The sequence below is a fragment of the Rosa chinensis genome, chromosome 7 (genome assembly GCF_002994745.2).
Source record: "Rosa chinensis cultivar Old Blush chromosome 7, RchiOBHm-V2, whole genome shotgun sequence".
In the NCBI taxonomy this organism is placed as follows: Eukaryota; Viridiplantae; Streptophyta; class Magnoliopsida; order Rosales; family Rosaceae; genus Rosa; species Rosa chinensis.
Window position 1 is genome coordinate 33,961,212 of NC_037094.1, and position 143,659 is coordinate 34,104,870.

General features: G+C 39.4%; 10 protein-coding genes, 2 long non-coding RNA genes, 1 other non-coding gene and 1 pseudogene across 25 annotated transcripts; 4 read left to right on the forward strand and 10 right to left on the reverse strand.

Annotated features, from left to right (window-relative positions):
* Positions 1-4,550: 4,550 nt before the first annotated feature.
* Positions 4,551-9,679, reverse strand: LOC112175899 (annotated as a pseudogene).
* On the reverse strand, positions 9,675-12,161 carry LOC112177811 (pentatricopeptide repeat-containing protein At3g54980, mitochondrial). The gene has a single exon (XM_024316064.1). It carries the CDS (start codon positions 12,159-12,161, stop codon positions 9,675-9,677), a length of 2,487 nt encoding a protein of 828 aa, XP_024171832.1.
* A 2,126-nt stretch (positions 12,162-14,287) lies between these two features.
* Positions 14,288-19,736, reverse strand: LOC112175901. 4 transcript variants are annotated; one of them, XR_002926699.2, is made up of 8 exons: positions 18,569-19,736; positions 18,033-18,183; positions 17,869-17,944; positions 17,398-17,466; positions 15,585-15,632; positions 15,313-15,396; positions 14,586-15,207; positions 14,288-14,506 (listed from the first exon to the last, which is right to left on the reverse strand). It is a non-coding gene; the product is annotated as an uncharacterized LOC112175901 (long non-coding RNA). The 4 variants fall into 4 exon arrangements; XR_002926703.2 differs by lacking the exon at positions 14,288-14,506 and having other exon boundaries at positions 14,940-15,207; positions 19,273-19,736; XR_005803670.1 differs by lacking the exon at positions 14,288-14,506 and having other exon boundaries at positions 14,940-15,207; positions 18,104-18,183.
* Positions 19,737-20,030: 294 nt separating this feature from the next.
* LOC112175900 (probable cysteine protease RDL3) lies at positions 20,031-20,922 on the forward strand. The gene is made up of 2 exons (XM_024313638.2): positions 20,031-20,508; positions 20,732-20,922. The coding sequence occupies exons 1-2, from the start codon at positions 20,085-20,087 to the stop codon at positions 20,896-20,898; spliced, it is 591 nt and encodes a 196-aa protein (XP_024169406.1). The 5' UTR covers positions 20,031-20,084; the 3' UTR covers positions 20,899-20,922.
* A 1,436-nt stretch (positions 20,923-22,358) lies between these two features.
* LOC112178857 (dolichyl-diphosphooligosaccharide--protein glycosyltransferase subunit 1A) lies at positions 22,359-27,808 on the reverse strand. The gene is made up of 10 exons (XM_024317107.2): positions 27,559-27,808; positions 27,312-27,356; positions 26,419-27,062; positions 26,184-26,331; positions 25,920-26,096; positions 25,613-25,681; positions 25,370-25,459; positions 23,347-23,505; positions 23,049-23,273; positions 22,359-22,769 (listed from the first exon to the last, which is right to left on the reverse strand). The coding sequence occupies exons 1-10, from the start codon at positions 27,658-27,660 to the stop codon at positions 22,578-22,580; spliced, it is 1,851 nt and encodes a 616-aa protein (XP_024172875.1). The 5' UTR covers positions 27,661-27,808; the 3' UTR covers positions 22,359-22,577.
* A 5,607-nt stretch (positions 27,809-33,415) lies between these two features.
* LOC112179409 (outer envelope pore protein 21B, chloroplastic) lies at positions 33,416-35,059 on the forward strand. The gene is made up of 5 exons (XM_024317810.2): positions 33,416-33,602; positions 33,706-33,780; positions 33,916-34,068; positions 34,187-34,285; positions 34,818-35,059. Exons 1-5 carry the CDS (start codon positions 33,510-33,512, stop codon positions 34,899-34,901), a joined length of 504 nt encoding a protein of 167 aa, XP_024173578.1. The 5' UTR covers positions 33,416-33,509; the 3' UTR covers positions 34,902-35,059.
* Positions 35,060-41,449: 6,390 nt separating this feature from the next.
* Positions 41,450-42,176, reverse strand: LOC112177812. The gene is made up of 2 exons (XM_024316065.1): positions 41,645-42,176; positions 41,450-41,553 (listed from the first exon to the last, which is right to left on the reverse strand). Exons 1-2 carry the CDS (start codon positions 42,174-42,176, stop codon positions 41,450-41,452), a joined length of 636 nt encoding a protein of 211 aa, XP_024171833.1.
* Positions 42,177-44,447: 2,271 nt separating this feature from the next.
* LOC112177813 (acyltransferase Pun1) lies at positions 44,448-48,174 on the reverse strand. Its single transcript, XM_024316066.1, has 3 exons — positions 46,753-48,174; positions 45,009-45,116; positions 44,448-44,582 (listed from the first exon to the last, which is right to left on the reverse strand). The coding sequence occupies exons 1-3, from the start codon at positions 48,172-48,174 to the stop codon at positions 44,448-44,450; spliced, it is 1,665 nt and encodes a 554-aa protein (XP_024171834.1).
* Positions 48,175-50,308: 2,134 nt separating this feature from the next.
* Positions 50,309-50,380, reverse strand: TRNAW-CCA. The gene has a single exon. It is a non-coding gene; the product is annotated as a tRNA-Trp (tRNA).
* Positions 50,381-51,085: 705 nt separating this feature from the next.
* Positions 51,086-54,450, reverse strand: LOC112179128 (GDP-mannose transporter GONST3). 2 transcript variants are annotated; one of them, XM_024317459.2, is made up of 6 exons: positions 54,204-54,450; positions 53,974-54,087; positions 53,755-53,794; positions 53,120-53,195; positions 52,837-53,037; positions 51,086-52,645 (listed from the first exon to the last, which is right to left on the reverse strand). In XM_024317459.2, exons 1-6 carry the CDS (start codon positions 54,211-54,213, stop codon positions 51,521-51,523), a joined length of 1,566 nt encoding a protein of 521 aa, XP_024173227.1. In that variant the 5' UTR covers positions 54,214-54,450; the 3' UTR covers positions 51,086-51,520. The 2 variants fall into 2 exon arrangements, with proteins under 2 accessions (XP_024173227.1, XP_040367696.1); XM_040511762.1 differs by lacking the exons at positions 53,120-53,195; positions 54,204-54,450 and having other exon boundaries at positions 53,974-54,069.
* A 957-nt stretch (positions 54,451-55,407) lies between these two features.
* LOC112178996 (protein MULTIPLE CHLOROPLAST DIVISION SITE 1) lies at positions 55,408-57,308 on the forward strand. The gene is made up of 5 exons (XM_024317283.2): positions 55,408-55,548; positions 55,682-55,951; positions 56,069-56,235; positions 56,378-56,744; positions 56,852-57,308. The coding sequence occupies exons 1-5, from the start codon at positions 55,504-55,506 to the stop codon at positions 57,053-57,055; spliced, it is 1,053 nt and encodes a 350-aa protein (XP_024173051.1). The 5' UTR covers positions 55,408-55,503; the 3' UTR covers positions 57,056-57,308.
* Positions 57,309-65,535: 8,227 nt separating this feature from the next.
* Positions 65,536-68,707, forward strand: LOC112177083 (L-type lectin-domain containing receptor kinase IV.1). Its single transcript, XM_024315279.2, has 2 exons — positions 65,536-66,809; positions 67,828-68,707. Exons 1-2 carry the CDS (start codon positions 65,578-65,580, stop codon positions 68,615-68,617), a joined length of 2,022 nt encoding a protein of 673 aa, XP_024171047.1. The 5' UTR covers positions 65,536-65,577; the 3' UTR covers positions 68,618-68,707.
* A 31-nt stretch (positions 68,708-68,738) lies between these two features.
* LOC112177084 lies at positions 68,739-76,147 on the reverse strand. 9 transcript variants are annotated; one of them, XR_002927274.2, is made up of 14 exons: positions 75,877-76,141; positions 75,681-75,780; positions 75,477-75,558; positions 75,245-75,356; positions 75,055-75,147; positions 74,021-74,071; positions 73,737-73,818; positions 72,387-72,817; positions 71,018-71,120; positions 70,866-70,916; positions 70,536-70,655; positions 69,557-69,798; positions 69,187-69,381; positions 68,739-68,979 (listed from the first exon to the last, which is right to left on the reverse strand). It is a non-coding gene; the product is annotated as an uncharacterized LOC112177084 (long non-coding RNA). The 9 variants fall into 9 exon arrangements; XR_002927288.2 differs by having other exon boundaries at positions 70,536-71,120; positions 72,387-72,575; positions 72,674-72,817; XR_002927290.2 differs by having other exon boundaries at positions 70,536-71,120; positions 72,387-72,472; positions 72,643-72,817.
* Positions 76,148-96,301: 20,154 nt separating this feature from the next.
* On the reverse strand, positions 96,302-101,139 carry LOC112176469 (monosaccharide-sensing protein 2). Its single transcript, XM_024314403.2, has 6 exons — positions 100,515-101,139; positions 100,248-100,369; positions 99,508-100,068; positions 97,736-98,679; positions 97,231-97,418; positions 96,302-96,923 (listed from the first exon to the last, which is right to left on the reverse strand). Exons 2-6 carry the CDS (start codon positions 100,324-100,326, stop codon positions 96,479-96,481), a joined length of 2,217 nt encoding a protein of 738 aa, XP_024170171.1. The 5' UTR covers positions 100,327-100,369; positions 100,515-101,139; the 3' UTR covers positions 96,302-96,478.
* Between the last annotated feature and the right edge of the window lie 42,520 nt (positions 101,140-143,659).

Genomic DNA, 143,659 nt, shown 5'->3' on the forward strand with positions numbered 1-143,659 from the left:
TTTAAATTTCTTTGGAGTGTGTTTGGATGAAGGAAAAACTGATGGAATTTAATTGAAAGTAAGGATTTCATAATTCTTAAAAGCCAATTCCCTCGTTTGGCATTATCAGATTGGATATTTTAAATTTCTCTGGAAAAAAACGAAGGAATTCGTTATTTAAATTCCTTACTTCAATTTCCACCAAAATAGGTGTCATTTACGAATTCTTTTGCAGTATTCAATTTTTATTTCCAAAACAAGACTTTTTTCTAATTTATCTTTTTATTTGTTTTAAACTTTCTTAATTTATTACACATTTCAAATCATAAATAGATGCAACCAAACAATAGAAATTGCAATTATGGAATTTTAGATTGATGGAATTAAAGATTCCATCATTTATAAATTCCTACGGATTTTATAATTTTCTCATCCAAACACACCGTTGTGGAAAAAAACGAAGGAATTCGTTATTTAAATTCCTCACTTCAATTTCCACCAAAATAGGTGTTATTTTCGAATTTCTTTGCAGTATTCAATTTTTATTTCCAAAACAAGACTTTTTTCTATTTTATCTTTTTATTTGTTTTAAACTTTCTTAATTTATTACACATTTCAAATCCTAAATAGATGCAACCAAACAATAGAAATTGCAATTAGTGGAATTTTAGATTGATGGAGTTAAAGATTCCATCATTTATAAATTCCTATGGATTTTATAATTTTCTCATCCAAACGCACCGACAGTCCCAAAGGCCAAAACCTCGCAACCAAGCAAATGCCAAAACATTCCTACATTCTCTCTCTCTCTCTCTCTCTCTCTCTCTCTCTCTCTCTCTCTCTCTCTCTCTCTCTCTCTCTCTCTCTCTCTCTCTCTCTCTCTCTCTCTCACACACAAAAGAACCCTGATCCCAGAAACCATGTATTCTCTCAGCTGCTCTCTTTTCCTTGACATTCTGTTTGAATCTGGACGTGACGAGGGGAACGTCACCAAGATTCGTACCTGGCCATTCTGTTTGAATCTGGACGTGACGAGGTGAACGTCAGTCACATCGGGGTTCGTTTTGAGTCTGCACCTGACGAGAACGTCATTCACATCGGGGTGTTCAAACACCATATCGATATCAAGAATGGGCCAGAACCACTTTATGTTGTTCTTGATCTTGATCTGACCAGAGAGGTGACGGCGTGGATAGAATACAGAAGTGAGGAGAAAGCATTTCGGGCTTGGGTTGGGTACTCCACTCAGATTCAGCCTCTGATTTCGGCAATCGAGCTCCGGGTCGACCTTTCCAAGGCCTCTGAGGACTTGGCCCATGTTGGGTTCATTGCTGAGCGGCGGGTTCTTCCACTTATCTGTTGAAGAATTGGAGATTCCAGGCTTTTTTCGACCGCCTCCCTTCCACAATCTCGGAGAGCTCTCGGGAGCATGTCGGGTCATAGCCAAAAACGCACAACAAGCATCCTGATTACTCTCGTTTCTGTACTACTAGTGCTTCTTGTGACTCTACTTTGCCTGCTCCTTTCAAAGAAGAGAAATGCAAGTCCCAGAAGAAAGGGGACCATGTCCCAGGTCCAGATGACATAGGCAACTTGAGAATGATTCTTCAGCATTTGTAATAATTTCGGTTTTGAACCATACATTCAGTACCTCAATTCTTTATTTCTGGATCTAAATGTTGAAAGCAGAGGGATTCTTGAATGGAATTTTCAATTTTGTGTATGTTAAGCCAGTTATGGTTAGATTTTTGATATGGTACTGAGATATAAGGAGTGGTGTGTGTTTGTTTTGTAATTGCAAATTTTAAATTACATAGTTGACCTCAATTTATTTTTCTTTTCACATTTGACTTCCATTATTCAAAATTCAAACCATCACACAACATGAAGAAAAAAAAAACTATTAGAAAATGCGGCCTAGAGAACAATATTACCAATCATTACATGCTAAGCGGAGTAATTGATTCCAATAACTTGATTCATTGTTCACTTAACCAAACCAAGAAAGCAACTTCTTTTATGGCTGCCCTTGTTTTTTTTTTTGAAGGAAGGATGACAAGCTATATTAAATAAAATTAAAGAGTACATGGAGCGATGCAAAAGCATCAAAAGAAAAATAATAAAGCATAGCAAGATGCCCAAACGCATCTATAATATAGAAAAAACAATAAAAGATGACAAGATGCACAGACGCATCTAGAATGAAAGGTAACCATGATGTGACTTGATGACGAACGCCATCGCTACACTGCATATGTCACGAGAGCAGTGAAAATATAGTAGTAACTGTAACCGTAACTATAACCAGTGAAAATATAGTAGTAACTGGAATGAAAATATAGACGCATCTAGAATGAAAGGTAACCAGGATGTGACTTGATGACGAACGCCATCGCTACACTGCATATGTCACGAGAGCAGTGAAAATATAGTAGTAACTGTAACCGTAACTGTAACCAGTGATATGATCACCTAGGAGAGGTAATTCACTCACTGAGAGTTAGAAAGTAACCGAGTGTGTCAAAAACTCAAAAATTAGCAAACGAACTCCCAAGAACCAGAACCAATACCAGATCAATATGAGCAGCTGTCACGGATTCAAGATTTGGATTTGAAAGTTACCCCGGGTCCCAAATATGGATCCAAATCTGGCCCGCAGCCAAAATCAAGTCTACCAAGGCAAACTTGACCAAGACCCAAGCCCAACTTATCCTGATCTAGGCACCTAAAACCTTGGGAACGCTAGCTTCAACCCTTCTCTGGACATCCAAGCGTCTGAGCACCCATCCATCTCTGCGTCGCCACCCCAGCGAGCCACCCCACCGCCGTAACTCTGAAGAAGCCAAGCCGACACCAGAACGATATTCCGGGAACAACCTGAAGGCCCAAACGCCAATCCTCCAGTCTGTATGCCCCAAAGAACTCGACCGCAGTTGTAACCAAGGCCACCGCCGGAAAGGATCTGAACTCAGGATCTCCTTCCACCGCCGCAACGACCCATCAGCACCCATATATCGAAACGCCACCATCATAGAGGATCTGAAATCAGTGCCTCTACCCATGACAGAACCGGGATCCCATATCTGGTTTGGATCCACCAGACCAAGGTGCTGCTTACCAAATAAGGAGCAACAGCGGTACGACCCAATCCCGGAGGGAATGAATCCCATCTCCAAAACGATGAGATTAGGATGCAGCAACCCCAAGGTTGAAAATAGGAGATTCTCAAATCCAAAGGACTCGGCAGCCAAGGACCTTGAGCCCCATCATCGCAGGCCAAGGAAATCAGACGACAAAACTCTAGGGTTAGCCGCCGCAAAGGGGAGAGAGTGAGACATGGTTAGAGAAAGTTTTAAGTTTAAAAAACTTGTTAGTGTTCAGCTGTTTCTGGCTGCCTATTGTTGGTAAACAGATATATACAAATATATACAGTGGCGTATCTAGAAATCCTATCAAGGAGGGTCAAGAATATGATCAAAATAGCTTACCATCTTCATGTACAAAAGAACTGACTTTTCGTAGTAAACAATAAATGATAATTTTGCGACTTTTTCTTATGTTCGTGGCTTAAATCGATTGAAACTTAGATGTTTTACTAAAAAGTAAACAAAAAAAAAATCGAAAGTCATAGAATTTAGAAACAGGTAGAGGGGTCAACAAAGGCTTTACAAGCTATGTGAAACGAGAAACACAAAATTGAAATTTAAAAGCTAAATTCAGACAGTCAAAGGGTCAATTGACCCTCCTCGATCACCACCCCTAGATACGCCCTTCGATATAAAGTCTGTTTATAATCAAAAACACCTCGACATTTAAACTGTAAGTATATATCACATTTTAGGTACAACTCAACAAATCTCAATTGCAAAATACAAGCATTATGGGTGTTAAATAACTGAACTTAACCTGTGCAACAGGACAACCGTAACATGATGAACTACAATAAAAAGACAGAAGGGATAAAATCCAAGCTATTTGTACCTTTGAGCTGCATCTCCATCCAATTTCCAGCAGCAGTCCATTAGATGAAGAGGATGATAGCAGGTTCAGATTTCAGAATCTATTTGAGATTCCTATTAATGAAGATATATGACTGATTCCACTTGTAATGTTACAACCATAAGAGTCAAGCCATAGTAATTTCTATGAACATTCCAGGCCATAGTAATTTCTCACCCGATGAGCAAACAAAAGTTGGAAGCATGATCAAACAATAACCGACCGATACCTAGACTCATGAAGTCCTCGGAAGAGCAGTTATGCCTTTGAACTTTCCATTTATAAGAATATCACAATTAATGTCATCAGGTACGAGGCCTTTGTCTAGCATTTCATCGTGCAACCTAAACGATTCTTGCAAATTCCCCTCCTCGGTAGTGATTTGCATACTCAATTGGTTAACCCTAGCTATCTACTACTTTGCTAAACCCTGGTGATAATTTCATATCATAAGGGGATTGAAGAGGTAAATATATGTTGGGCGTGGGATGAGCCTCCCAGCTTCGTTTGGTTCCAGACCCCTTTAAAAATAATAATAATAAATAAAAATAAATAAATAAAAGAGGCAGGTGTGTATTTATTTTCCAAACAGTGTGATTGAACCAGCAAACATGCCTACAAAATCCAGCATATTTGACTGTAGAATGCCTTATTTAAATAAGGGCAGTGTCGTATGTGTTCCCACAGTTATAAATCAATCATCTCTTCTAAGCTTTAAGTATAATCTCCAAAATAATCTAGTTTATCATACACAATCAAAAATGGAAGAATCACCCATTATGAATATTCAAATGCGTGGAACAAAATCTCCTTACAGAAGACGGAGAACCGCCAAACTGGTGAAGTCACTAACTGTTCTCGATTACTCATTTTTGGCAGCAGCAATTTGTCTTGCACCAACAGAAAAGAATTCAGTAATGACTTCAAGGGGCATGCCTTTGGTTTCTGGAACTTTCAAGTAGATAAACACCAAAGAGATGACACAAACAACGGCATAAATCCCAAAGATACGAGCTAGGCCTATTGAATCAAGCAGAACTGGCAGCCTGTAGGTGACAATAATGTCTGAAATCCAGTACGCCAGGGCACAGATGGCAATGCAGACGCCACGCACCCTTGTCAGAAAGATCTCGGAGTAGAGGATATTTGGGATTGGCCCATAGGCCGACAAATACGCAGAAATAGATTATCACACAAGTGGTTGATATTGCGGCTTCAACGACTGAACCTAGGGTCACTAAGTTGGCAATGACTGGAAGAATGAGTGACACAATCAACACAGGAAGTGTAGTCAGTAGCAGGATCCTGCAATAAGAAGTGCATTAGCTAAGATTTAAACTTAAACTTTTCCTCTAAAGCACAAAATAAGCTAGGGTTCTGGATTTTTAGTAGATTGTCAAGAATCCTATCAACAGCACAGTTCACGCACACACACACATTACTTTTATATTTTTATAAAATAGAATGTTAAGTCAAGAAATAGACGACCAGTATTTGGTGTGATGGCAAGGCAAATTCTTCCTTGTTGAGTTGAAAATCTACGACAGTTCAGCTCAAAAAGAAAAAACCATGTTAAGCGTAAATCACCTTCTACCAGTGATATCCATGAGCTTCATGGCTAGACCTATACAAGGAAGCATCAACAAAGTTGTGAATGCACTGATGAGGAAAGATGTAGATGTTGTACTGAGACCAAAGCTTTCAAGAAGAACTGAGACTCCAGCCTCTTCAAGAATTTGAGGAGTGTAATAGAGAACTCCATTTATCCCAGAAAACTGCTAAATTATATTAACATTTAGCCGTTAGCTTTACCCCAAAGAGCATTGCAAGACAAACGTCCCTACTTACAGAAAGAAGATGAACCATGACCAAAAGGAAAGGTATGCAAAATATGACTAATAATAGTGAGAGAGAGAAAATTTGATGTGCCATTTTTTTAGCATCCTTTGGACTGGCCAAGCAAATATCATGACTAACATAGCATAACATCAGAGAAACTTGACTACTAATAATATTTCTCCATAAAGTTGAACTAGGTAATTAGCACATTTTCGCTATCCTTAAGGACAAAATTTAGATCAGATAAAAAGAAAATTTGGTATAACAAACCTGCTGAAGAATCTGGATTCCAATTCCAACAAACAATGCGTGCTTAACCCCTGGTTCAAGCAGAGCAGCCCATATTGGTCCTTTCGAAGCTGTTTCTGATGGATGAACCATTGCAGGTCCAACAGGATGCTGATCGATAAGTGACTTCGAATACAGAGCAGGCTGACTGACCAGAGCGGCTGCCTGGATGAACTCGCCTTCTGCAGGAACATCACCACCAGGAAGTGACACAAGGGACCCACGATGTGAGCCAGGGACTCCTTCCTGGTGCAAATATACCCTCTGGAATCCTCCTTCCTTCTTTCCATCCTCGCCTTGTCTCTCAGACCACTTCCATGCCAACTGCCACCCACCACCAATGCCTGTGCTACCAACTGTCTCCCCAGTTCCTTGCATGAGACTGCTGTTGTGCCTCATGCCCAGAATACTACCATGGGAAGGAGGTGCTGGCACCATATCCTTTTCCATACTTGTCGTCTGGCGTGAAATCAAAGGACTATGCAGATTGTCATCTGAGTCTCCTCCAGTTGCACAGTCCTCACCTTCCCTATGCAAGCTCTCTTCATCCCATTGTTCAGTTTTACCGCGTGGATGATCTGCTGTGCTGAACATGCTGCCAAAGTTAGAAAAGAGCATGCTTCCCCGGATACTCCCTGCCTCTGGGAAGTTTTCATGGACACTACCAAAGAGAGTGACAAGAGGACCCATTAGACGCACATTCTGGGTTGCCAAGCTTCCTTGGCGAGAGACAAGACTGACAAATGAACCCTGCCCAGTTGCAGGTCCGGCAACCCAGGAAAGGCCCTCTTCGGGTCCATATAACCTGATTTTGTCTTTGTCAGCTGTTTCCTGACCATCAAGATCATCAGCTGGGCCTCTTCTAAAGATGTTTCATCTCCAAGACCTTCGACAAGCAAAGCCATCTCACCTATAAACACAGTGCATTAGCGAGATCCACATGATAAAGTTTGTGCCCTTGAAGATGCACTACTCAGCCGTCGCACATATTCTCAGCCCTTAGATGCCTAGAAAAGCCTATTGCTAATTGGCTTTAAGCACTTGGGCAAATGCTAGTATGGATCTGATATCAGTGTACTTCTCATTAGTTGAGAATATGAACCCCCATTTTGCACGTTGGATTCATGTTCTCAACATCATTTATGTCACATCATATATGACGTTTAGTATGACAAGTCAGTGCGTGAGTCCATGCTAAATTATGGCGCTATGCATTATAAAACATAGATCACTATACATATACAAAATATGAGCAAACCAGAGAATAAGCAACAAACCAGAAACATCTTCAGTGCCACGCAAGCTCTGGAGAACCTTCTTTGCCTCGAGCATCCTGCCCTTACTCACAAGCCATCGAGGAGATTCAGGCAAGTAAAACACGGTTAATACAAAATATATAAGAGAGAGAATGGAAAGAATCCCAAGCATCAGTCTCCAGCTTGGCGAGGCCAACAGCGACATCCCGAAAACCATACAATATGACAAAAACATGCCTCCTGAACCAAGGAACTGTGGAAGAGTATTCAACAATCCCCTTATATCTGATGGGGCGGTCTCGGATATGTGGACTGGGACAAGAGTAACCGCTAAACCAATTCCAAATCCATCTAATAGCCTTGCAAGACATAGTACATACACATTGGGTGACCACAACATCACCAAGCCACTCACAAAATAAAGAACTGATGATGCTATTAGCATTGGCCTCCGACCAAGCCAATCTGATATGCCTCCTGAGCATGTTGTAATAACTGTTGCCCCGATGACTGACATGGCCACAACAAGACCTTCTACTGAGCTACTTAAATCAAAATCGTCCGTGATGTAAACAATAGCCCCTGAAATATGAGCACTAAATGAGAACAAGCAAAAACATGAACTGAACACAACAAAATGGACAAACTCTGATTGAAATGCGTAAACCAGATAGAATTACTGGAAAGATTCAATGAAGCACAACGCACAGAGCCTACGAAAAACAAGAATTGAAGAAAGCTAAAAAAATTTCAAATAAGTACCAGCAATTGCAGCATTGTCCCATCCTTGCAGAAAGTTACCAATTGTAGCAGCAAAAGCCACAAGAGCAGCTCCAATGAATGTAATCCCCAATCTCAATCAAACCTGAAGGAAGCATCAATACTCAAATCAGAAAACTAAAAATAAAAACATTCCCACTATAGACCCAGATCAGAAACCTTTTCCTAACCCAAAATTCAAACCCACATGACTAAGACAACTCGAACACAAAGAGTTCAGATTGCTTACCTCTTCCAGGTGAGGCTAGGCACAGTTCAGAGCTTCCTAAATGTGAGTGAGCATTACACCCACAACTTAAATGAAATTAAAAGCAGAGGCCTTTTGAAGACAATACAGCTAACAGCAACAGGTCAGGTAAAATATCTTAAAACAGCAAGTGTTGTGAGGACTAGCTTAGGCCGAATCTTGGTAATACAGACAAATTACAGCCTCAAGTTATAGAAATTTAGTAATATCATCTAGCAGATTAAGATCCAGAGCAACTCACAAACTCGATCAAGATCAAGAAACATGGAGAAAGAGTGAGTTGGGTATAAACAGCTTCTGCTAACAACCCTTCAATCACCGTCAACACTCTCATGTCTGACCCACTTCACTTACTCAACTCAGTTAAACTCGGAATTCTCAGACAGCAAACACTTAAACAATGAAATTATAACTAGGAGAAGTGTGTGTATTTGTGTGTGTGTGTGTGTGTGTGTGTGTGTGTGTGTGTTTGTTTAGTGATTAAATAAGAAAAAAACCAGAAAACCAAGAGGAGAATCCAAGAGGGTGGAGGACAGTGGAACCTACTAATCTTCGGAGAGCAAGTTCCAAACGGTCTAAACCAACCCAACCCAACCCAACACAACTCACCATTTGCCTTTTCCATGCCAATAAATTGGTTCTCTTTTTTTGTGTTTTGTCATGCAATGATTGAGTGAAGCTGCCAAGTTTCTTGACTTGTCTGGTTGCGTGATTATTTAAAAGAGAAACACAAAATTGATATTTAAAAGCTAAATTCAGACTGTCAAAGGGTCAATTGACCCTCCTCGATCACCACCCCTAGATACGCCCTTGGATGTAAGGTCAGTTCATAATAAAAAACACCTCAACATTTAAACTGTAAGTATCACATATTAGGTACAATTCAACAAATCTCAATTGCAAAATACAAAGCATTATGGGTGTTAAATAACCTAACTTAATATGTGCAACAGGACAACCATAACATGATGAACTACAATAAAAAGACAGAAGGGATAAAATCCAAGCTATTTGTACCTTTGAGCTGCATCTCCATCCAATTTCCAGCAGCAGTCCGATAGATGAAGAGGATAGTAGCAGGTTCAGATTTCAGAATCTATTTGAGATTCCTATTAATGAAGATGACTGATTCCACTTGTAATGTTACAACCATAAAAGTCAAGCCTGGAATAATATTTCCCAAAGAGATGTGAAAGAGAATCTATGAACATTCCAGGTCATAGTAATTTCTCACCCGATGAGCAAACAAAAGTTGGAAGCATGATCAAACAATAACCGACCAGTACCTAGACTCTTGAAGTCCTCGGAAGAGCACTTATGCCTTTGAACTTTCCATTTATAAGAATATCACAAGTAATGTCATCAGGTATGAGGCCTTTGTCTAGCATTTCATCGTGCAACCTAAACGATTCTTGCAAATTCCCCTCCTTGAAGTGCCCAACAATCAAAGCAGTATAAATATGAACCCTAGCAGTCATTCTCCTTCTATTCATGTATTCCAAGGTTTTGCGTGCCTTCTCCAATTGTCGTTTGCAACAAAGGCCATTTATTAGAACTGTATATGTGTTGATATCAGGTGTAATTCCCTTCGAAAGCATCTTTGAGTAAAGATCTGATGCAGATTGTAAATCACCCTTTCTTAGCAGTCCATTGATTAATGCAGTGTACGTTTTCACATCACATGGAATGCCTTCAGTTATCATTTTCTTATGTAACTCAATAGCTGCTTCCATGTCATTTACATTCCGGAAGCCACAAATCATGCTAGTATAAACACCTGTATTTGGAGATAAACCAACTTCCAGAAGTTCTGAGAAAAGTTCGCGGGCACTTTTCATGTCTCGCCTTTTGCAAAACCCATCAATGATAGCAGAGTATGCTGTAACATCCATTTTGATGCCCTTAGTTTTCATTTCATGCCACATTTCTAAAGCAAGATCTATCTTATTGCTTTTGCATAACCCATTAATAAGGCTGGTGTAGGTGATAACAGTTGGAGTGACTCCACCTTCACACATTTCTCTATAAACATTCAGTGCAGAATTCATGGCACCCTCCCTGGAAAACCCATGTATAATACTATTATAAGTCATACATCCAGGAATAAAACCCTTCTCAAGAAATTTCTTCAAAAGATCACTTGCCACAGTTGTCTGGCCAACTTTGCATAGGCCATCAATGACAATGTTAATTGTGTAGCCTGTGGGGATTTTCTTTGCATCCACCATATCATCAAAGACATTAAAAGCACGTTCGGCATTACCGTTCCTGAAATACCCATTCATCAAAATAGAGTAAGTAAAAACAGTAGGTTCCAAACCCCTTTGTGTCATCTCCAAAAATTCATTATTTGCACAATCCATATCCCCTATTCTGCAATAGCCATGTATCATGTTGTTGTAGGAAACCGCATTAGGTATCACACCATTACGCATCATCTTATCCCATAAACTACGGGCTTCACTTACTTTACCCTCCCTACAAAGCCATGCTAAGAAATTATTGTACAAGAAGACATTTGCAATACCGTAGTCAACTGCCTCGTCAAACAACTTAGACGCGTCTTCAAGTAACCGACATTTCAAAAATCCACGCACCAAATGATTCACAATGAACTCATCAGGCAAAATACCCATCTGTTTCATTTTGGTGTAAAGCTCATATGCCCTTTCCATGTTCCCATTCTTACAGCAACATCCTATCACAGTTGCATAAGTGATTCTGTTAGGAATAAGTCCATCCTGCATAATCATGTTGAACAAATCCAAAGCGGCATCCAACTTCCCTTGCGCACAATAACCCTTCATCAAGCTTGTAGCAACAACCAAATCAATCGATTCCCCACAACTCACCATTTCATCCTTGAGCCTTAGCGCCTCCACCATATTCCCCTGCTTCACACACGCCCCAATCACACTAGTATACGTACGCCCGGAAGGAACCCACCCCATTTCTCTCATTTCACCCAACAACACCAAAGCCAAACGCGATTCGGGAGTCTTACAAACAGCCCCAATCGCCACATCATACAATGCGGCATCAGCTGCTATCCCTCTCCCCCTTGCCTTCCGAAAGTACTCCTCAGCCTCCTCCGGCTTCCCCTCCTTCAAACAAGCACGCATCATGACATGTAGAGTGGCGCAATCACCGCCAACTCCTCTCTCAACCATTTTACCATACAACTCTCGTGCTTCCTCAAACATATTCCTCCTAACCAATGCCGTCAACACAATGTTCATATATTCAACACCAGCATATAACTCAAGCTCCACCATTCTATTAAAGCAATCAACAGCATCCCCTATTCGATTGGCTCTAACATAGCTATTCAACAAGTAACTGAAAACCAGAGAATCTGAATCTAAATCAAAACCGAACCTCTTTGCGCAGTCCAGCAAACGATCGAGAAAGACTGCCGGAGGAGGGCCGGAGTCGCCGGAAACGTAGCGGTTAAGCAATGTCTTGGCGCGCCCGCGAGTCTCTGGAAAGCCCAGTAAGATGTGAAGCAAGACGGCGACGGTGTCGGCGCCGTGGACAACGCCTGGGTGAGCTTCAGCGCGTTTGAGGAGGTCGAGAGCGGAACTGGGATCGGTCTTGTGGGAAAGAAGAGTGTTGAGGAGGTGGGTTTGGGTTGAATCGGAGGATTGTGGAATTGGGTTCGCCGGAGAATGGATTTGCGGCGGCGGTGGTGGTTGTGAGGAGAGGGGCTTGGGGTTTAAGAGGTAGAAGCGACGGAGTGAAGGGAGGAGTGAGGAATGGAAGTGAGATTTCATTGTAGAAGGAGAAGAAAAGATGAAGTGAAGTGAAGTGAACAACAGACTGAAATCTCGAACCTCTATTCTCAAAACCAACCATCAATGGCTTCTTTCAGCTTTTTTATTTATTTTTTTTTTTTTGGTTGGAAAATTAGGATGGCCGGATGGGGTTTGGGGTTTGGGATCTCTCATAATTTAATAATAAGAATAAAATAAGGTTGGTCCCTTCAAAAATAAAAAAATGTTGGTTCTTCACTCCGACATTTTTAAATTTGTCATTTCCACCTCTGCATCTGTTGTGCGTCTTGATCTTTGATTCAATCGTCTATGCACCTATGTTTTGGTTGTCTTTTAATTTTTAAAAGCAACTTAGCTTCATGTCATCCTTAGCTGCTTTCTCTTTTATTTTATAAATTTCTATGATTGCCAACAAAAAAATATTAAAAATATTTAACCCTGATTCTACCTTGTATGAATATGCAAAAATGAAATAGTAAACATATATAAATAGGGCCAATTGCATATAAGAATATTTTTTAATATTTATTTAGCCATAAAGCCACCAATTATTTTTTTCTCTCATGAGACCTCTTTTGTGGAACACATGTACAAAGTTAATTTGGATTTGACTTTTTAACCAACTTGGATTGGGAAACCATAATGCACAAGGAGAGTTCAAGAATGTTCAAGAAGACCCTAGAAACATGCTCAAGAATGTCTCAGACTTATTCAAAGCCAATATGAACTAGGTTTTTTTTCACCAAAATGGCTTGGAGGCTCAAGCTGGTGGCGAGGAGGATTCATGTGACAAGACTATTCTTCACCAAAATGGATTGGAGACTCAAGTTGGTAGAGAGGAGGACTTGTGTGACAAGCCTATTCTTCACTGAAATGGATTGGAGACTCAAAGTTGGTGGAGAGGAGGACTTGTGTGACAAGACTATACAAATACAAGAAAATCACATTGTAAAACACACCCTTCACCTTATCTTCTCTCTTGTGCCACCTTCTTCTTCTTCTTCTTCTTCTTCTTCCTCCTCCTCCTCCTCCTCGTCCTCCTCCTTTTCAATCTCTTTGAAAGCTAAGAAATGTGGCAATCCTCCTCCTTTTCAATCTCTTTGAAAGCTAAGAAATGTGGCAATCCCGAGTACTACCATCGTCTGAAAAATATAAGAAATCCACAATCAATATTACGCAAATGGCCAAGTATAACCGCGTCTACTCCAATAATTCAGAAAAGGAGAGGCGTTACAAAATTTTCAAGAAAAACTTTGAGCAATGGCGAGCCAAGTATAACACTGAACCTGCGCTGAACATATTTGGTGATCAAACCATGATGAACTCCCCAAAGGTTGCGTGAGAGTACCCTTAGAAGCACCGGAGATTTCTTACAGTACTTCTGCTGTGTTTGACAATTTCCAGCCTACAAAAATTGGGTCTATGGAGGAGCTGTCACTGAAGTTAGAATGCAACAGGAGGGTAAGAATAATAATTATGTCGCAGCTACAATACTTCAAAAATAAATGATCAGATAGACAAATAGTTCTCAACTACAAAGATTTATTTTTGTTTTTTTTTTTCCTCTAATAAATTTATTTTCCAAAAAAAAAATATATATATCGAATAGACAAATTGTTTCGAATTTACTCCTAACAGCTACTGACATATATTTCTTTTGATTTTTTTTTTCACACATCCATGCACATGCAGATACTTACTGTTGGGCTTTGGTAGCAGCAGCAGCAATCGAAGGAATAGTAAAAATTGAAAAAGGCGAATTAGTTGCATTGTCTTCTCAACAAATTGTAGACTGTACTAGATCTCGATGGAAGTATAGAGTTTACTAGAATAGGTGCCCGCGCATTGCTGCGGGTGCTCAAACAAAATCTGCAAGTTTAGACGGCTAAAGACTTATGTTTGCAACTAACACTACCATTAATATAAATGTTTTGATAATGTTCAAATATACAATACAAATGCTGTTGACACAGCTTGTCAAAAATATATTGTTCTACTCATAGGCTAACCTAGCTACATTTGATCGGTCTAGTGAGAAGAGGTGTTGATGTTCGTCATCACATATCAGTGGAGGTTCTTCAAAATGGTGCTATTCTAGTAAACTCTATACTTCCATCGAGATCTAGTACCAAAATGGTCCAGTTACATTTATACCAAAAGTGACAGCAGTTGTTGAAGAGTTGTTAGCCTAGCCAAAAAGGTGCTACGTAGTTGTGGAGGTTGTTCAAAAAGGTGTTTCCTCCATTTGTATTTACATGAAAAGCGACATGACACTTCAATCTATTTTTTCTTTGTTCAGAGTGTCTGGTGATGAGGCCGCTGATTCAATGTTTGTCTTTGTATCACTGTGAAAGTAAGAAGTTATAAAAGGTGTGAAAGAATTTATGAGTGGAAAAATGGAGTTGAAATGTATGTAGTTGTTACCAGCTGGGTTTTTTCTCTGGATTGGTAGCAAACAATTGTTTCTTGCTTCTATCAACCAATCTTTTTTTTTTTTCATACAGTGGATGAGCTGGTGTGCTAGTACCTGGTTGATGATCTTAGAGATTAGATACCCCTTTTGAATTCTCCAGCTACTGGATTAAAGCATGTTAGCCAAAATCTTTCCCCGCAACTAAGACAAATACAAAACAATGAGCCTGAAATTCAATTGGTCATAACAAAGATTGAAGTTATGTCCTAATTGAATCTCAGACTCATTCTAGTGTAGCTGTCCTTACAGTAATCTTGGAGATTACATACCCCTTTTGATTTCTTCAGCCACAGGATCAAAGCATGTTACCCAAAATTTTGACCACAACAAATAAGTTCAAATCATACTCGCTGTACAGATTTTAACAAACACAACTGATGTTCATTATTTTGGCTACAAATGCATATTCAAATCTAAAATTCTAAATACTATAAACAACAATGAAAAATTAAAAAAGACAAAAACAAAATAATGAGCAGACCATATCAGTGGCAGACCACTTCATCTTTTTGCTTCTCTCACAAATCATTTCATCTTTTTGGTTGTCATTCATCTGCTGCTCCAAACAGTTGCCTACATATCCGGAAGAAGAATTAATCAGCACAGATTATAAAAAGGCAAACAGACAAAAAAGAACAGATGGAACATTACTTTTATTATTTATGTCCTATTCATTACCTATTGCATCTCTTTTCCCAATTTCCTGATTACTGTAAAATAATAGTAATTCCAGATCTTCCTTCTTGCTGTACCCAAATTTTCCTGCAAAACAGTAAAAGGATTAGACATCTCAGATGAACCAATCTTCCAACAATCAAATCATATTGATTATCTTATCAAACTTTCTTCACATGTCTTTAAAATTGATTCGCAGATTGTGAACAAACTCATTCAATAATAATTAGCATCAGTCTTTAAATTTTATTAGCAACATCATTTAACATTCATACCTGAATTCAAAATACTTGCAAATTTTGATAGCTCGCTGTTCCTGATATCTGCAAAACAAAAGAAGACCACTCATTACAACTACTAATACTTTCTTTGTATGAGAGTTCTAATTATGTGTGAAATCTGGCCAACTATGGTTGAAGTCTCTTTAAAATGAAGGTTATTTTCTAAACAGAAAAAACAGGTTGAAAAAGTGAGAGTTTCTACTCTCACATTATCCACTTGTATTTTATACAGCTTCACCTGCTTTTGGTATTCTAGTTTTCAGTTGGAAGAAATGCGTCCATATTGCACCAAAGAGGCTCTAGTTAGAAATGCTATATGCTATTCTCTGTAAATAGTTCATTGCAGTACTAACTTTACTATTTGTTTATCAACATAAACAAAGAATACAACACAAATTACACTGCGAAGCCTTGCAATCTTCCTCTCATTCTTTGCATTATAGATTTTTGTTTTCACTGAAGTTGCACGTTTTTAAGAAGCCTGAAAACATTTACACTTGACTACTTAAATACCATTATTCTCTTCATTGTCTTTGATTTCATTTTCATTATTAACTTCTCTATCCCTGTGCCTAATCACCTGCCTCAAAGTATTATGAGCCAATATGACCTTGATTCAAACAACATAGCTCATGGAATGATAGCCTATCTACATTAATTAGCAAGGAATGACAAACTCTAGAATTCATTTAAACTGAAAATACAGAATCAAATCAGCACAGAAAGTTAACATGTTGGCAGAAAGTTAAATGGATTTCCATGATAATTAAGCAAAGCTGTATAATACATGCTGCCCCAAAGATTTAGATATGAATTAACAGTGATTCTTTTGAGCTTATCTTTATTAGGCTAAAAAGAAAAAACGGAATTTGGATGGGTAATAGCATCTAATATGTTGATGCAAATATAGATAATTTTCAAAGATCGAGGCTTTGGTATCTCTGTTAGGATAAAGGAGCCATCTTTAATATCCCCTAAACAGATTTACTGAATGAAATTCACATGCTTTGGCTTTTGAACAGTCCAGTATTCCAGCTTTGTGGCAGGCAGCTGCATAATTATATGTTCAATCAAAAGGATTTATCTGAATGCCAAATATGCCCCACCCAATTCTAGCTGATTTCCCCATAATTCTACTTAAATATGTAGAGCTAATTACTGTTCTAAAAAGGTTGCTATTGCATTCACACCCCAATTAAGTTTTGAGTAATTACTGGTCCTTTTTCAGCTCACCTGATATAAACCCAAAAAAAGAAAGAGTAAAAATATGCATCTTAACTCTCAAGGCATACATAAATACACACACACACACACCTAGCTAACTTATCTCTAAATTATAACCTTTAATTTCCAGCAGAATTTGCAGGCATACATACTGCAACATATTAACTTTCTGTTAGGTTGAAGGAGCCATCTTTAGTATTCTCATCAACTCAAAGCACTCTCTGATACTATAATACACATACAAAGTCCAAATCCCAGTGAAGAAACATATAAGAATTCATATACAAAAGTGCAGCTCACAGACACACACACATATCACTATATGTATATATGTATATATGAGTATAAGTATGTGTGTGTATATATATATATAAGTGTGTGTGTGTGTGTGTGTGTATATGTATATATATGTGTATATATATATGTATATATATGTGTGTATATATATATATATATCACTATATGTAATGCATCTATATGTATATATGTGTATGGTCCCGGTGAAATTATAGTATATATGAGTATGCAATCATATACAAAAAGTACAGTACACACAAAGGGATGGGAATTATAGGCAACCAACCTAAGAAAGATGATTGGAATGTCAGCAGCAGCAACTTCACAATTGACAACACCTCAAATGCGACCTAATCTACATTCAAAAAATCCAATTGATAAATGAAAACAGAAAACTAAATGACTATATATTATTAGTAAAGTTTGTCTAATCCTATGTATTACAAAGCCTGCAAGTAAAGTTTGTCTAATTCTATTAGATTACAATGAAACAACTATTTTCTTTTGACCTCATTAGATAATAGTAATTAGAGCCAAACCTCCTCTCGCCTATCAGTTCTAGTTAAATTCAAAGGGTTAAGCAAATTGCACTCCAATGAAATAGAAGAACACCATAAACTAACCACTCCCAGATACAAACAAAAACCTAATACAGTTTACCACCAATCACTTGCCTCAATCTCAGAAAAAAAACCTTATCAAAAAATTTCTAAAAATTTAAAGTTGAGCATGATTTCAAAAATTCCCTTTCATTTACCTTGATTTACAGATTCAACCTTCTCCTTCTCCCCAGACCTTGCAGACCAATTTCTTACAACAGTAGCATGTGAAACCTGCATACAAAACCAATCACAGTTTAACATTAAATAGGAACAATTTACAATTACAATAAACAAAATTGACACAGGAGAATTAAGAAACCTTGAATGTAGAAGCAATCTATGTCTGCAAGCATGAACAATAACTGTGGAATTGGATGTTTGAAGCCACACCTCAAACACCAGAAACAGCAGCTCTCCTGCCTTTCTGAACACACCTCCACCTCAAAATTAAGCCAACAACCCAAAAAACCCTGCATCACCAAAACCATCTTCTCGTCATAAACTCGACCCACTCAAAATGCAAAGCACTGGATACAAAACAAAAAGAAACAACACCGATTATAATAGCTAGAAAACTGGAAGAAGAAAAAAAACCGATTCAAGAAAATCAGTTTAGAGTGTGTTTGTACCAAACCAAAATCCTACCAACCTTTCACGATCATTGACACACAGAAACTGTTCACAATTCACTAAACGATAAAAAAGATGAAAAAGATTAACAACAAAACTTGTTCTATTTCTTTTCAACCCAATCCTTTTCCCTCAGAATCTTAAAAAAAAAAATTGGATCTTGGGACCGCCAAACCGCATACACTAATCTACATGCTAAGCCACAAATCATGTAAGTATAAACACCTGTATTTGGAAATAGACCAACTCCCAGAAGTTCCGAGAAAAGTTTGCGGGCACTATTGATGTCTCTCCTTTTGCAAAACCCATCAGTGATAGCAGATTATGCAGTAACATCCATTTTGATTCCCTTACTTTTCATCTCATGCCACATTTCTAAAGCAAGATCTATTTTATTGCTTTTGCACAACCCATTAATAAGGCTGGTGAAAGTGATAACAGTTGGAGTGACTCCAACTTCACACTAGTATACGTACGCCTGGAAGGAACCCACCCCATTTCTCTCATTTCACCCAACAACACCAAAGCCAAACGCGAATCAGGACTCTTACAAACAGCCCCAATTGCCACATCATCCAATGCCGCATCAGCTGCTATCCCTCTCCCCCTTGCCTTCCCCTTCTGAAAGTACTCCTCGGCCACCTCCGGCTTCCCCTCCTTCAAACAAACAAGCACGCAACATGACATGTAGAGTGGCACAATCACCAACTCCTCTCCCAAGCATTGTACCATACAACTCTCGTGCTTCCTCAAACATATTCCTCCTAACCAATGCCGCGTCAACACAATGTTCATATATTCAACACCAGCATATATCTCAAGCTCCACCATTCTGTTAAAAGCAATCAACAGCATCCCCTATTCGATTCGCTCTAACATAGCTATTCAACAAGTAACTGAAAACCATGGAATCCAGATCAAAACCAAACCTCTTTGCGCAGTCCAGCAAACGATCGAGAAAGACGGCCGGAAACGTAGCGGTTAAGCAATGTCTTGGCACGCCCACGAGTCTCTGGAAAGCCCCTTAAGATGTGAAGCAAGGCAGCAGCGGTGTCGACGCCGTTGACAAAACCTGGGTTCGTTTCAGCGAGTTTGAAGAGGTCTAAAGCGGAACTGGGATCGGTCTTGTGGGCCCAGAAGAGTGTTTAGGAGTTAGGTTTGGGTTGAATCGGAGGCTTGTGGAATTGGGTTGGCCGGAGAATGGATTTTCGACGGCGGTGGTAGTGGTTGTGAGGAGAGGCCTCTCGTTTAAGAGGTAGAAGCGACGGAGTGAAGGGAGGGGTGAGGAATGGAAGTGAGATTTCATTCTTGTTTTGAGTTTGTTGAAGGAGAACAGTGAAGTGAAGTGAAGCTGTGAAGTGAAGTGAAATTAGAATGGCCGTGTGGGTTTAGAGTTTAGGGTTTTGCGCATGAGGCCACAAACTATTTACCTCATAAGGCCTCTTTTTTTCCTTTTTTTTTTTTTTTTTTTTAGAGAATTTTGTGGAGCACATGTACGAAGGTAATTTGGATCGGACTTCTTAATCAACTTGGATTGGGAAGCCATAATGGACAAGAAGAGCTCGAGAATTCAAAGTCAATATGGATTGTGTTTTCTCCATCAAATTGGTTGAGAGGAGGATTTGTAAGACAAGACTATATAAAGACAAGAAAGTCACATTGTAAAACACACACCCTTCACCTTCTCTTCTCTCTTATTCTTCTATTTCTTCTCCCTTTTCGATCTCTTTGAAATCCAAGAATGGCTATTGTTCAAAATAAAATAGTAATGTTGGTCATCACCATCATGCTCGGGACTTTCATGCTCGGGACTTTGGCAATTACATCAGACCAAGTACTACCATCTGAAAAATACAAGAAATCCACGATCAATATTACGCAAAAGTTTGAAGAGTGGATGGTCGAGCATAATCGTTTCTACTCCAATAATTCAGAAAAGGAGAAGCGTTACGAAATATTCAAGAAAAACTACGAGCGAATGCGAGCCAAGTATAATAATACTGAACCTGAGCTGAACATATTTGGTGATAAAACCGAGGATGAACTCCCCAAAGGTGGCATGAAAATACCGAAGATTCCTTACTGTTCTTTGTTTCATTATTTTGTTCCTGAATACAAAATTTCGGTATATGAAGGAGCTGTAAGAATTAGACGGCAACATGGCGGTAAGAATTATAATTACGTCGCAACTACAGTGCTAAAGAATAAATTATCAGATAGACAAATAGTTCCCATCTACAAAAATTTGTTCCGTTTCTTTTGTTCTTCCAATAAATTTATTTTCTGAAAAACAAAAATGATCAAATAGACAAATAGCTGTGAATTTACTCCAAGCAGCTACTGACGTGTATTTCTTTTGATTTTTTTTATCACATATATGCACGACAGGGCAGATGCTTTATGTGGATAAGCCATATGAAGATGACACAGACGGGACTGAGGAAGATGACATAGACTTCTGGTTAGTGAAGAATTCTTGGGGCACGACCTGCGGTAGAAAAGGTGGATACTTCCGAATTAAAAGAAATGTGGATAAGCCAGGTGGTTTTATGTAACATTGGCCTTCCTTCCCGTTCATCTCTCGCGATCACATCCTCCGAGGGTCTAGAGTCCTTGGTACTTGAAGCGAGTCCACCAAGCTGCAACACATATTTATCAAAGTTCTTTTTCTTTTTTTCCTTTTTTTTTAGTTTTATATTTGCTATATTGGAACGGTCCAAATAGTTGCAGCAAACCTGAAAATAATTCAATCATACTAAATATATATAGCTTTTCAATTTATCAAACTTTTTTGTTTATTTATTTATTTATATTTGCTATATTGGAATAGTCCAAATAGTTGCAGCAAACCTTAAAATGATCCAATCATACTATTCTCAATGGCCTTGTCCTAATAACCAATTGCTAAATTGCTACATTTGCACTTACTTACAAGACCACAAGTTCAGTTTCTAAGGAAGATGAAAACATCAATCACATCACGCATATAATCAAAATTTGCGCAATTAAACCTTGATCACATATCCTAATTCATACTTAACATTTTTTTTTTTGGATAGAAATTCATATTTGCAGTTGCAATTGTATATCTAAATAATCAAATCAAGCAATTTGAGTGGATATAAGAAAAGGTTCAGATTGACAAGAATGGATGATTCTTCTTCAATTGAACAAATCATTGTTTGCACAATTCAGCTCCCTAAATCGATTCCCAATGCCCTGTTGTTCCAAATAGATCAAATTCATGCGATTATGTCATTTTCGTCTTGTTGCGGTATACCTCCTCCCGCCATCAATACCAGCCCTTGTGTTTCATTCTCATCCCACAAAAATCCAAACCCTTTCTCCAGCAAATCAGATTGAGATTTCTGCAAATCATCTCGATCGTCGAGACGATTAGAATCCTAAGCTTCACGGGCCTTTTTCGCTTTAATTATATTACCGACGATGACGATACATGAACATAGCATGATACTGCATTCAGACTTCTGAATTCGATGCCGGAACAACGACGACATTAATGGCAGATACAAATTTTGTTTTGCTTTAGTTGCTGAGAATATATGTGTAGTTGCTCCATTAGCCTGCGGATTGTTAATAGCTCAATTCAAATCCGTATCCGCCGGATTAACAAATCATGGTTTAGTTGTCAAAACTCAAAAGTGTGCCGGAGCTTTGCTTTAGACATGGTGAATTTAAATACAAAAATGATCAAATCACGGGGTGAAGTCTGGATATGGAGAAACCAAATGTGGTGATACGTGGGTCTCTCCCAATCTCACCTGCAAGCATATGAAAGATAAAACGTTTCTTCGCTCCTTGTGGCGGTGGTGCCGCACACATTGATTAGACATGCATAAGCCAAATTGAGAATGGCTTGTCAAAAGGTTATGCCGCAAGCAATTAAGAAAAATATAAAGCTGGTTTATAAACAAGTTCAATATATCAGGAAAGGAAGAAGCAAAAGTCAATCCGACAAAGATCTGTCAAACTTTAACAAGAAAAATTGCCGCAGAGATTGTCCTTAACCTTTCATTGGTAGCTAGAAATATCTAATGTATCTGTTTAATTTGACGCCTGAGTTTGATTTAAGTTCTTCAAAATTAACTGAATCCTCAACTTTTTAGTACAATGTACTTAAACATAAAACTAGAATTACCTAGTCTTCTATTGAAATCATTAACTAGTTCCAGAAGAAAATTTATAACAAGCGCAAAAAAAATGCACGCATTTCTTATATCTCATCAATAAACTCAAGAAGATCGTCAACCTCCTTCCTCAAGGCAGTGATTTTCTGCAGCTGTGAAGCAACCCGATTTTCAATTTCCTTTCCTCCATACTTCTTCTCGTAGCAATCCACTATAGTAGAGTGCTTCGCCATTAACCTTTCTTCCAAATCTCTCTCCTTGGTCACCAGCTCCTCCACCTATATAAACAAGCAATATTAAATACAATAATTAAAAGATGTGCAGCGTGATAAAATGTCTACAACTCTGCATGACATGAAATACCAAGCACAGAAATAATTTCCAATCAAATTGAATGTTCGATAGTACATAGACAAAAAATACATTTCCAACGTCAAATGTCAATAATGCTAGACCAACAGTTGAGATTCACTCCAAACATCATGTTCAGTGAGATTTTATTTATTTACCCAAATCTCTACAAATATATAACTGCAACAATCGAAAAGCAAACCAACCTTGGGAAGTATGTGAGCAGCCTGCTGAGATGATTGCAAGAATGCCAACAAGGGCTTAATCTCTTTGGAAAGCTCTTTCAACGAACCATCAGCTGCTTTCCGTGCTGCTTTACAGGCTTGGATGTCCCCTGTCCGAGAAAGATCACGTAATGATGCTTCCAGCTTATCATGTATCACAAGGCCTCGGTTGATGATATGTTGAATCTGCTGAATTGTTGCTTGCACCTAGAACAACGCAGCAGTAAATAAATAAATGTTTTCTAAATTATAAACAGAAACTGATTAAGAAATTACTTACTTCATCCCACTGTAGTTTTGCCAGATAAGAAGCAGAAGATTTGGAGATGGACAAGTCTACATGCATGCATACAATGCCGGCAACAAATAGGAAGAAAAATCCAGAAATCAACATCAAAGGCTCCATAAGCATCGCAAGGCTGTTGAACTTGTAATAGACCTGCAAATTAAGCATAAAAAAAGCAGCAACATAAAATGGAGTTATAAGGGAATACCAAAACAGGTCCACAGGTCAACATAAGCAATTAATTAAGTGAGAAGCTCACTTCAGTAAATGTTTTGGAAACTCCTAGAATGTTGTTTGTTTATCAAAATGATCAGAAGGAGATGATTCATTGTTTCTCAAAAAGAAACCAGACTCATTGCTTACAATAAAGAAGTATACGGCATGGACAAGAAAGACGCACAAGAACCCTTGGGGAAGCCAAAACTTCACCCAACAAAGCTAATAAAACAAGCAAACCGCCTAGACCACTAAAATTTTAAAAGTAAATTAATTAATTAGAATATATTTTACAAAAAAACTAGTGACCCAAAGGGAAGGTCAAAACTTAACCGGTCCCTTTTCAATACTCCTGGTCATCCCCAACCCTGTCCTCAAATTTGATTTATTTCCAGCCAAATGACCCAAACAACACCAAGCACCAAGCACCCCTATAGAATCTAGGCCTTCTTCACCACCCCTGGAATTTTATACGAGAGAAAAACAATGCCTATGACTAAAATAACTATCACTAATTGCACAAACATACACTAAAAGAACCCATATCCATAAAAATGAAATTCTAAAGTCTATGAACTGGGATGTCTACAGTCCATGATATTGAAATAACAATGTGTTGGAAGAAGAACCAAAAAAGAAAAGAACAGAGAAAACGAACAAGGGGACAAAAGGGCAACAACAATATGACAGAGTCGTCGGGTAAGAGTGAGATAACTGCAATATGTGGCAGGAAACAGAGCAGCTCTTCTCCAATATACCTTCCACTAACGTCTTTCTCTTGGCAAACATATACATAAATAAACATGCTACTACAAATTAGAAAGCCGTAATCGGCACTCCACAAAAGTGTCTTTGGTCGTCCTTGAGTCAAACCCAGGATCTCCCACTTACAAATGAGAGATTTATGCCACTAAAAGACGAGGGCTTCTCTCTCATACCTTGGTAATAAACACAAAGAAGATCTTATAGTTCATGTTTGATGGGTGGTTTTCCTCTCCAGAAACTTTCCAAGTTTTTTATGAGAGGTTCAACCAGGCCGGTTCTTCAAGGTCAATTCAATCTCTACTTGAGCTGATTCTCAATCTCACCCAGAAATAGTATTGGGTTATGGATCTTAAGTTTTGGGTTGGGAAACAGAAGAAGAACCAGTTGTGAATTCATCAAAAAAAAAAAAAACAGAGGAGACCCATGTCCCTTTTCGCATTGCAACTTCAACCTCATCTAGCACTTGTGGTTGTGGCAGAGTCATGAAGCAAGAAGAGGAAAGTACTGAGGTACTGAGAGTAGTGAGGAAGAAGAGGTTGTAGCAAATTGCCCTAATTCTATTGGCCCAATGTGATGTGATTCCAAACCCTATAGCAATTGAAGCTTAATCTGGTATCAATTCAATTTCTTCTAGTGTTCTCAGGAACAGTTAGTTGGGGGAAGAGAGATGCAGTTGAAACACGGGTAAAGAAGAATGGATGAGTATGTTTTAAAATGAAAAGACAGTTTTAGCCCCTCATGTGATAAGCATGTGAGTGCATACTAATGGAATTGGACGAATGTTTGATATTTGGACAAAAGATGGATAAATTTATTAAACTACATGACCAAAATTAAACATTTTGAAACCACATAGGCAAGATCACGCATCACCCTAAACCACAGTGACCATTTATAACGTTTACCTAAAAAAGTTAAAAAAGAAAGGAAAAAAAAAAAATATATATATATATATATATATAATTTCTCTATTTTGTAACCACCCATTTTTTCATACAATGTTATTTAGAAATAGGCAATACTGCAATAGTAATACCTGGAATTTCTGATTATGCTCTGGCACAGCATTAGTCTTTTCCAGTACAACCACTGGCCTACCAGCAATATCCAAGTGGGAAAATTTTGTCTGCAAGAGTCGTAATAGTATTGAATTAGAAAAAGAATAGCCCATATTCCACTAAGAAAAAAAAAGAAGACCATTTTGATATAGGTGGGATAAAACTTTTCAAAAACATGTACAAGAGTGAATAGGATGACATCAGAACTTAGTCCACAATACCTCTTTTGATTCTTTCAGCGGAAATGGAGCAGATACAGATATATCTCCAGAACCCTCAGGCAGAACAACCTGTAGTTTGCAATCCCAAAATCAAGCATAAAAAAAATGTCTTTTTTTACATAATCTTACTACAATTCTTCTTTTAATGCTTCTCTAATACAAATAGATACACCCTACACACTGAAAAGTAGTTTATACGAAAGCAATTGAGTATAGCCATCCAAGTTCTAACACATAAAGTAGCCAGCACAAGTTGAAGAATAAAGGATTAGAAAAACTAGTTTAAATAAATCATCACATTACCAACCTTCACAATGAGAGTGTTGATGACCACCTCATTCATAGGGCAACCAAAAGTTATGTCAATGAGGCGTTTTCCATCAGACTGAAATAAAAAGTCATGAAGCGGCAAACCATATCCAATGGTAAATGCAGTTTTCCAACCACCAATCACAGGATAACGAGGCTCAATTTCTAGTTCTGTCTGCAATCACATAGAAGAGTTAAGCAAAATCAGGAATAAAGAAATAAAAAAACTATAAACATAGGTCAGTTAACTTAAATTTATTACCTTCTTAGAATCACTCCATAAGTTAGATGTTGAAATATTACCAATTTCATCTCTATAATAGACAGAATGAGCTCTTGGTGGCAACTTTGCAACAAGACGCCTAATGGCATACTGACCTCTCACGTGAGGTCTGGCTTGATAATCAAGCCTGCAGAAAAAATGGCCAATAATAAAAATCAAACTCCAAAGTCCCGGCTAGCATAGTATTGACAAGAAAATGCAAATAAACAAGGACCTCGAAAATTCTCCTTTGCTTTGGGCACCTCCATGGACAAATTTGTAATGCTCTGTCACTTGAACATTACCCCAATGGGAAATCTCTATCTCCCGCACCAACTCTTCAGCAACAGCAAAGGGTTGATTGCTCTCAAAATGAACAACAATAGGTGAGTATGAAAAGGGAGGGAGATTCTCATAAGGACCATATTTGATCTCTGAACCAACATTCTTTGTATTGTCTACTCTCGTATAAGATTCAATCCTTGCATCAGGCAATTTAACACTGAGTGTTTGTGCCTTGACTGGATAAGGAGAGAGGTAGTGTGCAGTATCCTGAAACACTAGGAGCTGAATGTCAGCCTGCGTAATTTTCTCCGGAAATGGCTTCAACGTATGGGTGAGAACAGCCAACACATCAAAGGTTACACTCTCGCCCTTGCCCAATCCCTTTGGTAAAGTTACCGAGTAAAAAGTCAAGGAAGCAGGCATGCCTTTAGGGTCAACAGGTTGAACAGCGTAGCTAGTACTAGAACCTTTCGCTTTTCCTTTCCCTCCTTTCCCTACACTGGAGGTTGCCGCCACATGTGCCAAATGCTCTGCCTGAACATCAGGAAACGCCAACAAAACCTCGGTAACCAAGTCGCTTCCCTCATTCTCCACCTGCACAGCATTCATGGTAATGCTATGAGTAGAGTTCAATACAATTTTTCAATTTCCAACTGGGTCTAGATACACAAACATCCTCTGCATTCTTAGGAAGACTCTTTTACTAAATCAATTTCCAAAACACAAATAAGAATTCAAAATAAGCTAAAGACATTCCGAATCGACGACTCATTGATCTCCAACATGTTCAACCATAAACATCCACTATTAATAAGAAATCAATGAAGGACGAGAAACAGGTACCTTGAGTGTGGAAGTGATGCGCGCAATTTGTGATGTCAAATCAATCTGCACGTTGAATCAGCTATCACTACTCCCATTACACACACGAAACTTCAAAATATAACCAATAACAACACTTTGTGACATAATAAGGAATGAGAAGCATGAACAAAACAGATGCACAAGAAGGAAGGGAGAGAGATCTCAATGATTGAAAATTTGAAGAAACACAATCGGGCAATTAGAGAATGAGGAGTGAGAGAGTTACGCGTCGGTCAACTTTGGAGATGACTAGATCGGAGAGCACAGGTGCCCATAGAATGGAAACTGCCAAGAGGAACAGACCAAACCTCGAACCCATGTCTCGCATCTCTCTCTGTCTCTGTGTTTCTCAGATTTTCACTCACATCAAACTCAACTGCAATTCGCAAAGGTTTTGGGTTTTCTTCTCCCTCTTCAAAGCGACGTCGTCAGCATTTGGGTCCTTTTGTAATCAAGCGGCCTCAGTGACGGACTACTGGGCAGTATTCACGCTTTTTTTTTTCTTTTTTCTTGTTTTTTTGCGAGTCGATAGTAAAGTATATCTATACTATTATTAAGAAAAAATGTGTTGTCAGTCAAAATTGATTATTTTTACTTTTGTAACCCTCAAATATTAAAATATCATAAATTACATTTTAACATCAGAGGCAAAAATATAAAAAGTAAAATAAAATAATAAAAACATAAAATATTAAAATTATGCTTTAAATATTATTCATTAATAACTAATAACAATTTAGATGAGTCATGAAAAATAAATAATTATCTGTTATTTAATGGGGAAATGATCATTTACCTAATTTTGGGGTTAATTAACCTCATTTACCCAAACACTCTAAGTGATTACCCACTTACACAACAATTTTTATTTTTAAACCCCACTTACCCAAAACTCTAAAAGTTTGACCTATTTTCTTCATATTTTTGGACTATTTTACCCTGATCAATCTCTCTCCCCCTCTCCGATTTCTCTCTCCTCCCCCCCAACCGATTTCTCTATCTCTCTCTCTCTCTCTCTCTCTCTCTCTCTCTCTCCAAATGACGTCAGATCTCTCTCTCCCTCCCTCCATCCCTCCAGTAGACCGCCCACGACGCCGGCTCTCGCCATCGCCGCACTGAAACTCGTCGTCGTGCTCTCCGGGGCCAGGCTCGAGGCCAAGCCGACTGTCCTCGTCGCTGACAAGCTCAGCGAGGTCGGGTTGGACCTTCTGAAGGAATCGACGACCGCCAGTAGAATCGGGTACGTCTTCGATTTGTTTCTGTCTATCTCGCCGGTGACTGATCATCACGGAAATCGCAACTTGATTGTATCTCCTGTCCCGGACTGCAACAGGAGTTGTTGCAATCAGTGTCAAATAAGTGTGAAGGCAAATGGTCAATCAGAATTGTTGCAAAATAACTGGAATTGTGGGCAAAATTGTCAACCGGAGTCGAGATTATTGGGGGGCAATAATCTTCCTATTGGGTGACAATAATGTGTCTTAATTGTTATAAAGTCTCTATAATTGTATTCAGTGATATTTTCCTTTGTGTTTAAAGACTGCTTGTAATGTGTTTTGGTATTTCTGATATATTATTTGGGAGGGGGGGCAATAATCTGTTTACTGCGGGGCAACAATATATTTGTTTTGTTATTTTTTGTAGGAATATGGGTGATCCTTTTGTTGTTAGGTGCATTTATTCTTGTTAAGAGGCCACCCGGGAGGCCTAGGGTGAAGCGATTCAAGTCAAGTGGAGAGTGTGAAAAAAAAGCCAATTCGTTGTGGCAAAATGGGCGCTCATAACCTGATTGTGTGGGGACTTAAATTCACCAAGTATTGAATTTGAATACCTGTACTTTTGTAAACTAATTTAAAACCAAACTGAGTTACTTCTGACCATCTATAAAAAAAATTATTGGGGGGCAATAAACTTTTTATGACCCCCCCCCCCCCCCCCGAAATCGCAACTTGATTGTATCTCCTGTCCCGGACTGCAACCGGAGTTGTTGCAATCAGAGTCAAATCAGTGTGAAGGCAAATGGTCAACCGGAATTGTGGGCAAAATCGTCAACCGGAGTCGAGATTATTGGGGGGCAATAATCTTCCTATTGGGTGGCAATAATGTGTCTTAATTGTTATAAAGTCTCTATAATTGTATTCAGTGATATTTTCCTTTGTGTTTAAAGACTGCTTGTAATGTGTTTTGGTATTTCTAATATATTATTTGGGGGGGCAATAATCTGTTTACTGCGGGGCAACAATATATTTGTTTTGTTATTTTTTGCAGGAATATGGGTGATCCTTTTGTTGTTAGGTGCATTTATTCTTGTTAAGAGGCCACCCGGGAGGCCTAGGGTGAAGCGGTTCAAGTCAAGTGGAGAGTGTGAAAAAAAAGCCAATTCGTTGTGACAAAATGGGCGCTCATAACCTGATTGTTTGGGGACTTAAATTCACCAAGTATTGAATTTGAATACATGTACTTTTGTAAACTAATTTAAAACCAAACTGAGTTACTTCTGACCATCTATAAAAAAAATTATTGGGGGGCAATAAACTTTTTATGACACCCCCCCCCCCCCCCCCCCCACACACACACACACACAATAAACCTAATTATTTTGGTTAATGAATCTAGAAGCATTTTGTTGAAATGATCTGTAATAAATGAACCACAGTTAAGACATTATTGCGGGGCAATAATCTGTCTATTGCCTCCCAATAGACCACCCCAAAAATCACCAGTTTCTATCATTGACAGATTATTGTACTTTAATAAACTCAAAACAACTAAAACTTATCAAAACTCTAATTTCAGTGATTAATTAACCACAGTTAATAAATTATTGGGGGGCAATAATTTGTCTATTGCCCCCAATATACCACAGTTTTGACGTCGTCCAAGACCTGTAAGTGAAGCCCAGACCCGATTCAGGCGTGAAGCTTCGGAGCTTCCCGGACATCTGACGAACAAAACTGACGAAGCCCAGAGGGGTTGGGATCGTGTAGTTGGATAGTGTCATCCTCTGGTGGTCCGACGGTGGGACAGAGCGGCGGCGGTGGAGGCCGACATGAGAGAGAGAGAGAGAGAGAGAGAGAGAGAGAGAGAGAGAGAGAGAGAGAGAGAGAGAGAGAGAGAGAGAGAGAGAGAGAGAGAGAGAGAGAGAGAGAGAGAGATGAGGGGGAGGAGAGAGAGATATGAGTGTAATTTATTAATTAAAATGAGGGCAATACTGTCAAACACTGTTAGATTGGGTAAATGGGGTTAAAAAACTCTTGGTGGGGTAAGTGGGCAATTTTTGGGCTAAAATTGGGTAAGTGGTCACGGCCCCGTTATTTAATTTGTCTTTCAAAATAAAAAAATCTGCGATTTTTTTTAATAGAAATTGATATCATTAGAATCAATAGCCGCCAAAACAGACCATAGTCTACAAACACTCAAATAAGAAATCCGGTAAAACCTATCTAAGTAGAAACTTCTAAGAGACTGGTGACCATTAAGTTCTAAGAGACACTCGCATTAAGCAACCTTATACAAGAAATGATAATCTCATCTTCCAAGAAAATGAAATCATTCAACTAACCCTCACATGCGAATCAGTCAATTGTGGAACAAGTAAGTAACTAGAAACGTCGTAGAAAACTAATAGAAGTTCTCCTAACTCACAAAGGCTTGTGACCTAACAAACCTTAGGCTCAAACAATCCCAACTTGAATCCAGGCCCAAAAGCCCAAATTCAAGTAAGCACACCGAGTGGAAGCACATGCTCAGCTCGTCCACCTCCATCGCCGTCCCCACGAGTACTGGAAGTCATTCCGGTGGCCGACTTCTCTAATAGACCATCTCGCTACCTCCCCTCTGCAACCAAGCACCAATCTGAAATCAAAGAAAGATCGCTGTTGTCACTAATTGTCTCCCAACCTAATTCGGATTAAACCCGAGATCAAGAGGAATAGTCTCCACACAAAACTAGCTAGAACAGCCTACCACTTCAATTTCTGCAGCAGCAGCGCAAACTACCACACCTATACCAGATCGAATCTCCTCCTCAAACCTAATTCCGGTAACATAGGCGCACATCAACCATATTAGAGTAGCCTGTATACAACTAGATCGAATCCTAGTCCAAAACCGCTAACCAAATGCCTCAATCCTAGAAAGAACACAACGAAAAAGGTGCCCGACATCAAGAACCACTAGGGATGACATGATTCCATCGGAGATAGAAAATCATCATTGAGACTCAAAACCTTCAAAACCCTAGGTTTCTAGGTTGCTGGGTGCTAGAAAGGAAAAAAAATCTCCACATAAACTCTGTCTTTTCTTGCGTGTTATTTGATGTAACAAACTGTGTACTGAGTTTGTTAATCTTGTTGACAATAAATTATTCAGATTATTTATTTATTGTCCAATAATAAACCAAAACACACAAAAATCTATTGAACCAATTCAAAATAAAGTAGTGTAGTAGTATACTGTTAGACAATAAACTTTCATTTCTCTAGTTTATTGTCAAACATAAAATAGTTCAACAACCACATTTTGTTCAATTTCTGTCCTGGACAAAACAAATTGCCACATCTCACAACAAGTTCGATCATACCTACAAGAAAAACTACGCTAGCAAACCATCACAAAACCACATAAACTCTTAAATTGAAAACTCTAAAATTCATAATTTGAGAATAAAATTGTAGATCAACTCGAAAATCTCAAAACCTAAGTGAAAATTCTTCAAAATTTATACCACACTGAGTTGAATTGTGATTCTATGATGAATTGGCCTGTGTGTGTAGTGATGCGATAGAGAAGGAGAGAGTGACAGCTTTAGTTTTAGTTATAGTGATGCGATGAGTTTAAAATGCTTCAATGACATATTTCATAAAATATAGGAAATGTAGAGTATAGAAAGATTATATTGCTCTCAGTTTTTTTATTTAATGGAGTTATCCACGAAATCCAAATTTGTATGTTTACAATTTTGGATAGTGGTAGAGTGTCTAGGTTGGAGCGCTTGATCCACAAGGTTATTGTTTTGTTGCTAGGTGAAGGAAACATTCTGACAAGACCTCCCAACTGTTAGGGGTGTGCAAAACATGGTACAAACCAGCCAAACCGGTCAAAACCGACCGATAAATATAGTTTGGTTAAGGTTTTTTAACTTTAAAAATTGAAAAATTGAAAATCGGTTCAATATCGAACCAAACAATTTATGAACTGGGTTGGTTTGGTTTCTCTTGTACTTAAACCGCGAAACCCGAACCGACCGGTATGTTTGAAACATAAGAGAAATATATATATATATATATATATATATAGACACACACACATAATAAATATATATTCATTTGTCAGGTTTGTTCTAAGTAAGTTCTAAATCTCTAGTTATAACTTTATTCTCAAATGATATACTATCGTATTGAATTCAAGGCTCAAAGGCCTAAAACCTTAGTATATAATTGCTACAATTTTTTTGATCATTTCATATCACATCTCTGATCTCTCAATCTCTCAATCTCTCATTCTTTGACCTTTAATACTATCATATTAAGCTAGTATTGATGGCTAAGTCTTTAAATAAGTGAATCACTTTGAATCTAATTTAGGTTTTAGTTTTGGACTATATGTTTTGGATTTTAATTATTGAATTTTAAATTTAGATAATTTAACACAATTTCAATTCTTGAGACTGAATTTTTACTATGAATTTTTTTATAAATAGCATGTTAATATTATATAGGTGAAAACCGCCTAACCGACCAAACCGGTTATTTTTAATTGGATTGGATTGGGTCGGATTGAGTCTTTTTTTTTTTTTGATGACCGGTTTTCCAAAATGCCTAAACCGCTCACTTTGGCATAGAGATGGTTTGTAGAGATGAGTTGGAGTCAAAACTGATCCAACCCAATCCGTGTGCAGCCCTACCAACTGTAGATTACGGTGGTCCTTTGTTAAAAGCTTCAGAATACCGCAGGACTTGGTCAAAAATAAAATAAAACAAAATATAAGTTAAGGGAATAAAGTAAAAAGTTAAAAAAAGAAAAAAGAAAAAAAGAAAAAAACACACTATACTCGTGGTCTTTATTCCCAGGGATAGGGACTCGGTAGTGTTTGTGAAGTCTTACTTCTATTTCTCCGCCATATCCAGTTATCTAGGGTTTCGAATTTCATTGCTCTCAAAACTCCAAAACCTCCGAATGGAGACCTCTCTCAGATACGGTGGAGATTCCAAAGCTCTCAGAATCCACGCCAAGCAGAAGTTACCTCTCGATTCCAAAACCCGTTTGCAGGTACCCATTTCACTTCACTCCCCAATTCCTCTCTGTTTCAATTTCAATTCCCAAGTTCACTGTAATTCAATGATTTCTGTTCCTTTTATTAATTCTGCTTCAGGTTCATGGAGAGCTAGACACTAGAGTTGGAGCTCCAACTTATTTTACTGCTCTTGTTAGGCGCTTCTACCCAGATGTATGTTATTGAGTTTAAACCCAATACTTTTTCTTAGGGGGGTTTAGTGTTAGAGTTATCAAGTTTATTCCTTTCTTGAAGTTTAATCATTTGTTATTGACGTGCTTGGAAAATGACAATGCAATTCGATTATAGTTTTACACTAGCATTGGAGCTGGATTGCATTATGATAAGCGTGATAAGCTTCGCTACACTCTCCGCGGGAAGAAGGCATTCCCTGTGACGACGGATGGCCTGTTGAGCTTTAGTGTTAAGGGAAAATATGATCTTGACAAAGATTTTAGAGAGGTTGGTAATCGAGTGAAGCTATTGCTGAAATGTGATGTCTAGGTTGTGGAGAGTTGTTTCTGCTGAGAGTTGAAGCCTTTTATGTATGTGTTGATGTTGGCTGTGATTTTTTTGACAGAGAGGATCCAAAGGAGCAGCTGAATTGTCCTGGTGCATTTTAAACTTTCAGAAGGACCAAGATGTCAGGTTTAAAGTTGGGTATGACTTGATTGAAAAGGTAATGTTACCTAGCTCTAATGCATATGATTTTGTGCGTCCTGTTTTTCATTGTTGGGATCATTTGTTCCAAATTCATATATCCCAGCACTAGTTTTAATCTGATGACCAATTGATTGATAACCTCAGAACAATGTAAACAATTTTCTGTTGGCTTTATAAGGCCCTGGTTGGATATAGTTATTTGGAGCTGTGGATTTGAATTTGAAATCTTCAAATTCGGAAGTTATTTCAAATCCTCACTTGGCCACACGAAAAAGCCTGATCCTCACTCCTCCTTCCTCCCTGCTCCCTTAATTTCTTTTGTCTTTCTCTTTTCTTTCTTTCTCTTCAAAATTTTGTTTACAAAGGGAGCTCAGATTATTTAACCTTGTTGTTCCCCTTTTGAATGGCTGAAGGAAAGACTGGACTTACTGGATCAATTCAATTCCATGCTCGAGTCTTTTCTCTCTGTTTCCCCATTTTTAGGGTCACTCCAATATGTTTTGGTGTTAACTTTCTGGGGCTTATTCAATTTGTCTCCCCCTTTTCAGGTTCCATATGCTCAGATCAGGGAAAACAATTGGACACTCAATGCTGATTTTAATGGTAGATGGAATGTGAGATTTGACTTGTGAGAAGCGAAAGTTAGAATGCTTTTTTTGGAGGTGACATTTGTTTCTGCAAAACATGTTGTATTCTATTTGCTTGTAGTGAGAGTCACTTTGATGAAATTTATTAGTGAAAAATGAAATTGCCATATTAGCTGGCCATTATTGATACCTTTCTTTTGTGATTTTGCTCTCCATAACTTTCTACCTTGCCACGTCTCTGGCGTTTTTATGGCAATTCCTCATGTTAAGGTCATAAGCTGTCATGGATTGTGAAAAATTTTGTGATTCTGATGCTAAACTATGTAGTGTAGCTGATGCTTTGTCTGGTTGGTGTGGGTTACATTTTGCACCTAAATAAGGTGGTAATAATATATATACGTGGCATTATGGCGGTGGTGGCTGAAATAACAGAGCCGATTCTGTAGCTTGGAAAACGGTTTTTTTTTTACTGAAACTTTGCTATCCCGCTTAATCTTTTCGTCGTTCTTGATTATTGACTAGGGCTTGGTAAAGTTAGATTGGGTATCCGGCATTGCACAATTAGGAGAAAGAACTGCTGCATGAAGCTTGCATGAAAGAAATGATCTTCTATTGGAGGGAAAACCTCTGCCTTGAAAAGGCATCAGTTAATTTGGTGAATGAGGACACTCGTTCATAAGCACTTACAACACTTATGCCAATAGGACCAAATGGTACTAGGTTTTAGAAGTTTTGGTATTTGCACAGGTAATTTGGATATGAGGGTTATTACATTTTTTTTTTTTTTTGAGAAGAAAAGAAAAAGCATTACAAAGAAAACCCTCTTGGGCAACCAAAACTAAACTGATCCCACTAGTGCGCTGAAAAAGCTTTCACAGGAAGACTATTAAGCCAAAATTCTCAGAGTCGATCCATGACCAGTAGCAGTAATAGCATTCGCCAGAAAATTCGCTTCTTGAAGCACATGAGAGAAAGAGATGCTTGAAAAGGAGCTTGCAATAGAGGGTTATTACATTTTATTCTACTCTACTCATTATTTTTTCTGAAGTGTGGTATTATGTGTGAGAAGCTTATTTGTGAGACCACGATATGTTCTTTTGTAATTCTACTACTATTTTTATATATAAAAAAAAAAAAATTTTAAAAAACCACAAAACCTAGGATAGAAATGTTTCATGATTTGCGAGGTAGTTAGATAAAGTTTAACATCATATTCCATGGTCTTGGAATAAGACCTTTAACAGATGGACAGTGAAGGCATTACTCACCAAGCATCTAATGCCAGCTTATGTAGCAACTAGATAATGTTGTATCATTTTCTCTTTATTACATTGGACGGGAAATAAAATCCCGCTCTAGTGTAGTCTTAACCTAATTTATGAACCCCTCTCACCATTTGAACTAACCTCAAGGATAAGGAATAAAGGGGCAAACACTAATCAAGTTTCATGACCAAACTTAAAGAACAAACTTTGGCAATAACACTTGGAATATTTTACAATATTACACATTGTAATATCACTTGAAAGGAAAAAAAAAAAAGGTGGAAGGTGGAGCTCCTCGTGACACACAAAAATGCAGGGGCGGAACCAGGATTTATAATCAGGGGGGTCCATACAAAATACAAAACTGTTACCAATAAAATTTACAAAATTTTTCTGTAAACATTACACATAGCAAGCAATTCATTTTTATAAATTATTTCAATTTAGAGTTGCTGAATCTCAAAATGTAAAAGAGCTCTAAAAATAAATGAGATATGTAAAAAAAAAAATATATATCAATCAATATATAAATATCTTAAACTTTCCGAGAGAATCTAGAGCCTTACACATCAATCTCCTTAAATTATTTATTTTTCCCTTGCATATGAATGACTGTTATTAAATGAATTCTTAATAATTTTAGTAAATATTTAATGGGAGGTTGGTTTTTCTTTTTTAATTTAAACAAACTACTAACTTTTATAATAAAATATATTATTTATGACAACATTAATAGTATATATGCAATCTGGGGGGGGGGTGTCCAATCGGTTTAAAAACCTAAACAAACTTTTAAATTTTGGGACAAACTCTAGTACTATTTAACTGATTTGTTTATTTATTTGGGAGGGGGGTCCGGACCCCTGCAGGCCTACACGTGGGTCCGCCCCTGCAAAAATGGTCATTTCTTGTTGATCTAGTGTCACCCAATCTTCAATACCATCACCACTTTTTGTGTTCACTTGGGCTAGAAACCCACGTAGGTTTTCCCCACCTGAAATCGATTTCATACAGAGGGAACTTGCACACACTTGTACTCCTGTAGAGGTTAATGCCCTTTTATGCTTTATAAAGATCAGCATTTTCTCTTAGAGCATCTGCCCCCGTAGGCTATATCACCATTTATAACCTATCTCTCTCTCCCACTGTAGGCTAGTACACGGGCTTCAAAAAAAAAAATGGCGTGCAAACATTTCATAAGCCAAATTTGGCTTCCCATTTGGTAGGCTAAATGGTAGGTCCCATTTAATTTATATATATATTTTTTTAAAAGGGAATTTTTATTTTTTATTTTTTTATATATTATGTTTTATACATTTATAAAATTATAATTTTCTTATATAAATGTGTTATTTATAATGTTTCCGAATATAAAAATTAGGGTTTTTGTCCATTTACCCTATTTTTAGAGATTTTTTTCCCACTTACCCCATTAATTTTTTTTAATTCCCTCTTACCCAAAACACTCTAAGGAGGTTTTCCCTAATACCCCATTAAGATTTTTTTTTTTTTTTTAAATTTTTTTTAATATCATTTTACCCTCACTCCTTTGTTACTTAGAGAGAGAATGGAAGAGAGATAAACCATAGGAGACTTCGCCGGAGCCCCGTCACTGGCCGCCGGAGTCCGGTCACTGGCCGAGGGAATCCGGTCAACTTTCGCCGGAATCCGATCAACTTTCGCCTAATTCCGGTCAGAAAGGTTTTTTTTTGCCCCCAATAGACATCTACTGCCCCCTAATAGAGGGCAATAGACCCCTCAATAGATGTCTATTGCCCCTAATAAACGTCTATTGCCCCCAATAGACTACTATGCAATAGACGTCTATCAGCCATGTATTGCCCCCCAATAGACTTCTATTACCCCCCAATAGGACTTTCAGTCTCCAGAATGAGAACTAATCACCCTAAATTTAGACAAATAAAATTTTGATTAAAGAAAAAAAATGAAAAGATTGTATCAATTCAAAACGTCTATTGCCCTCCAACAGACGTCTGTTGCCCCCCAATACACATCCAAAACTTTTTGTTTCTTCCTTCTATCTGTCCCATTACTTTAAAAATAAAAAATAAAAAATTTGAGCACCCAAAATTGATTTAGATCATTGATTTCGAGTACCACCAAAGGCACTAGATATCGTGGCTCAGATCCCAGCCCGGCGATGCACAGAAGAACCGTGCTGCCGTCAGCGAAGAACAGAAGGTTGCGGTCGTCTTCGGCTTCAAGGAGTTCCCTGAGAGCAGCGTCTTTGGCTTCAGTTGAGGAGGGAAAGAGGAGGCGATGAGGTTGGGAGTGAGTCTGAGGTGCCTCCGGTGGTGAAGCCCAGTCCCACCGCAATGACTCCGACCATTCCTCCGCCCACCACCACCAAAACGTTGACGTCAAGCGCCAATCGACAACTTCGAGCCCGGCCAAATGGAGGAGAGAGAGAGAGAGAGAGAGAGAGAGGCGCAGAGGAGAGAGAGAGCAAAGAGAGGCGCAGAGGAGAGAGAGAGGAGATAGAGACGCGCGGAGGAGAGAGAGAGTAGAGAGAGGCGCAGAGGAGATAGAGACGCACGGAGGTGAGAGCGAGAGAGAGAGAGAGAGACGCACAGAGGAGAGAGAGAGAGATAGAGGGGAGAGAGTTTGAATGAGTAGTTGTAATTTTTCAATTAATTGGAGATTAAAATTGTCATTTAACACTAAATTGGGTAGATGGGAATTAAAAACTCTTGGTGGTGTATGTGGGAAAAAATTGGCCTCATTCTGTGCTTTGGGTCAAGAACCCTAAAAATTATACCATTGTTAATACCTTGTTGAGATCTTCAATATGAACCTAATATTTGATATGTTTAGATTTTTTTTTTTTTTTGGGGTGTAATTTTCAAGTTTTATGATACACACACATTTATGTTTTTATTCAAGTAAAATAGATTAATTTTATTAATAGTCTCGTCAAAACCATACTCGGAAATATATTCCGATCTGGGAAAAAGAGTACCAGCTAGAATGCGAAGTGCTAAAACATAAACAACATAAAGTAAAACAATGAAACTAATAATTATTGAAATACACATTTACAAATATCATCATACAATTGTGAGTCAAACTAGCCGTTTTTCTTATTCTTTTCAAATTATAGCCGTTGGAGATGATGATATTTTATTTTTGGCTTATAGAATTTGGCTTACGGTGGCAGCACTGTTATTTGTTAATAGGCCAAATGGGCATCTTAGAGGGAATATTCCCGTTTTGATAGGCTAAATATATTTGGCCTTTGGCCTATGGTGGCAGATGCCCTTATAGACTCAGACGCTACCAAGAATCCGCCGTCACCTTTAAATCTGTTTGCTTTCTCCTTGCTGAAGTCTATCAACCCTTTCTTCATACTGATCACCACAACTCGTGTATTTCGGTCTCATTTTCTTTGAATAACAAGGAAAGTGCCCAAAATCAGTTCCCCATTTGGTTTTCGGGTGCCTCTGGTACCATTTGGGATAGTACCATTAGCCTTGAAGTAGTATCTCCATCAAGCTTAGATTTGAGAAGCAGCAAGAGCATATTTCAAGATGATTGCCAGAACTAGTTATCCGTTTGTTGGGGTGAACTTTTGGCTTCTACTACCAATTTCAGCCTTGAGACTTGCCATCTTTGACACATTAAACATGAACATTCTTGTGGTTAAAGTTTGAGTTGGGATCGGTCCCATGAAGTTGTGCATGGCAGACAAGTCTTTAGTCAGCAACAAAGTTGCTCCATTAAACGTTGGTAGCACTAGTTGATGGTACTCACCGTGATTTATAGCCGCCCAGAAGCATACAAATGTGTGGAGGGATGTTCCATCTGCAATCTTATGTAAAGGGGATATAGCAACAACTATTCCTCCGCAGTTGAAAACACTAATTTGAACAAGCAAGACACAAGTACCCAAGGCTAACTGAGCAGTTTTAGAATTATGTTTTGCCATGAATTGGTTAAATAACTTAGGATTAGGTTGTTTAAGAAAACCTAATAGCTGACACTTAACCCGGGCTTCAACAAAATATACCCCTTCATTGTTGCACTCGATGGATGTAGTACCTTTGAGACAGCTAGCAAGTGGATAGAAGTGAACCAAGTTTTTAGGATAGAGAAGCTTGCAAGCGCTTTGAAGTAGTCTCAAAAACTTTCGAAAGTGTAACATCATGATCACAGTGGTTGGTGGTAGGGGTGTAGAAATACAGGATGGCTCTGTATAAGGTAGGAGGAAGAAGTTGGTCCAAACGAGAGAGCTTGAGATATCTATTGTGATCAATGTTTTCAAATGCGAAAGCGAAGGCGAAGGCAACCGCTTAGAGCCTCGCGAGGTGAGTGCCTCAAGGCGTTGACGCGACCGCCTTTCCCGTAATAATTATAACAATACATTACATTTATAAATAATATGAATATACTTAAATAAGGTTCCAAATAAGCACTCCCATAACATTAAATTCAATAATACACAGGTTCATACTAAATTAATTCAAAAAATAACACTGCACTTCATTCTTCCAAATCATAATCATCATATCCATCCATACCCACATGAATGTCATCACAATGCTGTATCATCAATGTTCAATGCTGTATCAGGTTCATACTAAATCATCAATGTTCAATGCTGTATCAGTGTGTGGAGGCAAAGTAAGGTCTTCTATCTCATCATCTTCATCCCTAAGTAATGCAGCAAATTTTCTCATTTTCTTCTTGGATCTTACCTTACCTAGATATAAGATTTGAGATTATTTGATATATATGTATATAAATATATAGTAAACAACTAAATAGCATATTTCAATTACTAGATACTTACTTGAGCTTTCATAATTTTTTCTTTTAGGAGACGGTGAGTAAGAAGCATGAACATCGTGCCCATCAAATCCTAAATCATGATCCAAGATCGGATCCTCTAGTGGCTCCACATGAATAGGCATTCTAGTTGACAAACCTTGTTCATAACATTCAATTGGCACATTCCTTATAGCATAGACCTCAAATAGATCATCTTCAAGCCAAGAAAGATCACCTGGAAGAACTAGATCTTCCACCTCCGAAATCCATTCATCATGGAAATCAATTTCTTTCACTAATATAGGATCAAGCAGCTTCTTTGCATTTCTTCTAATGTCACTCTCTTAGTAAATAGTTGTACTTCATATAAACCAATGCATTTAACCTTTTATGTTCAAGTCTATTCCTTTTTTTTTTTTTTTTTTTGTGAATCTAAAACCAACATAAAAATAAAAATAGATATTAGAAACATTCAACCTATTATATAATTGGACCACTTGATAACAATTAACCAAATAACCTTATCGACTCAAATGTGCTCTAATTCCTCTCACATGTTGATGCACTACATGTCAGGCTAAGGACACGAATAGCAAACTTCGTCAATTCAGGCGTTTCCTCTCCAAAACGCTCCCACCAACTTGCTGAAACAGAAAATAAAAACATATTATTATTTATGTCAAATAATTCATTTATAAACATTTAAACTATAAAGAATAACATATTAGGCCGTACCTGGACTCCTTATCTTTCTAGAATGTATTGCAAGCCTAATTCCAAACTCTCCCATGCATTTGTCAAACATCTCTAATTGGATATGAGCTTTTAAGCGCTCATCAAACAGCATCATCCGATCCATGCATTCATGCAATTCCTTCTTCACTTCCAAGACATTTGAGAAGTTCTCTTCATAATGAAACTGAGGGTTTAGATAGTATCTAGCAACATGTAAAGGTTGATGGAGTTGGAGAGTCCACCTTGCATCAATTTTATTCCAAATTGGCTGATAATGTCTTGGGTTCCTCCTCAAACTAAATACAATTTTCTCTTTGGCAGCATCCATCAATTCATATATGTAGCCCATAGCAGGTCTTACCTCAGAATCAACCTGCTCCCTCAATACACACACTAATGGCAACATACCCTTGTCACAAAATGCAACATCACTCCAAAAATTCCTCTGAAAAAGAACAATTGCACGAACTTGTATAGCTTCATGGCTTTTGACAAAAGGGTCCTTAATCCACTTCTTGGTGTTAAACATCATCTATAGAGGCTGGTTCTACTTATAGATACTTTGAAGGGTGAGAAAGGAAGTTGCAAAACGAGTGATGGCCGGACGAATAATCTCCTTATTGCTTGTGAATTCTCTCATGAGAGAAAGAACTCATGTGTGACCATAAATAAACGTGACCACTTGCTTAGGACTTTTAATTGTTTTCTCATAACCGTTATTTTGCTAATATCTTCAAGCATAAGATATTCTTATAATTGGATGCATTATCTATGATTATTTGAACCACATTCTCTTCCCCTACTTCTCTACCACATCATCCAAGTACTTCAACATCAAAGACCCATTTTTTATGCTATCGGAAGCATCAATGGACTTCAAAAAAACAAAGTACCCGCAGGACTATTCACAAGAAAATTAATTAGCACCCTACCCTTTCCATCGGTCCAACCATCCGACATAATGGAACATCCATATGTTTCCCAAGCTTTTTTATGGACTAACAAATACTTATCAATGTCTTCAACTTCTTCCCTAAGGATCCAAGTCCTTAATTCATGCATAGAAGTGGGCTTGAACCCTACACCATATTTAGCAATTCCCTCTACCATAGCTGACCAAAACGGATCATTAACTGTATTGAAAGGAAACACTCTAGAAAACATAAAATGCCCAACCATCAGACAAACTTCTTTCCTTAGTTCTTTTTTGTAAGCCTCATTCAATATGGTTTGCGTAGGCTCCGAAGACACAAATCTATCAAGTAGTCTAGTAGTTTTTTGGTTGAGCTGTAGTACTACCTGGGTTACTCCCACATTCTTCACTTAATGGAGAATCAAAACTACTACTTCCTCCACCAATTCCTTGCCCAATCTCACGCAACATAATACTTCTCTTATTTTTATCATCTTTAAATACTTCAAAAGTAATTGGTACTCTTTCTTCACATCTGCAGGGACTTTATTATATGCTTTCATACCACCCACAACATCTGCTAAATCAGCTTAAGTCTTGATATAGTGGCATTGCATACTTGATTACAAAATACACATCTAAAGTATCTCTCCCCTTCCAATTTTTTTGTGTACTTCCATGCTTTGTCTCTTCCATCTTCCCCTTTCTCACTCATGGCTAATCCAATTACTAACCACATCAAACACAAACAATAACAAAAATACTATTAGCAATTGATTGTGCAGCAGCAAAACATACAAATATGTTCATAACGAAAACATACAAACATGCTATCAGATTAAATTTAAAAGAACATGCATGCTATCAGATTTGCTTTAGTCTAGAACTTCTCCAATGAAAACTAAACAAACCAAGACTTGAATATGAAAGAAAAGAAAAGAGCTGAGACAAGGACTTGAAAAATAAAATAAAATGAATAACAAACCATGCTGATCTAATATCACATGCAAATCAACGCACCAATAGACTAAGAATTGAATATGAAAGAAAAGAAAGTAGCCGAACAAGACTTGAAAAAAAAGAGCAAACCATACTGATCTAATATCACAAGCAAAGAACGCACCAACAGACCAAACTAAACAAAATTGAGATTGGTACCATGTAGACATACCAACTGCGTTTCTCAATCTGAATGATGTCAACTGTGTTCTGGGGTTAAAGAGACCTAGAAGAAAACAACGTCGTATGGGGAAATAAAAATAAAAAAATGTCAAAACGATGTCGTTCTGATGGAAAGAAAAAAAAAAAAAAGAAGAAAAAAAACTTTGCGACTTCTTCTTGCTCACTCTCCTGCCTGAGGTGCCACCTCTGTAAAAAGTGACTCTCCATCACCTGGACAACAACTTTTTCAGCGGCACGTCTGAGTTTGATCCGGCGAGGCGTTTTCCGGTCCCCTTACACCAGAGAGCGCCCTGGGCTCGCCTCGGCGATGCCTTTGAAAACATTGATTGCTCACATGGAATCCATCCATCAATATTCATCAGATCTAACTAGTGTCCTATAATGTCCAACGAAATGCGTGTATCCGAACGCTTGCTCAATATGGAAAAATAAATATAGGAAAGACTTGGCATTTGCCAAAAGTAGATAAACAGTATAATATATTTTGGTGGATCCTTTGGGTCATCTAATGTTTTGAACTAAAAGAATGAGACGGATAGTACATATGTATTTTGGTTGATTTTGGGTCATCTAATACAAGCTAAATTTAGACAAAAAAAAAAAATTTGTTCAGTATATGTGCAATAAAACGTCATGTTTAATATTTTACAAGAACTTGCAAATGAGTTGTAATTGAGGCATGTAGAGTAACATGTAGGTTGAAAAACTTTACACAACTAACCAGATCAAGAGCTGGTGAAAGCCTTCATCCCATAAAAATCCCCTTAGAAAGAAGGGTCGACTTGGAACAGCTGTGTAAAGCTGAGTAGGCCAATATAAAATAGAATCATCCTGACTTACCAGCTGCACAAGGAAATGCCCGACTGTATAATTTGTCAATGTACAGTTGTATACATTGATAAATACTGATATTAAGTACAAAGAAGTGTGTGAAGGTGCAGCCAAAAGTTTCTCACAAGAATGGTCACCTTCAATTTATGATTATATTAAGGAACCAGCCAGAAAACACTCATCATGATTCAACCTTATCTTTCTAATATCTTACTAATCTTATGAACACCCTTGTTTGTGATTCTTGTATTAACTCAGCAGTAATCACCAACATACTCATGTAACTGGTTAGGAGAACTTAACTTCCATAGAATAAGAACAATAAGAGGATAAAGTCGAAATAAGAAAACAATTTTTTTTTTTGGCAAAGTTAAAGGAGATCGAAGTGCAAAGCATTCAAGGGGAACCAATAGTTCACAGAAGTTGTCAATGACTTACATTCACATCCCTAGGGAGGGCAATTTTTGACTGGCCAAAGAAATAGCCAATGCCACCCAACAAATTTCCATTAGCAGCCTTACCAGCAATAATAGATTCAGGATCAACCTGCAAGAATAATACCATGAGTTCAGAAGTTTGTTGCAGAATAACATTTACGCACATTAAGTGAAACTTCAAGAAGAAGTTATATGAATTCTCATGATGTTTACCAATCAAATCAACACTTGAATACAAAGAAAAAAATTTAGATTGGTACCTAGTAGACACAGCAGTTGCGCTTCTCAATCTAATAGATGTTGACTGTGTTCTGGGGTTAAAGAGACCTAGAAGAAAACAGCGTCTTATGGGTAATTAAAATTTTTTTTTTGTCAAAACGACATCGTTTTGACAACACTATTGACACATGAAAGTAAACTAAAAATTGAATCCATATTGCTTGAACCTATTATAGTAGCATTAGTTTTAGCCATAATCTGATTATTGAAATAGTACGACAAATCTTAATCACGGATCCATCTATTATGGTGTGATTTGTTTATTTGCCAATTGGGCAGAAGTCTTGAGAACGGATGTAAGGATGGGTGGCGTTTTACATGAGAAAGAAAGAAACAAAGAAAGAAATTAAGCTAGGTTTGGTACATCCTGAATAGGTTATCATTTTTCAATTATAGTATTATTAATTTCAGCCATATATAAGGTCTAAAGGTAGTGACGGAGGATAGTTGCGGGCTGTACGGAAAAATTTTGTTCTTCGTAATCTTATCCAAAAACTTTTGGATAAGATTACATTCACAATAACCGTCAGATTAAATAGTGTGCGAGTGATCTAGTTTGCCTAAACTTTGTCGGTAGTTTTTTCACTCTTTTCAAAAAAATTGTTGGTGGTGTGTTAAAAAAAAAAAAAATGTCGGTGGAGATATAATTTGTCTACTCAAAAAAATATCTTTGGTTGCATTTCCAAAATGTTCATCATTACTATTTATTTACATCATATTTTCTCATTTAGACTAAATAAATTAATAAAATATTCAATGAACAGTAACTGACCCAGTGACCCAAACATAACTGGTGGAAACAGATGTCCAGTGACAGTGAACAGTGTACTGACCTAGTGACCCAATAACCTGGTAACCCTGACTTATTAACCCAACTGGTGAACTTGCTCTAATATGAAGAAAGCATGAGCCTTTGTTTCATCTGAGAACCTTTCATGAGATGTTCCTTGCTTAGCTCTTGAAGGATTGTAAAATTCTCGATCTATTACTGTTTGAGTTTATGGGTGAGTATATGCGTTCATATGTGTTGCATATACGCCTTTGTGCTTTGAGATGATTGAGGACTATGTGGAGATTTGTGCCATCTTTGATATAAGTGGTTACAATCCTATTCTGCAGTCTTATCTAGATTAAAACTACTTTGCAATTCTAAATCTGAAGTATGAAGTTGTGTAAATGTTACTCATCCTATTAGTCTAGAAATATATCCCCCTCTCACCACTTGAGGTAAAACTAAAGAAGGAGCAAACACTAATTAAGTTTCATAACCAAACAAGAACAAACTTTGCCATAAATTCAATAACACTTTGACTCTACAATATTACACATTTTATTATCACTCAAAAAAATAATAAAATTGAGGAAGATATATATGCTCATCTTACAGTTGCGTCTTTGATATGAACTGGAAAATGTGATTGGAAGATAATTCAAATTTCAAACTAATTAACGACGCTGGGATTAACGGAGCTGAATGCAAGGAGCTCCTCGTGACACTCAAAAATGGCCATTTCTTGTTGATCAAGTGTCACCCAAGCTTCAATACCATCTCCACTTTTTGTGTCCAGCAGCAAAATAAAGTTTTTGTGTTCACTTGGGCTAGAAACCCAGGTAGGTTTTCCCCACCCGAAATCGATTTCATACAGGGGGAACTTGCACACACTTGTACTCCTGTAGAGGTTGATGCCCTTTTCTGCGTTATAAAGATCAGCCTTTTCTCTCATAGACTCAGACACCACCAAGAATCCGTCGTCACCTTTAAATCTGTTTGCTTTCTCCTTGCAGAAGTTTGTCAATCCTGTATTCATATTGATTACCAACTCGTGTATTTCTGTCTCATTTTCTTTGAACAACAGGGAAAGCGCCCAAAACCAGTTCCCCATTTCGTTTTCGGGTACTTCTGGTACAATTCTTCTGCGCAAGTTTACCATTTGGGACAACACTGTTAGCCTTGAAGTAGTATCTCCATCAGGCTTGGATTGATGAGAAGCAGCAAGAGCACATTTTAAGATGATTGCCAGAACGAGTTGTCCGTTCGTCGGGGTGAACTTTTGGATTCTACTCCCAATTTCAGCCTTGAGAATTGCCATCTTTGACACATCAAACACGAACCTTCTTGTGGTTAAAGTTTGAGTTGGGATTGGTCCTAAGAAGTTGTGCATGGTGGACAAGTCTTTAGTCGGCAACAAAGTCGCTCCATTAAACTTCGGTAGAACTAGTTGATGGTACTCACCGCGATTTATAGCAGCCCATAATCGCACAAATGTGTGGAGGGATATTCCATCTGCAATCTTGTGCGAAGGGGATACAGCAACAACTATTCCTCCGCAGTTGAAAACACTGATTTGAACAAGCAAGACACAAGTACCCAAGGCTATCTGAGAAGTTTTAGAATCATGTTCTGCCATGAATTTTTTAAGTAACTCAGGATCAGGTTGTTTAAGAAAATCTGAAAGCTGACACCTAACTCGGGCTTCAACAAAATGTGCGCCTTCATCGTTGCACTCAATGGACGCAGTGCCTTTGAGACGGCCAGCGAGTGGATAGTAGTGAACCAAGGTTTCGGATAGAGAAGCTTGTAAGCGCTTAGAAGTACTAGTCTCAGAAACTTTCGAAAGTACAACATCATGATCACAGTGGTTGGTGGTAGGGTTGTAGAAATACAGGATGGTTCCATATACGGTAGGAGGAAGAAGTTGGTCCAAAAGAGAGAGTTTGAGATATCTATTTTGATGAGGAGTTGGAGATGATGGTTTGATGGATTTTCTTGAGGTGATTTCTACCAGTGAATGCATGGAGCATTTGAATCCATACTGTCTAATTGTATAGACACTGCTTGTGCAGTAGGCGCTTACAACTCTCTGAAACTTTGAAAGAAAAGTCACCATTGTTAGCTCTAGCTACTACTGGTCTAGACTATATAAAGAACACACCACTGGTCCACTGGACGATCAAGTAGTCTATTAACTATTTGAACTCTTCACTTTGATTCCTTGAATAATCTTGCTTTGTTTTGTTAATTACTTAATGTTACAGACTCTTCTTGCACGTAAACTTGTTGACATCAGTATTCATCATCTTCTACACATGCATGAAAGTCAACTAAAAATGCAGTAATGAGCTTGCACCTATATATAGTAGCAAATTAGTTTTAGTCATAATCTGATTATAGAAAGAATGTGACAAATCTTAATCATGGATTCATCTAATATTTATTTGCCAATTGGGCAGAAGTCTTCAGAATCGACGTAACTACGTAAGGAGGTGGAGAAGTCTTCAATTATAGTATTATTAATTTCAACCATATATCCAGGATGAGTTTCATTTATCCATTTACCATATAAGAAAGAAAGTTAATGCATATGTTCGCAAATAAAATTACCAACAGATCGAGTAAACCTCATTAAAAGGACAACTCAATTTTAACTTCTTATGTGTTTTCTTATGATGAGTTTCTTTTTTTCAAGAAAGAAAGAAAGTTAGGTTTGGACCGTTTGGTTAGTTACTTATTGAAAAAGTTTTCATTTTCTAATTACAGTAGTAATTAGTTTTAGCCATACGTACCGAATGAGTTTTGCTTATTCAATTTACATCTACAATCTAACAAAGAAAGGTAATACATAAGTTACTGAATCTCTTAAAATTCACGTACGGATAAGTAAACCTCATGAAAAAGACTATTTATTAAACAGTAATTCTTACTTAACTTTTTCGAGTTTTGATGCTTTGTAAAAGTAAAAGTTTAGCCGTTTAGGTCACTTATCAAGTATGGACGTTTTAGTAATCATACTAGTTTTGATTCCAATTCAGGATAAATTGTTACAATATCGTTTATAGTTAATAAATAGCATAATCCTTTTAATTACTGCCCTGAAGAATGAGCATGTAGAGCGGGTCTGTTACTTGGTATTTACCAAGGTTGGTCGGACGTAGACATTGAAAGCGACTCTATCCTTTTAATTACTGCCCTGCAGAATGAGGATGAGGATTTGTCTGTGGTGGGTCGAGTCTTAGATGAGTGCAGGGCTTACATGCCCGCTTTCCAATCTGTTCAAGTTCGACACATTTACAGAGAAGCAAATGGTGTTGCAAATAGATTAGCACACCTTACTAGCGTGGGTTTGCTTGATGATGTATGGTTAGAGGAGACTCCTGCTATTATTCAGGATGTACTCTATGAGGATATTAGTGGTTTGTTTTCTGAGGTTAGGGGTTCAGGTTTTATGTCCCCCCCCCCCCGATGCCTAATTTACTATTAATAATTGGAACCGGGCGTGGGGCTGAGCCTCCCAACTAAACTGGGTTCCAAACTCTTTTTTTTTAAAAAAATAAATAAATAAACAGCATAATCAAAATGTTTCATTCTTATACCAATTCATTTTCTCTCACGTTCATGAATTTCTCTATTCTAAGTGTGTAACCTTGCCATGAAATAGCTTCTCTCAAGTTATGGCTGAAGGAGATATCTGAGAAGCATACTTCATGCTGATGATGTCATTAATGACATGTTTTATACGCCAAGAAATATCACACTTTTCATGTGGAGTTGCCTTCAACTTTGATAAATTAGTATCCTTTTTCTGTGACTTTGAAAAGGTTGTCCCGCAGAGCAGTAGCTTCAGCAAGCTACACGCTAACTAGACTGACATTTCTTGAACCTGAAACTTCAAATAATACAAAACAATTGTTTATAATTTCCATTAAAGTCATATTAACCAACAAATTCAATATGAAAAAAAACAACTTAATTTTAATCTCTTTTGTCTGTCTCCAGAAGAAAAAAGAGAGCGTGGCTTGAAACTTTAAATAAAACAAAACAATGGCTGGTCCACATTATAATTCCAGAAAATTCATATTGGTAACGAATTCAATATGTTGGAAAAAAATTACATAAAGAATTCAATATGTTGGAAACTTGGAATATGATAAAACAACTCAATTTTAATCTCTTTTGTCTGTCTCCAGAAGAAAAGAGAGAGCAACCAACGAATTCAATATGTTGGGAAAAAAAATATCAAAATATGAACCTGACGTGAATCGAACACGCAACCTTCTGATCTGGAGTCAGACGCGCTACCATTGCGCCACAGATCCCACATACATGTTTGTCTCTCCCAGCATATTATTAAACAAAGTCTACTCATCTGGTGAAAACCACATTACAGAGACGCATGCTGCAGCGAAAAGTTTAACTATAATAGGATCATTTATAGTAAACGTTCAGTTGATTTCACTTAATACCGCAATTACATGAAAAAGGGTTTATTTTGAAAGAATACAAACTGGCTACAAATAGCGAATTCCTGACATTTTCTTGTTCCCCTGTACTAAACTATAACTTCAACACCTTTCAAAAAAAAAAAAAAAAAAACTATAACTTCAACTTTGTGAAGGACAAAAATCTACTGATTCACTTTTCGAAGCTCCATAAAAATGTCAATTGGGATGCTGATCCTAACCCTGGTTTCATATGATACCGCGAAAAGCTAGCCATAACTACCTCGTGGATGTAAATTTCTACTACCGAATCCCTTTTCAAGCAAAATATATATGCATCTCTGATGCATATGTGCAAGAGTATAGATTGCCAGGCAGCAAAGTAATGTTGATTTCTGGATAGCAAGACTTCAAGTCTTCATGTCCATATAAGTTCTCCTCCTTCTAACCATACGTTCACAGAGGAAGATAATATTTGATGTTTGGATTTGGACAACTTCAGTTGCACTATCAAAGGCATTACAAACTTGGGACAAAAATGAATTAATAGCTAAACAAAACAGGTAACTTATATTCTGCAACTGAAACATCAAACATGCAAATTTTACCTCCTAGATACGCATTGCGTAAATTCAACAATTACATTGTCATGGCACCAAGCCTTCAGGATATATATGAAGAAAATTCTGATATAAGAGCACGTCTCCATATCAACAAATAAGGCATTGCTATTGGAACTATTCGATCGATCTATGTTTACAAATGGTATTTCATCTTTTTCGCTATGGACTACCGAATCAATCTAGGTTTACAAAACAAATCAATACAATATTTTGTCTATCAGGGTTTTCCAAGTCATATCCAATACTCATCTCAACCCAAATGTCAAACAAGGATATTCTGTGAAACAAAAACCATCTTAAAGTCATCTCGACGAGAAGTTGCCAATGGAGACTTAGCAATGAAGAATGCAGCTCTGCAGAAAATAGAATGCTGAAGCAACCGAACAAGACAATATTACCTTGAAGGAGACTTCTCATTTCCTTGTTCATTTCCCGTAGCCCATGTGTCTTTGTTGTTTCTTTCTGAGCTGCTGTTCATTTCAATTAACTTTTGTCGTTCTTCGTCAGTCTGTTGTGCCTTTACTTCATTCACAACTTTGGGCTTGTTGCTTGTAGATTGCTGATACATAACACCACCTGCCATACATATCAATAACCCCACAGTACCAACAAGTGTCGAATGCTTCTCCCAAATAACCAGATTAATCACAACTGTTAATAGCTTATTCACAATACCCAGAACAGTAAATCCAGTTGCAGAAATAGCCCTCCGGCAAGAAAACCCAAAGAAAGAGATGGATAAACCAAATAAACACGATAACACCACTGGCAAAATCACCCCAAACGAGTACCAATCTGATTCATCTGTGATTTCATGCTTAATCTTCTTCAATTCACCCATTACAAGTAGTTCCAATGGGAACAGTAGAAGAGCTTCAAGATTGTTGTACAATACAAGACCCCATGTATTTAAACCAATGGTCATTACCACATGCTTTATGTATACAAAATCAATGGACATGCTTATCAAGTAAGCTAGAGCCCAACTATAAGCCGTGACAGTGAACTGGTAATCTGTTAGCACATAAATCACACTTCCTCCAAAAATAGTCCCGAGTGAGATCCATGTCCTCATTGATGGCCATGGCTGGTGCAAGAAGAGAGTCTCTCCAATTGCAACAAAGATGGGAACGACTGATCGAAACACAATGAAAGTGTCAACATTAGCATGCAGAAGGAGCTCGCTGTTGGTGAAGAGAGAGAGGTAGAATATAATTGCGGCTGGTAGGAACCGCCACATAGTAAGGAGGTCAAGCGAGTCATACTCTATGAACTTAAACCAGCCACAGAGGAGGACCCCAACAGCACTTGTAAAATACTGTAAAGCAGTCAGTGCCCCAGGATAAGGAAATTTTACCACAGCCCATTTGTTGATGATGGAAAGCAATGACGCAGATAAGCAGTAACCAGCAGCTATTCCATAGACTGAGATGTGCTGGCGTAAAATACTGTACCAGTTTGATTGGATGGTAACAGCAGGGGGAGTAGAACCATCCTGGTCTTCACTGACTTCAGGATTCTGCACATCATTATTATCAAAATATCTACCCTAGAATTAATATTTGCAAGTCCACCAAACAAAAACATGCTATGACATATTATGAAGATAAAATACAATGATAAGTTGGCAGGATGCAGATTTCCAGGAAAACTTATTGGCATATTATGAAACAAATGCTTAACAAAAGAGTATAGCAAGAATAACAGCACCTTTCTCTTGAGTGCTTCAGCTTCATCCACCTTCCCAATTTCACCAAGGGCATCCACTTGCTTAAGCAAGTTCTTTAACTTTTCCTCCAGGACAAATAACTGTTCTGACTTGTTAGTTGGCAAGGGAGTTGGTGATGTAGGTTCCCCCTCCAGAGAACGTCGTTCTCGTTCACGCCTTACTCTTCTATCTAAATCCATCACCTGCAGTGCAAGAAGAGTATGACAAAGAACTATAGGTACAAAACAATAGATCGCCGAGACAACGGTAAGACATGCAACCTACCAATATCTCACAAAACTGTGCAAGTTCAGCTTCAAACTTGGGCACGTATTCGTCATGTCTTGGGGACTTCTCAAAACTAAATCATTAAAACAGAAATGAGAAAACATAACCACAGCCCAGCAGGGAACAAGAAAAGAAAAAGAAAAAAGCAGGTTATGGATTATGATACAAGATTATTAGCTTTACGTATGATTTAAGGGGAAGCATGCTACTTTCCATTAGCATAACTATTTAGCGAATTGAAATACATAAGACACTACATTGCATGCAAATATTCTAGTCATCTAGCTCACTGCGTTGGAAACTAGAGATTCTTCTTCCCTACTATGAAGGATATGATAAAGACGCTTGCATAACTTGTATTAAAATAGAGAACAGAAACAGCAAGAGCTTAGAATACCTCAGACTGCAAAATAAACTCTCCTTCCAGAAAAATGCAACTATTATCCATAGAAAAGAGGTTTTTTTTTTTTTCCTTTCTTTCTTTAGAACAAATTACGCTACACAATCAAACTAACATGCAAAACAATAAACATCTTATGATTTGCATTCAAACTAAATATACAACTAAACCGCGAATAACATTTCCAATAAGAGAATCCTAATGTAAACAAGAATGAAATCCAGCTACTCACCTTTCTTTCAGCTTCGGGTCATGTATCCTATAGCATGGTCCTGAAACAAAAACCAAAACCTCACTGTTAGGCTGTCAAAACCTCCCACATTGCAAACATATAAAAAGAACATGAATCAAAAACTGAAATTTCGAATCATGATTCAAACAATTCTTTCCTATGTCTTCTCAGCAACCAAATCTAGTGCTAGAAAATGTGGGGATTCAAATAGAAACTGACCTAGATCGCTTCGGGTACCGGCGAAAAGATCATGAGGACAAAAACGAACCATGTAGTGCCCACAAGCCTCCTTATCATCCCATTCAATTTTCCTGTGCCCCTTTCCATCTTCCTCTGAAACTCACCCAGAAACAGTGACGCAAAAATCAAATTCAAATTGAGCAGAAATGTAAATCCATTGCAACCCAATTATAACATCCAAAAGGTTCATTAGGGTTTATGAGATATACCTGTTGCCATAGGCTCCACCAACAGAGAAGAATTTTCAATCCACAAGGGTTTGAAATTGAAAGAAAATTAAGAAAAGGAAGTAATTTTGATTGGAGAGAAGGAAAAACAGAGGGGTTTGTAGCCGAGACTGTAAGTGAGGATTGGGCAATGAAGTAGCTCCGACAGCGCTAAGCCCCAATAGGGTTTGCTGTCAAGGGTAGATTTATCTCAGAGAGAGAGAGAGAGAGAGAGAGATCCGGTGGTGGAATATACTATATACTTTTTCATGGGGAGCCGACGAAGCTTTGCTTAAGGGTAATTTTGGAGTATTTACTATTTACTCCGATGCTAATTTTACTATTTCCGATCCCATTTTCTCTTTTGCACTTTTCCAAATTGTTTATTTATTTATTTTTTTTTAAAGGAAATTTGGTGTCAATCCATTAATGAAAAATGTGGTTAACAATACACAATGACCATTTGTAACGAGCCCGATCGATTTGCGTCACTGCTTAGAACAACTGACATAAAGGTGATCAAGCGTTTTTTTGGAGCACAAAGTAACCAGTAATCTGATACTACTTGAGTTTTATTTGAGCAATTCAAGATCCAACCCAAATTTATTTATAAACCTTTGGGACCACTCTACGCAGAGGGGGCTGCCCCAAAAGCAGCTAACATCAGAACCCTAGGACTAACAGCCCAAAGCCAATGATAAAATTTGGGTTCCGATGATCTGGGACACAAGCTTATTATGGTTATGGTTCTTAAGAGTTCGTCTGCTTTGGTTCAAGTTTTTGACACCCTTGACTGCCTTTGATCTCTTGGGAGTATCACCTCGATTTGGCTTGGAAATCCTCATAGGGTGTATCTCTTCGGTTACGACCACGTTTACAGTTACAGATATAGTTATAGTTATTACCACATTCACATTGCTCAAATGACATATGCAGTGTAGTTTTGGTTATTCATATCTTGATTACTTTTCATTTTAGATGCACTTGTGCATATTGTTTTGTTTCATTACTTTTCATTCAATCATCTTGCATTGTATAATGGATGGTCGTCATTCCTTAAACCAAGAAAACAAAAAAAACGAATTCATAAAAAGAAATTTTTTTTTTTTTTTTTTGAGTGAAGTAAATATTTATTATTTGGTGAACTTTTGACTCTTGAGTGGTAACTTGGTAAAAGTTGCATCTGTTGAGCCCTACCAATTACCAATGGCACCCAAGTCTCTGGTACAAATGGTAACATCTGCAAAACCATTCATAGAGGTTCATTCTCTCAAAGTATGATACTGAAGCACTCCATCATCTAATGGCTTCCACTTTGACTCTCCAATTCCACTCCCTCTCCTTCCAGGTATTTCTTTCTGCAAAATCTTTCTCTTTCCTTTGTTTATGTGACTTATCAATTGTTCCAACCAAAATTAACTTAGTTATTTGCATTCATTTCTCACCGATTCAATCCTGTCTTCGATTTCTGAATATGATAGACCTCAATTTGGGTCTCAAAGCATCAAACACCTGCATTGGTACTAAAGGTTAGACCCCAATTCGGGTCCAGTAACGGTCGGTTCATCTGGGCACGACGGCTAAAACCCACTCACAGGTTCCTACGTAGAGCCATTGACGGCTCAGGTAGCTCTAATGGTGAAAACCCTAATGCCCATAATGATGAGAACTACAAGTATACCATAAACCTCAAAGACCCAGTTGACAAGTTCCACGGAATGATCAGCTCAGTCTCTCCCATTGTTTTCAAGGTAACTTTCATATATCAAATTGGGTTTGTTAGAATTATACAGGGTTTTTGTTCTGGGTTTATATTTATAGCCAGTGTCTGCACATTAGCAACATTTTGACAACTTGATAATAATCAGATACGACAACGAGTGGGATCGAATTTGGCAATTGGTTTATGTATTGCAACTGCATTTTTGGTGGTTGCTCTGAGAGTATTAATGGTCAGGAAGTCGAAGAACAATCGTCAAGGCTCTGTAGCTGATCTTGTCAGACGTGGTCAGCTTAGGTCCGATAGAAGAGGCATGTATGATTCCCAATCCTTTCAACACTTTACTCTCCTTGTGCTTGTATAAGCTTCTACAGAAGATTGCTGTGAACACCGTTGAATTCTGATTGTTTGCTTATGTTGCATTGTTTCGATACTTGGATGATGTTCAATCTGACAGTTCGAAGCCTCTCATGTACGATGACCCATTCAATAATCCATTGGTTAAAGTTGGAAAGGGAAATTCGACTATAGAGATGTGCGGAAAGGTATATCGCCTTGCCCCAATTACTCTTACGAAAGAGGAACAAGCTATCCATCGAAAGAGGAGGTCGCGGGCATACCAGTGGAAGAGACCGACAATGTTCCTTAAAGAAGGGGATTCGATACCTGCTGACGTTGACCCGGATACAATTAGGTGGATTCCTTCCAATCATCCTTTTGCAACCACTGCCGGTGACATTGATGAAGACTTGGCACAGACCAATGTGTATCAGAAACACGGTGTACCGTATCGAATTCAGGCTGAGCATGAAGCACTGCAGAGAGTAAGTAGTACATTATGGTTGTGACTCGAAAAAGAAAAGAATCTTCATGACTCTGCCTATTGCAATAATGCTCTACTTCATAATTTTTTTGTGATTTTGTATGGTAGGAGCAAAAGGAGAGCAGGTTAGTGATGGACTCTAGCAATGCTACAGATCCTGTGAAAGCATTCAAGTCGGGTCCCAAGTCACCCGAGCATGGGGAAGAAAACCTCATCAGTAATGAAGGTAGTGACTCCAAGCCACCCTTATCAGAACGTGCCTCAAATTCCTCCAGTAGCATGTCATCCTTCGAGGAAAGGCATAAGCCCTGACTTTAAATCTGGGCTTCTATTTCTGTCATTCAGTGATGATTGGAATTCTGAGTTGTAGTTAGCAGGTCAAGATGTCAATTGCAATTGCAATTGCAACTTGATGTAGCTACTTTAGATATCCGGTTTTAAAAGTTCAGGTCGGCCTGTAAATAGGATCTAGTTTCATCTCTGAAATATACTGTTTTATAGATGACAATTTAATATTGTAGAATTGTGCACTCTGTTTATCTGATTTCACTCTCAAATGCCCTGACTTGGTATCTATCATCAAACTGAATCATGCACCTGTTTGTTGACGTTGTTACCATAATAAGCATGTTCTTGATTTGATTTTGATTTGCCATCTTTTGCGGTTGCTTGTTCTTTCTTGCTTACAGCACATGGTGAGCAAGAAAACATCGTAGTGATTTGCATACTCAGTTGGGTAATCTATACTACTTTGCTAAACCTTGCTGATAATTTCATATCATAAGGGGATTGAAGAGGTAAATATATATTGACTTGATCTACCGGTGCCTAAACGTTTGGCAAAAACTTCTTTTTGCAACAGTAATTTCAGCTGCATTTAGCCGTCAGTGTAATAGATTCATTTCTTGTATATTAGGCTCGATAATTGAGGTTTGTAGTTATATGATGCTCACAGGTACCTGTTACATCAGTTTCTGGCATCCAATTTCAAGACTATGGTTACATAACTAGTACAGTAGCCAGAGCATCACTTTCACTGGTTGTTCTCAAATCAGCACTACGAATGACAATAGGCTTTCTGGCCTTGTTTGACTCAACATCACCAAATAAGGTTCTTCCTACAGGAGGTAAAATGAGAGTAGTGACACTCTAAAATTGAAAAGTGCAATTCTAAAAATGGTTACCTGTGAAGTTGTGCAGAGGTATGCCTAGTTGAAGCCGGCGTGCCACAGGTTTGACGGCCTCCATAGTTTGAGCTTTTTTCAGAAGTTATAGAACATACTCCATCTTCATGGAACACACGATTGCATTGTTTACATTTTCCAATTAAATTTTCAAAAAAGAAGGGAACTTTTTGTTCAACATCTTGAGCAAACTTGAGAGGCTTTTTTTCAAGAAGAAGGGTTTCGAAATATCATGCGAAATCCCAACCTTAATGCAACCTGTAGAGTCAAAAAGTTTGTGCTCAAGAACAAGGTACTTGCCTGCCGCAGATGCTACATTTTTGACAGTCATTCTTTTCCCAAAAGCCGAACGCATGTTTGTGATCAATATCCTAACTCTAAATGTGTCCCTTTCTTAGCTCTGCCGTCGATCTTTATTATGATTTACAATAACTATGAACCTTCGAGTATAATTACATTTGACATTTTAACTCCACCAACAAGGTGCCAATAAGTTATTAGCATAGTTGGCCACGGACTAAGGGCACGTTTACTTACTTGGAAGGAAAGGGAATGATTACGGGGTAAAAACATTCCTGCGTTTACTAACACATAAAGGAATCAGAATGATTCCAGGTAAAAGAATTCATGCATTTACTAACACATGAAGGAATCAGAATAGATGTAGGTCCCACCTCCTTATCAGGAATCGATTCCTGAATACTCAGGAATTCGATTACGAAGTGGGGAGATGAGTTTAGGAATCATTTCTCCGGAATCAATACCGATTCATTTCTTCTCCCATTCCACTTGTCTCCGATTCATCATTATTTTCCATTCCAAGTAAATAAACGTGCCATAAAAGAGGAAGTATGGAACACGTAATGTTTATTATGTAGCAATTGGTTAACCAATTAACAATTAGATAACTCGTAATTTGTAACATTCATAGCATAACAACTAGAGAAGGTTGCAAATGGCAACAGTACAACGTACAAGTTGAGTTTGCTGCGTAAACTCGCTAAATGAATATGATGGCATCGAGTGTGAGGTTAGGATGTGAGAACTTTGGCTCTTTCTCTTGATTTCGTACATTTCAATTAGTGCTCTCGAATCTAAGACGGCAGTAGTGTTGCTCATAGTATAACAAAATACACACTTGACTGATTGTGGCATAGACTAAGTATGAGAGTTTTGGCTCTTCCAATTTTGTATCTTTCAATTAGGGCCCTAAGTTTGAAACAGTAATAATGTCGCTCGTGGTATAAGTATAGACGAAGTTGTTATGTTCTTGAGATATAAACTGAAGATGAGTGCTTCTCAGGCACTACTCAAGACTAATAATGCAATTATTTATCCCTAATTTCTCTTGGCTTAGAAATATCGCTGAAGAATTCATGCGTTTTTAACAAAAAACAAATTTAGCTACCCTATAATGAAATCATTTTGGTAAAACAATATGACGGACTTATTCATAGCAAACAGGTTCTTAGAAAGTGACTGACACACACACATACACACACATATATATATTTTATCCAGAGCGGAGCTCCGCTTTGAAATTAACTGGTGAAGTTCGAGTTTTCGGTCACTTTTCGGTCGCATATCCACATCTCGACCGTTCAGTTTTTAGGTACTACTGCATGTATAGATCATCTTTGCAAATTTTCAGCCAAATTGATGATCGTTAAGGTATCTTACTCACTTAAACCAATGGACAGACTGACCTGAACCGTACTAGCTTTAAAGCAGTTATCAATGCCTTAACGATCATCAATTTGGTTGAAAATTTGTAGAATACACTAGTACTTAAAAACTAAACAGTCGAAATGTGGATATACGACCGAAAAGTGACCGAAAACTCGAACTTCACACGTTAATTTCAAAGCGGAGCTCCGCTCTAGATAGGATCTGTATACACACACACACACATACATATATACAGGCCGATTCTGAAGCGGACGTCCGCACTTCGCTAAAGTATGGACGGCGACGCAGCAGCGGTGACAGCGACTCAGGGCTTGGCGGACAGAGGCCGAAGGCATCCCAGATGGTTCTGGGCAGCGATCGAGGTCGGAGGAGGTCGAGGTTGCAGGTTCTGGGCAGCGACTCAACTTGCAACTGCAACTTTCTGGGCAGAGTTGCAACCTCGTCACCGGCGACTCCACCTGACTTCAGACCGGTCCGTCCTACCCCTAGCCTCCATCAGGCAAGCCGCGCAGCGCCGTCAAAGCTTGATCGAGGCTGCTGCGTCGACGTCAGCGGACGTCCGCACTGTTGCTAAAGTGCGGACTTCGCCTTTTCATCTCGGCTTGGGGTTCGATGGAGCGGCGGGCCTTGGCGAATGGACAGCAGGGGTCAGATGGAGCGGTTTGCAGTCAGTGGAGTCGCCGGAGACTGGGTTGCAGCTCACTGCAGAAAACCTGCAGTTGCAGGTCTGGTTGCTGCCCAGAACCTGCAACCCCGACCTCCTCCGACCTCGAACGTTGTCCAGAACCGTCAGGGATGCCTCCGGCCTCCCTCCTACAAGCCGCGCGCCGCCGTCGACGTTCACACTTTAGCGAAGTACGGACGTCCTCTTATATTTATATAAATATATGCTGAAAATTTGCAGAGATGATCTATACACTAGTACTTAAAAACTAAACAGTCGAAATGTGGATGCGTGACTGAAAACTCGAACTTCACATGTTAATTTCAAAGTAGAGCTCCGCTCTGGATAGGATATGTGTGTACACACACACACACATACATATATATATAGGCCGGTTCTGAAGCGGATGTCCGCACTTTACTAAAGTACGGACGGCGACACAGCAGAGGCGATGACGACTCAGGGCTTGGCAGACAGAGGCCGGAGGCATCCCAAACGGTTCTGGGCAGCGATCGAGGTCCTCCAGGTTACAGGTTCTGGGCAGCAACTCGACCTGCTACTGCAACTTTCTGGGCAGAGTTGCAACCTCGTTGCCAGCGACTCCACCCGACTTCAGGTCGGTTCGTCCTACCCCTAGCCTCCTTCAGGCAAGCGGCGCGAACTTGATCGAGGCTGCTGCGTCGACATCCGCACTTTAGCAACAGTGCGGATGTCCTCTTTGGAACCGCTATATATATATGTATATATATGAAAATGTTATGAAGAGGACGTCCGCACTGTTGCTAAAGTGCGGACGTCACCGCTGCAGCTCAGCTTGGGGTTCGATGGAGCGGCGGGCCTTGGCTGATTGATGGCAGAGGTCGGACGAAGCGGTCTGCAGTCGGTGGAGTTGTTGGCGACAGGGTTGCAGCTTGCTGCAGAAAACCTGCAGTTGCAGGTCGGGTTGCTGCCCAGAACCTGCAACTCCGACCTCCTCCGACCTCAAAAGCTGTCCAGAACTGTCCGGGATGCCTCCGGCCTCCCTCCTGCAAGCCGCGCGCCACCGTCGCCGCCTGGAACACCTCATCTGCGTCGACGTCTGCACTTTAGCCAAGTGCGGACGTCCTCTTATATATATATATATATATACACATATCCTATCCAGAGCGGAGCTCCGCTTTGAAATTAACGTGTGAAGTTCGAGTTTTTGGTCACTTTTCGGTCCCGCATCCACATCTCGACTGTTCAGTTTCTAGGTACTAGTGTATAGATCATCTCTGCTAATTTTCAGCTAAAATGATGATCGTTAAGGTATCTAACTCGCTTAAACCAATGGACGGACTGTATCTGTCAACCTAAACCATATTAGCTTTAAGGCAGCTATCAATGCCTTGACGATCATCATTTTGGCTGAAAATTTGCAGAGATGATCTATACTCTAGTACCTAAAAACTGAACGGTCGAGATATGGATATGAGACCGAAAAATGACCCAAAACTCAAAACTTCACATGTTAATTTCAAAGCGGAGCTCCGCTCTGCATAGGATCTGTGCGTGTATATGGGAAGTTCTATTCATAACTCCTAAAGTGGTATGTTGGTCGAGCTGCCTAGTCTGGAACCCCCAGGTCTAGAGTTCGAATCCCAGCTCCATCCCGTGGCCAGCAGATTTGAGGGACCTGGGTTAATTAAAACACCCAATGGTTCGTGCGTCTGCGGTGCAGTGATTAGTCTGGCTATGCTGGGATACACTGCATGGGTGTGTGTGTTGGTTTTATTGATGTCTTCCACTCAAAAAAAAAGAAAAAAAAAGTGGTATTTAGACCTCCAACAATTTTTGGAAGTTTTTAAATCCAATTTTTCCCTTCTAAAAATTGAACAAAATGAAAGATAAAAAAAATTAAATAAAATATGCACCTTCTCTTCTCCCTCCCTCATTCTCTTATAGCCATACATGAGGATTATTGGGAAACTTTGATTAAGGTAGAATGTTAAAGATTGCAAAATGGAATAAAGGACAAAAAATATAGAGAAGAACAATCGAGAAAATAATGATCAAAAAGCAATTTCTAGTTTGGCTTAATTGCTTCACTTCATGGAGTTGATCGTTAATTGTTATTTTGGTCTCTTTTTAAGGTTTTTTTTTTTTTTTGCTAGAGTAGACTATGTTGCTAGCCTGATTTGGGTTTAGGGAAATTGATTTTGATAATAGTTCTCTTGTGGTATTGTAAATTGCACGATTTATTAAGAAATAAAAGGAGGTTCATAAGAGTATCTAAGCTTACATGGTGAATGGTGTTAAGTCATGGCTATGAACTGAGTTTTAAGTGATGAAAAAAAGATATTACTAGTAGATTTGTATTGGAAAAAATTATGTGGATACAAAAAAAGAGCAAGATTGGAAGTTTTGTATAAATTTTAGAATGGGAGGTCCAAATACCAATTTAGGAGGTATGAATAGAAGCTCTCTAAAAATACACACACATAGACACACATATAATTACAAAGTCAATATCTTTAGTCTTTCCTAGTGAGTAGTGAGAGAGATGGAAGTGGCGCAAGCAATGCTGATTGATAATGAGATTAGAGTGGAAATTCGGACAAGTTTCATTAATTACTCGAAAAAATAGATACAGAATTGTAATTACTTATTTTATTTATTTATTTAAATTTTTGGCATGGGAAATTTCATAACAAAATCAACAAAGGAACAAAGAAAATAGCAGCCCATACTAAGAGCCCCCAGGAGGCAGGGCAATTTATCTTGAAGACTCAGAGATCCCATATTTCCATATTAATATTCTCTTTGTCAAACATATTTCTTATTTTCTTCATTGCATTCTCCATCACTAACATAATATTATCTGGTGTTCTAGATAACTATATATATATAGAGAATAGTCTGACATAGAAATTGAGAAATAAACCAACCAAAGTTTTTTTTTTTTGATCAAAATAAACCAACCAAAGTTATAAGTTCAACTACCTAACTGAAAAAAAAAAAAAAAAAAAAAAAACTAGAAAAATAAAAGGCAATAGTGGTGCCAATCTTTTATGGAAATTATAATCATATTTAACTAAATGCCTCGTTTGGTTCACGGAATTGATTTTTAAGAAAATTGTTCATTTGTATTTCCATCGGGAAGGGAAATTAAGATTCCTACTAATGAGTTTGGTAACAGTAAGGAATGGAATCAATAACTAATAGTATAATTGAAGAAAATTAGTATTTATTTCTTTATAGAATTATTTTAGCCATACAAATAGTGTAATAAATGTTAGAAAAGTGTAATAATTAAATGCTAGGAAATGAGAAAGGAAAATGGTTCATTAAGAGCATGGACGGATTCATTTTCCTTGCAAGATGAACCATTTTCCTAACTTTGCACTTACCAAACACAGGAAAGTAACCACGGCAAGTGATATAGTGGTTCTTGCCTAGTTGGGTGTGCTCCCCAACCTAGGTTTGAACCCTGAAACTGTCAAAGTGGCCAGACACTGTGCTGCAATGCACAGTTTGAGCATTTCACATGCGCCGAAGGGGTTTATCTTGGGCCTAGGAAGCTTTTGGGTTCCCCTTGACAAAGTCACAAAAAAAAAAAAACACAGGAAAGTAAGCACTCCTTTTCTCGAGTTTAAAATCCGTGAAATAAATGAGGCCAAAGAATTTTGAATGTGTGACTCACAAAAAATTTTCTCATCTAGACCGATTCTTCGAACAATCTTTGGAAACTAATTTCAATGAAAATGCATTTGATAAATTACTAGGTCTATCTCCAGCAAACCCAAATAATTGAGTTTATTTCATTTCTTTAAATGTATTCAACCTTGAATTGCTTAATTTTAGTTTGTTTTGTAAATTTATTTCTTCAAACTTGTTCTCTGAATTTTGCCCATAAAATATATGAATGTACGTCTCTTAAAAGATGACCTGTTAGCTGCTAAGCGATTCAACCTGGACCATTTATTAGTGGAGGGTGACTCGTCCCTGATTATCAACTCTGTCAACCTCAAGTGTGAAGATCCCTGGATGATACAATCTCTCCTTAAAGACATAGCTTCTATTGCTAATTCCTTCGCAAGTATCTCCTTCTCTCATGTTTTTAGGGAAGCGAACTTCCTAACTGATGCTATTACATCTATAGGTACAAGATCGTCTCTAAGAGTTTGGTTGAAGTGTCTCCCTGTTTTGGCTCTCCCTGCCCTTTATTGGGATAAATTTAGCTTTGGTTGCCTGCGGGGCTTTTCTTTGTAACTTTCTTTATCTCCTAAAAAAAAAAATAAGAAGCCTTGGGCACTGAATGTTGACCATAAAATGTATGAAAAAATGACTAGGAGACGCCTCCCCGCATAAGACTCTTCCTTACCAATCCAAGACTAAGACCAAGGGAGGACCCCATACTCTAATTTGAATTTTTTTGTCAAGCATATACTCTTGTTTGATTGAAAATGGGGAGCTAAATTGGTCAAATTTTCAGTCTAATCCTCCCTATTTTCAGTTTAGAAATTAAGGATAGAAATTTAGAATACAAGGCAATGTCTTAAGTTTGTCCTTGAACATTAATCACAAGTGTGAACATTATAAAAGTTCAGTTGAAAAATGATTTTCTAACATTCTCTAACAGACTTAACAGTACAAGAGCTAATTTGCTAACATTCCCTAACAGGATCGGTGAGATTTTCCGATTTTACATTGCATTTATATATACACACACATACATAAGAGGAATAAATATACAGAATAATTGAGAAGATTTGAATTGCTTCCCCATCCATTAGCAAATAGAGGTGCCCTACTAAGTTGGGGCTCAAGGCGTGTCAGAAATACTTCACCACTGCGATGGCGTCACCCGCCTAACTTGAGTTTCATCATGCAATCATTCACTTTGATCATTACAATCCCTCGCTCCAATACCATGATTTATCTGGTATTCGAATGCAAAAAGAAATTAAGAAAAAAACCGAGCACGTGATTGTGAGGGCTCGTTGAAATGAAAGAGGAGCTGTATATGCATGCATGTGATTAATGTGATAATTAGATTCTTTTCCTAAGGGCATTGACCAATCAAAACCTAGAATAGGGGAGACGAACCAGTTGCGTACGATGGCAGGCGATGGATCGTCTATATCGCAGTAACCTTCTCCATGAAAACAACATCTTTAACCCACTTTAACAATGCCGTACGGTCCAAATTGTAATGGGAATATACTCTTGTTGGATGGCGGCTAGATGCCTTCATTTTCTTTATTTTTTGGCGGATTTAGATCCATAAATACCCAAAAAGGAAGGTCCAGAAACTTCACAACGCCTAGCCAGCCATGTTTGTCAAGCTTTCTGTTCTCCTAGTACTACTAATGCTTCTGGTACCAGCAGAAGCCCAAGACCTCAATTTCATCTACAATGATGGTTTCAATGGCCGTTCTGGTCTAAATGTCAGTCTAGACGGCATAGCAGAGATCACACAAAATGGTATCTTGAAGCTTACAAACGACACCAAACAGAAAAGTGGCCATGCCTTCTACCCTAACCCAGTAACCTTCAAGAACTTGGAGAACGACACCGCTTTCTCCTTCTCCACCAACTTTGTCTTTGCCATCCGATCAGAGTACACTACTCTCAGCGGCCATGGAATCGCCTTTGTCATCGCTCCGACGAGAGGCCTCCCCGGAGCTCTGCCGAGCCAGTACTTGGGCCTGTTCAACGGGTCCAACGATGGGAATTTCACCAATCATGTTTTTGCTGTGGAGCTTGACACGATCCAGAGCACTGAATTCCATGACATGAATGAAAACCATGTTGGGATCGACATCAATGGCTTACACTCTGTCAAAGCTGCTTCAGCTGGTTATTTTGATGGTCGATTTAAGAACCTGACTCTTTTCAGTGGTAAAGAAATGAGAGTTTGGGTTGAATATGATGGCACCAAGAAGCAAATTGAAGTTACTATGGCTCCAATTGATGTTGCAACTAAACCTTCAACTCCACTTTTGTCTTTGAAATATGACCTTTCCACAGTTCTCTACAAAACTATGTATGTTGGCTTTTCCTCTTCAACTGGTTCAGTGCTCACATCCCATTATGTAGTGGGTTGGAGCTTTAGGATCAATGGCCAAGCTCAAGACCTCATAGCTTCCAAACTTCCCAAGTTGCCTAGCATTCCAGGTAAAAAGAGGTCCATGCTTTTCACCTTTGGTGTGCCTCTGATTTCAGTGAGTTTGGTTTTGCTAGCGGTTTCTGGTGTGCTTTATGTCATAAATAGGAAGAGGAAGTTTGCAGAAGTGCTTGAAGATTGGGAGCTAGAGTACGGGCCTCAGAGGTTTAAGTACAAAGAATTGTATATAGCCACCAAAGGGTTTAGGGAAAAGGAGCTTTTGGGAACTGGGGGATTTGGTAAAGTTTATAGAGGTTTATTACCCTCCTCTAAAATTGAGATTGCAGTGAAGAGGGTATCACATGAATCAAGACAGGGGATGAAGGAATTTGTAGCAGAAATTGTTAGTATTGGCCGGCTTCGTCACCGGAATTTAGTACAACTGTTGGGATATTGCAGGTATGGTCTTCAAATTTTGATAATATTTTCACCAAATTAAGTTATCTAGTTCTCTGTTTTACTGCAGTACATTCCAGAAGATGTTATAAACGTGCATATCCCACAACGATGTTTTCTGATTCTTTTTGCTGGGTTCTTCTTCCTTGTTTTGAACTAAATATATAATTAGGATTTGCCTAGGATTTTTGACTAGGAGTTTCGTTCTTGTGTCCGATTTACCGTCTGTACGTCTGTCTATGGACTTCCCAATCTTGTAGAGTTATCAAATTAATTCGGTAAAAATTCTTTGTGATCCTGCTACAGTGTATACGTTTTGTTATCGTAATTTTGTATAATGTTGACATTAGCACCTCTACGATCACCATCATCTCTATGATGGGCAGTCATTAGTGACAAATGCAGAATAGCTTGGATTGTGGAAATGTATATGTTACATCATTTGCCCTGTCTAAAGTCTAGTATGTAACAAGAAGCTTGATATGGTCCCCAAGTTATCCTTATGTGGATTTTGGAGAATTTATATGGTCCCTAGGTTCTAGATCTCACTAAGACACGAGGACAAGGCTTAACTGTCAACCATTTGTGAGTGGATAGCTTGTATTGACTAACTAGTATTGAATCTAGGTTGAACAGAGCTGTTAAACGGATACCTTACTTGGTTGAAACTCTCTTGATATTTATATTCCTGATGTTAAACTCCAGTGTTAAATAGCAACGATATATATTGTTTACTTATTCTCTAAAATCTTTAAGTTTCAGAGCACAAAGATTGTTCAACATGTTATCATAGCTTTATTTGCATTATTTGCATAAAGTCTTGAGTTTTCACATCTTGTAATCAAATTATGTCTATTTTGAAAATTTGGTCTCTGCATGTGTAAATTTTAACCACATATGATAAAGTGTTAATTTAGTATACATTGTTAGCTCATTTCTTAAAAGTTGAAACTTTTGAGACATAGTAAGGTTTATATACATATATTTCCTTTAACATGGATGTTTAATGCCTTGCTTGCAGGCGAAAAGGGGAGCTGCTTTTGGTCTATGATTACATGCCTAATGGAAGCTTGGACAAATACCTCTATGATCAACCTGAAGTGACCCTTAATTGGAGCCTGAGGTTTAAAGTCATCAAAGGTGTGGCGTCAGGGTTGTTCTATCTTCATGAAGAATGGGAACAGGTTGTGATTCATAGAGATGTGAAGGCCAGTAATGTGTTGCTAGATGGGGAATCGAATGGAAGACTAGGAGATTTCGGGCTTGCAAGATTATACGACCATGGAACAGATCCTCAAACTACTCATATAGTTGGAACACTCGGGTACCTAGCCCCAGAGCACACAAGAACAGGTCGGGCCACCACGAGCACCGACGTGTTTGCTTTTGGGGCATTTTTGCTCGAAGTTGCTTGCGGAAAAAGGCCAATTGAGACACAGGGTCCAGAAGATGTGATTTTGGTTGATTGGGTGTTTTCTTGTTGGAATAGAAGTAACATTCTTGAGGCAAGAGATCAGAGCTTTGGTACGGATTTTGTAGCCGAGGAAGTGGAGTTGGTGTTGAAGCTTGGGCTTTTGTGCTCTCATTCGGAGCCAGCGGCAAGGCCAAGCATGCGACAAGTCGTTCAGTACTTGGCCGGTGATGTTGTTTTGCCGGAAGTGTCACTTCTTGGGCTTTCTTCTAGTGGCGTAACGTTTGCGCACCGTGAAGGTTTTGATGACTATGCTATGTCATATCAGTCTTCTATAGGCACTAGGTTCTCCCATTCATCATATGTTGCAGAATCGGCACTACTTTCAGGTGGTCGTTGATTCCAAGCAATTAGTATATACTAGTTGTTACGCCCGCGCGTTGCTGCGGGGTTGTTTTTTCCTTATCTCCGCTTTTGCTTAGAACATCAATCACTCAAAGTCAAAAAAAAATAATAATAAGTAAGAAAAGTAAGTACTCCATTTTTTTTGTATACAAAAGAAACAAACTATAGTTTTTTTTGGTCTAAAGAAACAAACTACGGTTGGAAGAGGGGGACATATTAGCCTTACCTCTTATGAAAGAAAAATTACAATGAACATGAAACTGAAAATGAAATAGCACAAAACAACGTGCAAATACAACTGAGAAAAATGCTCTGGAAAACCAAGTAAAGATCCCAAATGGACTGAAGCACATGAACCTGGAAAAAATAAGCAACAACCATAAGCATCTTAACTAACTAAACCAAAACAGGACAAATATATACATGGACAATTAAGAGAAAAAATACAAAGACTTTACATTGGTGAGAGAACTAAGAGATGCACCTAGAGTGTGTGTGCAGTGCTTACTCTGTGCATAGAAGGTTATATCAATCTTTTGTGTACAAAGGAAATTAAAAACAAACCTCGGTCTTTGTTTCAGCGAACATCCAATTCCTGCACTCGTAGAAAGAGATGACCAGCTACTGCGCTACCCAAACACCAAGACAAACAATGACAACCAGGTTAAAGCACATCATCAAATTCCCAAAAGTTTCTCTGATTGCAACAATAAACTGGTCAGCCTAGATATAACCAAGGCACTGTCGCATTTTCTGATTCTGCCAAAGACGATACAAACCATGGTCATTAAATGCCAAGTAGTCAACAAACTTCCAAAATAGTGTCAACATTAATCAAAAACACATGCTACTGAATCAATTAAGTCCAACCGTAATTGCAATCTTGCGATAAAGCAAATATAAGGAGATGTGTGGCTGGGTGTTTAGTAAATACCAGAATCAACGATGCTTAGAGCGATTGGAGACTCGAGAACGCTGAAGTTTCATCTTCTGTCAAAAGCTGCTTGGTGTGCTTAGAATTTTAGAATTAAATAGGTAAAATGTGATTATACAGAAGTATACACGAAGATAGAACTGCTGGCCTAAGTATTGTCAGGCCCAATTCTCATATCTCACATTCCACATTCCCACATTGTCCAAAGGTATGTAAATTACAGTCCACGAATTCGCATAGACCTGTGAAATGTCGAATTGAGGTTAGAAAAGTCACATTAAAATGAACCATGAACACATAAGTCACATAGTTATTAAGACAACTACTGCTGAAGTTTGCCAAAAAAAAAATTTGTCATGTTAAGAAAAGTTGAGTTTATTTAAACAATGCAATGTGAAATAGTGTCCTGCAAATTGTATCTTAATCTGCTTGCTCGTATCCACTCTCCACTATTCATACTGTCCATATCAAAACCATCTTGTTTAAGAAACTTAACAAACAGCAAAAATAGTTAATCTGAACTTTTGAAATAGAAAAGTTGATTTACCCAACAACAAAGAAACTATAACCATCAATGTGCCATGCATGACTGCAATTTATGCAAAGTATCCTCTGGATTCTCAAACACAAAATCCCCAGTACATATATAAACACCCTAATTCAAATCATTTATAGTTGCTTAGCTGAATTAGAAACAACAAAGATGACAATATCAAAATTTATGTTTTTAAAGGCCGAGTGCTGAGCTTGTGTTTGATTAATTAATCAAAAACCAAAATCACTCTCTTTCTCATTTTCTCTAATTTGCTTTATTTCTGAGTAAAGAAAGAAGACTACTGTTTAATTAAATGATTTTCTCATTATAACTGCAATTGTAATGCCATCCAATAAAATGCCCTGCATTAAACAGGTTATTCAATTTTCAATCATTATGAAATCAAGGCCTATAATCAAAGATAGTAAATGAAAAATACAGTACCTTGTCGACACAACCAAAACTGCCTTCCCCAATGTTGTTTACAGGATCAAAGTTATTAGTGGCAGCTTTAATTTGCCTCAAGGTGAAAAAAGCCAGTCTGCAGATGCATTCCTCTCAGAACTGTCCAAAGAACCAGGTTAGGATATTAGTAGTGTCTTGAAAATTGATAAAATTTCTTTTGACGTAGTATCTGATTTCAACCTTGTCGGCAACCAAAAAACACAATAGAAGGAAAAGAAAATGGTGCAAAGATCAACCCATTAAATCTGTCCTGGTGTTTACATCTGAATTAGTTACCATGGCAAAAGTAGGAAAAACAAAACAAATTACCAAGTGACTGCAAAGCTTCAGTTCTTGAAATATGTATCAGTAATTTGTGATCTGATATTCATACTGAGATGCATTAGTATCACTGGTGGCCCTGGTAACATTGTCTCACATTTAGTTTCATCGTAATGAGATGAGGAGGTAAAGCTGAATACCTCGGAATTTTTGCAGCATAGCTGGTTTCAATATTGAATGTTTTGGAACGACTTGGAGGACGTAGCCTTTTCCGATCATTTTGGTTCGGACTCCCATCACCATCTGCATTACTTACAATTTCCATTATTTCTAAAAAAGAAAAACACAATGAGCATAGCAGAATTTACAAAAGGAAAAACATGCAGGTTCTAAATCCATTACACCCTTCTTCATATGTGTTTGATGGCACATCGTCCAGAAGCCAGCACTGGGTATTTGATTTTCGATTATTTTATTTTGTTGAGTTTTTTTGGTTTAATCGGTGCTTTTTTCCTTTCATGTCTTCAGGTATCTTGATCGATTTCCCAGGTTTGAACCTTATTCTTTGTTGTAGTTTTTTTTTTTTTTTCCCTTCACACTCAGTTGAATCAGACTTCAAACTTATTCAGTTGATCAATAACCTTCACAATACTGCAAATGTAGCCAAACCCATCTAAATTCCAACCCTTAAATAGTAAATTATCTGTGGCTGTTTAGGGGTTCATATACCTAGGTTAGGAAAAAAAGGAGGGCAATATAGTCTTTTCGATAACGGCTCGGCTCAGTCGGCACTGTTACTAAGCCGGAACTGTTTCTAAGCTACAGTGCCGCAACCCAGATTTAGTATATACTAGACAGCTCGCCCGTGCGATGCTGTGGGTTTATGTTTTTGCCGCCCCTAGATTTTATACGTAGTTAAACTATATTTATAACCTAATATGGTAATTCATTCATAATCTCTTTGAACCTCTCATCAGCCAATATGTTCTGTAAAATGTCAGGAACTTTACATAGCTGAGATCAACTTCTAGAACGTTGTAAAATCAAATCCATATGTAACACTCATATTCTGAATTATCTCATTCCAACCAAAGGCAGAAAAGAATACTTGAAGTTCTTTCAAAAAAAAAAAAACAATACTTGAAGTTTACCGTTAAATTGAACAACACAGTCTGTAGGAAGTCCCGATTCTGTTGGCAATAATAAAATGTGCATACATATCGTTTTTCACCTTCACTAATCTACAACCATTTCAAGAACCTCTAACAGTCTAATGTAAACAGCATAAACAAATTTCAATCGGTGTTTTCTAGGTTTTTCTAACATTGACAACATGCTGCAAACGAAAAACCGAAAAAGAATATTATTTTGCTCATCTCTTTCCAGACCAAAGAAAACGAAGGCAGAGAGATTCAAAAGATACAGAATACAAAACCTAAAAGTGAATTCAAGCTATTCAAATTGAGCATACAAATGAAATGAGAAATAGCTAAACAATCACATGCAAGATAGTATTGAAATGGAAAGGATTTGAATTCATAAGACAAAAGAACACTTTCTGAGAACTACCTTCAGTAAGTGTACTCCAAAACTCTACCTCCTGGCCTCAAGCTTTTATAGTGCTATATTTCTCCTCAAAATTAGCACAATTATTCCTAGGATAAGAAGGTAGAAGCAGGGAGTCAGCAAGCTTCTTGCTGCTCGTAGACTGCAGGACCCAAGTCCTCTCTCCATACTTGATAACTCCAGCAACAAACACTGGTATAACTAACAGTAGATGGTAAGTGCTAGCTATCCATATAAAGACATAGAAAGCCAGTCCAACCTGGACTACGAAGTCTAGTAAATGTGTTAACCAAAGTTCAGTGTTCTCCATCGAGTAGGCAGTATGTAGCAGTAGTGACTCCATATGTCTCGTTCCATAGTTTCACCACACTTGTTGGAAAGATTTGTAGCATGTCCTTCTGGTCTTGTATGAATATTTAACTGGCAGCTAGCAACTGGAATATAGATTGTTAGTAAGAAGAAAAGTGAATTTGGGAGGATGATGAAAGGAATAACATAAAAATTTTAACAGAAAATTATAGCATTTGCAGGCCTTTTTTTTATATGTATTATTCATTCTAAGGCAAAAGCCACTTAACACTACAGAAACCCACCAATTCAGCTATCAAAATATACTTTGACAGTACAGTAACAACTATAGAATGGTATTAAAAAAAAACGTGCAACAGAGAATAACAAATCTAGTAGTACCAAAATTTTTACGAAAGCAAAGACACAAATTAAAGATGATCGTACCCTTACTTGCAGTAGCATCATGCCGATCATACATAAAATTAAACTAAAATGCATCCAATACCTTATTTAACTGGCATTCTAATTAAATTTTGCAACCCAATTTCTAAAGCCACAAAGAACAGAGATCTTAGAAAAGTGAAGGTTTCTTTGCGAACCAAGGTCTTGAAAAAATAAAATTGAACTACAAATCAGTATAAGTGGATAAACCCAGGATAACTAAGTATTAGCAAAAAATGGAATAAAGGAAGAACAAAAGTGATGAGATTGTTTATTGTTTGTGGCTTGTTACTTGTTACTTGTTACTTGTGCTGAATATATAAAAAGTACCAAGCATGGAGTGTTTAAATTCTTTCATTCCACTGTTATTCATCATTTTCCTAGTTCACCTTTCCCCTCTCCCCAATGAAGATATAGTCTCAATACTTTCCTTGATTTGCTTTAGTTAGATAAACACACAAAATTTCTGATACTTTAGTATTAAGGTTTCTTTAATTTCTTGACTTGGAACTTCCAAGTGGGATCATAATTAATGTATCTCAAATGTACAACACCTGGATAAGGGATATGTAATGATGATACATAACAATTGTAAAACTGGAGCAAGTGCAAGGCCATTACCAGTCACAATTAGAATCTCTCTTGGAGCAAGGATACCACCCGGAGGATGCATGTAACAGCTTTTCAATACAGTAGTTCGAAACTATAGCAACAGAGTCATTAGAGTTTGATTAAAAAACCAAAACAAAAAAACCATAGAAACACTAATTAAAAAATTGCAACATCTAACATATACAATGCATCTAAAATCTTGCTTAAATTGCAAGCAAGTAAAATTACTTTATTGTAACAAAAATGTAAAAGAGCACAGCTTACATGGAATAAATGAATAAATTAGGAAATACCTTGAAAGCTACGTTAGACTTGCTACAGTTCTTCAACCGAACTGCGGTCTTCTACAAAATTTAAGACATCAAAACTCAAATGATCAGTTCTTGACAGAGAAATCTTCGCTTTTCTCAATAAGCTTAAAGCCAAAAAAATCACTGCAGAAAGAAGTCATAAAATAAATGCTTTTGGGAAGCACTCTATAAAAATGCAAGTAGAGTAATGAAAATTCAAAACGTAATTGAAAATTGATAACTGAAAATCAAGAATGTTCACAACTTAACATAACGTCACACAAAAGTGAATAGAAGTGACCGGTTGGTCTAATATTAGATCAGATACATAATCAGAACTGTAGAACTGTGGCTGTTTGATCACACTCCAACTCATATATGTTATAACTGATGACTTCAATAGTTATGGACTCGTTACTATTACATGGAAAAATATTTAATTTAGGCCTAAATTATGTGCATATATTTGTAGGGGGTGGTGGGTCTTTGATAGATAATAGATCCTTTAATGGTAGAGATCAAATATCCTTCTTTAAATAAGAGCCTCTTGGCTATTGCTTTGTAATTAGATTGGCAAAACCATGTTGGTTTCTGGGGGATGATGGTGACTTATTGGCCATACAGATAATACAATGATGTTGCAAGAATCAATTGGATTCCAAGTTGTGGTTATCGTTCTTCTCAGTGATACCATCATCGATCAAAGTAATAAATAATGGCAAATGGGGTTGCCTATACATCGCACCAGAACATTTTATATGGCAAGACTTGTCTCATCAATCAAGACTAATCTCAGAAAGATCGACATTAGAAACAAATACTAAATACCTTCTGGCAATTGTATGAGAATTCATCATTTCAACCCATCCAATAACAAAGAACAAACAATTGGATCAACAACTGATATTTCAATTCAAACACTGACACCCACATCGAAACCGATCGATCAAATGGCAACAAACAAATCAAATAAAGCACTATGTTTATACTCACAGTACCTCATTTCACAACATATAAACAAATTGAGTGCGCAATACCTTCAATAGCATCCCTGGGGTCTTTAGCACAGCTCAATACTCTTCCAGAATCGGTTGCCTCCCTTTCCAGGTCTCTTACCTGTATACTTTGAACTGAAATTGCCACAAAATTCATAAGAATACAAATCATAAATAAATTGAATACAACAAAATCTTGATAATAAAATGAAATTGTAGCTGACAAAATTACCTCAAGAATACTTGGGGCTGCTTCAGAAAAGCTTTCTCACAACTATTAGTGAGAACTAAACCCCTGTGCAGAGGATTAGGTATGCAATTACATGGCTAGAATCCTTCAGCTTCTGATTTTAACAGAGGATTATGAAACATTTAGATCATGTATAAAGGAGTCATCTTACAGAAAGATAAGAAACATAACCACAACATCTATTCTAGGCGGTAGATAATGGAGTAAATCATACCCTTGAGGGAAATGGTAGCTTTTGCGTGGCTTTAAATCACCTAATCCCACATTCTTCATACATACATCTAGCAAATGCTCAGCTGAGTGAAACCCGGACAAACAAAAAAAATCAACATCAACCAAAGTAGAAACCAAAACACAATTTCTTCACAGGCACTAAATTACCCAAAATCAGCATAAGTAACCTCAAAATTGCTTTTACCAGAAATTCAAACTCATCAAATCAACACCACCTCTTTCCCTTTCTCAAACTTCAATTCCCATTCCTCACGGGAATTCTGAACCTAACCGTAGTGCAAAACCTACCAAGAAAAAAAAAAGAAAAAAAGTGTGATTAATATACCAGACACCTTTACCACGACCAGAAATGAAAAATCAAATGGAATTCTATTACTCACTGCACCGTCTCTGTGGAGTGATGTTTGATTAAAAACATGAAAAACTTATATGGACATTGTACACAGGCTGAATGACAAGCTCAGACAAAAATCCAAAACAAAACAAAAAAACAGAGTGAATCGGTGGAAGAGACCAGAAACAGAACAAATCTCTACCCCGGCCTCTCTCTCAACTACCAAAACAAACGGATGGATGCGGTGGCAACCAAAGAACTGGGCACATGGCGCGAAAGGCAGCACAACACTCAGGGCAATCGAACCAGAATGCAGGGGCAAAATCAGAATGACACTGTTCCTAAGGATTCTACTGTCTATATCAGAGTCAAAGTCAAGCAATGAGGAATTCAACGAATTCAGCTGTTGTTATTACACTTTGACAGGTGTCCCAATATGATTGGTGACAAAGAAAAGACAGTTACAAAAATTGGTTAAGCCTAACTAAAAGTTGTTAAAGCGCAGCCTAAGCTTTAAGCTAGTTGTTAATTAGTCTTCTTCCTCTAACTTTCTACCACTCGCTCTTTTTCCCCAGAAAGTTCATTTTGGAAGTAACGGTGCCAACTGAGGAGGTGGCAGGAGTCGCGGCGATTGGAGCCGTGGAAATGAGAATGAAGAGTCGAAACCCTCAATTCCCTGATTCCCTCCTCCTCTTTTCCTTTGCGATCCGATCAAATTAAGCCAATTGCGAGACAGCATGTCGTTCCTACTTCCAAATTTTACCCTGATTTAACAAGACCATGTTGACAAAACTTTTTTTAAAATTGGATGGCTAAGATATTATTTAAAGGATAAATTTCAGTTTAGTACCCTGTGGTTTGGGGGTAACATCATGTCAGTCCCTGCCCTTTCAATTTGATCAACAACACTTCTGTGCTTTCAATTTCAATCAGCCGTGCCCAAATTTTACTGTTCTGTCCAATTTGAACGTTAACTTTGACTGGATTGACAAAGTAAATTTAGACGGAACAGTAAAATTTGGGCACGGCTGATTGAAATTGAAAGCACAAGGGTGTTGCTGATCAAATTGAAAGAGCAGGGACTGACATGATGTTACCCCTAAACCACAGGGTACTAAACTGAAATTAATCCTTATTTAAATTGGAATAATGGCACGTGCGTTTCGTCAGTGTAAAAACGCTTCTTCTTCCTCTAACTGAATCTGTTTCCCCAAAGAAAGATTCATCTAGCTAATTGGGATCTTGTTTGCAGGCCCAAAGATTGTGGTGGTTTAGGTATTAAGAAAGCCAAGATGATGAATCAAGCCATGCTTGCAGAAGCTAGCTGGAGATTGCTGCAAAATGATAATGGTTTATGGAGTAAAGTTCTTCACCATAAATATATAAAGCAGAAGTGTTTCCTGGATAACAACTATAAAGCTCCTCCAGATTGCTCTAGTACTTGGCGGAGTGTTGTCTTTGGAGCTCAACTCCTCAAAATTGGTGTTATGTGGCGCATTGGTGATGGGAATTCGGTCAAGTTTTGGACTGATAAATGGCTCCCTGGAGGTACTCTTCTGGACTATAGTGACAATCAAAATAATCTTGATTTGCAACTCAAAGTTAATGATGTTTGGTCTAACTCGGGTTGAAATATTGATTTTCTTCGCTCCCATTTTGAGTTTGAAATTGTCAACCAAATTAAGAGCATTCCGTTTGGTTTTCCTGGTAAATTGATTTGGGGTGCTTTGTCAAATGGCTAGTTCAGTGTTAATACTAATTAACCTATAATTCCATTGCCTCAGCAAGAAGAAACTGATGGGGTGTCCTATAGTGGCAGCTGAAATGGATCGCAATGCACCCCCGACCTCCTCCACACTCACAAATTTATCAAACCTATTTTGTTCACAATCCTCCTGCAATTACCAAAGCGATATTTCTTGTTAATACCAAATTTAATCAATACATAATCAACTAGAGAATCATTAATCACATTTCCCTGAATCCAATTCGATACTAGTACCTTGAACAAATGGTTGCCAATAGACTTTGTGTTTTGTTATTTAAGCATACAGTTCTTACTTCTCATCTAAGTATCATATTTCTAGGTTCTAACTAACAAATGGTTGCTAATAGACGTTGTGTTCTGTTATTACACATCATCTCAAAATTTATACCTGAATTCAAATTAATTAAAGAACTTAATTGACAGCATGTTCCAAAAAGCTGCAGAATGTAAAAAAAGAATGAAAGTTAAATTCTGATACTCAATGCCGCGATCCTTATATACAAGGATGAGAACTTCCGGTTTCACCATAAGCCAAATTACAACAGATTCACACACACACACACACACACACACAAGAGAAGAGAGAGGTGAAGCTTGCGGCAGTGGTGAGGAAGTCCCTCTCGATGACTTCGAGAGCTCTAAAAGTCTAAATGGTCTGGTTCAATGGGGGTTTTGAGTCGAACCGGTGAGGTTTGGCTTTGAGATTGGGGTTTGGAGCTTGCCGGATACTACGTCTCAGCTTGTCCTCCTCCGTTTTCTTCCCGCAGTCTCTGTGGGTTTGTGTCCAAATTACTCAATCTTTAGTGATTTTGCAGTCTCTGTGGGTTTATATCAAATTCTTGTTTTTCACCTTCTGTCTACAGAAGCCATTTTGAAAAGCTACAAAGTGTAGCTTCTGAAAACCTGCTGTTGAGAGAAGTTAGAGGGACCAAAAGCATCTTTTAAAAATTTTACCAAACACCTTGGATTAGACCCAAAAGAACTTTTGGTTCCGAAAGCACCCTAGGAAGCAATACCAAACTGGGCCCATATCAGAGTCAAAGTCAAGCAATGAGGAATTCAACGAATTCAGCTGTTGTTATTACACTTTGACAGGTGTCCCAATATGATTGGTGACAAAGAAAAGACAGTTACAAAAATTGGTTAAGCCTAACTAAAAGTTGTTAAAGCGCAGCCTAAGCTTTAAGCTAGTTGTTAATTAGTCTTCTTCCTCTAACTTTCTACCACTCGCTCTTTTTCCCCGGAAAGTTCATTTTGGAAGTAACGGTGCCAACTGAGGAGGTGGCAGGAGTCGCAGCGATTGGAGCCGTGGAAATGAGAATGAAGAGTCGAAACCCTCAATTCCCTGATTCCCTCCTCCTCTTTTCCTTTGCGATCCGATCAAATTAAGCCAATTGCGAGAGAGCATGTCATTCCTACTTCCAAATTTTACCCTGATTTAACAAGACCATGTTGACAAGACTTTTTTTTAAATTGGATGAGCTGAATGGCTAAGATATTATTTAAAGGATAAATTTCAGTTTAGTACCCTATGGTTTGGGGGTAACATCATGTCAGTCCCTGCCCTTTCAATTTGATCAACAACACTTCTGTGCTTTCAATTTCAATCAGCCGTGCCCAAATTTTACTGTTCTGTCCAATTTGAACATTAACTTTGACTGGATTGACAAAGTAAATTTAGACGGAACAGTAAAATTTGGGCACGGCTGATTGAAATTGAAAGCACAAGGGTGTTGCTGATCAAATTGAAAGAGAAGGGACTGACATGATGTTACCCCTAAACCACAGGGTACTAAACTGAAATTAATCCTTATTTAAATTGGAATAATGGCACGTGCGTTTCGTCAGTGTAAAAACGCTTCTTCTTCCTCTAACTGAATCTGTTTCCCCAAAGAAAGATTCATCTAGCTAATTGGGATCTTGTTTGCAGGCCCAAAGATTGTGGTGGTTTAGGTATTAAGAAAGCCAAGATGATGAATCAAGCCATGCTTGCAGAAGCTAGCTGGAGATTGCTGCAAAATGATAATGGTTTATGGAGTAAAGTTCTTCACCATAAATATATAAAGCAGAAGTGTTTCCTGGATAACAACTATAAAGCTCCTCCAGATTGCTCTAGTACTTGGCGGAGTGTTGTCTTTGGAGCTCAACTCCTCAAAATTGGTGTTATGTGGCGCATTGGTGATGGGAATTCGGTCAAGTTTTGGACTGATAAATGGCTCCCTGGAGGTACTCTTCTGGACTATAGTGACAATCAAAATAATCTTGATTTGCAACTCAAAGTTAATGATGTTTGGTCTAACTCGGGTTGAAATATTGATTTTCTTCGCTCCCATTTTGAGTTTGAAATTGTCAACCAAATTAATAGCATTCCGTTTGGTTTTCCTGGTAAATTGATTTGGGGTGCTTTGTCAAATGGCTAGTTCAGTGTTAAATCTGCTTACTCCACCTTGGGGATTATGAATTTGAGTTTCTTCCTTATACTTGGCAGCTTATTTGGAGACTTGCTATTTCTCCCAAGATGAAAACGTTTGCTTGGCTGTTCTCCCATGGCAAAGTGCTGACCAATATGGAAAGGGTTAAAAGAAGGTTGACTCTTGATCCCTTGTGTCCTATTTGTCACCAACATCCTGAAAGTATCCTTCATTTACTTAGAGACTGTCCTAGAGCTTCTGAAATTTGGAACAGGATTATTTGCATTGAGAAGATTCAGAGAGCTAGGAATCTTAATTTGGTCAGTTGGTTTAAGGCCAATGCTCTGTGCAATGAAGACTGCTATAATGGCTTAAAATGGAGTAGTGTTTTTCTTTTCACATGCTGGTATATTTGGAAGTGGAGAAACAAAAGTATTTTTGATACTGACTTCATGATGCCCTTTAACCCTACTAATTAAAATCATAATTGATGCAGCTACTGATTGGTTCAAAGCTCAATGTGTTAATATTGGAGCAGGTGGTGTGCTCAGAGACCACCAGAGAAATTGGATTATGGGTTTTTATGCCAATCTTGGTACTAGTTCAGTTATCGTTGCTGAAGCATGGGGCCTCCTTCTTGGACTTAAGATGGCCTCCCAACAAATAAGGGACAAGATTGTAGTTGAATGTGATTAAGAGGTGCTTGTTAATCTTATGGCTAATGGGGTTGATGATCTTCACCCTCTCAAACCTATTCTAAGCAGTTGTAGAATTCTCATGGAACTTCTTCAGCAATGCACTATTCGCCAATGTTACCATGAAATGAATATGGTCGCAGATGGACTCTCTAAGTGTGGGTTGGCGACTAACATTGGGATTCATTTCCTTGAATCTCCTCCTCCACAAGTCATTGAAGATTACCTTGATGATTTGTGTGTAGTTACCAAAAATAGGAATGTCTCAGATATTTGTTAAGCTGTCTCCTTTATTTTTTTGGTCTTTCTAGACGCCATGTAACCAAAAAAAAAAAAAAAATCCGTTTCCCCACTTCTTCCTTTAACTAAATCCATTTCCCAAGTGTGTTTGGATGAGGGAAAAAATGATAGAATTTAATTGAAAGTGAGGATTTCATAATTCTTAAAAGCAAATTCCCTCGTTTGGTATTATCATATTGGTAATTTTAAATTTCTTTGTGGAAAAAAAAGAAGGAATTCGTTATTTAAATTACTCACTTCAATTTCCACCAAAATAGGTGTTATTTTCGAATTTCTTTGCAGTATTCAATTTTTATTTCCAAAACAAGACTTTTTTCTATTTTATCTTTTTATTTGTTTTAAACTTTCTTAATTTATTACACATTTCAAATCCTAAATAGATGCAACCAAACAATAGAAATTGCAATTAGTGGAATTTTAGATTGATGGAGTTAAAGATTCCATCATTTATAAATTCCTATGGATTTTATAATTTTCTCATCCAAACGCACGACAATCCCAAAGGCCAAAACCTTGCAACCAAGCAAATGCCAAAACATTCCTACGTTCCCTCTCTCTCTCTCTCTCTCTCTCTCACACACACACACACACAAAAGAACCCTGATCCCAGAAACCATGTATTCTCTCAGCTGCTCTCTTTTCCTTGACATTCTGTTTGAATCTGGACGTGACGAGGGGAACGTCACCAAGATTCGTACCTTGACATTCTGTTTGAATCTGGACGTGACGAGGTGAACGTCAGTCACATCGGAGTTCGTTTTGAGTCTGCACCTGACGAGAACGTCACTCACATCGGGGTGTTCAAACACCATATCGATATCAAGAATGGGCCAGAACCACTTTATGTTGTTCTTGATCTTGATCTGACCAGAGAGGTGACGGCGTGGATAGAATACAGAAGTGAGGAGAAAGCATTTCGGGCTTGGGTTGGGTACTCCACTCAGATTCAACCTCTGATTTCGGCAATCGAGCTCCGGGTCGACCTTTCCAAGGCCTCTGAGCGGCGGGTTCTTCCACTTATCTGTTGAAGAATTGGAGATTCCAGGCTTTTTTCGACCGCCTCCCTTCCACAATCCCGGAGAGCTCTCGGGAGCATGTCGGGTCATAGCTAAAGATGCACAACAAGCATCCTGATTACTCTCGTTTCTGTGCTACTAGTGCTTCTTGTGACTCTACTTTGCCTGCTCCTTTCAAAGAAGAGAAATGCAAGTCCCAGAAGAAAGGGGACCATGTCCCAGGTCCAGATGACATAGGCAACTTGAGAATGATTCTTTAGCATTTGTAATAATTTCGGTTTTGAACCATACATTCAGTACCTCAATTCTTTATTTCTGGATCTAAAAGTTGAAAGCAGAGGGATTCTTGAATGGAATTTTCAATTTTGTGTATGTTAAGCCAGTTATGGTTAGATTTTTGATATGGTACTGAGATATAAGGAGTGGTGTGTGTTTGTTTTGTAATTGCAAATTTTAAATTACATAGTTGACCTCAATTTATTTTTCTTTTCACATTTGACTTCCATTATTCAAAATTCAAACCATCACACAACATGAAGAAAAAAAAACTATTAGAAAATGCGGCCTAGAGAACAATATTACCAATCATTACATGCTAAGCGGAGTAATTGATTCCAATAACTTGATTCATTGTTCACTTAACCAAACCAAGAAAGCAACTTCTTTTATGGCTGCCCTTTTTTTTTTGAAGGAAGGATGACAAGCTATATTAAATAAAATTAAAGAGTACATGGAGCGATGCAAAAGCATCAAAAGAAAAATAATAAAGCATAGCAAGATGCACAAACGCATCTATAATATAGGAAAAACAATAAAAGATAACAAGATGCACAGACGCATCTAGAATGAAAGGTAACCATGATGTGACTTGATGACGAACGCCATCGCTACCCTCAATTGCAAAACCTGACCTCAATTGCAAAACCTGACCTCACAATAGCCGCTATCCAATAACAACGCACAACAGCGTATATGAGTATATGACATAAAAAAAGTAAGGGCAAACGTGCAAACCGTCTTTTTTATCATTTAAGTGTGTTCGATATAATTTTATGACAATTTATACACTCACACTTGTATTGGTTTATTTTGATATTTGTTAATTTTGATAAAAAAAAAAAAAAACTTTGCTTGATATAATCTTACTACGTGCAATTTTTTTTTCTTCTTATGGTGAAATAAAAACGTGTAAGCAAAATTACCGTATTTTTTTTTAATGTCATCTCTAATTCTTTCAGTGACTTTTTCTTTAAAATTTGTTCAAAATTAACAAAATAATGACCCTAGCAACAAAATTTCTTTGGTGTGTGATGGTCTGTTGGTCAAGAAATTGGTTATAGGCTATTTGAGAATTTTTAAAAAGATACCAAAAGTAATGTAATAAGAAGATATCATCATACTAAAACCCTTAAAAAAATAAAAAGGTCAGATGATTTATTGGGCATTATTCAAATTGTCTAAGGGCAAAATTGGAAGTTTAAAATTTTGACCAACTATGAACAGTACTTTGGCTTTCGCTTTATATATAAAGATAGAATTTGGTCGGTTTAGCAAAAGGAAAATGTAGTCCCTCTTGAATGTAATGGAGGTCACATATAACAGTCGTGTTCAAGTAATCAAGGGTGAAGAATAATGAGACGAATAAACTTCCCTCTCATATAATGAGAAGCGTGTGATGAGGTACTTGTGATTAATTGATTATATAGTATGTACTCATATAAGATATTTGTAATGATGTTAGAGGTCAAGGTTTTACGTCCCGCTCTACATGCTTTATTATCTAATATATTAGGAAAAATGTCAATTTACCCAAATTTGAGCTACACTAACTCTATTTACCTAAACATCTTATAATATTGCCCACTTACCCAACAAATTACATATTTTTTTGCCCTAATACCCAATTAAGTTATTATTTTTATTTTCTTAATTTATTTTTGGAACATTTTTTCCCTCTTTCCCTTTGTCACTTAGAGAGAGAGAGAGACTTCACCGGACTACTATCGTTGGCCGCTGGACTCCGGTCAACTGCCGGCGGATTCCGGTCACCGGCCACTGGAATTCAGTGACAGGTGTCCTGTTTTATTGCCCCCCAATAAACTGTTTATTACCCCCAATAATACCCAATAAACTTTTTATTACCCCACAATAAACTTTATTGGCCCCTAACAAACTTTTTATTGCCCCCCAATAAAAATTTATTGGGAGTTAATAAAAGTCTCTGGCGACCTCTTTGCGAATTTCCAGCAACCTCCGGATCAATGACCGGAGTTCGGCGTCCTATTTTATTGCCCCCCAATAAACTTTTTATTGAACCTCAATAAACTTTTTATTGCCCTCCAATAATACACAATAAACATTTTATTGCCCCCGTAATAAACTTTATAAAAATTTATTGGGGGGTAATAAAAGTCTCCGGCGACCGGTGATAGGATTCCGACAGCCGGCGACCGGTGGCCGGATTCCAGCTAGGTCTTCAATTGTACATACATGTGCATTTGCAAGCATAATTAGCTATAATGAGCCACGCTCATTGTACCGCCAGGGGTACCAACGCCCACCATATAGGTGACTGGCGTAAAGACAGCTAGCCAGGTTACCGCCTGAGCCCCGGAGCAACCCCAAAGCACCGCAGACGCGCCGCCACGCGCCGTGTCAAGTTAGCATCAGAAGCTACTGAAACTGGGAACTGAAGCACATCAGTCCCACATCGAAAACAAGGAGAAGATCATCCTCTTCCTCACCTATAAAAGGTCCTCTCCTCTCTCCTCATTTATTACGCATTTAATACTTGCTTACGGTTACTTTGTCAACATAAATACATCGACTAACTTAGGCATCGGAGAGCTGAAGACCGCCCAGCTCGGTCTCCCTCTGATGCCCCCTTGTATTTCACTTGACAGGTAACGGGAACCACAACAACACAAGTATCGATCCGCCCATCGGATCAACGTTAGCTAAAGTCCTGCTACCGCTAGACTTTTAGACATTAACATTGGCGCCGTCTGTGGGAAACCTTGAACAAAAAGTCATCCCATCACAATTACCATGACTAACGATAGCGGGGGAAATGTCGAGGAGCAGGCAGACCAGTCCGCCGTTCCCCAACCCGCCCACCCAGCGGTAAACATCAACCGCGCACTATTCAACACCCCGGTCAACCCAGGCGGTGAAACAAATCCAAGCAGCAGCCGTCCCCCAGGTCAGGACCTCACCGCCTTGTATGAGCTGGCGCTCGCGGACCTCCACAAAGCAAACAGGGAACGCGAGCAGGAACGCAAGGAGAAGGCGGAAGCCCAACACCAGGTGGCCACACTGATGACACGTTTCGACGAGCTAAAGCGGGCGCTGGACGCAAACGCCAACCCAGCACGAAGTGACCAGTCACACAGCACCAGACACAGCCGGCCTACCGCTGGTATGGGACCCATTGTGCAAATGCAGGTACCGCTAAACCCACCTGAGCTGGCAGGAATGGGACCACCCCCTGTCCCCCAACTGTTGGAGCAGGAGGCGGAGTCATCGCTGCGCACCCACCCCTTGAGGACTAGAGCAAGCACTAAGGGCAATCTACCCATTCCCGGGCGGGGGTCAGTTCCGCGGAGCGCCCGAGCAGGCCCCGCTGGCAGCACAACCGCCCAAATTTTGGAAAGGATACAACAGTTAGAAGAGAGGCTAATCCTGGCGGAGGCGGGCACCCCGGCGCCAGTCCCAAACCCACTCTTCGCGTCCAGGCCAGGACCATTCACCGCTACAATTTTGCAAGCCGTCAGACCAGCGTTTGCAAAGACCCCAAAAATGTCACATTATAGCGGTAAGACCGATCCCTTCGTCCACATGGACACGTTCAAGAAGGTCACCAACAACAAGGGATTTGATGACGCCACCCTGTGCCACTTGTTCAGCGAAACGCTGGATAGTGAGGCAATGAGTTGGTTTTTCGAGTGTCCGCCAGGGTCCATCGGCTCATTCCAGGCATTATCTCATGCTTTCCTCTCTCGATTCATCTTGTTGTCCGCCGGTCATCACAATACGAGCCAGTTGTTTGGCGTCCGGCAGGGAGAGGACGAATCGTTGAAGGCATTCGTCACAAGATGGCGGGCAGCAGCATCTCAGTGCCGCGATCTCGACAAAACGATGGCTTCGGCGGCTTTCAGGCAGGGACTCCTCAAGGGACCATTCCTCTATCACCTCAACTACAATCATCCCAATGCGGCGTATGATCACCTTATGAGTGAGGCGGTCATTCATGCCCAGGCGGAATTTATCACATATGGAGAAACCCCACCGCCACCAGCAACACCAACAAAGTCATCTCAACCCTCCTCCAGCCATCAGGAAACCGCCAGCAAAGCCCCCACTGCACCGCCAGCTGACAAGAAGAGGGAATGGCAGCAGGGCAGTTATCAAAGCAAGAGGCAGAAAGACAACCACTACAAGGGCAACCGCCCATCCCATGGGGACAATCGCAACAAGCAGACGGAATCCTCTCAGCGGTATGCAGTATTCACCGTCCTCACAGCCTCGTACGAGGAAATTTACAATCAGTGTAAGGATCAGATACCGCCGCCACCCTCACCGAAATTCCCCAAAAAGGGCAAGCCAAGAAACACCGGCATGTGGTGCAAGTACCACGAGGACAGCGGTCACAATACCAACAGTTGCAACGCTCTCAAAACGGCCATTGAGACCCTGTACCGTGACGGCAAGATGGATCAGTTCAAAGTGCGCCAACCGCCACCTGTGATTGCCAACATTGAGCCACTGGGCCGCATCAACACCATCGATGGCGGGGCTCCAATCACCAACATGTCTCACAGGGCAAGAAAGCGTTACGCACGCGCCAATCACCCAAAGGAAGTCTGTAACATCCGCTACGAGAGATCCGCCAAACTCCCAAAGTCTGGTTGGGAGCCCATCACCTTCTCAGAGGAGGAGGAGCGCGGAGTACATCTACCCCATGACGACCCATTTCTGATCGATGCCATTCTCGACAGATGGTCAGTAGGAAGAATCCTGGTGGATGGCGGATCCGCTGTCAATGTCATATTCAGCGGTTGTTACAACAACCTTAAGCGGAACAAGAAACTACTACAAGACCATGAGCCATTGCTTAGCTTCTCCGGCGATATCACTCAACCGCTGGGTTCTGATTACATGCGGTTAACCATCGGCTCCAGTCCCTGTATGGCGGAGGTACATACTGAATTTATAATTGTGGATTGTTTCAGTTCGTACAACGCCATCATAGGACGGCCGGCACTCAACAAGTTCAAGTGCATCATCGCCGGATACATGCTTCTCATGAAGTTCCCCACACCCAACGGCACGGGCTGTGTCAGGGGAAGTCAGCAATTGGCACGAGAGTGCTATTCAACCACCATTGCGCGGTCAACCCGCCGCCACGAAATCCTAACGGTAGGAAATCAGGCACCGCCACCAGATATCTTCGAAGATCCTAGGGATGAGGAGAAGAAATATGTGAAGAAGGAACCGGTCAATCCGGAAACATCGTTGAAGGTTATCAGCATCTCTGACGAGCACCCAGAGCGGACAGTCCGCATAGGAGCTCAGCTAGACCCAGAGGTGGCGGCAGAACTCACTCAATTCCTACGGGACAACGCCGCCGTCTTCGCATGGTCATATGCAGACATGCCAGGTATCTCTCCTGAAATCATCACACACAAGCTAACCATCAAGCCATCCTTCTATCCCATCAAGCAGAAGCGAAGGGCCTTTGACGAGGAGAAGTACCGCGCCATAGGAGAGGAGGTCGCCAAGCTCCAGGGCATTGGATTCATCCGCCAGGTAGTTTATCCCCAGTGGATCTCCAACCTGGTCATGGTCAAGAAACCTAGCGGCAAATGGCGGATGTGTGTCGACTTCAAAAATCTCAACAAGGCGTGCCCAAAGGACAGTTTCCCTCTGCCACGCATTGATCAGCTGGTTGACGTAACCGCCGGGCATGAACTCCTCAGCATGATGGACGCTTTCTCCGGCTACAATCAGATCCAGATGCATCCCAGCGATCAGGAGTGTACCACCTTCACCACCGACAAAGGCCTGTACTGCTACAATGTTATGCCTTTCGGTCTGAAGAACGCCGGTGCAACTTATCAGCGGTTGATGAATGCTATGTTCGCTGAACATTTGGGCAAGATAATCGAGGTCTACGTGGACGACATGTTGGTCAAGAGTATAAAGGCCAGCGGACACGTGGCAAACCTCAAGATCATAGTTACAATCCTCCTGGCCTATGGCATGCGCCTCAACCCAGAAAAATGCTTCTTTGGCGTCACCGCCAGCAAATTTCTGGGTTATATCGTCAGTGAACGAGGAATCGAGGCTAACCCGGACAAGGTACAGGCCATACTCGACTTGGCGGACCCTGAGTATAAGGTACACGTCCAATGCCTCCAAGGCAAGTTAACCGCCCTTTCTCGATTCATCTCCAGGCTCACTGACAGGTGTGCCCCATTTTTCAAGCTCCTCAAAACGACTCACAAGAAAGTCATCAACTGGAACCCAGAGTGTCAGACGGCGTTTCAGGGCTTGAAATCCTACCTAGCGGCAGTCCCACTACTCTCTATCCCTGTGCAAGGAGAGACACTGTTCATATACCTAGCGGTATCGGTATCAGCGGTGAGTTGCGCCATTGTCCGGCGGGAGGGACAGGACGAGCTCCCAGTTTTCTACGCCGGCAGAGGCATGAACGGGGCAGAAACAAGATATCCACCCTTGGAGCAGCTAGCTCTCGCACTCATTGTTGCCGCCAGGCGCCTCCGCCAATATTTCCAAGCGCACACAATCCATGTGCTAACTAACCAACCACTAAAACAGGTGATGCAGAACCCTGAACATTCAGGGCGCCTCAGCAAGTGGGCCATCGAGCTCAGTGAATTTGACATAGATTATAAGCCAAGAACCGCCATGAAGGGCCAGGCGGTAGCGGACTTCATCGCCGAGCTCACTGAGCATCAGCCCAATCCCAGCACGGAAAATGAGCCCGGGACGGAAATGGTCACCGCTAAGGAGCCAGCTCCCCTACAATCAGATTGGAACCTGCATGTGGACGGCTCCGCCAGCGCCAAGGCCAGCGGCGCCGGAGTCATCCTCACAGGACCTGGGGGGCTGAATGTGGAATACGCGCTAAAATTCAACTTCAAAGCCTCCAACAATATGGTGGAGTACGAAGCACTCATTGCCGGCTTACTCCTCGCCATCGATTCAGGGGCTGACAGTGTCAACATCTTCAGTGATTCCCAGTTGGTCGTTAACCAGGTCAATGACAGCTTCCAGGCCAAGGACCAACAGTTAGCGGCATACTTGGGGTACGTCAAGACACTCCTCAAGAAATTCAAATTTCATAACATCACACAAATCCCCAGGGAAAAGAACACCAAGGCCGATTCACTGGCAAGACTGGCAACCGCCCAGCCACATCAGAGTCCAGCGGACACAAGAGTGGAGTGTCTTGACAAGCCAAGTATCACAAAAACCCTGGCGGAGATCTTCAACATTGAGGTCAATACCAGCTGGATGGACGAAGTCATTGAGTACAAGCGCAACGGCACATTGCCGGAAGACAAAGTTAAGGCGCGACAACTCCAGCGGAGGGCAACCCGCTACAACATCCAGAACGGCAAGCTGTACCGCCAGGGATTCACCCATCCCAACCTCCGCTGCCTAACCCCAGAGGAGGGAAAGGTCGTTCTGGCAGCAATTCATAGCGGAGAATGCGGAAACCACTCAGGCGCCAGATCCTTAGCCAATCGCACAATGCGACAAGGCTATTTTTGGCCTACTCTTGGCGACGATGCCCGCCAGGTATCAAGATCATGCCACAAGTGCCAACAATTTGCTGACATCCCGCATGCACCGGCGGAGCCACTATCAGTCATCGTCGCTCCATGGATCCACTCAACTTGGGGCCTGGATCTGATGGGAAAATTTCAAACCGCCAAGGGCCAGTTCAAGTACATCATAGTGGCTATCGACTACGACAGCAAGTGGATAGAGGCGGAACCACTAACAGCAATAACTACCGCCAAGGTAATTCACTTCCTCTGGAAGAACATCTACTGCCGTTACGGTGTCCCACACACGATAATCACCGACAATGGCACACAATTCAACAACAAGGAGCTCATCTCTTTCACCGCCAACTTGGGTACTAAGATGAGTTTTGCATCTGTCGCCCACCCCCAGACCAACGGTCAGGTCGAAGCAGCAAACAAGATAATCAAAAAGCTGCTGAAGAAAAAACTCGACAAAGCAAAGGGTCTATGGGCGGAGAAACTCCCGGAAGTTCTATGGGCCATCAGAACAACCCCAACTTCCGCAACTGGTGAAACTCCTTTTTGCATGATGTTCGGAACGGAGGCTGTCCTGCCTATTGAAGTCTCTCAACCTACCGCCAGAGTCGAGGGCCACCGCCCAGAGACCAACACTGACGGCATCAACCTGGACAAGGACCTCCTGGAAGAAAAGCGACACAAGGCCCACCTATGCAACCTGCAAAACAAGCAGCGGGTATCGCGTTTCTACAACGCCAGAGTCAAGGCCCGGAACCTCCAACTGGGGGACTGGGTAATGAAGGAAGTCATTCCACCGCCAACAAAGCTTCGCCCAACTTGGGAAGGTCCATACAAAATTGTGGAAGTCGTTAGCCCAGGCACCTTCTACTTAATGGACAAGGATGGCGTCACAACGACCCACCCTTGGAATACCAAACACCTTCGGTATTATTACAAATAGTCATACCGCTACCCAAGAGCATCTTGACTTAGCTAAATTTTTGTTCAATATTTAGCTAAGGGAAGCTACCCAACGGGTACTACCCCTCTTTTGTAAACGCTGATCAGTCAGCTATCAATGAAACGAGGAATTATTCAAACCATTGTTACCAAGTCTAGCACTGAGGGCAACTGGCAACGCCAGGAATCGTCAGCGGACCACGTCCGCTACGTGGTGCACTTGGACCAATTTTAATTCCTTTAATGTTTCATTTCTTGGCAAAAGAAAAATCTCTACGTCAAAACTCTAGCGGTACAAGCACATCATGACAAACGTCAAACTCTGAAATTTCATTTCAGGGCTGGGACTCCCCACCCAAAGTAGTTCATTATTACAAAGTGTCAAAAAAAAAAAAAAAAAAAAAAAACTATGAATTCTCAGCTAGCTTCAGCGGTCGTCTTCAGCTTCTGCGGCTTCAACAGGCGGCGGCACGACCGATCGGCTCGCCTGATCGGACCCTCGAGCTGTCGGACTGGGAGTCTCTATAGTACCGTCCGCCCGAGTGTGTGCCTCCAGAAATCCGGCACGTGACACCTCCGACGGGGTCTGCTGGGGAGTCTGCCGGACCTTTCCGGCGGAAGGGAGCCACTTTCCCCGCTGCCCGAATGAGTACCCGCCGCAGGGTCAGGCACGACTTCTGTCTCCGGCGGGACACTCTTGACCACCGGCACGTCGGGCTGTGACGCCTTTGCAAAGTCAATGGCGCCCTTCCGCGTCAACATGTCTATATTGGCCCGGGCCCCAGACTTCGCCGCTTCGGTCAATGTCTTTTTATACTCCGCCGACAGCTTGAACGCTTCAACGGCGGCGGCCGCAGAGGAACGCTGTTCATTTTTCAGGCGGTTAACCTCCCCGTCCAGCCGCTGCACCTCATCCAGTCTGGCGGCAGACTCTCGCTGCACAATAATGAGCTTCTTATCTTTAGCGGCTATCCGCTCCTGCAGCAGCGCGATCTCCTGCTCCAACTTGGAGACGCGCTCATTCCTCTCCAGATCCCGCCGGATAGCCGCATTAAGCTTGCCACGAGCGTCCGCATAATCACACTCCGCCTTGACCAGTCCCCGCTCGACCTCCGCCAGTCTCTCCTTGGCCTCCGCCAACTCCCTCTGGAGACCTCCGATTTCTCCCCTGAGCTCTTCCTCAATCCGGGGCTGCTTAGACGCCGCCTCGAACATACCATGTAATCCCGCAGATATTTGACCAAACGCCGAGCTGAAGGGCGATTGGTCAATTGCCGTCGGGCGCGATAGGCCCGCCAGACCCCCGAACCCCAGCCGCTCGCACAAATGGAAAAGGAACGCCCGCTCCCCTTCTGTCATGAATGGCGCATACTCGGCGAAGGAGTCCAGATCACTGGCGGCTGCCGCCTCTCCCTCCGCCACTGCAACCTTCGACGCAGCTTGCCGGGCCTTCTTTTGTTGGCGGACTCCGATCACCACCCCTTCTTCCTCTTCCTCGACGGGGGAGTCAGGTTGCCGGCGTTTTTTCTCCAGCGCCCTTTGTGTCCCAGCAGCGGCCCTCGTCACCCGCACCGGCGGCTCACCCCTGGACTCGGTGGCAGTCTCCGTCGGCTGCACCGTCTTCTTTTGAGGACCTCGCCGGGTGGTAGGCATCCGCTCCCGCGGCCCGGTAGCAACAATCCCCTATCCCCGCCGCCCGCTTGAGTATCCGCCTGTACTACCGGCAGACCATCCTCACCCAGATGGGAGTGGTGCGGCATCGGCAGCTCCACCGCAACCTCGGACTGGCTCAGCACCAGCGTCTCCGGGTTCACCACCGTCTGCTGGGCCGCCAGCCCCTCGGCATACATAGCCTCCAGAAAATTTTCTATCTCGGCACGATCCATTGCTTTTTCGAAAGCGTCGCGACTAGATTTGTTACCGGGCGGGGTTTCTGCAAAGAAAAACACAAACACCCGTCAGTCCGGATCACTTACAAAAAAAAAGAGGTGTGGCGGAAATGTTCTCACCAATAGAACGAGTTAGCCGCAGGTCGACCAACAATTCCCAACCGGTCAGAAGACGGAAGTCAAGCAAATTGCGGTTCCGCCAGCAGCCACGGATCCTCGCCACGCGACACTCCTCTTCGGGAGTCAAAATGTACCTCAGTCCCGCTGCACAAACACAATAGTCATTAACAAAAAGCGCAGGTTTGCAAAAGTTTGAACCCGCCAGTTATTTTTAGCGGAAACCAGTTGCCAACCTCGGATGGGCTGGAATTCCGACTTAGTCTTAAACGTCGGCCCCTCCACATTCGACCTGGTGTGGTATTCCCAGCCATCTGTGGCGACGCAGAAGGTCCCCCGCCAGTAGGACATTGAGTCCCTTAGATTCTCAATCAACTTGGGCGCTCCCTGGCGGCGGCTCAGGTTCACACACCCTCTGCAACCTCGGCGCTTCACATACACTAGCTCGTAGAAATGAAGCACTTCCGCCACGGTAGGCCCCTCGCACCCCGACAAGCGCCACAAGGAGTTCATCGCCAACATCAACCGCCACATGTTGGGACAGATCTGACCAAAGGCAAGGCCAAACTCGCACACAAGAATTTGGAGATTGGGCACCAGCGGGAATGTCACTCCTTGGCGGAATATAGCCTCGTGCACGGCAGCACATCCCGCTGAGAGCATCAAGGCCTTCTCATCCGCTGTCGGCGGGCGCAGCTTCACCGAGCCCGGCAACCGGAACGTCCGCTTCATCCGGTTAACAGCGGCGGCATCCATCCGCCCACCTGCCTCGTCGACGGCGGTGCCGTCTGAGAGGTACCACGCCGACTCGACATTTTGGCCCGACACTTCCCCTTCGCCAGCGGAGCCGCTAGCAGCACTATTGCTCGCCAAACGCTCGTCGTGCCCAGCAACCTCACCCGCCCTAGAGCTCTCTGGACGCGAACCACGATCCATAGCTACTTCCCAGGGGATGGTCTGAAGTGGCTCAACTTCAAGCGGTTCTGGCAGTGAGGTTCCTGCATGGGCAGACGGACGCAACGAGTCAATAAAAGTCATATCCGCCACGCTGAACGACACGTCAGACCCGGAATCCTCACTGCTCGAAATCTCTATGACGTTGACCATCCCAAACCCTAAAACCCACATCAGTCAGCACAAATACAGATCTAACCTACTCTCACATCAGATATAGCCAAAGATGTCAAGAACAATTACCCACAAAAATACCAAAACAAAAACAACCACACACTCAACCCAGATTGGACCGTCTAGCAAAGCCCAAAACCCCAACTTTCTGTCAAACACCGTAACCTCCCTCAAATCTCTCCCTACACCCTCCGAGAATAACACAGAAGCAATATCATACCATTAACAGAAATACCAAAACCCAGAAACCACCATTGCAGATTCAATGAAACAGGAAAAGGATCCGAAATACCAACCTCACGTCGAAGACTTTGGAGTGCAGCTCGTCTTCACTGACAAATTTCGTCCTCTCCAGTCCGACTACTCCACGCAAACCCGGGAATCTCCTTCACAATTCGCAGACGAACAAGGCTCGAAGGAGGCAACTCAGATTTGAAGGTTTTCCAGAAGTGTCGAAACTCGCTCAGTTCCCCCCTTTTTATGTCAACATCAAGTAATCCTGAGCCGTCCGCTACAAAACGACATCACGTAGCAACCGTACACGTGTCCCACGTCTTCACTAACTCCCTGGATTAGCCGAGGCGTCGCCTCGGTTACGAAATCCATCATTACTCACATTAATGACGAGAAGACGGCTAGGCTTAGCAGACAAACCTCCACACGCTAACCCTCTAGGAGTTGGCCACGTGTCAACCGTCGTCTTCTTCAGCTTCCAAGGGAAGTCACCACTTGAGAAGAAACCCCAAGTGACGGAGTCTCCGCTGAGCGAAACCCCGCCAGCGGACCTTCACTTGCCATTCTCCAAGTGACGGAGTCTCCGCTGAGCGAAACCCCGCCAGAGGATTTTCTCACTTGTCGTCTCAGGTGACAGTCCACTGAGCGACACCCCGCCAGCGGAACTTTTCTTGTCACCATCGAAGTCTCCACCGGAACTTCCTTCGTCATTCGGTAAACGGGGCGTCCTCCGCTACACAGCACACCGCTAGCGGACCCCCTTTCTCATCTGACAAGCTGCGTACTTTATTCAGCGCAATACCGCTCAATAAAATACCACCAAGCACGTCTACTTGACGCTGCTTCCTGCTACATCTAGCAGGGGGACTTCCGCCAGCGGCGGATCCCGAGGCCACGCCTCTCTGACAACGCCGCCACGCGGAGTTACGGTCAGAATGTCCCTACGGGACACGGGGACTAGTCAACAGTCTACGACAGCCCTGATCAGGTACGTTGACCCCCGTCACTTGGGTGCTAAGATTGGGCTCGCAACCCAACACCCTCTGCTCCGTGCAGCGCTGCTCCATGCAGCTCCCCTCAACAAACAATAATAGCGACCATCCGGAGGTCCATCTTAGCCGGGGAGTGGGGGACTCCCTGGGGGGCCTAGCAGGGGCCCACCCGAAAGGGCACAAAGCGTTTGCTCAGTAAATCCATGGTTGACGACGCACTGACGCTAATTATGCTTCTGCAAAGTCTAGCGGGAGAAACGATTCAAACCGCCGATCAACTCCCCAACCAAGATTGCCCTCCTTGACTGGGGATTTGGGGGACTTGTACATACATGTGCATTTGCAAGCATAATTAGCTATAATGAGCCACGCTCATTGTACCGCCAGGGGTACCAACGCCCACCATATAGGTGACTGGCGTAAAGACAGCTAGCCAGGTTACCGCCTGAGCCCCGGAGCAACCCCAAAGCACCGCAGACGCGCCGCCACGCGCCGTGTCAAGTTAGCATCAGAAGCTACTGAAACTGGGAACTGAAGCACATCAGTCCCACATCGAAAACAAGGAGAAGATCATCCTCTTCCTCACCTATAAAAGGTCCTCTCCTCTCTCCTCATTTATTACGCATTTAATACTTGCTTACGGTTACTTTGTCAACATAAATACATCGACTAACTTAGGCATCGGAGAGCTGAAGACCGCCCAGCGCGGTCTCCCTCTGACGCCCCCTTGTATTTCACTTGACAGGTAACGGGAACCACAACAACACAAGTATCGATCCGCCCATCGGATCAACGTTAGCTAAAGTCCTGCTACCGCTAGACTTTTAGACATTAACATCAATGATTTTTTAATTATTTAAATGACAAACTTATCTTTTTACATTTAAATTGGGTAAGTGGGCACACAAATCTTTTAGTTGAGGAAGTGAGCATTTATTGAGCCCAAATTAGGTAAATAGTCAAGAGCCCAATAAAATAAGTTAGGCGTGGGATGAGCCTTTTAATTTGCCTGAATTCCAAACCCCTTCCAAAAAAAAAAAAATCAAAGCGTGTGTATTTATTTTTCAAACAGTGTGATCGAAACAGCAAACATGCCTTACAAAATCCAGCATATTTGACTGTAGAATGCTTTTTTTAAATATGGACAATGTTGGATGTGTACCCATAGTATAAACCAATCATCTCTTCTAAGCTTTTAGTATAATCTCCAAAATAATATAGTTTAACATACACAATCAAAAATGGAAGAATCACCCATTATGAATATTCAAATGCGTAGAACAAAATCTCCTTACAGAAGACGGAGAACCGCCAAACTGGTGAAGTCACTAACTGTTCTCGATTACTCATTTTTGGCAGCAGCAATTTGTCTTGCACCAACAGAAAAGAATTCAGTAATGACTTCAAGGGGCATGCCTTTGGTTTCTGGAACTTTCAAGTAGATAAACACCAAAGAGATGACACAAACAACGGCATAAATCCCAAAGATACCAGCTAGGCCTATTGAATCAAGCAGAACTGGAAGCGAGTAGGTGACGATAATGTCTGAAATCCAGTACGCCAGGGCACAGATGGCAATGCAGAGGCCACGCACCCTCGTCGGAAAGATCTCGGAGCAGAGGATATTTGGGATTGGCCCATAGGCCGTGACAAAGACGCAGAAATAGATTATCACACAAGTGGTTGATATTGCGGCTTCGACGACTGAACTTAGGGTCACTAAGTTGGCAATGACTAGAAGAATGAGTGACACAATCAACACAGGAAGTGTAGTCAGTAGCAGGATCCTGCAATAAGAAGTGCATTAGCTAAGATTTAAACTTCAACTTTTCCTCTGAAGCACAAAATAAGCTAGGGTTCTGGATTTTTAGTAGATTGTCAAGAATCCTCTCAACAGCACAGTTCACACACACACACACACACTACTTTTATATTTTTATAAAATAGAACATTAAGTCAAGAAATAGATGCAGGCTGGCTTATTTTGACAACGACCAGTATTTAGTGTGATGGCAAGGCAAATTCTTCCTTGTTGAGTTGAAAATCTATGACAGTTCAGCTCAAAAAGAAAAAACAATGTTAAGAGTAAATCACCTTCTACCAGAGATATCCATGAGCTTCATGGCTAGACCTATACAAGGAAGCATCAACAAAGTTGTGAATGCACTGATGAGGAAAGATGCAGATGTTGTACTGAGACCAAAGCTTTCAAGAAGAACTGAGACTCCAGCCTCTTCAAGAATTTGAGGAGTGTAATAGAGAACTCCATTTATCCCAGAAAACTGCAAAATTATATTAACATTTAGCCGTTAGCTTTACCCCAAAGAGCATTACAAGACAAACGTCACTACTTACAGAAAGAAGGAAATATACGCAAAATATGAGTAATAATAGTGAGAGAGAGAAAATTTGATGTGCCATTTTTTTTAGCATCCTTTGGACTGGCCAAGCAAATATCATGACTAACATGGCATAACATCAGAGAAACTTGACTACTAATAATATTTCTCCATAAAGTTGAACTAGGTAATTAGCACATTTTAGCTATCCTTAAGGACAAAATTTAGATCGGATAAAAAGAAAATTTGGTATAACAAACCTGCTGAAGAATCTGGATTCCAATTCCAACAAACAATGCATGCTTAATCCCTGGTTCAAGCAGAGCAGCCCATATTGGTCCTTTCGAAGCTGTTTCTGATGGATGAACCATTGCAGGTCCAACAGGATGCTGATCGATAAGTGACTTCGAATACAGAGCAGGCTGACTGACCAGAGCGGCTGCCTGGATGAACTCGCCTTCTGCAGGAACATCACCACCGGGAAGTGACACAAGGGACCCACGACGTGAGCCAGGGACTCCTTCCTGGTGCAAATATACCCTCTGGAATCCTCCTTCCTTCTTTCCATCCTCGCCTTGTCTCTCAGACCACTTCCATGCCAACTGCCACCCACCACCAATGCCTGTGCTACCAACTGTCTCCCCAGTTCCTTGCATGAGACTGCTGTTGCGCCTCATGCTTAGAATACTACCATGGGAAGGAGGAGGTGGCACCATATCCTTTTCCATACTTGTCGTCTGGCGTGAAATCAAAGGACTATGCAGATTGTCATCTGAGTCTCCTCCAGATGCATAGTCCTCACCTTCCCTCTGCAAGCTCTCTTCATCCCATTGATCAGTTTTACCCCGTGGATGATCTGCTGTGCTGAACATGCTGCCAAAGTTAGAAAAGAGCATGCTTCCCCGCGTACTCCCTGCCTCTGGGAAGTTTTCATGGACACTACCAAAGAGAGTGACAAGAGGATCCATTAGAGGCACATTCTGGGTTGCCAAGCTTCCTTGGCGAGAGACAAGACTGACAAAAGAACCCTGCCCAGTTACAGGTCTGGCAACCCAGGAAAGGCCCTCTTCAGGTCCATATAACCTGATTTTGTCTTTGTCAGCTGTTTCCTGACCATCAAGATCATCAGCTGGGCCTATGATGTACTCTTCTAAAGATGGTTCACCTCCAACTCCAAGACCTTCAACAAGCAAAGCCATCTCACCTATAAACACGGTGCATTAGCGAGATCCACATGATAAAGTTTGTGCCCTTGAAGATGCACTACTCAGCAGTCGCACATATTCTCAGCCCTTATATGCCTAGAAAAGCCTATTGCTAATTGGCTTTAAGCACTTGTGCAAATGCTAGTATGGATCTGATATCAGTGTACTTCTCATTAGTTGAGAATATGAACCCCCATTTTGCACGTTGGATTCATGTTCTCAACATCATTTATGAAACCCACCGATAATCCAGACCCAGAATAGAGAAGTATTAACGGTTCTTGATAAAAAGAATTATTAATGTGAAATAAACATAAGAATCTAAGCATAATCTATATGTAGTCAATAAAGTAAACCCTATATAAAAGTTTTGCTCTACCTATGCTGAAGAAATAAGTCATTCCATAAACTTTTGTTTGATAAACATGTGCATATCTTACCATACTTGTTTCCTTATTTAGATTATCCATCACAACCAAATCACTGTGTCAGGATGAACGGATAATTCTTCTAAAGCAATACATTACAAGCATTAATAAAAGTTTGACTAAATGCCTAAACCTTTTCTTCAGATGAAAGCTATTTGTCTGAAGCAAGTCAACATTAATGCTTAACGGGAAAGGGAAGGAAGAACGAAAGGGAACTCCACCATCCTTTACTGGTAAAGAAGCTACGCAGCTTTTTGTCGAACATATTGCATTTATATATGACGTGTAGTATGACAAGTCAGTGCTTGAGTCCATGCTAAATTATGGCACTATGCATTATAAAACATAGATCACTATACATATACAAAATACAAGCAAACCAGAGAATAAGTAACAAACCAGAAACATCTTCAGTGCCACGCAAGCTCTGGAGAACCTTCTTTGCCTCGAGCATCCTGCCCTTACTCACAAGCCATCGAGGAGATTCAGGTAAGTAAAACACGGTTAATACAAAATATATAAGAGAGAGAATGGAAAGAATCCCAAGCATCAGTCTCCAGCTTGGCGAGGCCAACAGCGACATCCCGAAAACCATACAATATGACAAAAACATGCCTCCTGAACCAAGGAACTGTGGAAGAGTATTCAACGATCCCCTTATATCTGATGGGGCGGTCTCGGATATGTAGACTGGGACAAGAGTAACCGCTAAACCAATTCCAAATCCATCTAATAGCCTTGCAAGACATAGTACATACACATTGGGTGACCACAACATCACCAAGCCACTCACAAAATAAAGAACTGATGATGCTATTAGCATTGGCCTCCGACCAAGCCAATCTGATATGGCTCCTGAGCATGTTGTAATAACTGTTGCCCCGATGAGTGACATGGCCACAACAAGACCTTCTACTGAGCTACCTAAATCAAAATCGTCCGTGATGTAAACAATAGCCCCTGAAATATGAGCACTAAATGAGAACAAGCAAAAACATGAACTGAACACAACAAAATGGACAAACTCTGATTGAAATGCGTAAACCAGATAGAATTACTGGAAAGATTCAATGAAGCACAATGCACAGAGCCTACGAAAAACAATAATTGAAGAAAGCTAAAAAATTTCGAATAAGTACCAGCAATTGTAGCATTGTCCCATCCTTGCAGAAAGTTACCAATTGTAGCAGCAAAAGCCACAAGCGCAGCTCCCTTCATGTTTTCACCAATGAATGAATGTAACCCCCAATCCCAATCAAACCTGAAGGGAAGCACCAATACCCAAATCAGAAAACTAAAAATAAAAACATTCCCACTATAGACCCAGATCAGAAACCTTTTCCTAACCCAAAATTCAAACCCACATGACTAAAACAACTCGAACACAAAGAGTTCAGATTGCTTACCTCTTCCAGGTGAGGCTAGGCACAGTTCAGAGCTTCCTAAATGTGAGTGAGCATTGAGCACCCACAACTGAAATGAAATAAAAGGCAGAGGCCTTTTGAAGACAATACAGCTAACAGTAACAGGTCAGGTAAATATCTTAAAACGGCAAGTGTTGTGAGGACTAGCTTACGCGGAATCTTGGTAATACAGACAAATTACAGCCTCAAGTTTAAGAAATTTAGTAATATAATCTGGCAGATTAAGATCCGGAGCAACTCAGAAACTCGATCGAGATCGAGAAACATGGAGAGAGAGTGAGTTGGGTTTAAACAGCTTCTGCCAACAACCCTTCAACCACCGCCAACACTCATGTCTGACCCACTTCACTTACTCAACTCAGTTAAGCTCGGAATTCTCAGACAGCAATCACTTAAACAATGAAACTATAACCAGGAGAAGTGTGTGTATTTGTGTGTGTGTGTGTGTGTGTTTGTGTTTGTGTTTGTTTAGTGATTAAATAAGAAAAAACCAGAAAACCAAGAGGAGAATCCAAGAGGGTGGAGGACAGTGGAACCTACTAATCTTCGGAGAGCAAGTTCCAAACGGTCTAAACCAACCCAACCCACCATTTTGCCTTTTCCATGGCAATAAATTGGTTCTCAATTTTCTGTGTTGTCAACTTGGCATGCAATGATTGAGCGAGGCTGCCAAGTTTCTTGACTTGTCTGCTTGCGTGATTCTTTTCCTTTTTGCCATACTTTCAACCTCACCGTGATATTATCTTTTCTTTCACTTTCCCTCCCATTTTGGTCACATTTTGCTCCGATTCTTCCGCTTCATTCAGTCAGCCAGAAAACCAATGAAATGTTTTTGGCGGGGATACAAAACGACAAAGACGTCTTGTTTTTTTATAACAATGCAACACAACGGACCACAGATTTAGTTGGAAATTATTCTATGCTTCGACGGTCCAAATGACCCAACTCTTATAAAATAATCTCAATCCTTGATATTTATTATTAACTTTATTTTTAATAAATAAAAAAGTATATTTAATACAATCTAACCATTTATTTATGTTGGTGCAAGTGTACGGTAATGCTCTGAATCCTCCCTCCAGATTTAGTAAATTTTATTGTCATTTTCATTTTCTGTTTTCTTCCAACGAATCCTGATATTTTTTTTTTTTAAATAACAAATCCTGATATAAGACAGTTGGATTTTTGTTGGTAGTCCCATTTTCATTTATGACGGTGACCGCAATAAACTATCTTTTCAACGTCTTCAACCTATGTGAGAGTCTAGAATTAGAATTGCAAGCACTACACGTACCCTACTATCTTTTAAGTCCTTGATGATTATAGAAGACAAACCCTCCCTAAATTATGAATGGAATATTTGTCCTTTTTATTATTATTATTAATTTTTTTTTATTAAATAAACAACTCATAAACAATAACTAGTTTATAGTAAATCAAACTCACGACCTTCCATTTATAAAGGTGAGATTCATGCCAGTAGACCAAATGGTATTTGTCCTTAAAAAGAGGGAAGTAAAATTTATTATTTACTCGAAATGGCCTCTTGCGATGGGATCAGATTGTTAGAAGTTGACATGTTGTTCAACTTATTGTTGTTAAAAGTATTCTTGTCACTGAAATTCACGATTTTCTCTCACGACTATTTATTCATCACACATTCACACACATAAAGTAATAATGTGTTGTTTGGTATGATTTATTATCAAAAAAGGTTTTGAGTTAGAGTATATAAACCCAACATAGACTATTTATCAGGATTCTTCTATTAGCTCTAATTCTCCAAGTATCTTGTCATGTTTTTTCTTGTAATAAAACCATGGGCATAAATACTTATAGAGTCTTATTTCAAAAAAAAAAAAGTGTAGAGTTCTTCCAAATCTCTTTCCCAAAAAGCACACCAAGTAGGAAAAGAACGCAATGTCTTTGGTTTAGATTTGTCGAAAGGGGCATCACGGGCATGGTTCTAGGTAATGTATGATTATGAGATAGGAAGACTAGTAAAAGAGAATGAGAATGATTGAGAATCTAACTGTCAAAGTCTATGAATCTACTTGTTAACATCGGTAAATGGTGACGACCATTAGCTAGACAAATCTACATGCAACGTGTTCATCAAAGATTATTGAGATTGTTTGTCTAAGTCTGGGTTGCTCTTTAACATGCCTTCATGTGTGGTGGACCAATAATATACAGAACACATAGACCGTGGAGCATGTGCCACGTTTTTTCTATGTTTTGCACATGATTTTGAAAAATGGAAATCCCCAGTTAATATCGCTGTTGTACTTTCTTTTGCTATAACCCCGGTGATTTTATAACGTCAAGTTTGACTCGCAGATCCTCATATATCGCAGATCCCCAGCTATCGAAAGAGGTTCATATAAACCTTTCCAAGTAGATTTTTTTTTTTTTTTTTTTGAGGGAATTCCAAGTAGATTTATTAAACCTTAATATTGTTTTTAGCAAGAAAAAACAATCCAGCATTTTTTGGGTCCTTTTTTACTATTTCATTTCTTATGAGTTTGTGATAATCTAATCAACTTTTAGGTGAAATTTATCTTGATCTAGCAGCTCTGCTAGGGTTTAATCGTGAATTTCTCGGTTTACGATCAAAATTCTCAATCTCGTTGGCCATGGCCATTGCTAGCCTTATGGCTAAATGGATCTTACTTCTCGTCACTTTCGTTCAACCGACGGTGCTGTGTGGGGGTTATTTGGATTTCAGAGACGGTGTATCAAGCCCAGAGCAACGTTTGGCTGCTGACAAGGGTTGGTGGCTCGCGGAGACTCTGATGCGGCTCTCTGATGGCTTTCGACTGAGGCTTCTTGGCCTGGATTTGGTGGCTACAAGTGGTAATGGCGATGGCAGCGGCAATCTCAAAATGGTGAAGAATGATGGGGTCGGGTTCAGAGGTGGACGGACTCGTGTTGGGGTGATTGCCGACAACTGTACTGTACTGCTTCGATCTGTGTTTGTTGGAGAGGCTAACGGGTTGGAAGGGCTGCTTCTGTCGAATCTGTGGTGGTGCTATGCGGCGGCGACGTATGGCGGAGGAGATGGTGATCTGGATTTTGGTGGCTGCAGACCAGCGGACAAGGATGGTCGCGGTGGTTCCACTGACATTGGGCGAGGTGGTTTGCGATGTCGATGTCCTCTGGCAGCGGTGCAGGTTGCTAGTGGTGGTGATCTGGAATTCCATAGAGAAAGTTATGGGATACCGTTAACATTTCCTGATTTGGTGCCCTTAGGGTTTCCATACCTTGGGCTAGTTAGACCAGGCTTGCTTTGGATGGTGATGTGGACGTCGTGGGCTCGGGCAGAATTGGAAGGGGAGTCTACTACTCCTCTTCCGAAAACTATTTAATTTTTGTTAGGTCACAAATATCATAATCTCTGAGGATTTTTTTATCTTGCTTCGGAGATTACTAATTTTTGTTTTGAATAAAAGTGCGTGAACTGTCTAAAAGGTGGGTGTACTAGGGGTATAGTGGATTCTTGCTCTTGTTTTATAATAGGAGTCTCAAGGTACTCTGACAAACGATTCTTTCTGTCGACTCTTTAGGGATGTTTCATTTTTGTACTGCTTGATGAATCTATATAATGAGCTGACCTCGTTTGATTAAAAACAAAAAAAACAATCCAGCAAAAAACCGAAAAGTATACAACCAAGAAGTAAGAAATAAAAAGTAGTCATTAAATCAAATACTATTATGATTAAGCTTTCCATCTGTATTTTGGTTAAATGATCTACTGTCATGTTTTCTTTGTGAAAGACATGTTGAAAGGTGATCAAGTTGAACGGGTGTTGGATGTCTTGAAGAAGAGAATAGAACGCACTCATTCACCACTTGGAGGATAGGTAACCCTCCACCTGAAGATCTTTAATTTTCAAACAATGAGTCAATGACCCTAAAGTACGTATACCAATTTTCAAAGTTAAAACATCAGCATAGAGAAACTGAGGCATATGAATTTGACAAGCCCTAGCCATGATCAGATCGAAGTGGCATTTTCAACCGCAATGAACGGGCCAACCATTGGTTTATGGCTAAATCAGTTTAGCCTCAATTCTTGATTCCGAAGATCAGTGGTTCGGTGAACTAAACTAGCGCATAAATTATGTCTGGTGGGAAAAGTTTAGTTTTTCTTTAGATTGGGTAAGTATATTAATGGTCACATAATAAAGTAGGTAAATTAATGATCAGCCAATAAAGTAGGTAGGATAATTTACTTTATATAGCAAATTACCACTAGGTACAATTTCAGCCCAGATTTTACCACTTGCAGACCTGTTTTTTTTCATATTCCTTGCGGTACTGTAACTTACCCATGCACAAAGGCCAAGCCCATGCGGCAATTTCCTTTCATTTTTGAATTGATTTATGTTAACGAGTAAATTACCAAACTAACCTTTACAGAGTTTTCTATAAATTCAAAGAGTTTTGGACAATTAGTGTGATTTAACGCTACTAACCTTGAATATCATTCTGAATGATACTTAATTCTTATCTTTGTTCTTTTCTTTGATTGTATTGTTTCTCTCTAGAGTTTAATTTGTTGGCTAATAAGTGATTCTGCATCTACATATAAGCCCAGTTTTCTCTATCCCATAAATTAATCTCTTCCCACCCGTTATGACATGAAATAAAGATTGATCATCATTATTTAAGTGTTTCCAACTTGAGCTGAAAAAACTGATATTAGAAATAAATACAAAAATGGGATATACAAGCTCAAAATTTGATCATGATCAACAATAGTCAACCTAAAGTCATATAACTTTAAACACTCATCTAATAGAGCTGAACATATAATCCCCAAAACAGCATTTTCTTTAGCTTTCCCTATATCTTCTTTCCAATTGTTATTCTGTAGATGTCTATGGTAGCCCAGAATGCATGCAAATTGCATTTCTATTGTATGTAATTGGGTCTCTGTGGTCTTATCTTCTTCCATTCAATTGTTGTATCCTCTTCTGTAATTGCAACAACTTTTCTCTTTTGTATTTCGTTTAAGTACTTGTTGCTTCTTCAACAAGTCCTTTCCCCTTCCTCTTTGCCGTTGCGATTAATCTGTATATATGATATGCGAATATATGAGTATTGACCCTCAATAGAACATCTTTATGAACAAATATTGACCCTCAGTAGCTTAATCATTAAATACTGACCCTCAGTAGCTTTCTCATTATCCATGTATCTGATCCTAATTATGTTGTGATAGAACATGATGGACAAATTTAAACCAAAAGAAACACATTCTCAAGAATAACAATCACAAACTAATCACACAGCTTGCACCAAACATAGAGGACTAACAAGGAACACAGGCTCACTACTTAAAAATGAAATTCTTATTAGAGATGTTCAAATTTCAAAAAAGAGGAGATCTTTTTCTTAAAATACGAACAGAACATAGCAGTAGTAAATTAAAGTTGCACACATACTTCACCCAAAGCAAGCAAAGCTAAGAAGGCGTGAACACAAAGTAAAGCAAAGCATCCAAACTAAAGCTACTGACCCCTAATAGGCTACTGATCCTCAAAAATTTATTGATAATGTATTTACACTATCATGCGGTACAAAATAATAGAACTATAAGGAAATCATATAATGCATCCCACATTTTCAAAGCAATGAAATATATATATGCTATAAATCAACAGCTTTAATGAGATTCTGAAGCTATAGAAACACATCAAAAGAATTGATAAGATGACTATATCATATTGCGCTAGCTAAACTCACAAACTGAGGCATGCCTTAGCATCAATTCAGATTTTAAAAAGGAAACTCAACTTGCCTTACACAAAATTACTACTACGATTGCTTAAAACACAGTGAATGAAACATTCACTCAATTACATTACATTAATTATTCCACTCAAGCCTATACCATTCGCTCTTTCAAACTAATCTTATAGATAATTGGGCTTTGTAATTAGGTTCTATTGACCCATAATAGGATATTGACCCTCAGTAAGATTAGTAAACCAATAATAAGTTGACTTTTTTCCATAGATAGATGATCTACAAAGGAAAATTAGTAGAGGAAGCTTAGAATCGAACCAATTCACAACAGGATTCAAGCTATATCACTGAAAATATGGTTTTCAGTATGTCGAAGTAACCAAGGATAACTCAGTTCAATATATGCATCACTACAGCAAAAAATACACTCGGTACTTCAATTTTCACTAAATAAATAGATGATAAATGCAGTCCAAGACCAGAATATGACAATAAATAACAAGGATTAGCATATGAGATAAAATAATCAACTGAGATTTGAAACCCTAATTTTCTACAGATCGCAGGGCAGAAGAGATAAAGAACTAACCATTCCTATGGGACTGTAGGTAGTGATGGTGAACTTGAGGTCGCTCCGGTAATCCTCATACAAGAGATCTACAAAATTAAACAAAAAAAAGCACAAAAATCAGAGACTATAGCTACTGACCCTCATTAACTAGAAATTTCTTAGGTAAATGATCTTTAAGGCATTAATCTAAGCTACTTACCCTCAATAGGCTATTGACCTTCAAGGCGTGGCTTCACCGGAGCCTCGTTTTGTAGCTTTGCCGCTGGAGCCTCATTTTGTTGCTTTGTCGTCGGAGCCTTGCTTTGTTGCTTCGCTGCGGAAGCCTCGCTTTGTTGCTTCATCGTCGGAGCCTCGCTTTGTTGGTTCGTCGCCGGAGCCACGCTTTATTGCTTCACTGCTGAAATGGAAGAGAGGTTTTGATTTTGGGGAGATATGGCATTGACGAGTTTGGTTTTGGATAAAACTGAAATGAAGGTTATGGCAATTGTCGTAATTAATTAGAATTTGCTGTGCCCTTTTATTTTTTGTACAAATGGGCTGTGACTGTGCTATGACCGCATGGGCTACAAATTATAAATCTTGCTTGTGGGAAGAAACTATAGCCCATTGTAGTTAATGGTAAAAATTAAGCTCTACTTTATATTGTATACAAATTTTATATTTGGATGTTCACCAACGAAAAAAAGAAGAAACAAACATTCTATTGTAAATACTATATATACTATATATGTGTGTGTGACTGTACACGTAAATATCATAGTTTATGCCTTTATGATATAAACTCTAACTCATATGTATAAGGGACAATTGAAAATGAAATACACACTTATACCTCCCTCATATATTATGTCTATCTATTATCTCTTTATTGTTCTCTAGTTTATAACACGTTATCATATGTTTTATTTTATATATACATGGTTCTTTTAGTGAGAGATCCTTTTTTTTTTTTGGTCATTTTAAGGGATCGGTTACTAGACTAACATTTTGATCACATTTTAGAATCTGCACATTTCAGTTTTTAGGTTTATATGAATAGATCACTTCTGAAAATTTTCAACCAAATTGATAATAGTTACGGTGTTCATAATTGTGATTTACAATTATAAGCATGAAATGTTCAGGTTGGACAAATTTGTTTTGTCAATTAATTGAATCTAGTTCGATACTTTAATGATAATCAATTTGGCTGAAAATTTGCATAAGTGATCTACATAATGGGACTCAAAAACTGAACGGTCGAGATGCCGAAATGTGATAAAAATGCGGGTCTTACAAGGGATCCCTTAAAATAGACAAAAAAATGAACCCTTAAAATAACCAAAAAAAGGAATCCCTCCTTAAAATAGCAAAAAAAAACACAAATCTTTCCACGATGGAATAGATTCATATTTTTTTTTTGATCAGGTGAAATATCATTCATTAAACTGCAATTACAACGTTGCCTCAATTACAGCACCCAAACACGGGCTTACAATCGAGTAAAGCGGCAACTAGTACTGCACAAACTTACTCTAAAGACACTAAATGGAACTGTCAATGAAATCAACGACGAAGACTGAATTGGATGGCTAATCGAGTTAACTAGGTGAAAAGAAATAGCATTGTCGGGGATGGGGTCAAGCCACAATAGATAACTATAGGGCGGGCCATCCCAGGATCTCCCGGAAACGTCAGCACAGGCTGATAATAAGATGCGCGGCCAAAAGCCGGCAAAAGACTGGATCCTATTAACCCTAAACCAACCATCCAACTCAAACCATTCATCAGAATCCACGACAACTACCCTAACGAGTAGGGACTTATTGACTCTGCAGAAAACAGAAAGACACAAAACAAACAAAACTAGACCCAAACAGAGGCCCAAATAGACAGGCCCTAATTCAAAAGCTCGGCCCAACCACCACTCCCTGCAAGACTCCAGCGCCGCAATCCACCAAGGCAGCATCTCGATCCACCAAGGCTGCCGCCGGCAAATCACACCACGCCGATGACCCACGTCACCCGCTGCATCTGCACCGTCGCTTCCCCACCACTCCTGCCGCTCCATCACCAACGTCAGATCCCCAGGACCAGCGCTTCCCAGCCTGCCTGTCCACGCGCACCTCCGTAGATCCAAACACCCACAACCCATGGATCTAGATAGGACCTGAATGCAAACAACAAAGGATCGCCGTCGATCCACTGATCCACAACAGCAAACCGTGGATCCCGCCACACCTTCCGACCGGCGCAAGACACCTCCCCAATCCGACTAAGATACAACGCTAGATCGGTCTCAATCCTCAGCCACGCCACAGATCCAGATGCAGCCACCGCACCTTCCTCCATCCCTGAGCTAGGCCTTTGCCCAAGAACCACGCCGCAAGCCCCTGTTATCATCCCCTCCCGGACCGGAACGCAGCTACAAGGGCGGCGTCCGGCCGATAGAGAGAGCACCCTTGATCTCCTCTAGTTTTTTCTCCGCGCCTGAGGCGCGTTCTCTCCCTCACTCAATTAGACCTCTTAACTTTGTGGAGAATAGATTCATATTTGAGTCTTTTATTTTATGTTTGTTTTAATATATATATATATATATATATATATAACTTAAAATAAGTTTAAAAAATGCCTAATAAATTAGTATAAATAAAAGTTAATTATCAAACATTAAACATAAAATTCATTAAACTTTTTTTTTTGAAAAGATCAAATTTTATTGATACTTCGTTAAACAAGATGGTTACAATCAGATTGCAATTCATCAAGAATAATATCTTGTCGAAACTATTAGTTTTTAGTAGTTAAATAAACCCTAAAGGCTCTCACGGCCGCGCAAACCTAGAAACCTAGCATCCAAATTCCGGCATCTGTGTCGGCGCCTTCTGCAACCACACCCACCGATCTTCTACCCTCTCTCGCTGCCTATCATGGCAAACATCGACTCCGTTACCAGGAACTTTGCTACTTCGCTGCCATTGCAAGCAATGACATTGTTGACATTTCTAGCAAGACTGAGGGAGGTGCACAGCGTACTTCCCAGTCCTATCTTTTGGCACGACCCCTCACCGCAAAGCCAACAACGGCGATGGATCTCAAGCGACATTTCCGGCGTGTTTGGGTTTTGAATCAAGGCTTTAATGTTCAGCAGAGGACATCAGATAGGTTTCTGTTCTTTTTTGATCTCAAGAGTGACTGCAGGAAGGTGTTGATGGGTAGACCATGGAGTTTTAACTGGAATCTCATGGTTGTGTAGCCCTATGATGGTATTGCATCGCTGAGATCGGTGCCTATGCTTGATCTATTCTTCTGGGTTCGTATAACCGATATGCCCCCAGCGTTTGAACAACAGAAAACCATTGCAAATGTGGCTACGGTAGAGGGAAAGTATCTAGACATCGACGGGAAGCTATTTGATGCCATAGGGGAGATTAGAGTTCGGGTGTCCCACTCGATCTTGAAATCGTTCTATCTGAAAGAAAAAAAAAAAAAAAAAACCCTAAAGTTTGCTAAGGATTGAGCAAGAGGTGCACTTTCTATATGAAAATATGGTGGGTATGTGTGATATTTGTGCTTGTGACTTTCATGAGAAAAGCCCATGCAACCCTAACATGGTGTCAGCTGCTATGAAAACCGCGAAACAACCGGTTGCTCGTAAACTGGACCTCACTCACCAGTTTCTTAGAGTACACGGCCATCAGTCCAAGGAGGGAACTTTTAGGTTTCAGGGCATCACCACGCCCATTCTGCCACTGTAGTAGATCGTTGTTTGGGGGTCCTAAGTCTAGCAAGCCAAGGAGGCCGGTGATCATCAAAAATGCTAATGTGAGGGAACCTAGTGATGAGGACTCCCTTGCTCTTGTTCCAGTTAAGGCAGACGGTCAAGCTAAGAGGGGCCGCTCTTTTCCCTCCCCAAAAAAATTGCGTTATTTCTTGATGTCTGACTTGCTTGAGGGAAGATCAAGTCCAGTTGCCTCTGCTAAAAAGGTTAAGGTGCCTGAATTCTCATCAAAATTTATTGCTAAGTCTTTGGGCCTTGTAGAAACTCAAGGAGGAATGTTAGTGTCGGCTGAAGTTATGTTGCCAAAACCATCACTTGAGTTGCCAAGTACAAAGAAGAATAGGGGAAGGCCTTTGGGATCCAAAAATAAAACTACTAAGGCAACAAAGGTCTCTGCTGAAGAAGTCCGAACTGTTTTGTACTCGGGTAAGCCTCCAAGCCCTAGCTTAAAGGGCAAGGAAAAAATCTAGTTCATTGTGGTAGGAGCGTATTTACTATGTCTTTGCTATTGTCCATAGTTTATAGGCTCACTTTTAAATAAGTGAGTGATTAGTTCGAATATAGATGGTCTATCTCTATGTATCGCAGTAGTTCTCTTGCTACAACTTCTTGATCTGTCTAGTTGAAGGCAACAGAAGGATATGTAATGGTCATCTTGGCATGCGTTTAATGAAATCCACTTTTCAGAAAAAAGAAAAAAGAAAAATATATGGTGCAACACTATACCAGATAGTTTTATGTTCTGCTTCAAAAGCTATATTTGCTAGTCTATGAGCAACAATATTACAAGTTTGTGCCTCATGCTAAAACTTAACCCCTCTAACTCTTTACCTAGCCATCTTAATATCATCAATCAACCCAGCATGAATAGAAAACTCATAATTAATTCTGTAGCTTCTAAGCAATCACTTTCAATTGTCACATTTTGGAGGCCCATGGAAGTAAGCAAATCCAAACCTTCCTTTAAAGCTTATAATTCCACATGCTTGGAGGATGAAATATGTTGTACAGGGTGTGCAAAGGCAGCAATGAACTGCCCATTTGCATCTCTAAGCACCCCAGCAACTCCTCCCTTTGTCATCTGTGGTAAAAAAAGCTCCATCCACATTTAATTTCCACCTCCCATTGCTTGCCGACTTCCATCTTTTTTGCCTCATCACCTTTGGTTGTCTAACTGGTTTTCGGGCTGCATGGGACTCTTCTAGCCAAGCCAAAGAGCTTAGCAAGATGTCTTGAGTAGATTGAGAGGTTTTCTTCCACAACATGTTATTGCGATTTTTTCATAATGCCCAAATAATTATCAACAACTTCTCAAAAGTTTCAGGTTTAAGATACATTGCATGATCTAACATCCATTCCTTAAAATTAATGGATGGTAACAGACTATCTTGAAGATTAAAAGGAGGTGCCGACAATATATTTAAAGTTGTAGGGCACTTACAAAATATATGAGCAACATCCTCCATTCTGTTTGAGCACAAGAGACAGCTTGTATCACCATTGTACCCCTTAGTAAGAAGACTTTTATCACCATTGTACCCCTTAGTAAGAAGACTTTCTCTTGAGGGCAAAAAATTATTGTATGCCCTCTATACACAAATCAGAACCTTTCCTGGTACTTTAGCTTTCAAAATCCTCTTCCAAAGTTCTCCAAAAGGATCCCTTCTAGAAGTAGAAGTAAGAACATTTTCAAGCACCTTCTCTCTAGCAATCCAATAGGCCGTTTTCACAGTGTAGAAACCCCTCTTCTCTGGACTCCATAACAATTTGTCAGGCATAGCTCTTTGACTTAAAGGAATGCATAAAATCTTTTCAGCAACTTCCAGTGCGAACAAAGTATGAATAGCAGCAGACATCCAAGTCCGATCTCTAGAATTAATTAGATTAGCCACAGTTTCAAAAATACTCCCTTGGGGCCTTTGAATCAAGTATTGTGGACAATTTGGGATCCAATTGTCTTGCCAAATATTAACTTGTGTACCATCTCTAATTCTCCATCTCACACCTGCCCTCAAAATCGGCCTACCACTCAAAATACTTCTCCAAAAGAAAGATGGAGAATCCCCCAACTCTGCTTCCCAACAGGAACAATGAGGATAATACGTGGCTTTGTATAATTTGGCAATAAGAGAATTAGGGTTGGATATTATCCTCTACCCTTGCTTGGCAAGCATAGCAAGATTGTAAGAATAGATATTCTTGAACCTCATTCCCCCTTCCTTCTTGAACCTCATTCATCAATAATGTGACTCTTTCTTTTGGGGAGATACGAATGAGAAAAAAAGAATCCATTGGAGAAGTTGGGAGACAAATGACATTATTCTCTATAACTCTCGAAATTAAAGCAGATAATCCCTCAGCACAAAGTATGAACAAATAAGGAGACAAAGGATCTCCTTGTCTAATGCCTCTAGAGGGAAAGATTTTAGAAGTTTGCTCCCCATTGACAAGTAATGCATATCTGACTGATTCCAAACAATTCATAACCATGGAAATCCATTGAAAACTGAAACCCAACTTTGTTAGCATTGCTTGTAAGAAACTCCATTCAAGCCTATCATAGGCTTTACTAATATTAAGTTTAAGAGAGAGAAAACATGTTTCTTGATTTGTTAACTTATGCATGAAATGTGCTGCTTCAGTTGCAACCAAAGTATTGTCCGAAATGAGCCATCCTGGAACATATGCACTTTGTAGTGGAGAAATGATTTCAGGCAACCACTTTTTCAATCTGTTGGCTACTATCTTGGAGCTGATTCTATACATCACATTGCAGACGGCTATAGGCCTAAAGTGAGTAGCATCTTTAGGATCCTTTAATTTGGGAATGAGGCATAGATGCATAAAATTAGAATCTTCCCAAATTTCTCCACCATCTAGCACACTCCTGATAGCAGTACACACATCAAAACTTACCACATGCTAGTACTTCTGGAAAAAGAACAACGACATCCCATCTGGCCCCGGGTTTTTTGAGGGATGCATTTGAAACAACGCCTCCTTTATTTCCTCATCAGTGTAAGGTTTAAGCAACTCATCATTCATATTTGTTGTAACCCTAGTCGGAATAGCACTCAGGACATCTAACATAGCCTCCGGGTCCGTCCCTTATGTAGTAAAGATGGATGTAAAGTGCTGCATTAACAAATTTTTAACTTTAGCTGGTTCAACATGCCAAACTCCGGCCTCATCCTGTATCCCTTTGATCATATTTTTACTTTTCTTGTTGCTAGCTCTATGATGAAAAAAAGCCGAGTTGCTATCACCATCTTTTAACCAAACAACCCTTGATCTTTGTCTCCAATATTTCTCTGGTTGTGCAAGGAACCAACTATGTTTAACATGGAGTAATCTCTGCTCTGGAGAGAATGGTTGTCTCATTAAACCATTCATCTTCTCTTGTATTATCCGGATTTCAACCTTCTACTTATTAAACTCAATGTGATGCCACTCATAAGAGCCTCTGGCCTGTAAAATTAATCTTTTGCCCTACCTGACACATTGGATTACCAGTTGATGGCGACACCCACTCTTTCTGAATGATGTCTGCTCACTGTTCATGCCCATGCCATATCTCTTCAAAGCGGAAGCGCTTCTGTACCCTTCTATATTGCAGCTTTTCTTTACATACCTCAATTAGGATTGGACAGTGATCCGATTAAGAGGGGTTAAGTGTTAAAACCCTACTAAATGGAAATCTTGTTCTCCACTAAATCGTTTGAAAGCCTCTATCTAATCTCTGTTTGGTATACTTGTTCGACCAGGTAAACCTGCTACCAACAAATCCCATATCAAGCATGTCATAGTCTACCATTGTTCTCCGTAAAAGCTCTATGGCCGCTGCAACTCTTGGAACTCCACCCGATTTGTCAGCATGACACATGACTTCATTGAAATCACCCGCCATCATCCACGGTAAGTCACAGCCTTCTGCAGCCAATGATTCAATTAAGGCCCATGTTCTGTTCCTCCCATCTCTCGCTGCAACACCCTATATTCCGGTAAAACGCCAGTTATCTGTGGCTCCCGGAAACCCTATCTCTGCATCAATATGGTTCAGAGAATATGTACGTAGGGAAGCATGCATTTCTGCATTCCAAATCAAGGCAACGCCCTGAGAGTCTGTCTGATGAGGGAAGCATATATTCCCTTTGAAGCCAAGTCTATCAGTAAGTTCATCAATCGTACTCTGCTGGGCTAAAGTTTCAGCTAAAAAAAATCAAGCATGGTTTCTTTGTGAGGACTAGAACCACAAGTGCCCTCTGTGTCTCATGGTTAACTATTCCCCGACAGTTCCAAATGAGGATGTTTCCCTGCAACATAATTGACAAGAGATTGGTGGTCGCAGAGCTGCCTTACAGTGTTGCAAACTTGCGGCGTCGCAACAGTACGACGCTTAGAGTTTTTTTTTTTTAATTTGCAAAAAGTTTCATTAAACTTTATTCATTACAATATAATTAAAATATGAACCGAAACCTGCTTAAGCTAGGAGGCTGCCTTACCGCCTAATTTATTGAAAGAAATATAACACAACTAAGACAATTAAAATAACAATACACTTAAAAAATGAGAACTGCTTAAGGCCAACCGCCTCTTAGATTCCATAAATGATCAATAAGATCTTCTTCAGTTCATCATGTCATCGACTACTTCTAATCTGAGTGTAACCAGCCAAGAAACCATCTAAGTTCTCTGGAAGTCGATGTATATCTTCAACATCGAGTAGAGATTCGTACTCATCTTCTTCATTCCTTCAAATACTATTTTCGAGCACATCACGTAATGATACTTCCTCTGATGGACGTTCATCTTCAATAATCATGTTGTGCAAAATTATGCACGTCTTCATTATCTTGACAAGAAACTATAACTGCCAATGTCGAGCAAGCCCCTTTATAATATCAAATCGAGCTTGGAGAACCCCAAACGCTATCTCCACGTCCTTGCCATATTTTCTTTGTTTAGTAGCAAAATACTTGAGCTTTCTAGTCTGAGGCTAAGATATTGATTTCTCAATCGTACCCCATGCAGGATATGTACCATCTGTAAGATAATATCCGATCATATGAAATAGTTAACAGTAACACCACGTCCTTCAACAAGTTCATCAAACAAATGAGAGCAATCCAGGACAAATTTATCATTGTGGGAACCAGACATTCTAAATAATGCATGCCAAATTCAAGTATCATATGAGGCTACTACCTCAAGAACAATAGTTGAACAGTGGTAATGGCCAACAAATTGTCCTTGCCAACCACTAGAACAATTTTTACATTCGAAATGCATACAATCTAATGAACGAAGCATCCAGGAAAGCCACGAGACTCACATTTTCACATGAGCCTATCAATGTCCTCTTTTGTTGGTTATCTAAGAAATTCTGCTTCGTAGATGCGCACGACAGTGTCACAAAAGTTATTCAAACACTCCCTTGTAGTGCTCTCTCCCATTCAAAGGTATTCATCAAGCGCTTTAGCAGCATTGCCATACACCAACATCCTTATTAATTGCTGTGGCAACCTTTTAATGAGGAGTAAACCAGGGCTGACCTTTGCAATTGTACTTACATGAGCATTTTTTAAGCATAATTAGTTATAATGAGCCACGCTCATGCTACCGCCAGCGGTACCAACTCCCACCAATGGAGTGACCTACGGAAACTAGCCAAGCAAACTATCGCCTGAGCCCTAGATCACCGCTGACGCACCGCGCCAAGATAGCATCAGAAGCTCCAAAAGTTGGGAACTTAACCATATCAGTCCCACATCGAAAACATGGAAGATGTCAGCCTCTTCCCCACCTATAAAAGGTTCTCTCATCTCTCCTAATTAATTATGCATTTACTACTTACCTACTGTTATTCTGTCAACATAAATACATTGACTAACTGAGGCATCAGTGAAGAGAAGACCGCCCAGAGCGGTCTCCCTTTGATGCCTCTTTGTATTTTACTTGACAGGTAGCGGGAGTATTGATTACATCACAAGTAGCAGTCCACCCACCGGACCAGTGTTAACTAAGGTTTAGCCACCACTAAATCTTAAACATTAACAACAATCTAGTTTTTGTTGAAAGTAATTGTTAGAATTAGTTACCTCTTCGAGAATGCGATCAAAGGGAGAGGGTCTCATTTGGATTTGTCTACGAAAATTTTCTAAGGGATACAAACAACTAGGATTGAAGTAGTCTGCCAGCAATTGACGGTGACCTACCTCGTGATCTCTGGGAAGGTAACGACAACTAGAAGAGGTACCACCACGCTTTCTTTGATTCTTTGCCTGACTTTGATGAATCTCATTCATTATCCCAGCAACTAGTCTTCGGCCTTCACTTTCCTCATTAGAATCTCTATAGAAATCACCACGCATGTGCGCATTAGACAACTCTTTTTCTTTTTTTTTTGAAAGGGACAACTCTTTCAAATCTATGTGGAATACACAAAATTATAAACGAGAATTGATGAAATGGGAGACTAGCTCTGCTACAGATATTATAAGAAGGAGGTGTTGTGATATGGTTTGGGGAGGATTGATTTTATAGAAACTATATGATGATATAGATAAGAATTAGATGGTTTTGATTTATTGCATATTATTTGGTCCAATGGTTCTTATTTCACAAAATCTTATCTTATCGGAATTTCGAAATGTGTGCAGATTCAAGATAATGTTCCTTATCTTATCAAATTATTAAGCTTGTGCCACTTTTACATAAAATTTCACAATAAAAATTAGTTTCTAATTCAACCAAAATTAATCATTTATTTAATTCATAAAACAAACAATAAAAATAAACGATACATAAACGTACTAACTTATAACACAATAAAAATAAAAGCCGTAAGCCATATTAAGACTCAATATGAACTAGGATTCGGATCAACATGATAGTCTGATGACCTATCAAAGTCTCAGGTTACCGATGGGTTACCAAAGCTTGAGGAATCGGAGCCACAAAATCTCAATTATTATAAATCTCTGTTTTCTTATGCTCGAAGAATTCCCTCTGTTCTGTAGGCATATAGGTCGTGTCTATTTTCAAATACTCCAAATCTGCTTTTTCTTCTTCCCGTTGTGCGAACTCTTGAAATACTTGTAGCACATGTTTGTCCTTCTCTTTCTTCCTAATAGCTTTAGCTTCCACGGTGTTGTTATGACAGGACCCACTCCAAATTTCACCTTGAAATCTAAAGTGGCCCTGCGAGGCCCACCTTAAAGAAATTCTATAAAAAAAAATTGGCAGAACTTCTCCTAAAAGTGAACTACCCTAGACTTGTAGAAAAATAATTACACTTCTAATAACAAACACCATCCTCAACTCCTGGAGCCATCCCGCTCCCCAATTCATAACATCTCCAATTTCACAAATACTAGTCTACACTCAATAACATTAATCTCACAGGTTATCAGAGCAATTCTAATCCACAAAGTAAACAAGGAAAACATAAATAAAATGAATATGCGGAAGCTGTGTTGTTGACTATGTCTCGACTCCATGTACGCCCGACCTTAACCAATCTGGTCTGCAAACTGGGTATTTGAAACCGAATGGCTTAGGGAAAAGTATTGAAAAATACGTTAGTGTGAGTGGACAAAATAAATAAAAAAAATAATTTAATGAAATAAGTTTCAATACTTTCCCACAATTTGAATTATTTACAAAACCTCGATGCATATAACGTTTATAAAACATATTTCTTTAAGCTCAAAAATTCGTGAAAACATACCAGCCCCGCTGGTTAAGAGAAATCGGCTTAGCCTCGCTAGTCAAGAATAATAAAGTATAAGTAGGAGAAGACGATAGCCATACGAATGAGCATTCCAGGCTCGGGTGATAGCCTCCCAGGCTAAAGTACTCCTTCCATACTCCCGTAAGTACTCTTATGCCATTGAGGCGGATAGGATACTTGTAAAACCCCGAAAATTCATTATTAATTTCTGATGATTTTTAAAAAATTATTAAGTTGATTGTTGGGACGATTTCGTGGTTCAGGGATGGAGTGGAAGTGGTTCGGACGAATAATTACTCGAAACGTTTTATTTTCGGGGGTCAAGGGGTTGACTTTTTATTTATTGAGTTTCTCCGAAAATTTCCTTCACGAAAGTATACGAGTTCTTGGACATATGGAATGCGAGAATCAGAGTTCATATGAAGAAGTTATGGCCATCAAAAAAAGTTTTCATTTTGGTTAAATAGGAAAAATCGGGAAAAAAAAATCAGAAAAATCGAAGTTTCCAAAAGGGAAAACTTTTTCTCTCTCTTTGCTCCTGACCCCGGCCATATTGGCCAGCCAATTTAGCCGGATGATTTCTTACTCCTTCAGCCACCAATCGGAGCACCACTTATTTCATTCTTTTCACCTCACTCCCCTCTCCGTGATTGCTCACTCTAAGTTGGGTTAGCGTTTGCCTCCAGCGCCATTTTCAGCTCGTCGAATTTTGACATCAGCGTGGCCACCTGCTTTTGGGCCTCGGCCTTCTCTCTGGGCTCTCTATTCACCTTGTGGAGGTCCGCCAATGTTAGCTCATACATAGAGGCGAGATCCAGGCCTGGTGGGCAACTGCTGCTTAGTCGTGCCTCCGCTACAGTCTGGGTCAGCGGAACCTAGGATGAGCCTTGGGATTCCACGCTAGGGTTGACGGAGTGTTGAATAGTGCTGAGTTAACGTTAACTGCTGGGTTATCGTTAGCTGCGGGGTTGGTGGGATGGGGGTCGGCAGATTGATCCGCTTGCTCCTCAGCGTTTCCCCTGCTACCATTAGTCATGGTGATTGTTGTGGTGGGATGGCCTTTTGTTCAAGGGTTCCCACAGACAGCGCCAATGTTAATGCTTTAGATTTGGGAGGTAGCCCAAGTCTTTGATTAACGCTGATCATATGGGCGGACCGCTACTTGTAATGTTCTTAGAGCTTCCGCTACCTGTCAAGTGAAATACAAAGCGGCGTCAGAGGGAGACCGCGTTGGGCGGTCTTCTCTTCTCCGATGCCTAAGTTAGTCAATGTATTTATATTGACAGAGTAACAATAGGTGAGTAGTAAATGCGTTATTAATAAGGAGAGAAGAGAGAACCTTTTATAAGTGGGGAAGAGGCTGACATCTTCCTTGTTTTCGATGTGGGACTGATATGCTTCAGTTCCCAGCTTTTAGAGCTTCTGATGCCAACTTGACGTGACGTGTGGCGGCGCGTCAACAGTGATATGGGGGTGAGCCGGGGCTCAGACGGTAGCCTGTTTGGCTGTGTTTCCGTAGGTCACACAGTTGGCGGTAGCTGGTACCGCTGGCTATATCATGAGCGTGGCTCATTATAGCTAATTATGCTTGCAAATGCTTATGTAAGTACATTGAGTTTTTTCAATTTCTCTTCTTTTTCTTGGGGACTTGCAACCTCCTTTCTTCTATCCCCCTTTCTTCTTCATAAGGGAGACCTAAGTGGAACTGTGGGGGTTTGTGCTATCTCGAAGCTTGGAGCTTGTTGAGATCTCCAAACTTCGAGTTTGTAGAGAATTTATGATCGACCACACAAATCATTGTTTCAATCTAATCTAATACCTTTTGGAATCTAATTTCTTGAGAGCGATTACCCTCTAAAATTTCTATTGTTTTTTTGATAACTTTTTACGCTTCGAAAATAACCATTTTTCTTGTTCTCTTTCAGGATGAGTAACCTGAATAAACTAGAATTTGTTCCATTGGGAACCATTAGCTCTGGATATCACAAGTGGGTTTGTGATGTCCGCCAGCATCTCAAGGCTGAAGGAATCCTGGATACGATTCTTGAGCCTAGCTAGGACGTGCTAACTGTTGAGGAAGCTCAAGTTTTGGAAGCAAATAGAGCAGCCTTGGAGGCAAATAAGGCGAAAGCAATCATCCTAATGACTCATCATATGGATGATTCGCTCTATTATAAGTATATGAATGAAGAAGACCCCAGAAGGCTGTGGGTCTCACTCGAAGAAAGATTTGGCAACGTCCGTGACTCCCTGTTTCCTAACTTAGAAGTGAGATGGCATAGCCTTCGCTTCTGTGATTTCAAGTCAGTTCTTAACTACAACTCAGAAGCACTTCTCATTAAATCCTTAATGGAATTCCGTGGAAAAGAGATCATAGATGCAATACTGATTGAGAGGACTCTCTCTACCTTCCCCGTTTCTGCTTTGAAGGTTGCTAAGAACTGTCAAATCGATGTTACTGCAGGACGGATCACATCATGAGCTCATTGGAGCCATGAATGTCACTGAAAATCATGACAACATCCTTGTGAAGAACTATAATTCGAGACTCGTGGAAACAGAACATATTCTGGAGTCCAATTATAGTCGCACCTCTAAGGGATGGCACCAAGAGCGAAACCCTAAATCTAGGGACAATTCTGGACGTTCTGGTCCATATTCTCACTCTAATAAGGAAAGTAACTGCCATAATAGGCGAACACGGAACCGAAGATATCAATGTGGAAAGAGAGAGGGAGGCAACACTTTTGGCCATGTTGGTGGTGCCACAAACACTAAGAGCCATCCTAATGACGCTTTCAAAGTGCCTCAATCATGGAAGTTCAAGCACAGAGATGTATGTTCCTGATGTGGAGTTTCCGGTTATTGGGCACACATTTGTAGAGCTCGTGAAGATATTGTCACCGCCTGCAAAGCATATTGTGAAGTGAGAGAAGCTTACTATGTGGAATAAGATGATCTAGAGTGAAGGGTTGAAAGCTTCAAATCTGGTAGTGATCAATAGATCGCTAATTCTGTTTAAGTCTTTATTTTTTCAAGAGATATAATAGGCAATTGCTATATATATTTTGTACTAAATGCCATTAGTTTAGTTTCTCTTCAAACTAGGCTCATCCAAAGTGAGTATAATGTCTAGGAAGATTTTGAGATAAGTGGTACTTAAGCGAGCTTTGCTCCACCGACATCTCTCTACTCACATGGTCATATTTATTTTAGAGTTACAGAAAGAAGTTAAACGACTACCATTGTTTTGCATTAGCTAGTATTTGGATTACATTCTCTTAATGGTTAAGAAATAATGATGTACTTCGTTGACTTATGAATAAAATTTCGAGTTCTTTTCATTATGACTCCATTTTGATTATGAGCATATTACTTTGTGACTACGATGGTTGGGCAATCAGAAATAGTTCGAGGACATGGAATAGCCCAAATTGCGCTTGCCAAATGGCACCTTGATTACTGTGACAAAAACTATCTACGCTCCTAGGGGAATCGCACCCTATTGAGCTATTCGAGCCAATGGATTATATGCAGAAATGCATGTAGAGAATGAAAAAGAGTTTCTTTGCACTACCTCTAATCATTACAAATAAAGACGCATCTTAGAGAAACATATATGTCTCTCTGGTGAATTTTATGTCACCACTATTAGAGCTATTAAATCCAATAAATTTTCAGAGAAGATCTCTTGGATTTAGACACATATTGGCTTTGACACGACAGGATAGGTCATCCTAGTCAGGATATGATGATCCATCTACTAAAGACTTCACACGGACATCCATTCTTTAGAGTGAAACGAAGTGTAAATCAAAAGTTGATTCCTAGACTAAGTGTGACCGCCACTGCCACCGTTGTCCACCACCAGCCTAGGACTGGCATAGTCCCTATCCATGAAGCCATGGATGGCGTCCATCATGATGATGGCACCCCAAGTGATGCTGTAATCACAGACTTTGCTTCAAATAGCATTTCAGACGCTCAGGCCCAACCAAAATTCTCATTGGTTTCTTCAAAGGCCTCTCTCTCGTTTTACAAAGCCCGCTCCATAAGGAAATTAGTACTGAGACCGTCCTATGCAAAGGATATGAAAATACACATTCTGTTTTTACATGATATCTATGGGAATTCTGTGGACTGATTCAACTAACTTGCAGACGTTTAAATTTTTCATGATGTTGGTTGACATGCAAATAGTCTGGTCACGTGGCGTGCCATTGTCCACCTATAAATGCTGCTTATACTATACTTATAACACATATCATATGACAACGGGCTCACTCCCCGGATCATCCTATTCAGTCAATTGGACTTCACAATGCTAGAGAGTTTACATCGAAGACTTTCGATGGTTATTGCAATAGGATTGATGTTGGACATCATATTCTCATGTACACACCTAAATGATCTCGCAGAAATGACTACAATGGTAGCCCAGACATTGGTAATGTGAACCAATCTCTTATATCTGCTTGGGATAAGGTAATATCGCATGCAGTTATGCTAATTCATTTACGACCCAATGCCACTCAATCTAATGGTACGTTACAGCTAGTGATTGAGTACAAGTATCTCGTACTTACGCATATTTAAGTGCATCATTTATGTGCCAATTGCGTCGCTAAAGCAAACCATGATAGGTCCTTTGTCACGCCCCGATTTTTAAACATAAATAAAAATTGATACATATAATCTCATAATTATACATGCGTGATGATTTAGCCATCAATACAAAATACCTGGAAAACTTTTTCCTTTTAAACCAAGTATATACTGATGCCCTGAATCCATAAAGTCAATATATACTCGCTCCGCAAAGTTATATATTACATGAGTTACAAATTAAATTGTCACGACAAAATAATACGTAAATGCTTCTCAGAGCTTACTATAAGCGGAAGTCTTAATAACGGTAAAGTCACAAAATTGGCTTCCTACCGTAAATCTGCTAGCACGCTACCTCAGTTTTCAACCACGATTACCCTAACTGCAAGACTAACCCCTACACCATTGAATAGTGCACCGGGTTGCCACACAACAAACCTGTAAGCTAATAAAAGCTAGTATGAGTAATTCAAAACAACTCACATAAAATCACGGAATAAACCCACACGTTTCAATTAAGAAAACAACTCACGCAAATCATGGAATAAATCCGCACGTTTCAATCAAGAAACTACTCACACAAAATCACGGGATAAACCCACACGTTTCAATCAAGAATCAACTTACTCAAAATCACGGCAGACAAACTAGAGCTCTAATTGATCGTATCTACTAACCCGGCCAAAGGCGTGAAGTTCCGATTTTCCCACCCTCGATCACATTTTGTGATCCACGATCCTCAACTCTTAAGTCTTTGGATCACACGGTATAAATACCAAAACATTGAAAGGAGTCGCATTGGACCCAAAATGTTACACGAATCTAAAATAAAAGATTCCTCATAATTGATCCCTATCAATTACTCCCGGTACAAGACCCACATTTAAATAAGCCACCCGCGAACTAAAAATGTCCCATAATACACAATACCTTTCAAAATAATAGAAATCAATCCTTTCATAAAATATTGTTTCACGAAAAGTCACACCCCAAAACAATAAAATGAACGCACCCACAATTATTGTTTTATCACAAAAAAACCACCAACACACATATATTTCACGTATATATATATATATATAGACACACGCACACGTAGAAATTCACTCAGGAATGCTACTAATACCAACTATAGTTTGTAGTTAACTAAATAACTCTCAAAACGATCAGATAAACCCATTCGTAAATGAACATAGTGATATTACTCACCTCAGAATCCTACTATGTCTTCTATATAGAACCGAAGTAACACTCACACCAAAAACTCGTCCAAATCACCTTGCGAAGCACCTAATCACCAATGGTCTCAAATCAGTATACGAATCATCAAGTGATTAAAGTTCGAATCCCCAATAGAACAACAACCCTAAAAGTAACGCCAATCGAGGTGAACCCTTATCCGAGACCACCCAAAGTCTCCAGAATGATTTTACGATCGATGTGACAAAACCACAAGTCGATCGGATAGTTGGATCCTCACAGATCTATAACCGAAACTATCGAAATCACAAAAACCCTAACATGCTCATACGATCGCCAAAAATTACGTATTGTATATCGAAATGCTCTTATCAACAAGTAGATAGAAATCAGAAATAGAAACTATCCCTGAGGTGGCCGGAAACAGCCAGAAAACACCACTATTGTGGCGGCGCGGCCGCCGGTCCAAAGTCAGAATTTAACAAAACTTCCAATACAAAAGTTCTTCATCTCAACTCCAATTACAACTTTCATAACTATTGGTCTGCATATATCTCCTAGGCACAAGTATCAGAAGCACAAGACTCGTATCACCAATACAGAAGTAAGGAAAAGCTCCCAGCCGAGGGTCCCGATACCCCTTGGGGCGATAGCGGGAACCCCGATCATCCCACACCGAAGGAAAGGGAACGGGGCTCCCACATATCTGCTACATTAATGTCATCTCCAACAACCCTAAAAGGTAACTGTTTACTATCGCTTTCTATTATCTTTATCTTGTAATGATACTGATTTAGGCATCGGAGCATTGAAGGCCAGCACACCCGGTCTTCCCTCTAACCTTCGTTTGTTTTACAAATATGCGAGACTAATAGCGATAGTTGCAGACCAAGACATCTCATGGTTTAGCTGGATCAGACCCCTCTCGAGACAGCTGAAACAATAACTACCAAAGTCAAATTATAAGCCAATCGATCGAATTTTACCTTAGAACAAATCGGGCCAATTAAAACCCTAGATCTTCAAAGCTTCGATTCGTCCTCCATAAGTGAAATCGCTGCAACCCATCTTGGGAGAAACCTTCCCCAGCCTCTAGGCTACGAAACCCCTCAAGAAACACTGGCTATGGTGGCCGGAATCGCCGACTCCAATCAAGGAAATTTCAACTCCGCCGCGGCTTCTTCTCATCAATGATTCTCCTTCCACAGCTCGAATCGTGAAGAACCACTTCCATAGACTTGTAGAGGAGGTTGAGGCAAAGAAAACCCACTTGGTTTCACGTCCTATGGTGGCCAGATGGTGGAGAATGAAGCCGGCGAAGGTAGCTGGGTGAAACTGGGGTCGGGACCGAAGATAGAGAAAAGTTTCCCTTTTCGGAAACTTTCTAATTTTCTGATATTTTCAGATTTTTTTCCTATTTAACCAAAATAGAAACTTTTTCCAATGGCCATAACTTGTTCATACAAACTCCAATTTCTGCGTTCCGCATGTCTACGAACTCATATCGACGCGTTCTATGACTTTCGTGAAGGAAGTTTTCAGAGAAACCCAACAAATAAAATGTCAACCTTTACGACCCCCTCCCCCCTAAAATGACGCTTCCTGAATAATTATTCGTCTGAAACACTTCCACTCAGTCCACGAAGAAACCGTCTAATAACCATAATTTAGATTATGGAAAATCCTCGGAAAATAATAACGAATTTCCGGGGTACTACATCCTTACAGACAAATGGGCAAATGAGTTGGATATGTGACACTAACAATCGTCCGCCACTTAATACCCTTGCTAGGCGATCTCTTTACCGCATATCTGGCAGATTTTCACTTTGATGAGACAGTTGTCCCATCATTAAGGGGATATAAGAACACGGATGTTCAATAGGAACGACAGGAATTGTCGTGTTCTGTCACCACTATGTCTCATCTCGATCCCCGTTAAAATGATGAGATCACACATATTTGCTGCAAACATGCCTGCAATGATGGATGTCCCTACGAGACAACATAAGCATCACCCTACATGGAGGTAGGCATAGCGCCAACATTATAGAGAGTGGCAATCTGGCATTACAGGCCATGGCCCCAACTAGGATGCATAGGAGGCCCGTGGGTTCGAATGATACTTTGGCACATTTCAATCATTTAATCATTGACACTCAAAATCCTTCTCATGAGAATCTTTTAGATTATGGTTATCATTGGGGACGCCTCAACGTCAGAACCTACTGTTGAGAATATAGAGCTCTCTGAAAATTACACTAGTGTACATGAGATGTGGGATAGAAACTCCATCATGATTGATGATGTAGTCGCGCATTATGCATGAGTTTTTTGAGTCTGATGATATCGAACGACTCTCTGTTGATGAATGAACACCAACGTAGAGAAATTTGGCATAAATGGAAAGATGCGATCTAGGTTAATTTGGATTCTCTAACGAAGATGAAGGTTTATAGAGCCAATGATGCCAACACCTCTTAACATAAAACCTGTTGACTAATGGGTCTTCATTAGAAAGCGTGATGACAAAAGAAGATGGTAATCTCGCCTTATGGCTCAAGGGTTCTCACAAAACGCCCTTGAATGGACTACGATGAGACATATTCTCTCGTAATGGATGTCTTTGCACTCCACTACCTTGTTAGTTTGGTAGTTTCTGAATAACTGAACATGCAGCTTACGAATGTGGTCACTACTTATCTCTATGGATCTAGATACGGAATATACATGAAGGTTCATGGTGAACTTCATTTAGCCTAGTTAAGTGGTTCTAGACCACGGAGCGCATTTGCAATAAAGTTGAAACGCTTACTAAAGTGACTACTTAATTGAGAAGGAATATGTAAATGCCCACGCGTTTCTATGACAAGTTTTGGATTCTATCATTGTTCATGTTGGACATGATCTTCATTAGAAGCCCTTAAAGAGTTAAGGGAAACCGCCAAACACTGAAATCCGAGTTTGAAATGAAGGATCTTGGGATAACATGATTATGTCTCGGTTTGGAACTTGAGCATCGTGTTGATGGATACTTAGGCGTTTTGACAAGGTTAACCCTTCAAGAACACCCATGATCGTTTGTAGTCTTGATCCTAAAAAGGATCTTTTTCATCCGACGGATGATGATGAAGATGTGCCAAAGGCAGAAGTGTCATACTTAAGTGCAATAGGCGCATTATTGTACTTACCCCAATACATAAGACTGGACATCTCATTTGTAGTGAACTTGTTAGCTAGACATAGCTTTGCGCCAATGTGACGCCATTGGACTAGTGATATAAGTTTGTTCTGTCCATGCAGAGATGATGGATTCGGACCCATCACACACCAGGAAGACCGCCAACACTGGCATGCGTCCTTTTCCCCCTTCCCAAAACCACATTGGTGTTTTGGAAAGTTTTGCTAATGCCGGGTATCTCTCTGACCCACACAAAGGTCATTCCCATACTGGTTAAGTGTTCACCATGGGTAAGACCGCAATATCTTGGAGGTCTACGGAACAGACCATTGTCGTTATATCTTTGAACCATGCAAAGATTATTGCTCTTCACAAAGTAGTAAGTGAATGTATATGGATTAGATCCATAATTACTCATGTTCAAAGCAATTGTGGTTTGAAGTTTACCATAAATGAGCCTACGAGTATTTATGAGGATAATGCTGCTTGCATTGAACAAATGAAGAAAGGCTACATTAAAGGCGACAACACCAAGCATCATCATCAACAATAACAGACTCTCCTCAAGATCAAATTGAACAAGGTTCGATCTGAGGACAGTGTGGCAGACTTGTTCACTAAGTCATTGCACTACTACAGAAATTGAATCAGACGACAGTATGCAATTTTCTGTAGTGTAATTGAATTTTTTTTTTCAGACATCATTTCTATAAGAGTTGTTGTGTGATAGAGACTTAAAAATTAGTTCAAACGACATTTAAGATAAAAAAAAACTGCCGTGTGTGACGCTCAAAAAAATTGAGCGGCAAGTTTCCCACCTTGTTAGTGGTGCCAGACCCCATATAAAACCCAAAATTTCCTCCAACTTGTATTGATCAGATGATGAGAAATAATATCACTATGGTCTGATCAAATATTTGACAAAATGGAGGGAGATTTCCCACCACCATTTTCCCCCAACTCTCCAAATGGGGAAGTCAAGTTAACACGAGACAAATCCCAAATTTAAAACTCGTGCATTCAGACCACATTATTTTTAATTTCCATTGTATGAGTCCTTGTCTAAATTGATAGGGAATGTCCAAATGGGCTTGAAACCCTAACACTTAAACAAAAAAATAACAAAACAAAACCAAAAGCAAAGCCAAATCCTCTCTCGACACAAACCCGACCTCATCACTCCTCTCGATAGCTAGTGAAACCTCCTCTTCACTCATGCCTCACCAAAACCCAAACCAAAATCAAATCCAATTGAAAGCTTGACGGTAGATAGCCCTAAACCAGAAATCTCATCTTTCATTCTCAGAAACAATACCAAATACCCAAATTGTTGCTGATGATGTTCTTCGTCAGTTTCACTTGGATTTGAAAATTTTGGAAATGCTGAAGGAAATGTCGAGAAGAATTGGGGTCTGACAAGAATTGATAAACGTATGATACATCTCGCAGATTAGATTGATTCTTTTGCTTATTGAATTGAAACCCTATCTCTAATCCCTTTTCGTTGTTAGAGCTCGAAGAATCACTGGCATTGGTTTGAAGAAGCTGCGGCGCGATTAAGGGATTCGGTTCGAGTACTTGGGAAGATAAGGGTTCAGGTTCCTGCCTTGGGTCATTGAAAGGGTCACTCAGGTAATCACCTCTCTTTCCATTCAACCCTCAATCTCTCTTCATTCTGAAGTCTTCGAATAGTTGATATTCTATGGATATGGCTAGTGAATGTTGGGTTGAATGTGAATCTGATTATTAGGTAATTGGTTTGCATGATTTTCATGAAAGGGTGTTTCCTTTTGAATTGGGATTCTGGGTTTTACTCAATGTTCTAAAACGCGGGCGCTGGAAGGTGGCTCTCCGCTGCGATTAATACCAAATCGTTTGAGGTGAGCGGCAGGCATTTGGGCGGTGCTTGGCGGGTTTGATTATATATCCTTTTTTTTTCATCTCTGTCAGTGTTCTGGCTCAGTGTCTCCTTCAGAATCAGTCGTCGTTCTCTCCTTCAATCCAAAACCCAGCAATTCACCACACCGCTAGTCACTCGCGCCTCTCTCTCCCTTGGTTTTGGCTAGCTTAGCTTTCTATATCTCTTCAATCAGATTATCTCTCTCTCTCTCTCTCTCCTGATAATCTAGTGATCTGCTATTCAAAGTTTCGTTCTTGTTCTGTGTTATTTCTTTTTCATTATTGGGTGTCTGATATGGATCATATGATTGGGTTTCTGAAATCTTTCTTTCTTAATTGCTCTTAGGTTCTAAGGAATTGTGAAGGGGTTGTTTGATTTGATTGTGTAGTTTAGTAGATTTTCAATCGACACTTCTCATTGATCCATTGTTTAAGAGTGTGGGTGGTTTTGAGGGAAAACATGGTATAGCCAAGTAATACTAGCTCTGATTATAGAGTAGAAGGGCGGATTACAAGGGGGAAGGAAAAGATATAGAGGAAACGAGACAAAGAAAGAGGAATTAGAAGAGTGATAATCTGGATGGGTATTAATGATAGTGCAGGAGCTCAAACAAAGAGCAAGCTATCTCTTAAGACTACCTTTGAAAAAGGGAAAAATCCTTTAGGGTTGTGGTGTAAGCTGTGAGGTGGGTGGTGGTGGTATGGATGGTAGGAAATAATAGGATATCTGGTGCAGAGTTTGTTTCTGTGGTGTTTTTTAGTTTGTTTTTCTTTCTTGTGCTTGTTTCCTTGTTGTTTATGGATCACATTTATATTTGAAGAGCCTGGTCAACATTTTGTGGTGTGTTTGTTCCTCCTCCAGTTTTAATATTAATTGTTGGTGGTATTGTGGTACTAGTGCTTTCCAAGCTGCATAATGATAGCATGTTTTGTCTGTGTAGCCATTTGAGGCGTAGCTGCATTACTTTGAAATTATTTTATTCAAAAGTTAGTGGATAATTTTATTGCTTTATTTTCATTATAACATTTGATTTGAAATTCCCCAATAATGAAATGTACTTCCTTATATTTTGTTTTAAGAATTCAGCGTATAGTGTGAAGCAAGTATAATGTGATTGGCTTTTGAATCCTATATTTTGTGCCCACCATTGTAGGGATTCTTTCCATCCTTCGTGAACAAGCCTTGCACTTTTATGCATAACACCGTTGTTGATTATTGGGTCAGCAATCCTATATCCATTTAGTTAGGTGTGAGGCTGATGGTAGCCATTTCGTTTCCTTCTTTCATATTTGGTGTTCTGATGTTCACATAATCAAAAGTGTACAAACCATTTGTTTGCTGTTCTCACAACATACCATAAGGGTGGCAATCCCCTTCTTTCATACTTGGTTTTCTGTTGTTCACATGTAATGTGTTCATACCTGGTATTTTCTGTTCTTACAACATATCATGGTAATTGATGATTTTTTTGATTTCATTATCTTTGGATCTGATTTTATAGGTAAAAATTTCTTGTTGCGTATAATGGAGAAGTTATATATCTATAGAGTTTTGCATTTATACTATTGTATAGATGGAGAAGTTTTAGGGTGCAACTTTTGAAGATAATTTATTATATTCTTATGATACTACCACTCCTGCTCCTTTTTTTTAGGGTAATGTTACGTTCTAACTTGAATATCATAACTTTGCAAGATTTAGATCTCTACTCGATTTGTCATGATATTTGTTACTGATGGGTTTATGCAGTAAAAGACTAGAAAATAGCCTAATTTTTTATGTTACTAATATGGATCTAAAATTGTTTGCTTGAAAAACTTTTACTGGGTTGGACGAATTTTTGATGATAATTGCTTCTTAGTTAAATTATTTTCATATAGAACAAGGTGCATGTGATTTGAATCCAACAATTGCTTTACTCTCTATTTTGCTTAACTTTTGTACAAATTTACCTGTTTTGCTACATTTTGGCAGGAAAACTATTGGTGATTGCAAGGGTGAGAGTGAAAGGGAGGTCAAAAAGCTGCTGGAAATTTATAACAGCAAAATAAGGTTAGTCACAAGTCTACAATTGATTCTCTGAACTTGCTTTGTTTAATGGGGTTGATGAGATAAATTTGTGCTTTATTCAGGACCTTTCTTGGTTATTTATTAGTATGTGATATGCATGTGCATGTGCATGTTCCTTATGTTGTAGGTACTTGCATGATGTATTAAAATAAGAGTCCAAAATGCTAGACATGGTTGGTTTCATTGACCCTGCAATGAATGGTGAGAAAGGGTGTGCGAGTGCAATATCAAGGTCCCGAAGTATAAAAGATCGCATCATAAGTGCTTCTCCAAATCAGATTTTCACTATGCCAAAAACTGCATCAGACTACGCTTTTTAGACAACGAAAAAAAAAATTCCGTTGTATGTTGATTGAAAATGCTTCATACAACAGATTTAGTGAGATTTTGTTGTATAAGGATGTCAGAAATCAAAAATTTGTTGGTGCAAGATTACTATACAACACTTATAAGGATTTGTCTGTTGTCTGAATGAAAAAAAAATTCTCTCCCACCTTGCTCAAATTTCGGTCGATATTTTGACTCACCTTGTACAACAGTATAGCTGTATATGTTGTATGAGCAAAATATCATACAACACATTTTTTGTTTGTGTTGTGTAAGTTTGGAAGAAAATTAGATGTTCCCAAAATGAGAGTTTTTAGCGCCAAAATGGTCAATTTTTGGGTGAAATGCGGGTACATGATTGTAAGATCCTACAACGGAATGACCTATTTTTGTTGTGTAAATGTGCCTAGGCGGGAGATTTGCTTGTTGGATCCCTAAGATGAAGTTTTAGTGTAAATTATCAGACAACAAAAATTCATTTATGTGTTGTCTGAATTGATTATACAAAGTCAACAACTAAACTTAATGCGCCTCTGTCTACCACACTGTCTCTCAGTCAGCTAGTCTTCGAGAAAAGCCACAAAACCGATCTTCTTCTAGCTTCTGAAAGCGGAACCCGTCTTCTTCTCTTAAAGAATCGAACCCATCTTTTTTTCGAAACCCATCTTCTTCTAGATACATTTCAGCAAAAAAAACTTCCACACTTCCCCTCTTTCTGATTTCACTCCCTTTTCTGTGGTTCTTTGAGTCACAAACCCTAACCCCTCTTTTCTTCGATTTTCAATTTTCAAATTTGAAGAGGCATGTAATTCTCCTCTCTCCGCTATCTCGACTTGAGATTAGGGTTCTTCATACTAAAAAAAGGAGGTTCTTCGATATGCTGGTTCTGTGTACTGGGAAGAAGAAGCTCATCAAGGAATGTGAAGGCTGGGTCTTCCAAACCTCTAATAGATCTCACGAGTTAGTAGCCGGTGCATCCAAGAGATTCGATAAGATCGGGACGGTGGCGCTCAAGCAAGAAGATCAGGATTTGGGAAAAGAAGGAGCCAAACGACCGGTCCTCCACCCAATTTATCTTTCAACTCTTCGTCTTCAGGTTCAATTTCAGTTATGAATTTTCCTTCAATTTTTCCAGAGATGGATATGAGGCTAACGGAGGGGGGTGTGACAAAAATGTGAGCTCTTCCTATGTTATTCCTTTTGCGGTTGCTTAGTTTGATTGTTTGACCTCTATTTCATCAGGAATTAGTGTTTGGTGTTCTCATTGTTTGCAGATACCAGGGACTATCATGGCAATGGGCCGGCTTAACTGACCAAGTATCATGATTTATGGTGGAACTATCAAGGTTCGAGGTCTCTGTTTGATTAGTGAAAATGGGAGCTATGAATATACTTGCCTTTGCTTTCTGAATATCTTTTCATGTGTTATGGATTTTGAATTTCTTCTGAAAAGATTTTAGTTTTATGATTAGTAATCAATCATTTTCTCTTTCAATATGTTTTAAAATAATAAGGTTGAGTTTGAATAGGATGAATAAAAATGATATGGTCGACTCGAGCCTACATTTATCAAACTACTTTTTCATGTGATAGGGTTAGATACTATCTGGATGTTACGAGCTCATGTTTGGAAACAAAATTCATTCTCTTTGGTATTTATTGATGTATGCTTTGGTTATGGGATTCTGAAAAGTGATTTTTGTGTTTGATTCCTTCATCAATGAACTTGGTTATGGGATTCTGAAAAGTGATATTTGTGTTTGATTCCTTCATCAATGAACTTGGTGACTCGGAGCTAAGATATTTTAGAATTATTTCAGTTTCTTTTTACTATATACTTATGTGATGATTGGGGTTTAGTGATTGTAGATCGTAGTTGAACCAGGTTATTACATTGTTTACAATTATTATATGCTGTACTTGCTGGTATGGTTTGATCAGCTGAGGGTTCACAATTTTGTGCTCTAAAGAACTAGGATGTATGCGCCTTGTGATCTAATTTTCTGGGTTTGAACGACCTATTTTGGCTCAGAATAAGGATTAAACTAACACAAGTCAGTTTCTAAAGAATATAATTCATAATCGTGATGAATATATAATCGTTCAAATGGACACATGCCTAATGATATTTGTTACATCATTGTGATACATGGAGATAGAGAGGCCAACTCAAATGCTTTGACTTCAAATTTCAATAAAATAGAGTCAGAGAGGCCTTGTTGACTGTCGCTTTCTTCTATGAGATCAGAGAAAGAGAAGAAAAAAGCACAGCGGCCATATTGAGAACCTTGCAGCCTTTGTCATCATTAATTCACCAAAAGAATGTTGGTGTCTTGCCTTGAAGTTGTGCTAGATGTACTAATTTTATTAGATAGTTAATGTACTAATATTTACAGTAGAGTTTGTATGCTGCACATGATGAAAGTTATCATCACAATTGTTACATCCTGATGCTTAATAATCTGTTTTATTTTTTCAATGGGGTAGGTGCCAGTAGAAGTACCTTATTGGAATCAAGTCTTCAAGGACCCATGATGGGTACTGATGGTGGATATTGAAAGAGGTACCATTCTTATTCCTTTAATAATGAACTCTCTCTCGTATCTATTTATAGTTACAACTCCTAGTGATTCTCAATTATAAGCAATTAGTATTTCCTCCAGATTTTGGTTCTTCAATCTTTGATGGCAACAATGATAATTTTATTTAGGTAAAGAAGAAGTTGGAATTTGGTTAAATCCCTTTGTCTGTTATGTTTAATGTACAACTCAATATGGATGCTAATTCTAATAGAAGCTTTGACTGTCATGAGCCACAGTGTTTGATTAATCCATATTATGAATTTATAACTACAAATAAGTTGGACACACTTACTTTTTAATTTTTAGCATTTGAGGAATGTTTATCGAGCTACCTGACTTTAGTCATAGAGATGAACAACCCCATAGATATAAAACAGGAAGTTGTTAGGGTGTATGTTAGCTTTTGTCCAAACTTTTCCATAAACCTTTTGTCTTGGGACATCACTGCTTACTCGCTGTCATCCTATGATACATGTACTAAGCTTATATATCAAGGGGCATATTGCTGAAGAATAAATATGGCCATTGGCCTGTGGGATCTCTTATCTCAAAAATAGAGGAATTCACATAGTTAGTGAAGTTAGCATATAGAATGATCATGAGTTTTACAAAATTTTATGATTTTTCGTAATGTTATTGATTTTTGGCGGTCATGCCCTTGCATTAAGCAAAGGTTGTGCATCAGTTTTGCATCTTCTACAAAAATTATCTTAATCCTTGCTCTAGGGATGCCCATATCTACAGCTCTTTGTTAAACATATTATGACTGATATTAACAAATCTGGGAGACTTGTGCTGATTAATTAGCCAAATTGCCACTCAATTCTCTTTTATTAGCACGATATTTGTTTGGTTGCCTATATTTGGGTTGTAGGGCGTCTTGAATGTCTTGCTAATTAACTTTTCTTTGGCTTTACACAGATATTGTTAAGGTTCTGAGTGTGTTTATCATTCCGTTCATGAAAGTACTAGCATACTTGTGCTCTTATCTACCTCTTACATTGAATGTTTATTTTTTTTTGAATAATTCTAGGTCCATGAAATTGCATTTGGTTATGTTGGTGATGATCAGTCACTTATTATATGGAATTTCTGGGACAACATCAGTAACAACTAACAAGCATGTCTGTAGTGAAACTCTCTTTTTCCACAAGTCAAGGCAAAATGATTAATTAACTACGTCAATAGCAGCAAAGGAAGCTTTTGTACTGGTACACATATAGTGTTTCTCAAGTAAGCTTATATGATGATTGTTTCTTCATTTTCCTTACACATATGAGCTAGGTTGTAATTTTAAGTCTGGGGTTGAATGTCTTCTTATAACACTTTAAATATGATATAACAAAGCTAGGTTGTGTGTGTTTTAAAAGATATAATAGAGAAGGTTTTTGTCATGTCTCTTTAATTAGGATCATTACCATGCCTTAGAGTATAAGCCCTGTCAATCTGATAGTTTTTTTCTTTCTTATTTGCAGGCATTATATGGGTGAGCACTACACCAATTTTTCAATCAGACGACAGTTTTTCACTGTCGTCTGATTATAGACTTTGCTGTTGTCTATCTCAATGCCGTCTGATACATGGATCAGACAATACCAAAAAACTGTCGTCTGATAAAGTTTACTACAACAGCGACTACTATGCTGTCTGTTGTCTGAACACCAAGAAAAACAACAGCGGCTTATATACTTACTGTTGTCTGAATGTTGTGCCACACAACAGGGGCTTATATGCTTGCTGTTGTCTGAAGGCTATGCCAGACAACAGGGGCTTATATGCTTGCTGTTGTCTGAAGGCTTAATCAGACAATATGTACTTGCAAATCCCATTGTCCATCCATTACTGATACTATAGATTTCTCCAAAAAACTGTTGTTTGTTTTTTTGCTGGACAATGACTTTCTCATTCTTTTAGTCCTTATCGTATTATAGTTAGACGGCTCATACAACAGTTTTTGTTAGGCATTTTGTGATGATCAATTATTGGACAATAGTTTTTAGCTGGATGGAACGGTATGATAGACATTCAAAATGACATCACATCCAAAACACATTCATTTATGTTAAAATCCAATACATTCATCCATATATCCAACAAAGTCATTACATCAACTGAACTAGTTTTCTAACAAAATTTAGTAAAATGTTGAAACCAACCAAGTCTTGAAGAACACACTTTATGATGACAATGAAGATGCTAGCAGAAGTTGCATCAACAACAACCTTTACTTTCGCTGTTGAGTGAGCTTAGTAGAGAATCCACTGGCAGCCGTCTTGTAACTGCTAATATGATATACTACCAGGTTCACACTACATTAGTACATTCAGAAAATAGATTTCTATTACACCAGATGCAAAACTAATTAAGCACATTCCGAACCAATTGGGACTTGAAGAGTTTATATTCCGAGTTTATGTTGTTATTTCAAAGCTACCACCAACCTGCATATGCAGCCATTCGGCTTGCGAGCCCTGCACATACTCCCTTGGTGTGTGTGGTCCAAATAACAACGCAGCTGCATCAAATTGCTGTGCACCAGGAAAAACACCTTTAAGGTAAGAAAAAAACAAGTGCTGCAGTGACTGGATGTAATTAATAATCTCATCAACAACAAGTGCTTTCCCAATAACCTTCTCAGAAAAAAAAAGTACACCAGGATATGTAAGGAAACATACTAAGTGAAACAAAATTAAACTCAGAATACAGAGCCCTAGATAATTTACTGAGATGTTTTTAGAGTTGTCTAGTAATCAGAAGTAGTACCAAAGATACCAAATTCATCTTCAATTCCCTATACTTCATTCTGTAGGAAATACTACCTACATGTGCTAAGTAATTTGACTGACCTAAAACCAAGTAGAGGTAACGTACATAAATACCTTATTACATCCAGGAACCAAATCCTGAAGAATTTTCATCCTCTGGCTGATCTTTTCTCGAGACTTGGACCACTGGAACTTGCAAGCATGAGGGAAGTAACTGGAACTTGCATTGCAGTGTACCAGAGGTAGAAAATATTCAGTTCTTTTATTTTATATATATATATATATATATATATATATATTCAGTTCTAACTCATTGATTCATTTGCTTGTGTTTAGAGCATTCCTCCTCAACCTAGCAACAAGGAGTGCGGGTACTTTATCATGTGCTACATGAGAGATATCATTGAGGACAAAGACGTACATGTCATTGTTTCCTTCCAAGGTATCAACATATATATAGCTATAAATATAGTCACTTGACTCAATTTCTCATAAGTTTGTTATTATGTGCATGCTTCATTCATCAAAATGATTAAGTAATCCCTTTGATATAACAAATCAATTTCAGTGGGAAAGGAGAGGCAGCAGTCAATACACCCAAGCGGATATTGATCAAGTGCGAAATGAGTGGGGGAAGTTTGTTGTTAACACATATGTGCAGGAGCCATGAAGTAGCGCGCTTCTTGCTGGTCCATTTTTGCTAAGGAAAGCATCTTTTTTTGTACTTTATCTTTTTTTTTGTCATGCACCATGTGTTGCATGTTTTAGAACAATAGATATATATGTATCAGCTTTTTGATGTCCCAAGTAGATGGGCATGCACTAGAATGCTTTTCTTGTTTAAAATGTTGAGTTCAATGATTTAGTGGTTTGCAATGTTTATATTTGATGGTTTGCAATGTTTATACTTGGTTTGTAAATAGATCAAATGCACAATTTAATTCAGGAATGGGATATGTTCAAATAACCAGACAACAAAATAGATACAATGATAACTGCCCGTTGTCTGAATGGCCAAAAATGGGGACAAACCACACTGCAATCATTCATATCACACATCAGTTTTTAACAAATCACTGTCTTCTAATCTACACTCACACAATAGAAGTAATTAAACTCTGTTGTCGCAAAATTAATCAGACGACAGAAGAATTCAGTTATGTTGTCCCAAAGTTAATCAGACAACAGTTATAGTCAAAGAACTGAAGTTTGAATATCAGTTAGACAACACACAAAATAAAAGTCTGTTGTCTGAGAAGCACAACATACGACAGCTTCAAAACTAGCACTGTTGTCTGAAGGTAGTGCCACAAATGCCGCGCAGCTGTGCCTGGTATCTGCCTAGCCACCTGCCGAGCCATCTGCCAAGTATCACACAATACGTTTAACACGTACCCGTTGTCTGTATGTTTCTCAGACAACTGGGTGCCACCGTTGTCTGAATTTTTATCAGACAACGGCTCGGTCTACAACTGTGGCTCTCTATATCCCACAACGGTTTTCTACCGTCGTCTAATAAGGTATTTGGCATAGTGTTTCTTGTTGCCTTACAATGCATCGTATGTGTATGCTTAAACTAAACCTTTGTTATTATATGATTGCTGCTATTACATGCACATGAATATTTCTCTAAATTGATTTAAATGAATTGTAGTGTTCATTGGATGTTGACTATGATCGATCCGGACAATGAAATTGTCAATTTTATGGATCCATTGAGAAGACGTCTTGTAGGCGAAGAATGGAAAGATATTGTTGACACGTAAGTTGCTCAAAACTCCTTGGTTCACTGGAAGTTTTCTTATACATTGTTGGTCCTGTCTAATATTGGTCAGACAACTTATATATTGTTGGTTTGCTTATGTATAGTGCCATATCAATGTTTAAAGGGAACGTAACAAGAAAGGACGAAGTTCTGTTCAATGGAAGAACATGGCAGTATGTGTTCGATATAGTTATTTCCTTTCAAATAATAATTTAGTCAATAATTAGTAGTATATGTATGTTGTTGAATGATGGTGTGCTATCTACTTTTTTAGGGTATTCCATCACAGCCAAATGACAAACAATGCAGCTATTTTGTGATGAGATATATGAGGGATATCATCCATGATACAAACTTGTCATTTGCAGATAAGGTAACTGAAAGTTCTCACTTTGAAAATGACAAGTCTGCATGTTTGCCATTAGCTTTCAGAATAGTCTTGTTTAAGTTTATCAAATGGCATGAGTCGTAGTTTAATTCATTGTGACTTTTAAACTGTTACATGCAGTGGGCAAGGAGAGCCAACCATGTTTATGGTCAAGTGGAAATTGATGAAGTGCTTAATGAGATCGCAAGTTATCTGGTGAAGAACATCCTCAAGTTGTAAAGTATGTAGTTACTCATGTCGTAGAAGCTCTGAAGTGAAATAGGGAGGAAATGTGTTTTTGTGCTCCGAAGTGACAATTTAAAGTACATTTCTGGACCTATTTTGTTAGTGGAGTAGTATAGATGTGCTCCATCTTTTGGTATTGGAGTATTATAGATATGCTCCTTATTTTGCATTGTTTAATCCATTTAGGTACAATTATGTGGATTATAACAATATTAGATATAATATATATTGGTAATTATTGTTTATTTGGTGATTTTTGATTTCATTATTAAATGTGAATCATACAACCAGGACAACAAAAAGCAAAAAATGTCGTCTGAGTAGGTTTGTTACTCATATCATTGTTGGATATCAATTCAAACAACATGAATGAATCAAAAGCATTGTCCAAAGCGTTACACCATAACTGTGTCGAGTACTGAATGTTCACAACATCCACAAAACACAAAATTGTCGTCTGAATTCCAAACAGATCATTGATGCTATAAAAAAAAAACAGTTGTCTGAATGTAAGTCACACAACGGCTATAGGAAAAAGCGACTTCTTAATTGGAAACATACAACGGTTGCTTAAGTTGCCCGTTGTCTGAGTAAAGTTTACACAACAGTTAATGCTGTCGACATGGATGCCGAGTCCTTCATACGGCAGTTTTCTAAATGCACCTTCATCAGACGTCACCGAGATAGATGACAGCCACCCTCTATATCAGACGACAGTTTTTAACTATCATCTGATTCAATTTCTATAGTAGTGTTGCCTAAATTCTAATTTCGAGAAACAAGTTGGTAGCATCATTTATGGAAGTTATCCGAACTCACACGACTATAGTTATCAAGGGGAGATGCAGACATCAGGGGGAGATGTATACATGTATTGTCTCAAAACGTGAAGGGTGTGTTGTACTCCTTTTTTCCTTCGACCGATGTTATTTTTGTCCCACTGGGTGTTTATTACTCTGCAAGGTTTTTGTCAAGGCAACGAGAAGAGCACCACGTTTGGGTGACACAAGAAGGAGTGTTCAAGTAAATCAAGAATGTATGTCTAGCCCAAACTCTAGGTTACTTGTGCAAGTTGTAATAGGGTAAATATTAGAGATAATCTCGGAGATTTCTTCGTAGATATCCCTTCATTGTACGATTATGTTTTCATGTACCTGTTCTATGCTTGTAATCCTCTATATAAATATGCATCTATTATCAATGAAAGTACAGTAATTTTTCTCTCAATTATGTTTTCCTTAAACACACGCGAAATATCTAAGTTTATTTATTTTTAATTAAAATAAAAATCCTAAAATGACCATATTATTTGTGTAGGCACATCCGACATATTTGGATGGAAAACAATAGAATTAACAAAAGGAATGTAAATTGGTAATTTTTGCTAAATTTAAGACATTAATTTTCGTATATTTGCAAATTCAGTGTGTAAATTGACAATTATAAGAAAATAGGGTGTATTTAAAAAAATAAAATAAAAAATCTTTAGTCCACCCTACCCTTACATATGTCAGTGAGAATTGAATCCAGAACTTTTACAATTTTGGAATTATAATTTACCAACATGTCACACCTCACCGACAAATTTAGGGTGTATTATGACAATTATGATTTTATATATTCACCAAAAAGAATATAGAGCAGTATAGTATGGCAATCACAACAAAATCTTTCAAGAACAGTTTACAAAGGAATTAAACATATGCCAATAGACAATTGTTCAAAAAAAAAAAACTACCCAATGGATACCAATTCAATAGTTACATTGCGCGTGTCTCTAGCTAATATACATACTCATACAATTGTTAACCCGTATGCAAGTCAACGTGAGCTGCTCTTATCTTGACCAGTGTCTGGAATCCAGCTGTCCGTCATGGTGTGGTGGTCTACATGCATGCTGATGTGGTTTTATCTAGCTAAAAGTAATTTCCATATTTAAGTTGTAATAATTGTTAGAGTAATTCTCTAACTATATATAGTTGTTATGATGTAAGAATTAGGGTGTGTGGCATTAATTGAAGAAACTCAAAAAATTTGCTTCAACATTCTCTCTCTCTCTCTCTCTCTCTCTCTCTTTTCTCTCTTCTGCTCCATTGTTACGAGCTTAAAATCTTCAAGGTTAGCTATGGCAGCTATGTTATCATGGTATCAGAGCTTCGGCTCTTGATCCTGTGCTAATCTTACCTAGTCTGATTGTACTTTTTAGCTCGCTTCTGCATCGTTCCAAGCTCATCATGATTCTGCAAACAGAAACCCTAGTTCTTCCTTTTTCTTTGGTTTCCTCTACAAATTAACTCACAAGGTTATATTTCTGCTTGCTTACTTGTGTAAGAACTCTATATGATCACTGATTTGATATTTGAAGTTTGGATCTACATATTGTTGCTCAAGACTTAGATATGTTTCCAATTTTCTCGATCTATTTGAGTTTGGTGCTTATTTCGTTCTTGATTATGAAGAAGATGTGTGATTACGAATATCTGAGATTCATTGAGTCTATTCTTGAATATGAGGTGTTAGATCTACCTAACTTGATGGTTACTACATCTTTGAGACTGTCGATTCTATGGTAACTGGAGCTAGCTAAGGTCTTATCTACTGTGATTGATGAGAAATGATAATAAATCTCATAAGTTTGTGAAGTTTGCTGCTAAGATTGATAATAGTTGTTCATAATTGAAGATGTTGTTATGATAACATAACTCTTGATAACATAAATGTTGTGTTGATCATCATAAAGATGATAATATCTTGGTAACTTGTAGATTCAAGTCAAGTTGTGAAAAATGGCTATCACACAGTCTGATATCACCTCACTTCTAAGTATGATTACTGTGAAGTTGAGTGAGAACAATTTTGTTAAATGGAGCTTTCAATTCCAGTCAGTTTTAGAAGGGAATGATCTATTCAGCTACTTTGATGGTAGTTATCCTTGTCCTCCTCGATTTGCTTTGACTGAGGAAGGATCTGTGACTAGTGAAGTCACTCAAGCCTACAAACAGTGGAAGAGAGTGGATAAGGCACTTCTTGGTCTTCTTATGGCCACTCTTGATGATGAGATTATGGAAATCATTGTTGGCAGCAAATCTTCTCATGAAGCTTGGCTTGCTTTGCAAGAGAGATTTTCCACTGTTTCAATAGCTAACATCATTCAGTTGAAGACTGACCTGCAGACCATTAAGAAAGGTGTTGATTCTATTGATAAGTATCTCCTTCGCATTAAACATGCTAGAGATCAGTTGAGCTCTGTTGGTGTTCATATAGTGGATGAAGACATTGTTGTTGTTACTCTTAATGGTCTACCTGAAGAGTATTCTACGATTAAAACTGTCATTCGTGCTAGATATAGTTCTATTTCTCTCAAGGACTTTGGGGCTCAACTCTTGGCTATTGAGAGAGATATTGGGGCACATTTTGTTCCACATAACTCTATGACAACAATTGCAGCTAGAGGGACAAACTTTAGGTCCAACAACAACAGTACTGCAGACTTCTACAATAATGACAAGGGCAAAGGAGTGTGGAATGGAAAACAATCAAGCTGGAGTACTAACAAACAATTTTCTCAAGGAGATAGTCATAACACTAAGAGCCACAATGCTACTGAGTGCCAGATTTGTAACAAGAAAGGGCACACTGCCTCAACTTGTTATCAAAATACTGAGTGTAGCTACTGTCACAAGAAATGTCATATTGCCAGTAAATGTTTTCAGAATCCTTCTTCACCTGACTTCAAAGGTAACAATCTGGAGTACAGGAATAACATTGGCATTTCTCCTGAGTGTCAAATTTGCAGTAAGAAGGGGCACACTGCTATCAATTGCTTCTACAGAAATAATATCCCTGCTGATCATCCATCACACTCAGTAGTCATCTGTCAAATTTGTGGTCTGAAAGGTCATGTTGCACTTGATTGTCACCATAGAAGCAACTATGCATATCAGGGTGCAGAACCACCTTCTACTCTTACTGTAATGTTGCACAATCTTCTGGAGCAAGTTCATCTGGATCTCAGAACAATGAAGTGTGGATTGGTGACACTGGTGCTACTCATCACATGACATCTGATATCAGGAATCTCACCATTGCTCATCCTTTTGAGTCAAGCAAGTCAATTACCATTGGCAATGATGAAGGTTTGCATATCAAACACATTGGTTCTGCTAATATTACTCCTGCTCACCATACATTCAAGCTTAACAATGTGTTACATGTTCCTCACTTAGCAGTCAATTTACTATCTTTTAACAAACTCTGCAAGGATAATCATTGTTTCATTGTCATGGATGATATTGACAT

Excerpts from the sequence above, each read along its gene's own strand:
- LOC112177811 (XM_024316064.1), bottom strand. The coding sequence starts at position 12,161 with ATGAAATCTCACTTCCATTCCTCACTCCTCCCTTCACTCCGTCGCTTC.
- LOC112175900 (XM_024313638.2), top strand. The coding sequence starts at position 20,085 with ATGGCTATTGTTCAAAATAAAATAGTAATGTTGGTCATCACCATCATG. Across the intron at positions 20,509-20,731 it reads AATTAGACGGCAACATGGCG|GGCAGATGCTTTATGTGGAT; the intron begins GTAAGAATTATA and ends TATGCACGACAG.
- LOC112178857 (XM_024317107.2), bottom strand. The coding sequence starts at position 27,660 with ATGCGAGACATGGGTTCGAGGTTTGGTCTGTTCCTCTTGGCAGTTTCC. Across the intron at positions 26,332-26,418 it reads AGCAAAGGAGAATTTTCGAG|GCTTGATTATCAAGCCAGAC; the intron begins GTCCTTGTTTAT and ends TTTTTTCTGCAG. Across the intron at positions 22,770-23,048 it reads CTGCTCACATACTTCCCAAG|GTGGAGGAGCTGGTGACCAA; the intron begins GTTGGTTTGCTT and ends TTGTTTATATAG.
- LOC112179409 (XM_024317810.2), top strand. The coding sequence starts at position 33,510 with ATGGAGACCTCTCTCAGATACGGTGGAGATTCCAAAGCTCTCAGAATC. Across the intron at positions 33,603-33,705 it reads ATTCCAAAACCCGTTTGCAG|GTTCATGGAGAGCTAGACAC; the intron begins GTACCCATTTCA and ends ATTCTGCTTCAG. Across the intron at positions 34,069-34,186 it reads TTGACAAAGATTTTAGAGAG|AGAGGATCCAAAGGAGCAGC; the intron begins GTTGGTAATCGA and ends TTTTTTTGACAG.
- LOC112177812 (XM_024316065.1), bottom strand. The coding sequence starts at position 42,176 with ATGATGTTTAACACCAAGAAGTGGATTAAGGACCCTTTTGTCAAAAGC. Across the intron at positions 41,554-41,644 it reads TAGAAAGATAAGGAGTCCAG|CAAGTTGGTGGGAGCGTTTT; the intron begins GTACGGCCTAAT and ends TTTCTGTTTCAG.
- LOC112177813 (XM_024316066.1), bottom strand. The coding sequence starts at position 48,174 with ATGGTGACTTTTCTTTCAAAGTTTCAGAGAGTTGTAAGCGCCTACTGC. Across the intron at positions 45,117-46,752 it reads AGCTCCTTGCATTCAGCTCC|GTTGATCCTGAATCTATTAT; the intron begins GTTAATCCCAGC and ends TTATTCTTGCAG. Across the intron at positions 44,583-45,008 it reads CCCTCCCTAGGGATGTGAAT|CTGGTAAGTCAGGATGATTC; the intron begins GTAAGTCATTGA and ends TTCCTTGTGCAG.
- LOC112179128 (XM_024317459.2), bottom strand. Across the intron at positions 53,795-53,973 it reads CGGTACCCGAAGCGATCTAG|GACCATGCTATAGGATACAT; the intron begins GTCAGTTTCTAT and ends TTTTTGTTTCAG. Across the intron at positions 52,646-52,836 it reads CTGAAGCACTCAAGAGAAAG|AATCCTGAAGTCAGTGAAGA; the intron begins GTGCTGTTATTC and ends AATGATGTGCAG.
- LOC112178996 (XM_024317283.2), top strand. The coding sequence starts at position 55,504 with ATGGCTTCCACTTTGACTCTCCAATTCCACTCCCTCTCCTTCCAG. Across the intron at positions 55,549-55,681 it reads TCCACTCCCTCTCCTTCCAG|ACCTCAATTTGGGTCTCAAA; the intron begins GTATTTCTTTCT and ends TGAATATGATAG. Across the intron at positions 56,745-56,851 it reads AGCATGAAGCACTGCAGAGA|GAGCAAAAGGAGAGCAGGTT; the intron begins GTAAGTAGTACA and ends TTTGTATGGTAG.
- LOC112177083 (XM_024315279.2), top strand. The coding sequence starts at position 65,578 with ATGTTTGTCAAGCTTTCTGTTCTCCTAGTACTACTAATGCTTCTGGTA. Across the intron at positions 66,810-67,827 it reads CAACTGTTGGGATATTGCAG|GCGAAAAGGGGAGCTGCTTT; the intron begins GTATGGTCTTCA and ends CCTTGCTTGCAG.
- LOC112176469 (XM_024314403.2), bottom strand. The coding sequence starts at position 100,326 with ATGAAGGGAGCTGCGCTTGTGGCTTTTGCTGCTACAATTGGTAACTTT. Across the intron at positions 97,419-97,735 it reads GAATCCAGATTCTTCAGCAG|TTTTCTGGGATAAATGGAGT; the intron begins GTTTGTTATACC and ends ATAATTTTGCAG. Across the intron at positions 96,924-97,230 it reads ATGGATATCTCTGGTAGAAG|GATCCTGCTACTGACTACAC; the intron begins GTGATTTACTCT and ends TTCTTATTGCAG.